This window comes from Salmo salar, chromosome 21 (genome assembly GCF_965601325.2).
Source record: "Salmo salar chromosome 21, fSalSal1, whole genome shotgun sequence".
Lineage (NCBI taxonomy): Eukaryota > Metazoa > Chordata > Actinopteri > Salmoniformes > Salmonidae > Salmo > Salmo salar.
The window spans coordinates 35944757-36088935 of NC_138311.1; the positions used below are offsets into that span (position 1 = coordinate 35944757).

A 144179-nucleotide genomic window follows, 5' to 3' on the forward strand; every position below is an offset into this window, starting at 1 on the left:
ATTGCTCGGCCTCTGACAGCAAGGCACTACAGAGGGTAGTGCGTACGGCCAAGTACATCACTGGGGCTAAGCTGCCTGCCATTCAGGACCTCTACACCAGGCGGCCCTAAAAATTGTCAAAGACCCCAGCCACTCCAGTCATAGACTGTTCTCTCTACTACCGCATGGCAAACGGTACCGCGAGTGCCAAGTCGAGGACAAGTCTAGGCGAGTGCCAAGTCTAGGACAAAAAGGCTTCTCAACAGTTTTTACCCCCAAGCCATAAGACTCCTGAACAGGTAATCAAATGGCTACCAGGACTATTTGTATTGTGTGCCCCCCCAACCCGTCTTTTTTACGGTGCTGCTACTCTCTGTTTATGATATGCATAGTCACTTTAACTATACATTCATATACATACTACCTCAATTGGGCCGACCAACCAGTGCTCCCGCACATTGGCTAACCGGGCTATCTGTATTGTGTCCCACCCACCACCCGCCAACCCCTCTTACGCTACTGCTAGTCTCTGTTCATCATATATGCATAGTCACTTTAACCATAACTTCATGTACATACTACCTCAATCAGCCTGACTAACCGGTGTCTGTATGTAGCCTCACAACTTTTATAGCCTCGCTACTGAATAGAGCCTGTCTTTTTACTGTTGTTTTATTTCTTTACTTACCTATTGTTCACCTAATACCTTTTTTGCACTATTGGTTAGAGCCTGTAAGTAAGCATTTCACTGTAAGATCTACACATGTTGTTTTCGGCGCACGTGACAAATAAACTTTGATTTGATTTGATTGAGGTCAGGGCTTTGTGATGGCCACTCCAATACCTTAACTTTGTTGTCCTTAAGCCATTTCGCCACAACTTTGGAAGTATGCTTGGGGTCATTGTCCATTTGGAAGACCCATTTGCAACCAAGCTTTACCTTCCTGACTGATGTCTTGAGATGTTGCTTCAATATATCCACATAATCCCCGTGGCCTGGCTTTTTTTATGGCAGCTTTGGAGCAGTGGCTTCTTCCTTGCTGAGCGGCCTTTCAGGTTATGTCGATATTGGACTCGTTTGACGGTGGATATAGATACTTTTGTACCGGTTTCCTCCAGCATCTTCACACGGTCATTTGCTGTTGTTCTGGGATTGATTTGCACTTTTCGCACCAAAGTACATTCATCTCTAGGAGACAGAACACGTCTCCTTCCTGAGCGGTATGACGGCTGCGTGGTCCCATGGTGTTTATACTTGTGGACTATTGTTTGTACAGATTAATGTGGTACCTTCAGGCATTTGGAAATTGCTCCCAAGGATGACCCAGACCTGTGGAGGTCTACAATTTTTTTCTGAGGTCTTGGCTGATTTCTTTTGATTTTCTGATGATGTCAAGCAAAGAGGCACTGAGTTTCAAGCTAAGCCTTGAAATACATTCACAGGTACACCTCCAATTGACTCAAATGATGTCAATTAGCCTATCAGAAGCTTCTAAAGCCATGACATCATTTTCTGGAATTTTCCAAGCTGTTTAAAGGCACAGTCATCTTAGAGGATGTAAACTTCTGACCCACTGGAGTTGTGATACAGTGAGTTATAAGTGAAATAATCTGTCTGTAAACAATTGTTGGAAAAATTACTTGTGTCATGCAGAAAGTAGATGTCCTAACTGACTTGCCAAAACTATAGTTTGTCAACAAGAAATTTGTGGAGTGGTTGAAAAACGAGTTTTAATTACTCCAACCTAAGTGTATGTAAACTTCCGACTTCAACTGTATATACTTTGTTGTGTTCTATACTATTCTACGGTATCTTAGTCACTTAATGTTTACATATCTGGCATTACTCATCTCATGTGTAAATACTGTTTTCTATACTATTCTACTGTATCTTAGTCTATCTGCTCTGATATCTCTTGTCCATATGTATATAGTCTTAATTCATTCCTACTTAGATTTGTGTGTATTCGGTATATGTTGTGTAATTTGTTAGATATTACTTGTTAGATATTATTGTACTGTCGGAGCTAGAAGCACAAGCATTTCGCTACACCCGCAATAACATCTGCTAATCACGTGTATGTGACCAATAAAATTTGATTTGATTTGATGAGGCTAAGCTAGATGAGGCTCTGCCATATTGTTTTCATCTGTCTGTCCGGTTCATCCAGATCTTCTATCACAGAACGGCTAGGGGATAGGGGTTGTGTACTGGACTTGACTGTCATGATACCAACTTTAAATTAGCAGTTATACTTTTTCTTTACAAGTTCTGAGCATATCACATACCTGAAGAGTAAAATGTAAATCACCTTGTATAATTTTTACTACCATTGGAGATAAACAGACAGTCTTTCTGTCATACGGTCTGTAGGTACTTAGAAAGCCATTTAACTAAAAGGTGTGTTATAAACATGTACGCCCACACAGTGCTTTCTCTGCTAACCATCAACTTCCTGTCCTGACGATGATCATTTTCCCTGAGCTCCGACGTCAAGGCCGTGTGTCTGTCAATGCATTACTGGGTCATTAAAGCTTGAAGACAAACGTTTATAGAAGTCAAATCATGTTCATTATTGGCCATTCACTGGTCTGGCAGGTATCTGTTGTTGTATCACAAAGAGGATTGAAAGCAGAGTTAATTAGAGCAGATTTAATGCCTTTGCCCCTTAATGCCTCTTGTGTGGATGGAAACTGTGTGTGTGTGTATGTGTGTGTGTGTGCTCTGTATCAGATGTACACTGATGACATGTTCTGGCTTTATGCAGGGGGTTGAAACGAAGGATGTGGATGTGGCCTTGAGCAGCACACTGCAACATAACCTACAGTATATAGGCTAACGTGCAGTACGTACAATTCTATACATCCAATACCCATTTCTGCTTATGTTTATTGACACGTGCCCTCTCCGAGGGAGATTGACATTCACACATTTATTAGTGTGCACTGTTGAAGGGAGCTTAGCTTCCTACGGCTAATTTGTTATTCACAAATAAGGCATTCATTCTTTAGGATTATGGAAATGGCATTTCTGCATAATTATATTATTGCAGGAGAAATTAGTCTTACATAGCCCTAGAACTTAGTGAGCTATGTTCTCTTCTGTAGAATTCTGCCCAAAGACAATAAGGCAGAAAGACGTGGGATGCTTTTGTGATGCTGAATGGAAGTAAATGTTATGTATTTGGTATACAGTTGTCCTTCAGCGCTTCAGGGAAGAAAAACAGTTTGTTTCAAAGAAAAAACTACTTCAAGCGTTAGAATAAGCTCCCCTAAAACCAATACATAAAAAGTATATAAAAAAAGAATAAGCTCCCCTGTCTCTCGGCATCAGGTCCATTCTTCTCTGTTCTTATAAAAAAAATTTTTACAGCAGTCAAGTCATCACCCTCTGTACTAAGAAGCCAAGAAAATGTGTGTTACCACGGCAACCCATCTTATCAATCACGAAGCAGGGAGCAAATAGGAAGAATAATGTTTGATTGATTTGCTCAGGGTGAATGTTCCCGTTTACCATTATTGACGGTTTATGTTGTTTTCCAATTATTTAAATATCTTCGAAAGAAAATCAGTTCAAACAGTCAAAACATAATTTCTGATTACAACAAAACATCTGGAAAAGGCACTGCCTTCTGAAGGCACTGTATACACTTGCCCCTCATCCCCACCCTTTCCCAATACGCGTGTAAATATTGGATTATAAATTGTGCCTTCCTGTATTATACTTATGCAAAAAATATACAGTATATTCTACTGCCATTTACTTTATGTTCGTATTCTTATCTTTTATTATTTATTATTGTTGTTGCATTGTCAAGAAGGAACCTGCAAGTAATCATTTAGTTGGATGATGTTTGCCATGCGTATCCCGTACAACTAATAAAACTTGAAACTTTTGCTGATCTTTTCTCTTCTCTTCATTATTGAAAACTATAGGCTACACTGTTATGGAGTGTCAAGTGTAAACACTTTACCTAGCAGCCAACCTGCTTGCACCAATCCCTTGTAATTACAGTAAAATATTGTGGAAAAACAAACCCCTCCCCTCAATGAATTTCATTAATTAATTGAATTCATTCCGATTACAGTAACATTTACTTTTTACAGTATAATACAGTCAATTTTAAAGTATTGTACTGTGTGTCATGATACCGTATTTATATTACAGTAGGTGTACTGTATTATGAAATACTGAATTTTACTTGCCACCGAGCTGCCTGTAAGCTACTGTCAAATTCAGAGTAACCCCTTTACAGTGTACTCTGTGAATTAGGCCTATACCCTGTGAATAATTTTGCATGCTTACATTGCATTATAACACTGTCATTGTACACTAGGTCTATACCTGCAAGCTGTAAGTAAAGTGTTACATTATTATATATTGTGGATTGTGTAATCTTGCACATGATATAGGCTAATTATTGGGCAAGACAACATGTGTGACTATCATGAAAAGCTCTCTTTTTCCACTCCAGATTCATTTAATAGAGGAAATGTGCTTCTGCTTGGCGTGCCATGCTGATCTGAAAACAATTGAGTTGTTCTGCGTGTTGCTATCTCCTGTTCTGTAATTATATGAAGACAAAGCAAGCAGACCTCAATGATATGATTAGGATCATTCTGTTCTGAGAGACCTGCACAGTGCAGTGTACAGCCTTGAAATGAATTCTAGGTAGAGAAGTGACGTGGTGAAATGGAGAAATGTGTTAATTCATTGCAGTGGTATTGCTGTTCCAGTGAGACTATTTCTCAGTGGGATAATAGCTAGGGTATAGTTGTATATGTTCATCATAAAGAGGTAGCCCTTTTCTCTATTGGACCTTGTTTTTCTCCAGTTTCTGCCATTATTTTGAATGATTAAGAGCACGTGTAGAGTACTGACCTTTAGCACAAGCCTTCTAGCTACACTACCTCTATCTCTCCATTCTTATCTTCCCTCTCTTTCTTTTCTTCCCTCTTTCTCTATATTTTCTTCTTCCCTCTGTCCCACTAATCAGCCACGGTGCCTGTTTCGCTTCAAAAACAAATCGGGACATTTTCATCAGATCAGAGCTCTCCATTCCTTCCTTCCTTCCTGCAGCGAAAGCCGGAGTGACTGTAGTGGATTGGGGGGGTGAGATGTAACAGCCTCAGCAGCAGGACAATAGACTGTAAGAGGAGGCACTGAGAGGAGTCAGGATGCAAGATGCTGCTACCAATCTGCTTTAGTTCATTGCTACTGCACCTTAGTGATAATAAAGGAACCAACCACAGCAAGCTCTAGGACTTGGATCTATTGTAAAGCTGCCGATGCTCTGCTTCCCTGGCTGCCTCAGCTGTTTGTAGTTCTCTCAGCGAGGCGCACTGAAAGATTTCTAGGTGGGCTTGATAATTATGCCATAAGCAGCTGACGCTAATTGAACATCTCTAGCATCTCTCAATGGAACTGCCTGGACAAACGGAGCGCCTGTAATGTGAGTGGATACTGCTGTTACAGCTTGTGATGCACATCTACTGGCCACATCACGTTACATTGGATCTTGATGTGAGGAAATGCAACTGAACTCCTCTTGGTGAGAGAGGAATCTCTGCCTCTGCTTCTGTGTGGTGGAGCCGCTCACCATAGTCTGACTGCTCCGAACGCTCTGTGATCGCAGGATGTGGTGGTGCTGACTCTATCGTGTCTGATACCATCTGCTACTTCTGCGTTTCCGTACCCCACCATCCCTCTCTGTCTGTCTGTCAAAGGAACGCTACCCACCTACCTACCTGCACCGATGTCGTGGATGGATGGAGCGTTGCGCAGGAGTGAGGGTTTTATAAAGCAGCGGCACCATCAGTGTACACAGAGCAGTAAAACCGCATGGTGAGACAGTGATCAGAGAGGTGCAAGAGAGAGAGACAGAGAGAGAGAGAAAGAACCAGAGAGAGAGAGAAACACACAGAGAGAGAAACAGAGAGAGAAGTACTAGAGAGAGAGAGAGAGAGAGAGAGAGAGAGAGAAAGAAACAGAGAGAGAAGTACTAGAGAGAGAGAGAGAGAGAGAGAGAGAGAGTGAGAGAGAGAGAAGTACGAGAGAGAGAGAGGAGAGAGAGAGAGAGAGTGAGAGAGAGAGAGAGAGAGAGAGAGAGAGAGAGAGAGAAACAGAGAGAGTGAGAGGTACTCTAGAGAGAGATTAAACCATCTGACAGTCAGAGAGTGAGTGACAGTGTGTAGTGGAGAGTGGTTCCTTCCTGCCTGCCTGACAGAGCTGCTGTGTGTGAAGCCGCTGTCTCTCTCTCTGCTCTGATACTCTAATAGGTTAATGAGACAAGTAATGCAGGAGCTGTAGAGAGGAGAGAAGAGACAAGACTCCTGTGACTACAGCACAGGGAGGATGCTCTGAGGACCAGACTGAGGAGTGCTCTGAGGATTCAGGGATTCACATTGCAGAGTGCATACAGAGAGAGGGCTGCTGTACGTACCTGAGATACCGCAGTTAACCGCTGCACCTTATAACACATTCAGCATGGATGAACTGTGTACATACACAGATAGCATGGACAAAAACTCCCTAAAGTACTCAAAGACTGAGCAGACTGAAAAAATGTGGATGCGATTCAAAGGAATGTAAGTTTTCTCTTTCTTTCATCCCTCCTCTCGTGTTTAACTTCCCCAGAGAGGGACTGACTTAGAGGCATGTGATCTGTAAGGGTGGTTGAAAGAGTGAGGTTATTTCAAGCTCTTGTGAAATGTTTATTTGTTATCAGAAGTGATGCAGTTTTGAATTATGCCGGTTCTGTCGCGTTTCTGCAGTATCTTAGTTTTCCATCACTATACTGTATATTGAAGCACGTTTAATAGTATTCTTATGTGCACATCTTTGTTTTGTAAACAATACATTAGTGTGTATAAAGCACTACAACTGTAGGTTTGTACATTTCATGATTTCAATGTATGTATGAACAAATGTACCTAGCAGTGGAGGCTGCTGAGGGGAGGACGGCTCATAATAATGGCTGAAACGGCGCAAATGGAATGGCATCAAACCATCCACTCCAGTCATTACCAAGAGCCCGTCCTCCCCGATTAAGGTGCCACCAACCTCATGTGGTATGCAGGTACGTACATACCTTAGCATATGCGCATATACGTGTATACATAAAGCAGATAGGTATGTAGGTAAGTTGGTAGTCAGGTAGGTACCTACACTTGTATTTACCTACTGTTTTTACAGTAAATTAATGAATTAATTCATAAATTCATCAATTAATTAATGATTGAATGAATGGAAGTTATAATGGTATAATATGTGTTCTTCTGCAGTTCTGTTTTTACCTTCTAATCAATATGTTACCACAACAAATTGATCAAGCTAAATACAGCTGTCAGCATGATTAGACTAATATGCTATTACATAATATATCATTTCACAGCTTGCAACAAATGAATGGATCAATTATGTAGCTGTTAAACTTGTATCTGACAAACATGTATCTCAGTAGAAGCAAACTGTTTATCACTGAAGCTTGTTTAAACCCATTATGTATTCAATAGTTCATTATAACGTGCAGTCACGCTCTATATACACGTTTGCGCCTACACACACTATACCGCTGAAATCCCTGATCACATAGTCCTCAGTCACACCCTGTCCCCTGAGCATCTCCAGGGGACAGGGTGTGACGGAGAGAGGGGAGTAGAAGAGAGGACAGAAGGCGCAAAGGAGAGAAGAGAAGAGCAGAGGAGAGCAGAGGATGGAAGAGGAGAGGAAGGGAGGAGAGGGGAGAAGGAGAGTAGAGTAGAGGAGAACAGAGGTTAGAGTAGAGCAGGGCAGATATCTGTCCATAATTATTAGGCGGGCTGATCTAAGTCAGCACACTGGGGGAAACGGTGACCACTGACTAGCTGTTTCTGGCTGGTTGGGTGGCTGTCTGGTTAACTGGCTGATCTCAGAGATTAAAAACATTCTAATCATCTCAGCTCACAAAGAGCAGCACGCACGTACGCACGCAGACACACACACAGACACACACACACACACATTATTTAATCAAATCAAATCAAATGTATTTATAAAGCCCTTTTTACATTTAGTCAGGCCTCTCCACTGGGCACTGCAATAACATGGTGTCACTCTGAGCCTCTGTTTACAGTGCATTCGGAAAGTACTCAGGCCCCTTCCATTTTTCCACATTTTGTTACGTTACAGCCTTATTCTAAAATGGATTAAATAAAAAAATGTCTTCATCAATCTACACACAATACCCCACAATGACAAAGCAAAACAGAAATACCGTACCTTATTTACGTAAGTATTCAGACCCGTTCCTATGAGACTCGAAATTGAGCTCAGTCCACCTGTGGTAAATTCAATTGATTGGACATGATTTGGAAAGGCACACGCCTGTCTATATAAGGTCCCACAGTTGACAGTGCAGTTCAGAGCAAAAACCAAGCCATGAGGTAGAAGGAATTGTCCGTAGAGCTCCGAGACAGGATTGTGTCGAGGCACAGATCTGGGGAAGGGTACCAAAACATGTCAGTGGCCTCCATCATTCTTAAATAGAAGAAGTTTGGAACCACCAAGACAATTCCTAGAGCTGGCCGCCAGGTCAAACTGAGCAATCAGGGGAGAAGGGCCTTGGTCAGCGAGGTGACCAAGAACCCGATGGTCACTCTGACAGAGCTCCAGAGTTCCTCTGTGGCGATGGGAGAACCTTCCAGAAGGACAATGGCCTTCATGGTAGAGTGATCAGACGGAAGCCACTCCTCAGTAAAAGGCACAAGACAGCCCGCCTGGAGTTTGCCAAAAGGCACCTAAAATACTCTCAGATCATGGGAAACAAGATTCTCTGGTCTGAAGAAACCAAGATTGAACTCTTTGGCCTGAATGCCAAGTATTCACATCTGGAGGAAACCTTGCACCATCCCTACAGTGAAGCATGGTGGTGGCAGCATCATGTTGTGTGGATGATTTTCAGTGGCTGGGACTGGGAGACTAGTCAGGATCGAGGGAAAGATGAATGGAGCAACATACAGAGAGATCCTTGATGATAACCTGCTCCAGAGCGCAGGGGGACATACAGGCAGACATACAGGGGGACATACAGGCAGACATACAGGCAGACATACAGGCAGACATACAGGCAGACATACAGGGGGACATACAGGCAGACATACAGGGGGACATACAGGCAGACATACAGGGGGACATACAGGCAGACATACAGGCAGACATACAGGCAGACATACAGGCAGACATACAGGGGGACATACAGGCAGACATACAGGGGGACATACAGGGGGACATATAGGCAGACATACAGGGGGACATACAGGGTCACATGCAGGCAGACATACAGGCAGACATACAGGGGGACATAAAGGGGGACATAAAGGGGGACATGCAGGCGGACATACAGGCAGACATACAGGGGGACATACAGGCGGACATGCAGGCAGACATACAGGCATACATACAGAGGGACATACAGAGGGACATACAGGCAGACATACAGGGGGACATACAGGTGGACATACAGGGGGACATACAGGGGGACATACAGGTGGACATACAGGTGGACATACAGGCGGACATACAGGGGACCTACAGGGTCACATGCAGGCGGACAAACAGGCGGACATACAGGCGGACATACAGGGGGACATACAGGGGGACATACAGGCGGACATACAGGCAGGCATCCAGGGGGACATACAGGGGGACATACAGGGGGACATACAGGCGGACATACAGGGGGACATACAGGCGGACATACAGGGGGACATACAGGGGGACATACAGGCAGGCATCCAGGGGGACATACAGGGGGACATACAGGGTCACATACAGGGGGACATACAGGCAGACATACAGGGGGACATACAGGCGGACATACAGGGGGACATACAGGGTCACATACAGGGGGACATACAGGGTCACATACAGGGGGACATACAGGCTGACATACAGGGTCACATACAGGGGGACATACAGGGTCACATACAGGGGGACATACAGGGTCACATACAGGCAGGCATCCAGGGGGACATGCAGGCGGACATACAGGCGGACATACAGGGGGACATACAGGGGGACATACAGGGGGACATACAGGGTCACATACAGGGTCACATACAGGGGGACATACAGGGGGACATACAGGCTGACATACAGGGGGACATACAGGCTGACATACAGGGTCACATACAGGGGGACATACAGGGGGACATACAGGCTGACATACAGGGTCACATACAGGGGGACATACAGGGTCACATACAGGGGGACATACAGGGTCACATACAGGGGGACATACAGGCGGACATTAAGGGGGTCATACAGGGGGACATACAGGGTCACACACAGGGGGACATACAGGGGGACATACAGGGGGACATACAGGCTGACATACAGGGTCACACACAGGGGGACATACAGGGGGACATACAGGGGGACATACAGGCGGACATACAGGGGGACATACAGGGGGACATACAGGCGGACATACAGGGTCACATACAGGGGGACATACAGGCAGTGGTGTCATCTGCTTCATAGCCCACGTGCCATCAGGCAACTCCACCAGCTCCATCCCAGGGCTTGTGTTTGACGGGGGTGTCGCCATATAAGTTGAACCACCGCCCTCCGTCAGAGGAACATCTGCTGATAGTCTACCCGCACCCGTTATTTCCTCTCTGCCTTTTTGCTGCTCTCTAGCTGCTTGTGGTTGAGCACTCTTCCTGTCCTTCTTCCGCTTCTTCTTTATCTTTCTTGTTTCAGTGTTACCAGAATTCTGTTAGGGGACTGGAGGAGTCATCAGGTCATATCAACTCGGTTCATTCACAATAACATACAGGAGGAAATCATTTACAAAATGATTATGCAAAATTTTAGTGATTTAGTTCTTATCTCATAACTTATTGTTAAAGATGGTTCAAGTTTTTTAAATAAAATGAGACAAACACATTTTGTGTGATGCATCATTTACTGCTGTTGATGATTATTGTGAGTGTAATAATTCCTCTCCCAACATTCCTCCTCTTCACTGGATTGTCACACCAGATGAAACGTGTTGGTGTGTGTGTGTTCTTGTTGGTGTGTGTGTGCTCTTGTTGGTGTGTGTATGTGTGTGTGTTCGTGTGTGTGTGTGTGTGTGTGTGTGTGTGTGTGTGTGTGTGTGTGTGTGTGTGTGTGTGTGTGAGAGAGAGAGAGAGAGTGTCCTCCCCTCCCCTACAGTTAGAAGGAGACTGACTGGAGAGAAGAGGGAAAACAGGAAAAAGAGCTCCTTCATAACTAGTCTGAATCCCCCAGACAATACTGCTCCATAGCAGAAACACACTCATTATTTCTTTCTAGGTCAGTGCCTCTCAAATAGAGTTCTGCTACCCGACCCGAACCCGACGGGCTCCAACATTATACATTGGGTAGGGCCTGTTTATTCATCTATAACTAGGATATGGCCAGGGCTCGGGTATCACTAAATTGATCACTAACAATTTGAAGCTGAACCATTTGCTCGTGCTCTGCTGCACAGTACAGTCATATCTGACTAAGATCATAACATGATGTCAGAAGTGCTTCAACCTCGCCAAATATAAAATAGGAGAGATTATTTCACAGAAAAATAATAATGTTGTCGGAGTTTAGAGTGACAAAAAGTAGCTAAAAGCTAACTGCTCTCTCATGTCTCTTCATTGAGCAGAGCAGCCCAAGCGGAGCCGTTGCTATGGATACTCACAGACAGAGCTGCCATGAACAGAGCGCATGCAGAGCGAGCTGCACGCAGGGAGCGAGTGACAGACAGAGAGCAGCAGCTAATGGATTTACTAACAGAGGAAGTTATATCTGATTTCAGGTTTCAGGCAGGGCTTTAAATTTGGCAGAATCAATCGTTCCTGTGTAGGGTAGGGCCTGAACATTGCGGGCATGGGTAGGGCTTGGGCTTAAAATTCATGCTCTCGCAGGACTCTACTCTGAAATGGCACCCTATTCCCTGTTTAGCAGGGTTGTTGAATTTTAATTTAAGTAGTAAACAGGTTACAGAATTGCAATTCGAATTTGAATTAAAGGAAATATAATTGAATTCAGTGCGATTCAATGAAATTCTAATTCCTCTTCTATTCTATATTAGTTGTTGTCTATACAAATATACATCTTGTACATAAAACATCAAACGTCGTTATATACATGCATATAAAATATTGTTGAAATAATTCATTTTCACGACAAACTCTTGATTAATGATCAACGAAAACAAAACCTGTATGCGAATATTATTTAGTTATTATATTATTTCATTATTCACTTACAAAAAAATACTACATTTCCCAGAATGCACCAGTGTAACACTAAAGTTAACCTCAAGGCCTTCAAAAAGAAGCAAAAGAAATGCAATGGTTGGTGGAAATATAATTGGCTATCCTAAGCACTAAGGTGATATCTGGAAGTGTGACCTGTCATATTCAATTAAATGTTTTATCACTGAGTGGAATTTCTTTGAATTGCACTGAATTAAATTCTACTTCCTGTAACTAAAACTCAAATTCTACATCCTGTAGGGTGTAGCCAATTCAATTTCAACTCATGAGTTAAATGGGAGTCAATTTAAAAATTCTGAATTGAGCCCAACCCTGCTATTTAGTGCACTACTTTTGACTGAAAAGCTCTGGTCAAAAGTGCACTATAGGAATAAGGAAATAGGGTGCCATTTGGGCTGCAGCTCTATCTCAGAGTGATGGTGTACTTTGTATGGCCTATTAATCTAATGTACACTCCTCATCTTGTTTTTCAGGCAGAAGTACAAAAACACGTCTCAAAGGTACGTCCCATGGTGTCTGTCTGTCTACTGTCTCTCTACTTTATCAAACATGCCCACATGCTATACTATGATACCAACTCTTCTTATCTTATGCATACAGTCATTAGCCTACAAATGTATAACACAAAGCATTGGTAGATGTTGCCTTAGATCAATCTTTCAACAAACAATCTGTTAGCGCTGAATTGTCATACGTAAAGAGACTTTATTTGACAGTAAAGTATCTATAGGATGAAGCGTATTAGGCTCTTGTTGTAGCTTTACTGTATGTGGGTTCAAATACTTTATTCATACTAAACAGTACTGTGTGGGTTTAAATACTTTATTCATACTAAACAGTACTGTGTGGGTTTAAATACTTTATTCATACTATACTTTACTATGTGGGTTTAGAGAGTCTTGTTACTAGGGTTGCAAAATTACAGGAATTACTGTTTGGAGGAACCCAGAATTTCTGCTTATTCCCTCCTGATTCAGGGAATCTTCCAACTGGGATTTCAGGAAAACCAGGGAATTTATTGAAAATTCCCAGAATTTTGCAACACTACTTGATACTTGATACTTGATACCTCATCCCGTCAGTAGAGGACGCCTGCTATTTTTTTTAAATGCCTTCCTCACCATCTTAAATAAGCATGCCCCATTCAAGAAATGTAGAACCATGAACAGATATAGCCCTTGGTTCTCTCCAGACCTGACTGCCCTTAACCAACACAAAAACATCCTGTGGCGTTCTGCCTTAGCATCGAACAGCCCCCGTGATATGCAACTTTTCAGGGAAGTTAGAAACCAATATACACAGGCAGTTAGAAAAGCCAAGGCTAGCTTTTTCAAGCAGAAATTTGCTTCCTGCAACACAAACTCAAAAAGGTTCTGGGACACTGTTAAGTCCATGGAGAATAAGAGCACCTCCTCCCAGCTGTCCACTGCACTGAGGATAGGAAACTCTGTCACCACCGATAAATCCACTATAATTGAGAATTTCAATAAGCATTTTTCTACGGCTGGCCATGCTTTCCACCTGGCTACCCCTACCCCGGTCAACAGCACTGCACCCCCCACAGCTACTCGCCCAAGCCTTCCCCATTTCTCCTTCTCCCAAATCCAGTCAGCTGATGTTCTGAAAGAGCTGCAAAATCTGGACCCCTACAAATCAGCCGGGCTAGACAATCTGGACCCTTTCTTTCTAAAATTATCTGCCGAAATTGTTGCAACACCTATTACTAGCCTGTTCAACCTCTCTTTCCTGTCATCTGAGATTCCCAAAGATTGGAAAGCAGCTGCGGTCATCCCCCTCTTCAAAGGGGGGGACACTCTTGACCCAAACTGCTACAGACCTATATCTATCCTACCCTGCCTTTCTAAGGTCTTCGAAAGCCAAGTCAACAAACAGATTACCGACCATTTCGAATCCCACCGCACCTTCTCCGCTATGCAATCTGGTTTCAGAGCTGGTCATGGGTGCACCTCAGCCACGCTTAAGGTCCTAAATGATATCTTAACCGCCATCGATAAGAAACAATACTGTGCAGCCGTATTCATTGACCTGGCCAAGGCTTTCGACTCTGTCAATCACCACATCCTCATTGGCAGACTCAATAGCCTTGGTTTCTCAAATGATTGCCTCGCCTGGTTCACCAACTACTTCTCTGATAGAGTTCAGTGTGTCAAATCGGAGGGCCTGTTGTCCGGACCTCTGGCAGTCTCTATGGGGGTGCCACAGGGTTCAATTCTTGGGCCGACTCTCTTCTCTGTATACATCAATGATGTCGCTCTTGCTGCTGGTGAGTCTCTGATCCACCTCTACGCAGACTACACCATTCTGTATACGTCTGGCCCTTCTTTGGACACTGTGTTAACAACCCTCCAGACGAGCTTCAATGCCATACGACTCTCCTTCCATGGCCTCCAACTGCTCTTAAATACAAGTAAAACTAAATGCATGCTCTTCAACCAATCGCTGCCGGCACCTGCCCGCCCGTCCAGCATCACTACTCTGGACGGTTCTGACTTAGAATATGTAGACAACTACAAATACCTAGGTGTCTGGTTAGACTGTAAACTCTCCTTCCAGACTCACATCAAACATCTCCAATCCAAAGTTAAATCTTGAATTGGCTTTCTATATCACAACAAAGTATCCGTCACTCATGCTGCCAAACATACCCTTGTAAAACTGACCATCCTACCGATCCTTGACTTCAGCGATGTCATTTACAAAATAGCCTCCAATACCCTATTCAATAAATTGGATGCAGTGTATCACAGTGCCATCCGTTTTGTCACCAAAGCCCCATATACTACCCACCACTGCGACCTGTACGCTCTCGTTGGCTGGCCCTCGCTTCATACTCGTCGCCAAACCCACTGGCTCCAGGTCATCTACAAGACCCTGCTAGGTAAAGTCCCCCCTTATCTCAGCTCGCTGGTCACCATAGCAGCACCCACCTGAAGCACGCGCTCCAGCAGGTATATCTCTCTGGTCACCCCCAAAGCCAATTCCTCCTTCAGCCGCCTCTCCTTCCAGTTCTCTGCTGCCAATGACTGGAACGAACTACAAAAATCTCTGAAACTGGAAACACTTATCTCCCTCACTAGCTTTAAGCACCAGCTGTCAGAGCAGCTCACAGATTACTGCACCTGTACATAGCCCATCTATAATTTAGCCCAAACGACTACCTCTTCCCCTACTGTATTTATTTATTAATTTATTTTGCTCCTTTGCACCCCATTATTTCAATTTCTACTTTGCACTTTCTTCCACTGCAAATCTACCATTCCAGTGTTTTACTTGCTATATTGTATTTACTTTGCCACCATGGCCTTTTTTTGCCTTTACCTCCCTTATCTCACCTCATTTGCTCACATTGTATATAGACTTTTTTTTCTACTGTATTATTGACTGTATGTTTGTTTTACTCCATGTGTAACTCTGTGTTGTTGTATGTGTCGAACTGCTTTGCTTTATCTTGGCCAGGTCGCAATTGTAAATGAGACCTTGTTCTCAACTTGCCTACCTGGTTAAATAATGGTGGAAAAAACAAAAAAAACACCCCTTTCCTACAGTATGGATGAACTCTGGTAGGGTCAGTGACTCTCACAAAGAGCACATTCAGACAATGTTAAGTTGAATGAAGTGGCCTTCACACACACACACACACACACACACACACACACACACACACACACACACACACACACACACACACACACACACACACACACACACACACACACACACACACACACACACACACACACAGAGGGAGACACGCAGGCACACACACACACACACACTTCCCAGCTGCATTATGCATTCTCCTGTTGAACGCTTGCATTTATGTAACATGCTCACAGAGAGGTGCTCTTCTACAATGGCCCTTGTCGGAGACAGTCAGGCCCTCAGCACAGCTCTATCTGTCTGTCTGTCTTTCTCTGAGATGTAAAAGGGAGGGTGTGGGTTGTGAAGTGTGGAGAAATATATTGATACAGAACTCTGCATTAGTATTCCACTACAGTACGTAGAGTCAGGTGCAACAGAACTGAACTGTGAAGATGTAGTTATACAGTATTCAACAGAACTGAACTGTGGAGATGTGGTTATACAGTATTCAACAGAACTGAACTGTAAAGATGTAGTTATACAGTATTCAACAGAACTGAACTGTAAAGATGTAGTTATACAGTATTCAACAGAACTGAACTGTAAAGATGTAGTTATACAGTATTCAACAGAACTGAACTGTAAAGATGTAGTTATGCAGTATTCAACAGAACCTAAACTCTAGAGACGTGGTTATACAGTATTCAACAGAACTGAACTGTAAAGATGTAGTTATACAGTATTCAACAGAACTGAACTCTAGAGATGTGGTTATACAGTATTCAACAGAACTGAACTCTAGAGATGTGGTTATACAGTATTCAACAGAACTAAACTCTAGAGATGTGGTTATACAGTATTCAACAGAACTGAGGAGATGTGGTTATACAGTATTCAACAGAACTGAACTGTTTGAGATGTGGTTATACAGTATTCAACAGAACTGAACTGTAAAGATGTGGTTATACAGTATTCAACAGAACTAAACTCTAGAGATGTGGTTATACAGTATTCAACAGAACTAAACTCTAGAGATGTGGTTATACAGTATTCAACAGAACTGAGGAGATGTGGTTATACAGTATTCAACAGAACTAAACTGTAGAGATGTGGCTATACAGTATTCAACAGAACCTAAACTCTAGAGACGTGGTTATACAGCATTCAAAAGAACTAAACTGTTTGAGATGTGGTTATACAGTATTCAACAGAACTGAACTGTAGAGATGTGGCTATACAGTATTCAACAGAACTAAACTGTTTGAGATGTGGTTATACAGTATTCAACAGAACTAAACTGTTTGAGATGTGGTTATACAGTATTCAACAGAACTAAACTCTAGAGATGTGTTTATGCAGTATTCAACAGAACTAAACTGTTTGAGATGTGGTTATACAGTATTCAACAGAACTAAACTGTTTGAGATGTGGTTATACAGTATTCAACAGAACTAAACTCTAGAGATGTGGTTATACAGTATTCAACAGAACTAAACTCTAGAGATGTGGTTATACAGTATTCAACAGAACTAAACTCTAGAGATGTGGTTATACAGTATTCAACATATCTAAACTCTAGAGATGTGGTTATACAGTATTCAACAGAACTAAACTCTAGAGATGTGGTTATACAGTATTCAACATATCTAAACTCTAGAGATGTGGTTATACAGTATTCAACAGAACTAAACTGTTTGAGATGTGGTTATACAGTATTCAACAGAACTAAACTGTTTGAGATGTGGTTATACGGTATTCAACAGAACTAAACTCTAGAGATGTGGTTATACAGTATTCAACAGAACTAAACTGTTTGAGATGTGGTTATACAGTATTCAACAGAACTAAACTCTAGAGATGTGGTTATACAGTATTCAACAGAACTAAACTGTTTGAGATGTGGTTATACAGTATTCAACAGAACTAAACTCTAGAGATGTGGTTATACAGTATTCAACAGAACTAAACTCTAGAGATGTAGTTATACAGTATTCAACAGAACTAAACTCTAGAAATGTGGTTATACAGTATTCAACAGAACTAAACTCTAGAGATGTGGTTATACAGTATTCAACAGAACTAAACTCTAGAGATGTGGTTATACAGTATTCAACGGAACTAAACTGTTTGAGATGTGGTTATACAGTATTCAACAGAACTAAACTGTTTGAGATGTGGTTAAACAGTATTCAACAGAACTAAACTCTAGAGATGTGTTTATACAGTATTCAACAGAACTAAACTGTTTGAGATGTGGTTATATAGTATTCAACAGAACTAAACTGTTTGAGATGTGGTTATACAGTATTCAACAGAACTAAACTCTAGAGATGTGGTTATACAGTATTCAACAGAACTAAACTCTAGAGATGTGGTTATACAGTATTCAACAGAACTAAACTCTAGAGATGTGGTTATACAGTATTCAACATATCTAAACTCTAGAGATGTGGTTATACAGTATTCAACAGAACTAAACTCTAGAGATGTGGTTATACAGTATTCAACATATCTAAACTCTAGAGATGTGGTTATACAGTATTCAACAGAACTAAACTGTTTGAGATGTGGTTATACAGTATTCAACAGAACTAAACTGTTTGAGATGTGGTTATAAGGTATTCAACAGAACTAAACTCTAGAGATGTGGTTATACAGTATTCAACAGAACTAAACTGTTTGAGATGTGGTTATACAGTATTCAACATAACTAAACTCTAGAGATGTGGTTATACAGTATTCAACAGAACTAAACTGTTTGAGATGTGGTTATACAGTATTCAACAGAACTAAACTGTTTGAGATGTGGTTATACAGTATTCAACAGAACTAAACTGTTTGAGATGTGGTTATACAGTATTCAACAGAACTAAACTCTAGAGATGTGGTTATACAGTATTCAACAGAACTAAACTCTAGAGATGTAGTTATACAGTATTCAACAGAACTAAACTCTAGAAATGTGGTTATACAGTATTCAACAGAACTAAACTGTTTGAGATGTGGTTATACAGTATTCAACAGAACTAAACTGTAGAGATGTAGTAATACAGTATTCAACAGAACTAAACTCTAGAGATGTGGTTATACAGTATTCAACAGAGCTAAACTCTAGAGATGTGGTTATACAGTATTCAACATATCTAAACTCTAGAGATGTGGTTATACAGTATTCAACAGAACTAAACTGTTTGAGATGTGGTTATACAGTATTCAACAGAACTAAACTGTTTGAGATGTGGTTATACGGTATTCAACAGAACTAAACTCTAGAGATGTGGTTATACAGTATTCAACAGAACTAAACTCTAGAGATGTGGTTATACAGTATTCAACAGAACTAAACCCTAGAGATGTGGTTATACAGTATTCAACAGAACTAAACTGTTTGAGATGTGGTTATACAGTATTCAACAGAACTAAACTCTAGAGATGTGGTTATACAGTATTCAACAGAACTAAACTCTAGAGATGTGGTTATACAGTATTCAACATATCTAAACTCTAGAGATGTGGTTATACAGTATTCAACAGAACTAAACTGTTTGAGATGTGGTTATACAGTATTCAACAGAACTAAACTGTTTGAGATGTGGTTATAAGGTATTCAACAGAACTAAACTCTAGAGATGTGGTTATACAGTATTCAACAGAACTAAACTGTTTGAGATGTGGTTATACAGTATTCAACATAACTAAACTCTAGAGATGTGGTTATACAGTATTCAACAGAACTAAACTGTTTGAGATGTGGTTATACAGTATTCAACAGAACTAAACTGTTTGAGATGTGGTTATACAGTATTCAACAGAACTAAACTGTTTGAGATGTGGTTATACAGTATTCAACAGAACTAAACTCTAGAGATGTGGTTATACAGTATTCAACAGAACTAAACTCTAGAGATGTAGTTATACAGTATTCAACAGAACTAAACTCTAGAAATGTGGTTATACAGTATTCAACAGAACTAAACTGTTTGAGATGTGGTTATACAGTATTCAACAGAACTAAACTGTAGAGATGTAGTAATACAGTATTCAACAGAACTAAACTCTAGAGATGTGGTTATACAGTATTCAACAGAGCTAAACTCTAGAGATGTGGTTATACAGTATTCAACATATCTAAACTCTAGAGATGTGGTTATACAGTATTCAACAGAACTAAACTGTTTGAGATGTGGTTATACAGTATTCAACAGAACTAAACTGTTTGAGATGTGGTTATACGGTATTCAACAGAACTAAACTCTAGAGATGTGGTTATACAGTATTCAACAGAACTAAACTCTAGAGATGTGGTTATACAGTATTCAACAGAACTAAACCCTAGAGATGTGGTTATACAGTATTCAACAGAACTAAACTGTTTGAGATGTGGTTATACAGTATTCAACAGAACTAAACTCTAGAGATGTGGTTATACAGTATTCAACAGAACTAAACTGTTTGAGATGTGGTTATACAGTGTTCAACAGAACTATACTCTAGAGATGTGGTTATACAGTATTCAACAGAACTAAACTCTAGAGATGTGGTTATACAGTATTCAACAGAACTAAACTGTTTGAGATGTGGTTATACAGTATTCAACAGAACTAAACTGTAGAGATGTAGTTATACAGTATTCAACAGAACTAAACTCTAGAGATGTGGTTATACAGTATTCAACAGAACTAAACTCTAGAGATGTGGTTATACAGTATTCAACAGAACTAAACTGTTTGAGATGTGGTTATACAGTATTCAACAGAACTAAACTCTAGAGACGTGGTTATACAGTATTCAACAGAACTAAACTGTTTGAGATGTGGTTATACAGTATTCAACAGAACTAAACTGTTTGAGATGTGGTTATACAGTATTCAACAGAACTAAACTCTAGAGATGTGGTTATACAGTATTCAACAGAACTAAACTCTAGAGATGTAGTTATACAGTATTCAACAGAACTAAACTCTAGAAATGTGGTTATACAGTATTCAACAGAACTAAACTGTTTGAGATGTGGTTATACAGTATTCAACAGAACTAAACTGTAGAGATGTAGTAATACAGTATTCAACAGAACTAAACTCTAGAGATGTGGTTATACAGTATTCAACAGAGCTAAACTCTAGAGATGTGGTTATACAGTATTCAACATATCTAAACTCTAGAGATGTGGTTATACAGTATTCAACAGAACTAAACTGTTTGAGATGTGGTTATACAGTATTCAACAGAACTAAACTGTTTGAGATGTGGTTATACGGTATTCAACAGAACTAAACTCTAGAGATGTGGTTATACAGTATTCAACAGAACTAAACTCTAGAGATGTGGTTATACAGTATTCAACAGAACTAAACTGTTTGAGATGTGGTTATACAGTATTCAACAGAACTAAACTCTAGAGATGTGGTTATACAGTATTCAACAGAACTAAACTGTTTGAGATGTGGTTATACAGTGTTCAACAGAACTAAACTCTAGAGATGTGGTTATACAGTATTCAACAGAACTAAACTCTAGAGATGTGGTTATACAGTATTCAACAGAACTAAACTCTAGAGATGTAGTTATACAGTATTCAACAGAACTAAACTCTAGAAATGTGGTTATACAGTATTCAACAGAACTAAACTGTTTGAGATGTGGTTATACAGTATTCAACAGAACTAAACTGTAGAGATGTAGTAATACAGTATTCAACAGAACTAAACTCTAGAGATGTGGTTATACAGTATTCAACAGAGCTAAACTCTAGAGATGTGGTTATACAGTATTCAACATATCTAAACTCTAGAGATGTGGTTATACAGTATTCAACAGAACTAAACTGTTTGAGATGTGGTTATACAGTATTCAACAGAACTAAACTGTTTGAGATGTGGTTATACGGTATTCAACAGAACTAAACTCTAGAGATGTGGTTATACAGTATTCAACAGAACTAAACTCTAGAGATGTGGTTATACAGTATTCAACAGAACTAAACTGTTTGAGATGTGGTTATACAGTATTCAACAGAACTAAACTCTAGAGATGTGGTTATACAGTATTCAACAGAACTAAACTGTTTGAGATGTGGTTATAAAGTGTTCAACAGAACTAAACTCTAGAGATGTGGTTATACAGTATTCAACAGAACTAAACTCTAGAGATGTGGTTATACAGTATTCAACAGAACTAAACTGTTTGAGATGTGGTTATACAGTATTCAACAGAACTAAACTGTAGAGATGTAGTTATACAGTATTCAACAGAACTAAACTCTAGAGATGTGGTTATACAGTATTCAACAGAACTAAACTCTAGAGATGTGGTTATACAGTATTCAACAGAACTAAACTGTTTGAGATGTGGTTATACAGTATTCAACAGAACTAAACTCTAGAGACGTGGTTATACAGTATTCAACAGAACTAAACTGTTTGAGATGTGGTTATACAGTATTCAACAGAACTAAACTGTTTGAGATGTGGTTATACAGTATTCAACAGAACTAAACTCTAGAGATGTGGTTATACAGAATTCAACAGAACTAAACTCTAGAGATGTGGTTATACAGTATTCAACAGAACTAAACTCTAGAGATGTGGTTATACAGTATTCAACAGAACTAAACTCTTTGAGATGTGGTTATACAGTATTCAACAGAACTAAACTCTTTGAGATGTGGTTATACAGTATTCAACAGCACTGTAGCAATGTGGTTAGAGGGTGACGGAAAAATCTGTGCACCAGAACAAAGTTCCTCGTTAGTCGTCGCATCCCACAGTGTATTGACAGACGGTGCGATACGGTGCGATATAATTGCATCTCTCTACGAGAGATTAGAGGGTACAGTATTTGGCCAATGATTCAGGGAGCAGTCGCTTAAGGGAATTGTTGTGAACTGTGTAGTTGCACAGATCGCATGGATTTATTGTCCATTCTCTGCTGGGTTAAAACAGGGTTCAGTGATTGATAAACCATCATTCTGTTACCTTTTCATGAATAGATAATGTTAGTTAATGGTTTTGATTGAAACAGGTTTTGAAGCAATAATGACTTTCAAATATTGAATCATATTTAGAGTCATTTCAGATGGCCCATAGAGTTCTCTCCACTAGAGGTACCTGATGAACTATCCCACTCAATCCACTCAATGTGACATCAACAGGGGATACTATACAGTATGTTCAAAGTGGGTTCACTTCAATCAATCAATTGGAATTTAAACCCAGAATTCTGGAAAGTGCCATTCAGATTTAGCTTTGAGGATGCCATAGGTAAAATGGGCCATCTGTTTACTGAAACTCTGTCTACTGTTAGAGTGTAATAGCTTTTCATCAGGCATCAATGATATGAGCAGAACAGATATGAGTCAAGCTGTGACTTCAAGAGCCAACTGTCAGTCAAGCTGCCTCAGTAAAAGTGTGAAGAGATGATGTATTCATAGTACATGCAGCTTGTCTCCAGAGTGAGCAGAGGCCAGACACGTAATGCATAGTGCAGACATACAGATGTTCCTGCACTGCAGGAAAATGCAGATGAGCTTTGTGATTTACATAAATTCATTGAAAACCCACACTAAACTAGGGCTGGGCGATAAATCAATATCAATAATTATCGAGGTAATTACTTCCCTCAGTAACGATATAAAAACCTTTAGATTCATTTTCGATAATGTCGATATAGAATAATTAGGTTACAGCAGTCCATTTCACCTCTGTGACGCAGCAGGAACGTGCGGAGAAGTGACATACGCCCACTAAAAACCACTTAGCACCTCGAGTGATGGAGGAGCAGTCAACACTGACAACGTTTATTCCCTACAAGCAAACATCAAAAAAGACAAAGACATCACTAATGCTATTATGCATTTCATTGCTAAGGACATGCTACCAATTATCACAGTTGAAAAGGAAGGTTTCAAGAGGCTTATCCCTGGCCGCAAACATGGAACAATTTTCCTTCAAGTATAATTTTAAGTGTAGCTCACATAATAATAATAAAAAATGTACCTTTATTTAACTAGGCAAGTCAGTTAAGAACAACTTCTTATTTACAATGACGGCCTATCAGGGAACAGTGGGTTACCTGCCTTGTTCAGGGGTAGAATGACAGATTTCTACCTTGTCAGCTCGGGATTCGATCTAGCAACCTGTCGGTTACTAGTCCAACGCTCTAATCACGGTTTGTTCAGGCTTTCCTGAGTTTGAAGCAGATATGCACCTTTTAAACATTATTTGATTAATATCAGGATAATTATCGTTATCGTATGAAAAAATATATAGATATCGTGATAATTTATTTGCCAAATCGTTCAGCCCTACACTAAACACACAGTTATATTAAGAGTATTGCACTTCTCATGTAGCCTACTTTTTGCCAGCTAATAGCCAAACCACCGATCAAGCAAAATGATGGACTAAACGTTCAAATCAGGTTGCTGTAGGATTTTTTGGCTGCGACAATAATCAAATCAAATCAAATGTTATTTGTCACATTTTTTATTTATTTTATTTTTTATTTCACCTTTATTTAACCAGGTAGGCAAGTTGAGAACAAGTTCTCATTTACAATTGTGACCTGGCCAAGATAAAGAAAAGCAGTTTGACACATACAACAACACAGAGTTACACATGGAGTAAAACAAACATACAGTCAATAATACAGTAGAAAAATAAGTCTATATACAAAGTGAGCAAATGAGGTGAGATAAGGGAGGTAAAGGCAAAAAAGGCCATGGTGGCGAATTAAATACAATATAGCAAGTAAAACACTGGAATGGTAGATTTGCAGTGGAAGAAAGCGCAAAGTAGAAATAGAAATAATGGGGTGCAAAGGAGCAAAATAAATAAATACAGTAGGGGAAGAGGTAGTTGTTTGGGCTAAATTATAGATGGGCTATGTACAGGTGTAGTAATAAAGCTAGTGAGGGAGATAAGTGTTTCCAGTTTTAGAGATTTTTGTAGTTCGTTCCATTCATTGGCAGCAGAGAACTGGAAGGAGAGGCGGCCGAAGGAGGAATTGGCTTTGGGGGTGACCAGAGAGATATACCTGCTGGAGCGCGTGCTACAGGTGGGTGCTGCTATGGTGACCAGCGAGCTGAGATAAGGGGGAACTTTATCTAGCAGGGTCTTTTAGATGACCTGGAGCCAGTGGGTTTGGTAACGAATATGAAGCGAGGGCCAGCCAACGAGAGCGTACAGGTTGCAGTGGTGGGTAGTATATGGGGCTTTGGTGACAAAACGGATGGCACTGTGATAGACTGCATGCACCGAATACAACAGGTGTAGACCTTACAGTGAAATACTGACTTACAAGCCCTTAACCAACAATGCTTTAAGAAGTTAAGAAGAAAAATGTGTTAAGTAAAAAATTGCTAAGGAAAAAAAAATACAAAAAATAATGGTAACAAATAATTAAACAGCAGCAGTAAATTAATGTGCGGGGGCACCGGTTAGTTGAGGTAATTGAGGTAATATTATTACATTACATTTACATTACATTTAAGTCATTTAGCAGACGCTCTTATCCAGAGCGACTTACAAAATGGTGCATTCACCTTATGATATCCAGTGGAACAACCACTTTACAATAGTGCATCTAAATCTTTTAAGGGGGGGGGGGGGGGGTTAGAAGGATTACTTTATCCTATCCTAGGTATTCCTTAAAGAGGTGGGGTTTCAGGTGTCTCCGGAAGGTGGTGATTGACTCCGCTGTCCTGGCGTCGTGAGGGAGCTTGTTCCACCATTGGGGTGCCAGAGCAGCGAACAGTTTTGACTGGGCTGAGCGGGAACTGTGCTTCCTCAGAGGTAGGGGGGCCAGCAGGCCAGTGGTGGATGAACGCAGTGCCCTTGTTTGGGTGTAGGGCCTGATCAGAGCCTGAAGGTATGGAGGTGCCGTTCCCTTCACAGCTCCGTAGGCAATCACCATGGTCTTGTAGTGGATGCGAGCTTCAACTGGAAGCCAGTGGAGAGAGCGGAGGAGCGGGGTGACGTGAGAGAACTTGGGAAGGTTGAACACCAGACGGGCTGCGGCGTTCTGGATGAGTTGTAGGGGTTTAATGGCACAGGCAGGGAGCCCAGCCAACAGCGAGTTGCAGTAATCCAGACGGGAGATGACAAGTGCCTGGATTAGGACCTGCGCCGCTTCCTGTGTGAGGCAGGGTCGTACTCTGCGAATGTTGTAGAGCATGAACCTACAGGATCGGGTCACCGCCTTGATGTTAGTGGAGAACGACAGGGTGTTGTCCAGGATCACGCCAAGGTTCTTAGCACTCTGGGAGGAGGACACAAGGGAGTTGTCAACCGTGATGGCGAGATCATGGAACGGGCAGTCCTTCCCCGGGAGGAAGAGCAGCTCCGTCTTGCCGAGGTTCAGCTTGAGCTGGTGATCCGTCATCCACACTGATATGTCTGACAGACATGCAGAGATGCGATTCGCCGCCTGGTTATCAGAAGGGGGAAAGGAGAAGATTAATTGTGTGTCGTCTGCATAGCAATGATAGGAGAGACCATGTGAGGATATGACAGAGCCAAGTGACTTGGTGTATAGCGAGAATAGGAGAGGGCCTAGAACAGAGCCCGGGGGACACCAGTGGTGAGAGCGCATGGTGCGGAGACAGATTCTCGCCACGCCACCTGGTAGGAGCGACCTGTCAGGTATTACGCAATCCAAGCGTGGGCCGCGCCGGAGATGCCCAACTCGGAGAGGGTGGAGAGGAGGATCTGATGGTTCACAGTATCAAAGGCAGCAGATAGGTCTAGAAGGATGAGAGCAGAGGAGAGAGAGTTAGCTTTAGCAGTGCGGAGAGCCTCCGTGACACAGAGAAGAGCAGTCTCAGTTGAATGCCCAGTCTTGAAACCTGACTGATTAGGATCAAGAAGGTAATTCTGAGAGAGATAGCAGGAGAGCTGGCCAAGGACGGCACGTTCAAGAGTTTTGGAGAGAAAAGAAAGAAGGGATACTGGTCTGTAGTTGTTGACATCGGAGGGATCGAGTGTAGGTTTTTTCAGAAGGGGTGCAACTCTCGCTCTCTTGAAGACGGAAGGGACGTAGCCAGCGGTCAAGGATGAGTTGATGAGCAAGGTGAGGAAGGGGAGAAGGTCTCCGGAAATGGTCTGGAGAAGAGAGGAGGGGATAGGGTCAAGTGGGCAGGTTGTTGGGCGGCCGGCCGTCACAAGACGCGAGATTTCATCTGGAGAGAGAGGGGAGAAAGAAGTCAAAGCACAGGGTAGGGCAGTGTGAGCAGGACCAGCGGTGTCGTTTGACTTAGCAAACGAGGATCGGATATCGTCAACCTTCTTTTCAAAATGGTTGACGAAGTCATCCGCAGAGAGGGAGGAGGGGGGGGGAGGGGGAGGAGGATTCAGGAGGGAGGAGAAGGTAGCAAAGAGCTTCCTAGGGTTAGAGGCAGATGCTTGGAATTTAGAGTGGTAGAAAGTGGCTTTAGCAGCAGAGACAGAAGAGGAGAATGTAGAGAGGAGTGAGTGAAAGGATGCCAGGTCCGCAGGGAGGCGAGTTTTCCTCCATTTCCGCTCGGCTGCCCGGAGCCTTGTTCTGTGAGCTCGTAGTGAGTCGTCGAGCCACGGAGCAGGAGGGGAGGACCGAGCCGGCCTGGAGGATAGGGGACAGAGAAAATCAAAGGATGCAGAAAGGGAGGAGAGGAGGGTTGAGGAGGCAGAATCAGGAGATAGGTTGGAGAAGGTTTGAGCAGAGGGAAGAGATGATAGGATGGAAGAGGAGAGAGTAGCGGGAGAGAGAGAGCGAAGGTTGGGACGGTGCAATACCATCCGAGTAGGGGCAGAGTGAGAAGTGTTGGATGAGAGCAAGAGGGAAAAGGATACAAGGTAGTGGTCGGAGATTTGGAGGGGAGTTGCAATGAGATTAGTGGAAGAACAGCATCTAGTAAAGATGAGGTCAAGCGTATTGCCTGCCTTGTGAGTAGGGGGGGAAGGTGAGAGGGTGAGGTCAAAAGAGGAGAGGAGTGGAAAGAAGGAGGCAGAGAGGAATGAGTCAAAGGTAGACATGGGGAGGTTAAAGTCACCCAGAACTGTGAGAGGTGAGCCATCCTCAGGAAAGGAACTTATCAAGGCGTCAAGCTCATTGATGAACTCTCCAAGGGAACCTGGAGGGCGATAAATGATAAGGATGTTAAGCTTGAAAGGGCTGGTAACTGTGACAGCATGGAATTCAAATGAGGAGATAGACAGATGGGTCAGGGGAGAAAGAGAGAATGTCCACTTGGGAGAGATGAGGATTCCAGTGCCACCACCCCGCTGGCTCGATGCTCTAGGGGTATGCGAGAACACGTGGGCAGACGAAGAGAGAGCAGTAGGAGTAGCAGTGTTATCTGTGGTAATCCATGTTTCCGTCAGCGCCAGGAAGTCTAGGGACTGGAGGGTAGCATAGGCTGAGATGAACTCAGCCTTGTTGGCTGCAGACCGGCAGTTCCAGAGGCTGCCGGAGACCTGGAACTCCACGTGGGTCGTGCGTGCTGGGACCACCAGGTTAGAGTGGCAGCGGCCACGCGGTGTGAAGCGTTTGTATGGCCTGTGCAGAGAGGAGAGAACAGGGATAGACAGACACATAGTTGACAAGCTACAGAAGTGTTGTTTCTTGTATTATTGTCTCCTGTGTCTTTAGAGAACTGTTTCACTTTGATATCCTTTTTCTTCTGTCCTGATTTTCTCTTTCTTTTCTTCTGTTAACTAGATATTCTTTGTTGTTCTTCGTTAGCTAGCTAGCTTCTAATATCTACATGTAGGTAGAGTTAAAGTGACCATGCATAGGTAATAACATAATAAAAGAGGGTCTGGGTAGCCATTTGATTAGCTGTTCAGGAGTCTTATGGCTTGGGGGTAGAAGCTGTTAAGAAGTCGTTTGGGCCTAGACTTGGCGCCCCGGTACTGCTTGCTGTGCAGTAACAGAGAGAACAGTCTATGACTAGGGTGGCTGGAGTCTTTGACAATTTTTTAGGGCCTTGCTCTGACACCGCCTAGTATAGAGGTCCTGGATGGCAGGAAGCTTGGCCCCGGTGATGTACTGGGCCATACGCACTACCCTCTGTAGTGCTTTGCGGTCGGAGGCCGAGCAGTTGCCATACCAGGCAGTGATGCAACCAGTCAGGAGGCTCTCGATGGTGCAGCTGTAGAACCAATGCAGCTGAATCAATATAGGTAAAATGAAGGTCCTTCAACTCTACTAAGTACCAGTGTGCAAAGTACTTATGTATTACTTAAATAGTTTTTTTAGGTATCTGTACTTTACTTTACTATTTTTATTTTTGACAACTTTTACTTCACTCCATTCCTAAAGAATATATTGTACTTTTTACTCCATAGATTTTCCCTCACACTCAAAAGTACTCGTTACATTTTGAATGCTTAACAGGACAGGAAAATGGCCCAATTCACGCACTTATCAAGAGAACATCCTTGGGCATCCCTACTGCCTCTGATTTGGCGTACTCATTAAACACAAAAGCTTCATTTTTAAATGATGTCTGCGTGTTGTAGTGTGCCCCTGGCTATCCGTAAAAAAAATCTATAATAATAATAATAATTGTGCTGTCTGGTTTGCTTAATTTAATCAATTTGAAATGATTGATACTTTTACTTTTGATACTTAAGTATATTTTTGCAATTACATTTACTTTTGATACTTAAGTATATTTAAAACCAAATACCTTTTAAACTTTTACTCAAGTAGTATTTTCCTGGATGACTTTCACTTTTACTTGAATCATTTTCTATTAAGTTATCTTTACTTTTTTTCAAGTATGACAATGGTATACTTTTTCCACCACTGCTAAGTACTTATTCTTTAGTATAAGTATCCTTTAGTAAAGTATCCCTGACTCTGATTTCGCTCTAGCTATACCTTCTGTCAAGTCTGCATCTCTGAACCCTTTGTATTGTCTAAAAGCATTCATTGTAAAAGCAATAGTTTACTTGGCCAAATGCTTACACTCAAGCCCTCTCTAACATATTATCATATCCAACACTATTTTAGCCACTGTTCCTACATTTTATTTCCAAGGGTGTAAAAGCTTTTGTTCCAGCATATAAATCAAGCTGTGCCTCTGACAGTCAACTGTCAGTAAAATGCATGAAGAGATGATGTATTCATAGACTCCAGATTGTGCAGAGGATAGGGTAGATGGCAATAAACTACTTTTCCTTTTAGTATCCCTGGCTTTGACTCCTCTCCATCTATACCTTGAGTCATGCTCAGTAGCTACGGTACGTCTCTGACTCCAATGCTTCTGTTGTGTGCACAGAACCCTGGCCCTGAAGCATCGCCATCTCATCTATTCTGTAGTGTGCATATATGCTCAGTGGCTCTGTCTTTCTGTCTTCCTGACCCTCTGTGGTCACTAAAGATCCCATGGCACTTATTGTAAGAGTAGGGGTGTTAACCCCGGTGTCCTGGCTAATTCCCAATCTGACCCTCATACTGTACAATCATGGCCACCTGATCATCGCCAGCTTCCAGTTGGCTCATTGATCCCCTCTCCTCTCCTCTGTAACTATTCCCCAGGTCATTGCTGTAAATGAGAATGTGTTCTCAGTCAACTTACCTGGTAAAATACAGGTAAAATAAAATATTTAAAACTCCTTGAACCCTATCCACCCAAATCCAAACCCTTGTTGTGTGTGTGTGTGTGTGTGTGTGTGTGTGTGTGTGTGTGTGTGTGTGTGTGTGTGTGTGTGTGGTGTGTGTGTGTGTGTGTGTGTGTGTGTGTGTGTGTGTGTGTACTTGCGTGTGCTGGGACTCCAATCGAGCTGTAACCTTCTATTGTGTACATATGTACATGTATGTTCAGTAAGTCTCTGTCCCTGACCTAGCAGCAGATTGGTTGATTGATCCACTGTGCTCTGGTGTTTCTTGGCAACTAGCTGTTTTGTTCTCTCTGGGTTTTTTTTCTTCATTGTCACACTTGCCAGTGATAGGCAGCTCTTAATGAGCAGCCAATCATTGTGATGTGTAGTCATTCTATTCAGGAATGTGGCCTTCATTGCTATAATGTTTAATTGGTTTCTGATAGAGGGCATGTCTTTGAACAACTTGACATCTGATCAAATACACATACGGTATGTTGTTGGCAGTTTGCCACACCACTGAAAATAGGTCATTCTCGGTCCATAAACATTAGGTCACTAGCGGCCTGTCCGCATAGGGGGATGTAGAGGACACTTGTTTAGCCATAACTACAAGAATGTCTGAACAATACCTTAGATTAAGATACAACCGGCAGTGAATATTCTGTCCTGGCTTTTGTGGGATTCCATGTCGCTCTCTGGTCATTCCTTTTTCTATTAGAATCCCTTGATGTTGACTGTCTATTCTTAACAGAACTGCCTGTCTGCTCCTCTCTCTCCTCTTGATTAGACCCTGCAGCGCCATGTTTCCTTACAACCAATTCTGCCATAGAATGAAAGTATTGGCAATGCAGTTACCAATTCCCCACATTCAATATGTCTCACGTACAGTACCTCAGGCTCCCTCTGATGATTTCGGCAAACAACCAAACATCAAGATTAGGTTTCATATTTTTGAAATAGCTAGGCTATCTGTTCAGCTTATTACCTGTCCATTGACATTTGGCCAACTTGTTGTATCGTATTTCATCTCTCTATCTAAACAGTTCATTGGACACATTTTGGTCTTTTATCAGCCATTTTATCAGTTCTTTCATATCATTCAGCATGTACTAATAGCTGAAAAGGCATCCCTAGTGAATTTATATTTATCTTAGCATCAACACTTTTGTTATAGTAGGTTATAGAGAGACAAATCATTCCATTTCATTGTTGCTATAGCAGCACATATGTATCACTGCCTGGGGCCACGGCTTGAGGTTGACGCATAGTGCTGTGAGTGAATGCATAGTACAGGGTTTCAGGATGAGAGCACTCGCCGTTGTCACCATTGGAGGTTCACTATATGAATTGTTCATCACTAACAAACACTGAATCCCAGGAATTACATGATGTGTGTGTACAGCAAGTACAAGACTAAACAATCCACTCAGCATACTGCCAAGCCTCCCCTATAGCCCCACAGACCTGAAAAGCCTCATGGCACCACAGGGCTATCACAATCACATGCCAACAGCCGAATGGGGTTCAGACTTTTTTCCATGGCACAGATTGAAATACGGTAAGAGCTAAATGCAGAGCTACAGAGTAGTGAACTGTTTCCTTCCACTCCTGTCAGGGCAAGGAGACCATGACCAGACCAGCCACCAAACCTGGGTTCAAATACTATTTGAAATCATTTCAAATACTGTAGTTCAGCTCAATTGAGCTTGCCTGACTTAATGGACCAATAGAATAGTTCTAAAATAACAAACTGTGCCCATCTGGCATTCCAGGCAGAATAGAGCAAACACTTTAAGTATCTGAAATATTTGTAATAGTATTTGAACCGAGGTCTGCCAGGTACTTACAGGAATACTCTCACTAGGAATTTCCCAGGAAGTTAACAGTCATAAAATAGAAGACAAGCAACCTGCTCTGCACTGAGTATGTGCTCTGGGCCATGTATGTATGTATGTATGTATGTATGTATGTATGTATGTATGTATGTATGTATGTATGTATGTCTGTCTGTCTGTCTGTCTGTCTGTCTGTCTGTCTGTCTGTCTGTCTGTCTGTCTGTCTGTCTGTCTGTCTGTCTGTCTGTCTGTCTGTCTGTCTGTCTGTCTGTCTGTCTGTCTGTCTGTCTGTCTGTCTGTCTGTCTGTCTGTCTGTCTGACTGACTGACTGACTGACTGACTGACTGACTGACTGACTGACTGACTGACTGACTGACTGACTGACTGACTGACACAGGGAAGAAAGACATGACTTAAGCTGTTGCACACACACACCGTTGGACAGCTACACTAGACAAATAGTTAGTAATAATTCAGCTATACTAGACACATAGTTAGTAATAATTCAGCTATACTAGACACATAGTTAGTAATAATTCAGCTATACTAGACACATAGTTAGTAATAATTCAGCTATACTAGACACATAGTTAGTAATAATTCAGCTATACTAGACACATAGTTAGTAATAATTCAGCTATACTAGACACATAGTTAGTAATAATTCAGCTATACTAGACACATAGTTAGTAATAATTCAGCTATACTAGACACATAGTTAGTAATAATTCAGCTATACTAGACACATAGTTAGTAATAATTCAGCTATACTAGACACATAGTTAGTAATAATTCAGCTATACTAGACACATAGTTAGTAATAATTCAGCTATACTAGACACATAGTTAGTAATAATTCAGCTATACTAGACACATAGTTAGTAATAATTCAGCTATACTAGACACATAGTTAGTAATAATTCAGCTATACTAGACACATAGTTAGTAATAATTCAGCTATACTAGACACATAGTAATAATTCAGCTATACTAGACACATAGTTAGTAATAATTCAGCTATACTAGACACATAGTAATAATTCAGCTATACTAGACACATAGTTAGTTAGGAGTAGGCCTAGTTAATGCACTAGCACATGATTGTGCCTCAGAGTCCTCAGTCTCTTGTAACAGATGAAACGTAACAGGCCAGCACACACATAAGATTTGGTTCTGGGTGAGTCCTCATTAATATGTCAGTTCTTTGGTCTAGTTTAAGGCTTGCCTACAGTATGGTTGGCCCCCAAGTATCTTTCCTTTCTTAGTAACATACTGTGCAGTACATCATGGCTCTGGCCATCTGGCATTAGAGTCTTCTTTGGATTATTGAACTGGACTAATCTCCATGTTATTTTTGCATTATTCTGTCATGATTCATGCATTTCACATACAGCCAATTTGTTGTCATTTATTGCAGATCTGAATCAACATCAGATTGATTTTCTCTCTCTCTTTCTCTTTCTTTCTCTCGCTTTCTCTCTTCCTCACTCACAACATCAGATCATAGTAAATGGCTTTCCTCCCTCTCTCCATTTGCTGGAAAGGGTCATCTCTAGGTTTTCAAACAATATCAAGAAAGTTGAAACTTGGGATTTATTTGGATCCTCAAACAAGCCAAAAAGGATATGTTTTGCGCTTATGAAAAAAGTATGGAAAAAAACATGGTAAAGCAATTATATGGCATCCAAATATAGCCCTGTATTCCATGCACCACAGCCAACACCAATATTGGGCTGGCTCAGGCCCAACACTGACCAGTCACTGAGATTCTACATGGTTCTGGGTTGCTAAAATCAGCAATAATAATATATTTTTGCTTTTATCCAAAGCAACTTTCTCACACACACACACACACACACACACACACACACACACACACACACACACACACACACACACACACACACACACACACACACACACACACACACACACACACACACACACACACACACACACACACACACACACACAGCCCCTGAGCTGAGTGCAGTGCAGAAGTAGGCCAAGTTATTTAGGGCAGGATGCTCACCCTCAGCCTTAACCCACCACTGTCTGGCACATAACTTTAACAAGTGGCACAGCTAACTCTATGTAGGGATGAGAGAAGAAAGGGAGGAGGGAAGGGAGAGAGAAATGGGGATGGGGGATTTAGAAAGAAAGAGTGCAAGAGACAGACGAGATCAGAGAGAGCCAGAGAGATAGGTGAAAACTAACAGCCAGCAAGACAGAAGTCTTGGGGCACCTTCATGGCCATTCATTCAGTAGAGCTAGGGATTCACCACCAGTAAAGGCGTCAGCATTCTTCAGTTTGCCGAAGTTGGCTAGGCGAACCGAACAAGTCTTCGCTTGAAAAATGATCAAAAAGCACAATAGTACTGTTTGTCCATTTTGAGACGCCATAGCCAGGGCTCCCGAGTGGCGCAGTGATCTAAGGCACTGCATCTCAGTGCAAAAGGTGTCACTAGAGACCCTGGTTTGAATCCAGGCTGTATCACATCTGGCTGTGATTGCGAGTCCCATATGTAAATGTACAATTGGCCCAGCGTCGTCCGGGTTTGGCCGGGGTAGGCCGTCATTGTAAATAAGAATTTGTTCTTAACTGACTTGCCAAGTTAAATAAAAAAATACACTTCCTCAAAATAGTCAGAATTAATCTAAGATAAATCTGTCATTAATTTTGATGTTTTTGCCAAGGGGATCTTAGTCGCCCAACTTTACATTTACAGCTAATGAAAATGAAAATTTTTGCATGAAAATTAGTCATCTCTTGTTCAATGACAGCAAATACTTTATTAAAGAATCCTACTGTTGACCAATCACCGACAAAGGGGTGTATAATTTGTGTGCCCGAACAGCCCCAAAAAACTCACGAAGTCCAAAACAAACAAAAATGTCTTCATAATATATGCACGAACTCTACCGAACTGGTTCGGCTGGGAAGCATGTGAACTCCTTAACACACCTCTATCCAAAAATACCCATCTCTTTAAAATCAAATCATAATTAAATCAATGTTTATTGGTCACGTACACAGATTTGCAGATGTAATTGCAGGTGCAGTGAAATGCTTGTGTTTCTAGCTCCAACAGGGCAGTAATACCTAGCAATACAAAACAATACACACATAATCCAAAAAGTAAAGAAAAAAGAAAAAAGAAATTAAGAAATATCAGAACAAGCAATGTCAGAGTCCAGAAAATAAATATCATTGTTAGACAGCCATTTTCAAGTCTTGGCATAGATATTCAAGTCGATTTACAGTACCAGTCAAAAGTTTGGACACACCTACTCATTCAACGATTTTTCTTTATTTTTACTATTTTCTACATTGTAGAATAATAGTGAAGACATCACTACTATGAAATAACACATATGGAATCATGTAGTAACCAAAAAAGTGTTAACCTGTTGGGGATAGGGGGCAGTATTTGCACGGCTGGATAAAAAACGTACCCGATTTAATCTGGTTACTACTCCTGCCCAGTAACTAGAATATGCATATAATTATTGGCTTTGGATAGTAAACACCCTAAAGTTTCTAAAACTGTTTGAATGGTGTCTGTGAGTATAACAGAACTCCTATGGCAGGCCAAAACCTGAGAAGATTTCAAGCAGGAAGTGGCCTGTCTGAGAAGTAGTGTTTCATCTTGGCTCTTTTTATTGAAGACTCAGGATCTGTGCAATAACGTGACACTTCCTACGTCTTCCATAGGGTCTCAGAGCCCGGGAAAACGTTGAACGATATCGAGGCAGGCTCTGGCAGAAACACTTTATCGCTTTTGGCAAGTGGCCACTCAGAGTACTATGGGCTTAGGCGCGTGCCCGCTTTGACCGAATGGTTTCTTTTCCTTTGTCTGTTTATCTAAACGCAGATTCCCGTTCGGAATATTATCGCTTTTTTATGAGAAAAATGGCATAAAAATGGATTTTAAACAGCGGTTGACATGCTTCGAAGTACTGTAATGGAATATTTAGAATTCTTTTGTCACGAATTGCGCCATGCTCGTCACCCTTATTTTGCTTTTAGGATAGTGTCTAGAGCTCACGAACAAAACGCCGCTGTTTGGATATAACGATGGATTATTTTGGACCAAACCAACATTTGTTATTGAAGTAGAAGTCCTGGGAGTGCATTCTGACGAAGACAACAAAGGTAAGAACATTTTTCTTATAGTAAATCTGACTTTGATGAGTGCTAAACCTGCTGGGTGTCTAAATAGCTAGCCCTGTGATCTGCTATCTACTGAGAATATTGCAAAATGTGCTTTCACCGAAAAGCTATTTTAAAATCGGACATATCGAGTGCATAGAGGAGTTCTCTATCTATAATTCTTAAAATAATTGTTATGCTTTTTGTGAACGTTTATCGTGAGTAATTTAGTAAATTCACAGGCAGTGCTAGTCACATGCTAGTCACATGCTAATGTAAAAAGCTGGTTTTTGATATAAATATGAACTTGATTGAACAAAACATGCATGTATTGTATAACATAATGTCCTAGGGTTGTCATCTGATGAAGATCATCAAAGGTTAGTGCTACATTTAGCTGTTGTTTGGGTTTATGTGACATTATATGCTAGCTTGAAAAATGGGTGTCTGATTATTTCTGGCTCGGTACTCTGCTGACATAATCTAATGTTTTGCTTTCGTTGTAAAGCCTTTTTGAAATCGGACAGTGTGGTTAGATTAACAAGAGTCTTATCTTTAAAATGGTGTAAAATAGTCATATTTTTGAAAAATTGAAGTAATAGCATATCTAAGGATTTGAATAACGCGCCACAGGATTCAACTGGCTGTTGAGTAGGTGGGACGCAAGTGTCCCACCTAGCCCATAGAGGTTAAACAAATCAAAATATATTTTAGATGTTAGAGTCCTCAAAGTAGATTCAAAAACATGTGCTGGTGCACACCCAGAATATTCCTCAAAGTAGCTACCCTTTGCCTTGATGACATTCTTTCAACCAGCTTCACCTGGATCGCTTTTCCAACAGTCTTGAAGTGTCACGTCCTGACCAGTAGAGGGAGTATTTGATATTGTAGTTTGGTCAGGACGTGGCAGAGGGTTAACCGTTGCATTTCGGTTCATTTAAAAAAAATCAAGACTGCCCAAATGTGCCTAATTTGTTTATTAATAACTTTTCATGTTCAAAATTGTGCACTCTCCTCAAACAATAGCATGGTAATCTTTCACTGTAATAGCTACTGTAAATTGGACTGTGCAGTTAGAGTAACAAGAATGTAAGCTTTCTGCCAATATCAGATATGTCTATGTCCTGGGAAATGTTCTTGTTACTTACAACCTCATGCTAATCGCATTAGCCTATGTTAGCTCAACCGTTCCGTTGAAGGGATACCGATCCCGAAGAAGGGGCCCTGAGTACTGGGTGGTAGCCGGCTAGTAACCGTGACTAAGGTTCAGGGCAGGGTACTGGGCGGAGGCCGGCTAGTAGTAACGATTTAACAGTCTGATGGCCTGAAGTTAGAAGCTGTTCATCAGTCTCTCGGTCCCAGCTTTGATGCATATGTCTCCACCTTCTAAATGATAGCGGGATGAACAGGCCGCGGGTCGGGAGGCTGAGGTCCGTGATGATCTTCTTGGCCTTCGTGTGACACCGGGTGCTGTAAATGTCCTTGAGGACGATGCGTTGGGCTGACCGCACCACCCTCTGGCGAGCCCTGCGGTTACGGATGGTGAAATTGTTGTACCAGGCGGTGATAAAGCCCGATAGGATGCTCTCAATGGTGATTCTGTAGAAGTTTGTGAGGATCTTAGGGGCCAAGACATATTTCTTCAAGTCATCAGTGATGTGCACGCAGAGGAAGTTAAAGCTTTTCACCTTCTCCCCTGTGTCCCCGTTGATGTGGATGGGGGCATACTCTCTCTGCTGTCTCCTGTAGTCCACGATCAGCTTCTTTTGTTTTGTCGATGTTGAGGTAGAGGTTATTTTCCTGGCACCATTCTGCCAGGCCTCTCACCTCCTCCATGTAGGCTATCTTGTTGTTGTTGGTAATCAGGCCTAGAACTGTTGTGTCGTCAGCAAACTTGATGACTGAGTTGGAGACGTCCATCGCCACGCAGTCATGGGTGAACCGTGAGTACAGGAGGGGACTGAGCACACACCCTGTGGGGCCCCAGTGTTGAGGATCAGCATGGCGGAGGTGTTGTTGCCTACCTTCACCACTTGGGGTTGGCCCTTCAGAAGTCCATGACCCAGTTGCACAGGGAGGGGTTCAGACCCAGGGCCTTGAGCTTACTGATGAGCTTGGTGGGCACTATGGTGTTGAAGGCTGAGCACTATGGTGTTGCCATCTATCCACGGTTTTTGGTTTGGATAAGTTTGAATCTTCACAGAGGGAACAACATCCTCTATGCACCTCCTGATGAACCCAGTCACCGAGTCAGTGTATACATCAATACTATTCTTAGAGGTGACCCAGAACATTTCCCAGTCCGTGTGAACAAAAAAATCCTGAAGCATAGATTCTGATTTGTCAAAACAACATTGAACAGTTCTTACGATGGGTGCTTCCTGCTTAAGTTTCTCTCTGTAGGTGGGGAGGAGCAGAATGGAGGAGTGATCTGATTTGCCGAAGGGAGGGCGTGAGGGGCCTTGTAGCCATCCCGGAAGGGAGAGTAGGCCCACATCAACATATTTTTCAACCAGCACAGGCTTCATAAAATCACAAATAGTGATTAAATAATCACTTACTTTTTGAAAATCTTCCTCAGTTTGCAATCCCAAGGGTCCCAGCTACAACATGAATGGTCGTTTTGTTAGATAAAATCCTTCTTTATATCCCAAAAAGTCTGTTTAGTTGGCGCCATCGATTTCAGTAATCCACTCGTTCAACATGCAGACAAAGGAATCCAAAAATCTACCGCTAAACTTTGTTAAAACAAGTCAAACTACGTTTGTACTTAATCCTCAGGTACCCTAAAATGTAAATAAACTCTAATATTTTATACGGAAAGAAGTATGTTCAATAGAAAAATTAGCTAGTGCACGTCCTCTTCCTCTCGCGCCCACAGACTGATTTCCAACTGTGACTCCCGGTGCCAAAACTCAAAATTCTTCTCATTTTGGAAGAAACAAGCCTGAAACCTTGAACAAAGACTGTCGACATCTACTGGAAGCCATAGGAATTGCAATCTGGGAGCTGGAATTACATTGGACCCATAGCTTTCCATTGAAAGAGCTTAGGATCTCAAAAAATGTAAATTCTGGTTGGTTTTTCTTCAGATTTTCAGCTACCATATCAATTGTGTTATAGTCTCATACATTATTTTAATATTTCTACAAATTTCAAAGTGTTTTCTATCCAATGATACAAATTATATGCATATCCTGGCTTCTGGGCCTGAGTAGCAGGCAGTTTACTTTGGGCACGTCAGTCAGGCGGAAATTCTGAATTCTGAAATTCAGCCTGACTTTCACTACACTGAGAATTTGTGTGGAACTGGAAACAACAGATGACCCTTTACACAATGGGGTGGCAGGTAGCCTAGTGGTTAGAGCGTTGGGCCAGTAACTCAAAAGTTGCTAGATCAAATCCCTGAGCTGACAAAGTAGAAATCCCCTGATCAAGGCAGTCAACCCACTGTTCCTAGGCTGTCATGGTAAATTAGAATCTGTTCTTAACTGACTTGACTAGTTAAATAATAAATTAACACATGCATACACAGAGACACTAACTCTCCCTTGAGGCAACAGGAAAACAGAGTTTAAATGCAGTACCGTACTGTCCAGAACCTTGAGCCAAAACCACACCATGACAACTATACACCCCCCCAACCTATGCACTTTATCAATACACCCCCACCACCTGTGTGACTGAGACAAACTTAGTTGGAACTGCAAGGTTTTTGTGGAGAGAGGGGAAGGTTTTTGTGAAGTCAGTTCAATACCACAGCAGTCAGCAGTACCCTTCTAAAGGGAGTCGCAAAGCTGGCTGGCTGGCTGGTGGGAGGAGAGGAGCGAGCGCTTCCATGTTTCAGCTTTCTAGTTTATAAGAGTTGCGTAAGTCATTGTGATGCCACTGCCAGTACATATTTTCCACTCTGAATTGAGCTTTGAACTGAGCTTTTTAGTTCCTTCCCGGCTAGACAACAGAGAGTTGTGCTGAAAGACCTACTGAACAATAGTTGCTGATGACAGACTGTTAACATATCGAATAGCTAGCTAGCAGTCGTAGGGTTGTCACCTGGCTGAGCTAGGTAGGCCATGCAAGGTTTAATTCTTAGTTCCAATATTCTTGTAGTTCCTTGTCAAGTTTTCCCATGTGATATCGTGTCAGGTTAGGTATAGCCTGGATATAGGATAGCCTGGAATATTTTCTGTCTGTTACAGCCTGATATAGCCTGTGATATTATGTCAGTTGTAGCAAATATTAGGCCTAGCCTATATGTCATTTCATACAGGCTTGTCGGTCAGCCAGTTCCCCTCAGCCATGGAACAGTAGGGTAGTACAGTATCTACAGTGCATTCGGAAAGTATTCAGACTACTTGACTTTTTCCACATTGTTACGTTACAGCCTTATTCTAACATTTAAAAAAAAAAATCACATCAATCTACATACAATACCCCATAATGGCAAAGCAAAAACAGGTTTACATATACATAAGTATTATTATGACATTTACATAAGTATTCAGACCCTTTAGTCAGTACTTTGTTGAAGCACCTTTGGCAGTGGTTACAGCCTCGAGTCTTCTTGGGTATGACGCTACAATTTTGGCACACCTGTATTTGGGGAGTTTCTTCCATTCTTCTCTGCAGATTCTCTCAAGCTCTGTCAGGTTGGATGGGGAGCATTGCTGCACAGCTAGTTTCAGGTCTCTCCAGAGATGTTCAATCGGGTTCAAGTCTGGGCTCTGGCTGGGCCATTCAAGGACATTCAGAGACTTGTCCCGAAGCCACTCCTGCGTTGTCTTGGCTGTGTGCTTAGGGTCATTGTCTTGTTGGAAGGTGAACCTTCACCCCAGTCTGAGGTCCTTCATCTTTCCCTCCATCCTGACTAGTCTCACAGTCCCTGCTGCTGAAGAACGTCCCCACAGCATGATGCTGCCACCACCATGCTTCACCGTAGGGATGGTGCCAGGTTTCCTCCAGACGTGCCGCTTGGCATTTAGGCCAGAGTTCAATCTTGGTTTCATCAGACCAGAGAATATTGTGTAGCTCAGTTGGTAGAGCATGGTGGTTGCAATGCCAGGGTTGTTGGTTTCGATTCCCACGGGGGACCAGTACGGAGAAAAAAATGTATGCATTCACTACTGTAAGTCGCTCTGGATAAGAGCGTCTGCTAAATGACTAAAATGTAAATGCAAATGTTTCTCATGGTTTGAGAGTCCTTTAGGTGCCTTTTGGCAAACTCAAAGCGGGCTGTCGTGTGCCTTTTACTGAGGAGTGGCTTCTGTCTGGCCACTCTACCATAAAGGCCTGATTGGTGGAGTGCTGCAGAGATGGTTGTCCTTCTGGAAGGTTCTCCCATCTCCACAGAGGAACTCTAGAGCTCTGTCAGAGCGACCATCGGGTTCTTGGTCACCTCCCTGACCAAGGCCCTTCTCCCCTGATTGCTCAGTTTGGCCAGGCGGCCAGCTCTAGAAAGAGTCTTGGTGGTTCCAAACTTCTTCCATTTAAGAATGATGGAGGCCACTGTGTTCTTAGGGACCTCCAATGCTGCAGAAATGTTTTGGTACCCTTCCCCAGATCTGTGCCTCAGCACAATCCTGTCTCAGAGCTCTACAGACAAATCCTTTGACCTCATATCTTGGTTTTTGCTCTGACATGCACTGTCAACTGTGGGACCTTATATAGACAGGTGTGTGCTTTTCCAAATCATGTCCAATCAATTGAATTTATCACAGGTGGACTCCAATCAAGTTGTAGAAACATCTCAAGGATGATCAATGGAAACAGGATGAACCTGAGCTCAATTTCTAGTCTCATAGCAAAGGGTCTGTATACTTATGTAAATAAGTATTTCTGTTTTCACTTTGCCATTATGGGCAATTGTGTGTCGATTGATGAGGAAAACATTGTATTTAATCAATTTTAGAATAAGGCTGTAACGTAACAAAATATGGAAAAAGTGAAGGGGTCTGAATACTTTCTGAATGCTCTGTACATGTTAGAATCACCTTTCGCAGCAATTACAGCTGTGAGTCATTCTTTTAAACAGCTTTTCTTTTCCTCCTGCTTTCATTAAGTGTTTCCTGTAAGCTGACAGGAAAATGGCTTGGAAGTGCTTGATTAGATATTGTTTGTTGTTATTCGTTTTTTGATTGAGAATTTTCCCAATTATGCTATTTTCTGATTAATCAAGTTATGGGGTCCATCAGGACACGCAACGGGGGTTGAAACTTTAGCTAATACTTAGGCCTACACCAAAGGCTCCATTGAGATTTTCTTTTCAAAGCGCATCCACTCATTAGATCAAATCTTTATGAAAGGAAAATAGAGTTGATTTACTGATTGATGAGTTGTTAACAAAATATGTGTTGATTACAGCCGTGCTGTAGTGGTGTTGATTCTCCTGAATGTCCTAAATTGTTTGGCAAACTCATTTTGAATACAGTCCAAGTAGCACACTCAATATTTGCTGTGTCACATGGACACGTTAGAACTTACAAAATGTCTCATGTTGTTCACAACAGTGCATTTGTGAAGCAGGACTTCCTTGGCGGTTCTTGCTTTTCCCCCAAAACCCACATTTCTGTGTGTGCGCGAGTGTGTTTGCAAGTGTGTGTGCTAGTGTGCATGTGCTTGTGTGTGTGTGTGGAATGTCTTCCATCAGAAGGATAGAGTTTTAGTGTTTGTTTCCAGCTCCAGAAAGAATGGCCTTCTGCTGCTCTGCTAATTAACCTGTGGAGTCCCAAATAGCACCCCATTTCCTATATAATGCACTAGTATTTGACCAGGGACCATAGGGCTCTATGTAGGGAATAGGGTGCCATTTGGGATGGATTCCCGATGTTGGTGATGTTTATCATAAGTTTCCTCCAGTTGGGCTGGGGAGAGAGCGTGCCTCAGCTTCACATAAGTTAAACAACCCAATCTTCTGTTGATTAAACCATCGCAAGGCCAGGGCGCCCACCGCTCTGTGGTCCCCCTCCCCTACGCACACACACACTCGCACACACGGACACACACACACACACACACACCTTACCAGAAGTGAGGCGCTTTGCATTGCATTGCACCATCCACACATAATTCCGGCAGAATAAAAACCAGATTGTGATTTAATGACCATGTTTTGACGTTCAGCCAGCCCTTCTGACCAGCCTCTATCCCAAACATTTGCGGGACAGCTTGAAGTTGAGGCAGCAGTCTCCAAAACTTTCTGTGTGTGACGAAGTTGAGTGATATTGGGAATGCTGCGGGGTTCAAATCTCTCCTATCAGGGGAACTGTTCTGTAGGTCACTCACACTCGCACACACACACACACACACAGGTTTGAGTCCAGAGGGTGAGTGGCCCGCAGAGATAAAGACAATGTGTGAGTCTATGCGTGTGTTTGTGTTCCTGTGTGTGCGTGTGTTTCCGCGTCATTCCGAGCTCCTCTGGCTCTCTGTCTGAGAGTAGAAAAGCAACACTGTGATGTGGCCTCTATGACCTTTCTTACTGAGCTGTCAGAGATAGAGAGCAGAGAGGGAGAGAGCAGGGAGAGGGGCAGGACCAGGGACTAGGGGGACTAGCAGGGACCAGGCAGGACTAGTCGTCTCAGTCTCAGAGCAGCACAGTGCAACGTGAGGAGAGGCGCAGCTGGAGACAGCCAAGCCTCACACAGAGCTCCCTGCTCCTATCCCCAACCCAGTCTGGACTCACACTTTAAATGGAAGAGTGTGTCACGATCAAGAGGAAGCTTCTCCACAGACCCGTCTTCAGGTAAGACAGAAAGAGCAACTGTCCATCCCGACGAAATTACAACTAGCAAAGTCTCTCTACCTACCTGGATGCTGACCCTCCTGCTACTACTGCGTCCCTTTGACAGAGCAATTACCCAAATGGAAAATACTACTACTAGGTCTTTCTACCTACCTGCCTGTTGCCTCTCTTCCCTGCTGCCTCTCTTCCCTGCTCCTGTGGAGTGTGAAGGACAATATTAAACTACTAGTTTGCTCTCTCTGTCCTGCGTGGGTGGAAGGTAGCCTAGCAGTTAAAATCATTGGGTCAGTAACCAAAAGGTCACTGGTTTAAATCCGTGCACCGACTGTGTGAAAAATCTGGCGATGTGCCTTCTAAGAATTAAAAACATATACACTCAGTATATCAATCATTAGGAACATCTTCCTAATATTGAGTTGCACCCCCCTTTTGGCCTCAGAACAGCCTAAATTCGTTGGGGCATGGACTCTACAAGGTGTCGAAAGCGTTCCACAGGGATGCTGGCCCATGTTGACGCCAATGCTTCCCACAGCTGTGTCAAGTTGGCTGGATGTCCTTTGGGTGGTGGACCATTCTTGATACACATGGGAAACTGTTGAGTGTGAAAAACCCAGCAGTGTTTTGGTTCTTGACACAAACCAATGCGCCTGGCACCTACTACCATACTCCGTTCAAAGGCACTTAAAGATTTTGTCTTTCCCATTCACCCTCTGAATGGCACACATACTTCTTTAACCTGTCTCCTCCCCTTCACCTACACTGATTGAAGTAGATTTAACCAGTGACATCAATAAGGGATCATAGCTTTCACCTGGATTCACCTGGTCAGTCAATGTCATGGAAAGAGAAGGTGTTCTTAATGTATACTCAGTGTACATTCCGTTCTCAGCGTCACCAAAATGCTATCCCCTATCTTGTTAAGTATGTTCTGGGGTGTTGGCCGCGCCCACCAAATGACCACACCTGATCTTAATGAGTGCTAGTTTCCTTAGAAATGGGGTCGGTTTGAATAGACTAAAATGAAAAGCTTTGTTTGGGTTAAAGAAAACATGGCATGCTAGCGCTATCCTGGTGGCACAGTGCAAGGTTAATTCCATGGATAGACAACAGAAGATCATAGGTTTGAATTTCACTGATGCCGTGCCACAATATTTTTTTTTATGTTTGCATAATTAATGCCTAAGCAAATTCATTTCCATCTCTGCTTGGAGTTCAAAACAGTTAACCTAAGCTAGCAGTGTTATTAAACGTCTTATTGTAATGTGTTCTCAGAACGTTCTTCAAATAACCTATAATTTCCGTTCCTAGAACATTAATAAAACCTTCAGGGAACCATAGTAAAACATTCTCAAACTCCCTTCAACCTAAAAATGTACGTTCTCAGAAGGCCCAGTCAGGAAACCTATGGCTTCGTTTACAGAACCAATGGGAACATTCCCACAACTTCCAAGGAACCAAATGTGCTCGATGGGTATGTTGCAGTAATTAGAGTCCTATATCATGGCTTGATAATTCCCAGAGCTCTCTTTCGCTGTTATCGCACACCCTCCAATTTCTGTGCGTGTGTAGGCTGTGTGAGTGAGTGAGAGAAGGCTTTGTGAGCGCGTGTGTTTCAAAGGAGTAGGAAATAGAGTAAACTAACTACTCCTGTCTGTTTTCTGTTGTGGTTATACGGTCATTAGAAGCAGAACATTGTGGCATGGTACATTGGCAGGGACCGTTGTTACAGACAGGTTGCTAATGGCTATTTACCATGTAAAACAGGAAGGAGGGAGGGCTGGTAAAGAGTTGCAGCTGTGCAACAGGTCCCTGCAGCCACATCACACCAGAAATTCGACGTTTGTCCAGGTCCCCAGGACGTCGGGAAATGCCTTCAATACCGTCCACTATGGGCAACCTGAGCACATACTATCATCTCGTAGGCTCGCAGCTTGCTATGGTGTAGTGGATATGGATAGAGGAAGGTGTTTAAACAGCGCACCTCGGCTGACAGGATAGTAGGTTCAATCCCAGTGCTAGATACTCGTTTAAATTGGTTCTGTTTGAACCTTAACCGGTTTGAATTTTTGCCTAAACTTGACAACCGTCAAGTTATTTATGGTTAACCTTAACCCTTACCCAGGGGTGTAGTACTGCCGGAGTGCAGAACAGCGGAGCTCCCTCACTTTTTTAAATTTGGGAATACACAGAGCTGGTAAAACTATTCCCGGAAAATGTATTCTGATAAATTCTAAATAAATTATATTTCATTATCACAAAAATTCCATGAAAAACGATAGAATGACAAATCAAATAAATATGTATAGCAGCCTAGAGGTATAAATGGTGGTTTCTTCCATCTTCTCTCTGGATTTATGGTCACTACTTGGTCAATTGATTTGATAGCATGTTTAATCTATGCAAATTCATTTTATGAATTGATAGTTCAACTCTCTGTTATCTTTTATTCTATAATAGGGTGTATTGTAGACGTGTTCAAGCTAACCAAATCAAAGTTTATTTATGATACAGTGTGTAAGCTCCAAAATACAGTAAAATAACTACTGCAATAAAGCTCTCCTCGCAAACAGTGCAATTATATATGTATTAATTTACATTCGGTTATAGCCTACAAATAGCTATACCACGTAGTCGTAGGCCTATTAGGCTGTAGGCCTACTGCTAATTATTGTTGTTTGTTCCTGAACTGGTCAAATGGCAGAGCTATCCTTCAGCTATCTTTCAGCACCACAAGTTGGTTCAACTTCTTTACCATCATTGCGCGATCCTAGTGCTGTCCTTGCAGCCCCACGAAGTACGCTCCAATCGCTTAAAATGACATCTCATCAAGATCTGTTGCCTACCCCTAATATTCATACTCATCCCTTATTATTATTATTACAAATAGAATATTATCACTTCTCACAATGGTGCTCGTTTAGTAAAGTTAGATCAAAGCTGAATGAATCAATGGCTCACAAGGTCACATAATGATTCATTTGCATTTTACATAACAGAACCGAATATAATAGCATAGCATAGTACAAACAAAATATAAGAAAGGCTACTAGTTTGTTAACACCATTTGCTCTAATTCGCTCACAAAACAGTCATTCAAGAGATCAATCAAATGATTGGCATGGAGATTCAGGCTGGATGTTTCACTGGTAAAACGTGACGAATTATCATTCACGACTGACAATGATGATGGCCTATTTTGAAATTAGGTAGCCTATGCCTAACTTGGTGTTTGATGGTATTAAAAATATACCATTTTGTTTAGACAATATGTGTCGGCATAGGCAGAAGTTACGATTGGACGATGCATTTTATGCATATTCTATAATGATAGACAATTCAATTGGCTACATCTGTCTGTACACACTTTGATTGAAGAAATTATTACATTTACATTTACATTTAAGTCATTTAGCAGACGCTCTTATCAAGAGCGACTTACAAAATGGTGCATTCACCTTATGATATCCAGTGGAACAACCACTTTACAATAGTGCATCTAAATCTTTTAAGGGGGGGGGGGGGGGGGGGGGGGGGGGGTTAGAAGGATTACTTTATCCTATCCTAGGTATTCCTTAAAGAGGTGGGGTTTCAGGTGTCTCCGGAAGGTGGTGATTGACTCCGCTGTCCTGGCGTTGTGAGGGAGCTTGTTCCACCATTGGGGTGCCAGAGCAGCGAACAGTTTTGACTGGGCTGAGCGGGAACTGTGCTTCCTCAGAGGTAGGGGGGCCAGCAGGCCAGTGGTGGATGAACGCAGTGCCCTTGTTTGGGTGTAGGGCCTGATCAGAGCCTGAAGGTATGGAGGTGCCGTTCCCTTCACAGCTCCGTAGGCAATCACCATGGTCTTGTAGCGGATGCGAGCTTCAACTGGAAGCCAGTGGAGAGAGCGGAGGAGCGGGGTGACGTGAGAGAACTTGGGAAGGTTGAACACCAGACGGGCTGCGGCGTTCTGGATGAGTTGTAGGGGTTTAATGGCACAGGCAGGGAGCCCAGCCAACAGCGAGTTGCAGTAATCCAGACGGGAGATGACAAGTGCCTGGATTAGGACCTGCGCCGCTTCCTGTGTGAGGCAGGGTCGTACTCTGCAAATGTTGTAGAGCATGAACCTACAGGATCGGGTCACCGCCTTGATGTTAGTGGAGAACGACAGGGTGTTGTCCAGGATCACGCCAAGGTTCTTAGCACTCTGGGAGGAGGACACAAGGGAGTTGTCAACCGTGATGGCGAGATCATGGAACGGGCAGTCCTTCCCCGGGAGGAAGAGCAGCTCCGTCTTGCCGAGGTTCAGCTTGAGCTGGTGATCCGTCATCCACACTGATATGTCTGACAGACATGCAGAGATGCGATTCGCCGCCTGGTTATCAGAAGGGGGAAAGGAGAAGATTAATTGTGTGTCGTCTGCATAGCAATGATAGGAGAGACCATGTGAGGATATGACAGAGCCAAGTGACTTGGTGTATAGCGAGAATAGGAGAGGGCCTAGAACAGAGCCCTGGGGGACACCAGTGGTGAGAGCGCATGGTGCGGAGACAGATTCTCGCCACGCCACCTGGTAGGAGCGACCTGTCAGGTAGGACGCAATCCAAGCGTGGGCCGCGCCGGAGATGCCCAACTCGGAGAGGGTGGAGAGGAGGATCTGATGGTTCACAGTATCAAAGGCAGCAGATAGGTCTAGAAGGATGAGAGCAGAGGAGAGAGAGTTAGCTTTAGCAGTGCGGAGAGCCTCCGTGACACAGAGAAGAGCAGTCTCAGTTGAATGCCCAGTCTTGAAACCTGACTGATTAGGATCAAGAAGGTCATTCTGAGAGAGATAGCAGGAGAGCTGGCCAAGGACGGCACGTTCAAGAGTTTTGGAGAGAAAAGAAAGAAGGGATACTGGTCTGTAGTTGTTGACATCGGAGGGATCGAGTGTAGGTTTTTTCAGAAGGGGTGCAACTCTCGCTCTCTTGAAGACGGAAGGGACGTAGCCAGCGGTCAAGGATGAGTTGATGAGCGAGGTGAGGAAGGGGAGAAGGTCTCCGGAAATGGTCTGGAGAAGAGAGGAGGGGATAGGGTCAAGTGGGCAGGTTGTTGGGCGGCCGGCATGATGATGTCAGTAGCTAGTTTTCCATTCAATTTGCGACAGAATTTCATGCGAATATGTTCAATTCCCATGTACCAAATGAAAAATACAAGTTAAATGGGTTTCCATCGCATTTTCAACTCTGATGGTTTTGTCACAAACACGGTTGCATTATATAGCAAATGTGCCCACTCTGGTCTTGGCACATACGCTCACATACGCTCTAGCCAACAGGTCTTGGCACATATGCTCTAGCCAACAGGTCTTGGCACATATGCTCTAGCCAGCAGCTCGCAGATACAGTGCAGGTATGCTACTTACATTATGAGATTATTATGGATAAGAGCGATATTATTTGATTTGTCAAACGGTAGCCAAGCATCGATCATCATGTCACCAGAATAAGACCCTCGATATTTATTGGAAAGGAGCAACAAGCTCATCACCTTGCAGCAACAAGCTCATTCACCACCCTGTGAAATTCATGAAAAGATCCCACCATGTGAACAAACTAATTGTCTATTGGCATTTACACTGAACAAAAATATAAATGCAACATGCAACAAGTTACATTTCATATAAGGAAATCCATCAATTGAAATCTATTCATTAGACCCTAATCTATGGATTTCACATGACTGGAAATACAGTTGGTCATAGATACCTTAAAAAAATGGTAGGGACATGGATAAGAAAACCAGTCAGTATCTGGTGTGACCACCACCTGATGTAGCTACCATGACACACCTCCTTCACATAGATTTGATCAGACTGTTGATTGTGGCCTGTGGAATGTTGTCCCACTCGTATTTTAAGGGCTGTGTGAAGTTATTGGATATTGGAGGGAACTGGAACCCACTGTTGTACACGTCGATCCAGAGCATCCCAAACATGCTCAATGGGTGACATGTCTGGTGAGTATGCAGGCCATGGAGGAACTGGGACATTTTCAGCTTCCGTGAATTGTATACAGTTCCTTGCGACGTGGGGCCATGCATTATCATGCTGAAACATGAGGTGATGGCGGCAGATGAAGGACACGACAATGGGCCTCAGGATCTCGTCACGGTATCTCTGTGCATTCAAATTGCCATCGATAAAATGCAATTGTGTTCGTTGTCTGTAGATTATGCCTGGCCATACCATAACCCCACCGCCACCATGGGGCACTCTGTTCACAACGTTGACATCAGCAAACCGCTCTCCCACACAACATCATACACACTGTCTGCCTTCTGCCCGGTACAGTTGAAACCGGGATACATCTGTGAAGAGCACCCTTCTCAGTGGCCATCGAAGGTGAACGTTTGACCACTGAAGTCGGTTACGACGCCGAACTGCAGTCAGGTAAAGACCCTGGTGAGGACGACGAGCACACAGATGAGCTTCCCTTAAAAAGTTTCTGACAGTTTGTTCAGAAATTCTTCGGTTGTGCAAACCCACAGTTTCATCAGCTGTCTGGGTGGCAGGTCTCAGATGATTCCGCAGCTGAATAAGCTGTATGTTGAGGTCCTGGGCTGGTGTGGTTACATGTGGTCTGCGGTTGTGAGGCCGGTTGGACGTACTGCCAAATTTTCTATAACAACATCGGAGGTGGCTTATGGTAGAGAAATGAACATTCAATTCTCTGGCAACAGCTCTGGTGGACAATCCTGCAGTTAGCATTCAATTTGCACGCTCTCTCAAAACTTGAGACATCTGTGGAACTGTTTTGTGTGACAAAACTGCACATTTTAGAGTGGCCTTTTATTGTTCCCAGCACAAGGCGCACCTGTGTAATGATCATGCTGTTTAATCAGCTTCTTGATATTCCACAACTGTCTGATGGATGGATTATCTTGGCAAAGGAGAAATGCTCATTAACAGGGATGTAAACAAACGTGCACAACATTTGAGATAAATAAGCTTATTGTGCATATGGAACATTTCTGGGATCTTTTATTTCAGCTCATGAAACATGGGACCAACACTTTACATGTTGCGTTCATATTTTTGTTCAGTGTATAAAATTGTACCTGCATCAGCCCAGTCACGACTGTTTTCATGTGCCAGGTAATTCATCCGCATGAAATGGTTGGATGGAAACATGGCTATTTACATTTTGATTTCACGCTCCCTCACCTAAAAAAAATAGCACTACACCACTGCCCCTACTACCTTTTCACACCCCTTGACTTTTTCCACATTTTGTTGTGTTACAGCCTGAATTTAACATTGATAAAATTGAAATGGTGTGTCACTGGCCTACACACAATACCCCATATTGTCAAAGTGAATTATGTTTTTTTAAATGTTTACAAATTAATTAAAAAAAGCTTTTAGTCACCAAGTATACAACCCCTTTGTTATGACAAGCCTAAATATGTTCAGGAGTAACAATGTGCTTAACAAGTCACATAATAAGTTGCCTGGACTCACTCTGTGTGTAATAATAGTGTTTAACATCATTTTTTAATGACTACCTCATCTCTGTATCCCACACCTATAATTATCTGTAAGGTACAATGGGGACCCCTCTTTCGGGGAAGGTGGGGCCACCTGTTTTGAGCCCCACCTTTTAAGCAGAAAAGAAACAAACAACGTGTCACATATCGGTTTGCAAACACTGTAAAATGAAACTAAAAGATCATTGAGTTAATAAAGCCCCATACAAACTTGGTCTTTTTTTTGCTTTCTTGAGTAATGCAGCTCCAAAATGCAGGTGTTTCAGCCTAGCTCTGCTTTCTGTGGTGGTGGGGCAGCCAGCGTAAAATACGGAGAGTAGGGGTTGGTAATGTTCTCTGGTTGCATTGTGATTGTATTGTATGCTGCTGCATAAGTTATGTAATATGCCAGGGAAATATGTATAATGTAGCAAAGAAAGTAATACTAAGTGTATGTTGAGAAGTAAGCTGTTAGTAGCCCATGTGCCTCACCCTAATAATTTGGTCCCTTTTCCATTCTAAATTTTGCCTACTGTTCTGACGTGGTGCTGCACATGTAGACTATAGCCTGTTTTAGAGAAACTCAATTAGTACTTGGTAGCATTGCCTTTAAATTGTTTAACTTGGGTCAAACGTTTCTGGTAGCCTTCCACAAGCTTCCCACAATAAGTTGGGTGAATTTTGGCCCATTCCTCCTGACAGAGCTTGTGTAACTGAGTCAGGTTTGTAGGCCTCCTTGGTCGCACATGTTTGCCCACAAATGTTCTATAGGGTTAAGGTCAGGGCTTTGTGATGGCCACTCCATACCTTGACTTTGTTGTCCTTAAGCCATTTTGCCACAACTTTGGTGGTATGCTTGGGGTCATTGTCCATTTGGAAGACCCATTTGCGACCAAGCTTTAACTTCCTGACTGATGTCTTGAGATGTTGCTTCAATATAGCCACATCATTTTTGTACCTCATGATGCCATCTATTTTGTGTAGTGCACCAGTCCCTCCTGCAGCAAAGCACCCCCACAACATGATGCTGCTACCCCTGTGCTTCACGGTTGGGATGGTGTTCTTTGGCTTGTAAGCCTCCCCCTTTTTCCTCCAAACATAATGATGGTCATTATGGCCAAACAGTTCTATTTTTGTTTCATCAGACTAGAGGACATTTCTCCAAAAAGTACGATCTTTGTCCCCATGTGCAGTTGCAAACCGTTGTCTGTCTTTTTTAAGAAGCAGTGGCTCCTTCCTTGCTGAGCGGCCTTTCAGGTTATGTCGATATAGGACTCGTTTTACTGTGGATATAGATACTTTTGTACCGGTTTCCTCCAGCATCTACACAAGGTCCTTTGCTGTTGTTCTGAGATTGATTTGCACTTTTCGCACCAAAGTACATTCATCTCTAGGAGACAGAACGCGTCTCCTTCCTGAGCGATATGACGACTGCGTGGTCCCATGGTGTTTATACTTGCGTACTATTGTTTGTACAGATGAACGTGGTACCTTCAGGCGTTTGGAAATTGCTCCCAAGGATGAACCAGACCTGTGGAGGTCTACAATTGTTTTTCTGAGGTCTTGGCTGATTTCTTTTGATTTTCTGATGATGTCAAGCAAAGAGGCACTGAGTTTTAAGGTAGGCCTTGAAATACATCTACAGGTACACCTCCAATTGACTCAAATGATGTAAATTAGCCTATCAGAAGCTTCTAAAGCCATGACATCAGTTTCTGGAATTTTCCAAGCTGTTTAAAGGCACAGTCAACTTACTGTATGTAAACTTCTGACCCACTGGAGTTGTGATACAGAGAATTATAAGTGAAATAATCTGTCTGTAAACAATTGTTGGAAAAATGACTTGTGTCATGAATGAAGTAGATGTCCTAACCGACTTGCCAAAACTATAGTTTGTAACAATAAATTTGTGGAGTGGTTGAAAAACAAGTTATAATGACTCCAACCTTAGTGCATGTAAACTTCGGACTTCAAGTGTACACTTTGGATGTTGTATCAATACACCCAGTCACTACAAACATACAGCCTTCCTTCCTAACTCAGTTGCCGGAGAGGAAGGAAACCGCTCAGGGATTTCACCATGAAGTCAATGATGACTTTAAAACAGTTACAGAGTTTAATGGCTGTGATAGGAGAAAGCTGAGGATAGATCAACAACAATGTAGTTACTCCACAATACTAATCTAATTGGCAGAGTGAAAAGAAGGAAGCCTATACAGTATAAATGTATTCTAAAACATGCATCCGGTTTGTAACAAGGCACTAAAGTAATACTGCAAAAATGTGTCAAAGCAATTAATGTTTTTTTCCCAAATGCAAAGTGTTATGTTTGGGGCAAATCCAACTCAACACATTACTGAGTACCACTCTCCACATTTTCAAGGATAGTGGTGGCTGCATCATGTCATGGGTATGCTTGTAATTTTTCAGGATAAATAAGAAATGGAATGGAGCTAAGCACCGGCAAAATCCTAGAGGAAAACCTGATTATCTGCTTTCCACCAAACACTGGGAGATTTCAGCAGGACAATAACATAAAACACAAGGCCAAATCTACAATGGAGTTGATTACCAAGAAGACAGTGAATGTTCCTGATTGGCCGAGTTGCAGTTTTGACTTAAAGCTGCTTGAAAATCTATGGCAAGACCTGAAAATGGTTGTCTAGCAATGATCAACAACCAATTTGACAGAGCTTGAAGAATATATATGTAAGGGCAAATATTGTACAATCCAGGTGTGCAAATCTCTTAGAGACTTACCCAGAATGACTCAGAGCTGTAATCGCTGCAAAAGGTGAATCTGAAAGTATTCAGACCCCATCCCTTTTTCCATATTTGTTACGTTACAGCTTTATTCTAAAATGGATGAAATAAAATGTTTTCCTCATCAATCTACACACAATAGACCATAATGACAAAGTGAAAACAGATTTCTTTGCAAATTTATTAGAAATAAAAAGAGAAATACCTTATTTACATAAGTATTCAGACCCTTTGCTATGAGAAATTGAGCTCAGGGGCATCCTGTTTCCATTGATCACCCTTAAGATGTTTCTACAACTTGATTGGAGTCCACCTGTGATGAATTCAATTAACTGGACATGATTTGGAAAGGCACAAACCTGTCTATACAAGGTCCCACAGTTGACAATGCATGTCAGAGCAAAAACCAAGCCATGAGGTCAAAGGAATTGTGTCGAGACAGGAATTGTGACGAGACAGGATTGGGTCGAGGCACAGATCTGGGGAAGGGTAGCAAAACATTTCTGCAACATTGAAGGTCCCCACGAACACAGTGGCTTCCATTATTCTTAAATGGAAGAAGTTTGGAACCACCTCTGCCTAGGGGTTGCCCCCCGGCCAAACTGAGCAATCGAGGGAGAAGGGCATTTGTCAGGGAAGTGACCAAGAACCCGATGGTCACTTTGACAGAGCTCCTCTGTGGAATGGGAGAACCTTCCAAAAGGACAACCATCTCTGCAGCACTCCACCGATCAGGCCTTTATGGTAGAGTGGCCAGACAGTAGCCACTCCTCAGTAAATGACAGTCTGCCTGAAGTTTGCCAAAAGGCACCTAAAAGACTCAGACCATGAGAAACAAGATTCTCTGATCTGATGAAACCAAGATTGAACTCTTTGGCCTAAATGCAAAGCATCACGTCTGGAGGAAACCTGGCACCATCCCTACTGTGAAGCGTGGTAGTGGCAGCATCATACTGTGGGGATGTTTTTCTGCTGCAGGAACTGGGAGACTAGTCAGGATGGAGGGAAAGATGAACTGAGCAAAGTACAGAGAGATTCTTGATGAAAACCTGCTCCAGAGCGCTCAGGACCTCAGACTGGGGCGAAGGTTCACCTTCCAACAGAACAACGACCCTAGGCACACAGCCAAGACAACGCAGGACTGGCTTTGGGACAAGTCTCTGAATGTCCTTGAGTGGCCCACCCAGAGCCCGGACTTGAACCCGATCAAACATATCTGGAGAGAGCTGATAATAGCTGTACAGCGACGCTCCCCATCCACCCTGACAGAGCTTGAGAGGATCTGCAGAGAAGAATGGGAGAAACTCCCCAAATACAGGTGTGCCAAACTTGTAGCATAATACCCAAGAAGACTTGAGGCTGTAATCGATGCCAAAGGTGCTTCAGCAAAGTTCTGAGTAAAGGGTCTGAATACTTATGTAAATGTCATATTTCTGTATTTACTTTTCAATACATTTGCAAACGTTTCTAAAAACACGTTTTCACTTTGTCATTATGGAGTATTGTGTGTAGATGGGTGAGACAAAAAATATATTTAATCCATTTTGAATTCAGGCTGTAACACAACAAAATGTGCAATAAGTCAAGGGGTTTGAATACTTTCTGATGGCACTGTACATTCCCCCACCCCGACGAACATTGAATATTTAATTGAGCCCGAGATCTTGTTGCTCTATGTGCTCTGCTCTCCCAGTCAGCCCAGGCACATCAATATTTAGAAGCTACTTCACTTCATAATCTGCTGTTTTAAAGATGTTTCAAAGCACTTGTTTCTCAGGGGTAGGAAGTGTTCTTACGCTGTTCAGAATGAATCTGCACTGAGTCTGACAGAGTCTGACAGGTTTTCCCAAGTCCATCTACTTTACGTCAGAAGGTTCAAACCCCTTGACTTTTTCCACGTTTTGTTGTGTTACAGCCAGAATATGAAATTGGTTAACTTGAGATTTTGTGTCACTGGCCTACACACAATACCACATATTGTCGAAGTGGAATGATGTTTTTCTGAATTTTTACAAATTAATAAAACATTTAAATCTGAAATGTCTTGAATCAATAAGTATTTAACACCTTTGTTATGGCAAGCCTAAATAAGTTCAGGAGTAAAACATTTCTTGAAAATGGCTGTCTAGCAATCAACAACCAACTTGATAATCTGATCAACAGCCAACTTAACAGAGCATGAAGAACTTGAAAAAGAATAATGTGCAAATATTGTACAATCCAGGTGTGCAAAGCTCTTTGAGACTTACCCAGAAAGAGTCACAGCTGTAATTGCTGCCAAAGGTGATTCTAACATGTATTGACTCAGGGGGTTAAGAACAGCTTCCTAATATTGAGTTTCACCCCCTTTTGCCCTCAGAACAGCCTCAATTCATCGGGCATGGACTCTACTACAAGGTGTTGAAAGCGTTCCACAGGGATGCTGGCCCATGTTGACTCCAATTCTATCCCACAGTTGTGTCAAGTTGGCTGAATGTCCTTTGGATGGTGGACCATTCTTGATACACACAGGAAACTGTTGAACGTGAAAAACCAAACAGCGTTGTAGTTTTTGGCACACTCAAACCGGTGCGCTTGGCTCCTACAACCATACCCCATTCAAAGGCACTTACATCTCCACTTCTCAATGGCACACATACACAATACATGTCTCATTTGTCTCAATGCTTAAAAATCTTTCTTTAGCCTATTCCCCCCCCCCCCCCTTCATCTAAATTGATTGAAGTGGATTTAACAAGTGACATCAATAAGGGATCATAGCTTTCACCTGGATTCACCTGGTCAGTTTATGTCATGGAGAGCGCAGGTGTTCCTGTACACTCAGTGTGTATAATGGTGTGTATAGACAGTATGGACAGTATATGAATAGAAAAGTTGTGTACAGCAGTAGTTATATAGGATGAGCCATGACTAGAATACAGTATATATACTGCTCAAAAAAATAAAGAGAACACTAAAATAACACATCCTAGATCTGAATGAATGAAATAATCTTATTAAATACTTTTTTCTTTACATAGTTGAATGTGCTGACAACAAAATCACACAAAAATAATCAATGGAAATCCAATTTATCAACCCATGGAGGTCTGGATTTGGAGTCACACTCAAAATTAAAGTGGAAAACCACACTACAGGCTGATCCAACTTTGATGTAATGTCCTTAAAACAAGTCAAAATGAGGCTCAGTAGTGTCTGTGGCCTCCACGTGCCTGTATGACCTCCCTACAACGCCTGGGCATGCTCCTGATGAGGTGGCGGATGGTCTCCTGAGGGATCTCCTCCCAGACCCGGACTAAAGCATCCGCCAACTCCTGGACAGTCTGTGGTGCAACGTGGCATTGGTGGATGGAGCGAGACATGATGTCCCAGATGTGCTCAATTGGATTCAGGTCTGGGGAACGGGCGGGCCAGTCCATAGCATCAATGCCTTCCTCTTGCAGGAACTGCTGACACACTCCAGCCACATGAGGTCTAGCATTGTCTTGAATTAGGAGGAACCCAGGGCCAACCGCACCAGCATATGGGGTCTGAGGATCTCATCTCGGTACCTAATGACAGTCAGGCTACCTCTGGCGAGCACATGGAGGGCTGTGCGGCCCCCCAAAGAAATGCCACCCCACACCATGACTGACCCACCGCCAAACCGGTCATGCTGGAGGATGTTGCAGGCAGCAGAACGTTCTCCACGGTGTCTCCAGACTCTGTCACGTCTGTCACGTGCTCAGTGTGAACCTGCTTTCATCTGTGAAGAGCACAGGGCGCCAGTGGCGAATTTGCCAATCTTGGTGTTCTCTGGCAAATGCCAAACGTCTTGCACGGTGTTGGGCTGTAAGCACAACCCCCACCTGTGGACGTCGGGCCCTCCTACCACCCTCATGGAGTCTGTTTCTGACCGTTTGAGCAGACACATGCACATTTGTGGCCTGCTGGAGGTCATTTTGCAGGGCTCTAGCAGTGCTCCTCCTGCTCCTCCTTGCACAAAGGCGGAGGTAGCGGTCCTGCTGCTGGGTTGTTGCCCTCCTACGGCCTCCTCCACGTCTCCTGATGTACTGGCTTGTCTCCTGGTAGCGCCTCCATGCTCTGGACACTACGCTGACAGACACAGCAAACCTTCTTGCCACAGCTCACATTGATGTGTCATCCTGGATGAGCTGCACTACCTGAGCCACTTGTGTGGGTTGTAGACTCCGTCTCATGCTACCACTAGAGTGAAAGCACCGCCAGCATTCAAAAGTGACCAAAACATCAGCCAGGAAGCATAGGAACTGAGAAGTGGTCTGTGGTCACCACCTGCAGAACCACTCCTTTATTGGGGGTGTCTTGCTAATTGCCTATAATTTCCACCTGTTGTCTATTCCATTTGCACAACAGCATGTGACATTTATTGTCAATCAGTGTTGCTTCCTAAGTGGACAGTTTGATTTCACAGAAGTGTGATTGACTTGGAGTTACATTGTGTTGTTTAAGTGTTCCCTTTATTTTTTTGAGTAGTCTATACACACACACACACACACCACACACACACACACACACACACACACACACACACACACACACACACACACACACACACACACACACACACCACACACACACACACACACACACACACACACACACAACAGCATTGACCCTTCGTAACTGCATCCTGGTACTAAAGGGTGTGTTGAGTTCAGAGCTACAGAGAACAGTACAGGAGACTAATCACCAAGGTAAATTAGGTTGACCAAGATCATATTAAACTATTTTCTTTCTATTCACTAAATGATACTAAGGAAAAACAAGAAACTATTTTTCAAGGCAGATCTTCTAATCACCCTTTCTAGCAATTGTAAAACAACATGAATAATTGTATTGAATTACAGTAAGTTTGTTACGAGTTCCTTCATTTAGCCAGGGACCGAGCAGAGACTGGTATAATTATTTTAGCTAAGACAAAGAGCGAATAGTTTCCCTCTATGGTTAGAAACGTTTAGGCTCCAGTTTTTATGGTTTATTTCTGTACTAAAACGAGCACGCATGAAGCACATGTTGCTCGGCTATTGTATAACAGAAAACAGCTGACTGGTTGTCGTCAGGCCCTTTACTTAACTAGGCAAGTCAGTTAAGAACAAATTCTTATTTGGGTTCAAACCAGGGACTGTAGTGACACCTCTTGCATTGAGATGCAGTGCCTTAGACAGCTGCGCCACTCGGGTTTGAAGCAAAGCACCAAAGTTTATTGGGTATTTATTTTTATCAAGTAATAACTGCAACTTCTGACCTTGTACTTCTATTGCCAGCTGTAATTTCTTCCGCTTCTCAGCAGTTTTCTGTATGATTTGTTTGATGTAACTCCTGGAGTCTTGGAAAGCTGATCTGAATGGTTTGTTTTAGCTGCACTGCAGCATTGGGAATGATAAGAACTCCGGACACTCTTTGTTTCGTATTAATATTCCCTCTATTTAAAGTAGTGATTTATGCTGTGGCTGTGGCATTGCATGCCACATATTATCCACATAAATGTTCTTCCCTGTCTGCCTCAAAGTGATACAGACCGACCAATTAGGAGATATGTGCGTGTGAATGTGTGTGTGTGGTGTTATGTTATAAGTCACATCAGCTGTCAGGACTACAGATGGTTAGGATCAGAGAGAGAGTGAGAGGCCTCTGACAATTCCCCTAGAAAGAGCATCATCTGTTTTTCATATGGCCGTATGTGTGTGTGTGTCAACTCTGAAACCATTGACCCCATGGCCTGCTCTTCAACTTACAGTACAGCACTCAGAATAGTAATCTGCTATGATGGGAGTATGGGGAACTGCTGGTTGAGTGTGGGTGTGATACTGTGGTGACATGGGAAGTGTCAGGCTTCACAGTGTACTGTACAGTAGGTTATCCCTCTCTAAGATGGTACAGCAAGCACACTTATCCTGTTAGTCTTTCAAGTCCTCACAGTCAATGTTTGTCTTAATATTTTTCACATCCCATTATATCAAGTCTATATGTTTATTTCCAGTAAAGTATTTAAAATCAGTATCAAATTAAAATGAACATCAATAAACCCCCAAACGCCTCATAATATTTATTGTGCTCAATATGAGAGAGAGAGAGAGAGAGAGAGAGACAGAGAGAGAGAGAGAGAGAGAGAGACTCAAAGTGGATTTGACAGCTGGGATTTCCTCCTGCAGCCCTTCTTGGTAATGAATCTTAGCCATCCTATCACATGTAGAACACAACAGAACACAACGGTGATGGAGGGAGGGGAGAGAACTAGTGATGTTATGTTTGATACCAGAGGTCCGAGGTTTGCGCTGAAATCGCTAAGCAGTTTACGTCAAAGCAGTGGGCCGATGCCTGTATCACTTCATCAGAAGCACATGATCAATGACGTCCGAATCTTTGTTTCGTCGAAGATCCACCTGATTGGTTTGGTATTGGTTTGGTAGTAGACAAAAAGGCTACGCTGTGCACGTTCTAAGGTGTGTGGGACATCATCTTTAATCATTTGTCTGCTCTAGATTCTTTTGACCAGCGTGTGCCACTAGTGTACACTGTATTGATTCAAGCCTCAAGTAATGAAATTATTTTTGCCACAATTGGCTGGAAAGCCTCAATGCTTCAGGAAGCTTTCTTTCCCCATCACTAGGGAGAGCAGGATGGTAACCGAGGTGAGGGAGGAGGAGGGTATTTATTCTTCATTAACCTCCTGTCTCCTGACTGCATGCTCTCTGTTGCCTTGTGATCAGAGCCATGTTCTCTCTCTCAGACATTGCTATACATACTAATAAATGATTTTTATATAGTGCCAAATAAGGGTTCTTTAGCTATTGAAGGGCTCTAAGTGTTATTTGAGTGAGTATTGTTCCACATAGAACCATCACGCTTCCCAAAGATACCTTGAGGGACAATGTAGTGCATTGTCTTCCGACAGATGGCATCATTCTAATCCAATGCTTTACACTTGGCATAGAGTCTGTCCTTGCAATATCATGATGCTTCATCAATGTGTAGTTGAGGTCTAGCTGTTAATAAATTGACTGATTTCTCTCCCAGCACCCCGTCTCTTCATAGAGAACATGTGCTTACAGCACATCACTGTATGATTTATCATGTAACACCCTGGAGACTCGTGTAATTATCCTCCTCTCAGCGCTGCTGTAGCTTCATTTCTCTTGTTTATCACACCATGCTCTCTTCAAGAGTGAGAACTGTGCCTGTTTTCCCCTCAGTTGAATATAGCATTCTGGACTAATTTGTCACACCATTCCCAGGACGACTGAACTAAGACATCACCATCCACCAGAGAAGGTGGATCCAGGGCTGGTGGAAGTACAGATCCATTGTTAGCCCTGTGAGAAGCTGAAATCTCTGCAGACTAGTAGGGTGAGATGTCCAACTGAGATACTGTTCAGAGTGAAGGATTGTGTGTGTGTGTGTGTGTGTGTGTGTGTGTGTGTGTGTGTGTGTGTGTGTGTGTGTGTGTGTGTGTGTGTGTGTGTGTGTGTGTGTGTGTGTGTGTGTGTGTGTGTGTGTCTAAACTATGATTACAAAAAGACCCAAGAGATCCATTTAGGGACCAAGCTAGAGGACTTTAAGTGGGAACCCAAGATGCCAGTTTACAATCCAGAAACAATCAGTAACTCATTCTATGTGTGATATGATCTGCAGTGAAGTTATGAAGTCTGTAGCAAGCCAGAGAAAAATACCTGTTGGTCTAGTTAGAACTGCCAGGCTCCCACTACACCACAGTGATGTCTGTCTGTCTGTCTGTCTGTCTGTCTGTCTGTCTGTCTGTCTGTCTGTCTGTCTGTCTGTCTGTCTGTCTGTCTGTCTGTCTGTCTGTCTGTCTGTCTGTCTGTCTGTCTGTCTGTCTGTCTGTCTGTCTGTCTGTCTGTCTGTCTGTCTGTCTGTCTGTCTGTCTGTCTGCCTGCCTGCCTGCCTGCCTGCCTGTCCATACTGAAACCTACAGGCCAGTCAAACACACAACATGGTCTCTTTCGAATATTTCAAAATGGTGGCATTTAACTACTTTAGTTATACAGTATGTCACATAAGTTGACATTAGTTATACAGTATATCACCATTATGACATACTACTTAGCTTATACAGTGCATTCGGAAGGTATTCAGACCCCTTGACTTTTTCCACATTTTGTTACGTTACAGCCTTATTCTAATATGGATTAAATAAACAAATGTCTTCATCAATCTACACACAATGCCCCATAATGACGAAGCGAAAACAGGTTTTTATACATTTTTGCAAATGTATAAGAAATTAAAAACTGAAATACCTTATTTACATAAGCATTCAGACTTTGATATGAGACTAAAAATTTTACTCAGGTGCATCCTGTTTCCATTGATCACCCTTGAGATGTTTCTACAACTTGGTTGGAGTCCACCTGTGGTAAATTCAATTGATTGGACATGATTTGGGAAGGCACACACCTGTCTATATAAGGTCCCACAGTTGACAGTGTGTGTCAGAGCAAAAACCAAGCCATGAGGTTGAAGGAATTGTCCGTAGAGCTCCGAGGCAGGGTTGTGTCGACGCACAGATCTGGGGAAGGGTACCAAAAAATGTCTGCAAAATTTGTATTTGTATTGATTATGGATCCCCATTAGCTGCTGCCAAAGCAGCAGCTACTCTTCCTGGGGTCCAGAAAAATTAAGGCAGTTTATACATTGAAGGTCCCCAAGAACACAGTGGCTTCCATCATTCTTAAATGGAAGAAGTTTAGAACCACCAAGACTCTTCCTAGAGCTGGCCGCCTGGCCAAACTGAGAAATCGGGGGAGAAGGGCCTTGGTCAGGGAGGTGACCAAGAACCCGATGGTCACTCTGACAGAGCTCCAGAGTTCCTCTGTGGAGATGGGAGAACCTTCCAGAAGGACAACCATCTCTGCAGCACTCCACCAATCAGGCCTTTCTGGTAGAGTGGCCAGACAGAAGCCACTCCTCAGTAAATGACAGTCTGCCTGAAGTTTGCCAAAAGGCACCTAAAGACTCTCAGATCATGAAAACAATATTTTCTGGTCTGATGAAACCAAGATTGAGCTCTTTAGTCTGAATGCCAAGTATTCACGTCTGGAGGAAACCTGGCACCATCCTTATGGTGAAGTATGGTGGTGGTAACATCATGCTGTGAGGATGATTTTCAGTGGCAGGGACTGGGAGATTAGTCAGGATCGAGGGAAAGATGAACGGAGCAAAGTACAGAGAGATCCTTGATGATAACCTGCTCCAGAGAGCTCAGGACCTCAGATTGGGGGAGAAGGTTCACCTTCCAGCAGGACAACGACCCTAAGCACACAGCCAAGACAACGCAGGAGGGGCTTCGGGACAATTGTCTGAATGTCCTTGAGTGGCCCTGCCAGAGCTCGGACTTGAACCCGATCGAACATCTCTGGAGAGAGCTGATAATAGCTGTACAGCGACGCTCCCCATCCACCCTGACAGAGCTTGAGAGGATTTGTAGAAAAGAATGAGAGAAACTCCCCAAATACAGGTGTGCCAAACTTTTAGCGTCATACCCAAAACGAGCGTCATATCCAAAACGAGGCTTTAATCTCTGCCAAAGGTGCTTCAGCAAAGTACCGAGTAAAGGGTATGAATACTTATGTAAATGTGATATTTCCATTTTTTTTGTAATAAATTTGTAATCATTTCTAAAAACCTGTATTTTCTTTGTCATTATGGGGTATTGTGTGTCAATATATGAGGGGGCGGAAACTATTTTATCAATTTTAGAATAAGGCTGTAACGTAACAAAATGTGGAAAAAGTCAAGGGGTCTGAATACTTTGCGAATGCACTGTATGTCACATAGCATGGATGGTTAGTGTGAAAGACAGGTTAATGGTAAGGGTTGTGGTTAGGGTTTGCAACATACACCGGCTTTAAATTGATTTTGTCGGCTTGGTTTAACTCCAGGTCCTGTTTGTTTGAGTTGAACAGACCCTGTGTCAGTGGAGGCCTGCAGGGCTTTAGAAAGCAGAGAGCAGGCCAGGCTTAGACCATGATAACATAACACAACGAGGGCCCGTTCTCACCAAGTGTGTTTATAGGCCAGTGAATGGACGGTTTTTAAGAGCTTGAGCATCTGAACTGGAAAGCCACCAAGATTACTGGAACCACTCACCTCTCAGAATGAGAGGACCTTGAATGGTCTGATGACTCACAAGCTTGTTTCCCTCACAAAGTTGTTTTCACAGAGAGAAAAAGTCAATATTCCACAATCAGCAAATACATTCAAAAGTTGAATGTATTTTGTTTTGATTCATTTTTGTATTTTTTATCAACATTAAATTACACATTGAGTCATTTTCTGTCTTGGTATTGGCCTGTGTCATACAGTGATGTTATTGTTATTGCCATCAACAGATCCCTTCTGTGAGACCATGTTGATTACAATCTGAAAGCATGGGAAGTAGTTTATTGAGAAGCCATTAAAGACAACAACCCAAACACAGTGGGCCCTGGTCAAAAATAGTGCACTAAATAGGGAATAGGGTGCCAATCTGGGAAACAGACAGGATTTCTTGGCAACTTGAAAAGTATTCTTGTTTGGCCTCTGTATGCGTGGGGCACCACCATGGTACAGATCTGTATATTTGTCTAGATAAATGATGCACAAAACTAGTGTAGTTCACAGTCAGACAACATGCTCTCAATAGCCTGGCCCCTTTTTCTTTTTTCATACTTGAAAGGGAATCTTTTATTTCCAGAGAGGTAATCATCCTCTGCTGTTTCTAGGAAACGGGTCGTTATCGGGTCGCAAATTAGTCCTTTGGGTGCCATCTGGGGCCCCAGCCCTGTCACCGTGCCATCTGGGGCCCCAGCCCTTTCACCGTACCCTCTGGGGCCCCAGCCCTGTCACCGTGCCCTCTGGGGCCCCAGCCCTGTCCTCTGGTGCCCTAGTGACGGCAGCAGCCCCCTCCAAGGAGAAGGGCACATTTAACTCATGGGAAAATACTCTCTCGTAAACCCCTTTTCAATGTCACCACCACTCCCAGCACCTGTAGAGTGTAGATTCTATACTATGTAAAGGCTGGCCAGTCCAGGTTGTTTTGAATGAGGCTGGAGGTAGTGTGTCTCTGAGGAGGGAGTCCCAAAGCAGATATCTCCACTCAGGTCAATCCTGGTAGTTTTGAGTCTTTCCCCCAAGTGTCCTGCCACCTGGAGCATTAAGGCTGGAGGTAGTGTGTCCCTGAGGAGGGAGTCCCAGAACAGGGATATCCACTCTGGGGCTAGGTCTGACACATCCAGTCGGATGCAGCTCAAATCAGACCCTTTGGGTTGTGAAGGCAGTACAGTTCCACATACTACCTATTTTAACTGACCCTAAAAAAAAACACACAGGTCCCCAAGGGTCCTCTTAAGTACTGTTGTCTATGTGGTGCTATTACAAATATACTCAAAATATGGTACTGCTTTTACTATAACCCTCTGATGAATATAATGGTTATTGTATAGTCACAGTAACATGATAATGTGTCTCATTGTATTGAGTTGAAGTCTTGGACAGCAAAGATAAGGCTATGTTTGCATCCCAAATGACACCCTATTCCCTATATAGTGCACTACTTTTTACCAGGGCCCAAATATGGTGTCATTTGGGATGGAACCTACTGCGTCATCTGAGAGACTTCCAAATGTCCTAAGCCCTCCCTTCCAAATGTCAAACAAAGATTCCCAGAGCTCATGTGAACTCAGATATGCAACTCAGTTGTTGAAAAAGATATGACTTATACAACTAAACTTGCTGTAAAATGTATTTGACCTGTCTTTAGTCCCTTTACGGTTGTACAGTCCATGGTTTTCTTCTCAGAAAAATCTCAATACTGAACACCTATGTGGGTGTTTCAGCTATTGATATACTGCCACTTTCGTCCAAATCTTCTGTCAATATGCCAACATATAGGCTACCAAAGCATACTAAAGTCACAGGAAAGAGAGAATAATTTTAGTTCACTACTTCCTAAGGCAAGGTTGTGTTATTGTGACCCAGATAGATCCACCAATCAGGGCCTCTATTTATATGTATCTGCTGTGTGATTGGTCTGGTCCAGTGTGTGTGAGATGGAAGCCATCAGGCCAGTGCCATGGAGAGTGACAGAGGAAAAGGTCATATGATTGATAAAGCTACGGATGGAAACACTGTGGGTGGGAACAGCCCTGTTGTTATGCTCCAACCCATTACCCATGAACTATTTCCGTGATTTCAAACTACGGTCTAAACGCAGTGTTTGAAACCTATTCACAAAGAGTTTCAGAGTAGGTGTGTAGAAATAGCAGCAGTTTGGCCTTTAAATCATAATAAGTAAGACTACATGGACAGGAGGGACCTGCCCTAGCTCAGTACTCCTACTCTGAGACACTTTTTGAATACAAAAGGTCTATGGGAGCCTGCTGCTGCTGAGTGCCTGTGTGATAAGTGAGATGGGGAGGCGGTAGTTTTGAGGGGCTGTTGCCAACTCTCACCTTGGCTGCATCTCACTTTAATCCTAAGTGCACCAGATACTCTATATCAGTCTAAATGTCACAGTACACTCTAGTAAAAAAGGGTTCCAAAAGGGTTCTTTGCGGAGGAATAGGATATTTACCATGAACCGTTTTGATCTGAAGAACTCTTTTTGGAAGACAAGGGGTTTTTGTAAGGCAAAAGGTTCTACCTAGAACCTTTAACATCTTAAGAACTGTTTTGGGGTTCTTTAAAAGGCAAGAAGGTTTCTACATGTTCTACATAGAACCATATATCATATTCCCAGCATGCTCTATTGCAGGGTGATTTTCAGAATTGTTTGTTTTAATATCTGTGTTTTTGCATTGATTGGTTAATAAATGTTATGCTACACAAAGATAAAGAGCATCCATTTTTCTAAACTCTACAATCTGTTAGTAGTTGGACTTATTGCACTCGTTACTGAGATGGTTGTTCCAGTTTAGATGACTGTGGTAGTCTTAGTATTCATTCTTCCCAACACTGGCAGTCATTCTGAATGCAGGTTACAGGGGATTAAAAAAAATCCACTTGTTGGATATCGTAACTCTGGCTGAATTCCAATAGGAATTAAATATCGCATTGCAAGCTAGTATAATGTGACTTGCAGGCCTGATGTGGCCTGTAAACCAAGAGTTTCCCAACACCACTGTGTTAGGATGTAACTAGGTCCTCAAAGAAAGGCCTTATGATATACTGTATGTAATGTATTGTCATAAAAAAATACATTTTAAAGGCTGGTGGAACTGTTCATAGAGATAAGTGTCTCCAAAGATAAAAGTGTCCTCGGTAGAACCCTTCATAGAGGGTTCTATGAACCTTTAGATGATAAAATGGTTATTGGTAGAATCCTTCATAGAGGTTTCTAAACAGAACCCTTTGTAGATGGTTCTAGGTAGAACCATATACAGGGGGTTCTATGAAGAACCCTACATAGAGGGTTCTGCAAAGGGTTCTATCTATCAACAAAAAGGGTTCCCCTATGGTGACAAACCGAGGAACCCTACATGGTTCTACATAGCACCTGTTTTTCCTAAGAGTGTAAATGTAATAACACAGGCAGTTGACAATGTGGAAGAGATACAGTTGAAGTCGGAAGTTTACATACACCTTAGCCAAATACATTTAAACTCAGTTTTTCACAATTCCTGACATTTAATCCTAGTAAAAATTCCCTGTCTTAGGTCAGTTAGGATCACCACTTTATTTTAAGAATGTAAAATGTCAGAATAATAGTATATAGAATTATTTATTTCAGCTTTTATTTCTTTCATCACATTCCCAGTGGGTCAGGAGTTTACATACACTCAATTAGTCAAACGTTTCAGGTAGCCTTCCACATCTTCCCACAATAAGTTGGGTGAATTTTGGCCCATGCTTCCTGACAGAACTGGTGTAACTGAGTCAGGTTTGTAGGCCTCCTTGCTCGCACACACATTTTCAGGTCTGCCCACAAATGTTCTATAGGATTGAGGTCAGGGCTTTGTGATGACCACTCCAATACCTTGACTTTGTTGTCCTTAAGCCATTTTGCCACAACTTTGGAACTATGTCATTGTCCATTTGGAAGACCCATTTGCGACCAAGCTTTAACTTCCTGACTGATGTCCTGAGATGTTGCTTCAATCTTTCCACATAATTTTTGTACCTCATGATACCATCTATTTTGTGAAGTGCACCAGTCCCTCCTGCAGCAAAGCACCCCCACAACAGGATGCTGCCACCCCCGTGCTTCACGGTTGGGATGGTGTTCTTCGGCTTGCAAGCCTCCACCTTTTTCCTCCAAACATAACAATGGTCATTATGGCCAAACAGTTCTATTTTTGTTTCATCAGACTAGAGGATATTTCTCCAAAAAGTACGATCTTTGTCCCCATGTGCAGTTGCAAACCGTAGTCTGGCATTTTTATGGCAGTTTTGGAGCAGTGGCTTCTTCCTTGCTGAGCGGCCTTTCAGGTTATGTTGATATAGGACTCGTTTTACAGTGGATATAGATACTTTTGTACCTGTTTCCTCCAGCATCTTCACAAGGTCCTTTGCTCTTGTTCTGGGATTGATTTGCACTTTTCACTCCAAAGTATGTTCATCTCTAGGAGACAGAACGCGTCTCCTTCCTGAGCGGTATGACGGCTGCGTGGTCCCATGGTGTTTATACTTGCGTACTATTGTTTGTACAGATGAACGTGGTACCTTCTGGCGTTTGGAAATTGCTCCCAAGGATGAAACAGACTTGTGGAGGTCTACAATTTTTGGTCTTGGCTGATTTCTTTTGATTTTCCCATGATGTCAAGCAAAGAGGCACTGAGTTTGAAGGTAGGCCTTGAAATACATCCACAGGTACACCTCCAATTGACTCAAATGATGTAAATTAGCCTATCAGAAGCTTCTGAAGCAATGACATAATTTTCTGGAATTTTCCAAGCTGTTTAAAGGCACAGTCAACTTAGTGTATGTAAACTTCTGACCCACTGGAATTGTGATACAGTGAATTATACGTTAAATAATCTGTCTGTAAACAAATGTTGGAAAAATGACTTGTGTCATGCACAAAGTAGATGTCCTAACCGACTTGCCAGAACTATAGTTTGTTAACAACACATTTGTGGAGTGGTTGAAAAACAGTTTTAACCTGTTGGGGCTACAGGTTAGCAATGAACCCCGAGTCGGGATTGCTAACAAGGCTGGAAATTCAAAACATCAAAAATCTAATAATTTCAATTTCTCAAACAATCAACTATTTTACACAATTTAAAAGATAAACATCTCCTTAATCTAACCACATTGTTCGATTTTCAAAGAGGCTTTACGGCAAAAGCATAAAGTTAGATTATGTTAGGACAGTACATAGCCACAAAAGTACAAACATCCATTTTCAATTCAAGGTCAGGCGTCACCAAAAGCAGAAACCAGCAAGAATTATGCACTAACCTTTGTCAATCTCCATCAGATGACACTCCTAGGACATTATATTATACAATACATGCATTTTTTGTTCCATCAAGTTCATATTTATATCCAAAAACAGCATTTTACAGTAGCGTGAAATTCAGATTTTTTTCTTCTCTGAAATGCTTCCGGTGAACATAACAAAATTACTATTCGAAAACATTGGTAAATTATAATATTGTCATTCAAAGAATAATATATTATCATCTCGTAATTTCTACCGAATGGCCAGATCTCAAAATAACTTTACTGGGAAATCACATTTTGCAATAAACGGGGTGCTATGCTAAGAACAATAAGCTATGCTATACAGTTAGCATCATCTAATATCGATAATAACATTGTAAATATCCCCTTACCTTTGATTATCTCCATCAGAAGGCACTGCCAGGAATCCCAGGTCCGGAACAAATGTGGTTTCTTTTGACAAAGTTCATAATTTATGTCCAAATAACACCAAGTAGTTAGCGTTCATTATGCTCCCACAAAACGTGGTGGGGGGGGGGGGTGTAAATCACGCCGAAAAGCTAAAAAAACCTAGTAAATAATCTATTTAAGTTCGTTCAAACATGTCAAACGTTGTTTAGCATTAATCTTTTGGTCCATTTTTAACGTTAAACATCAGTAATATTTTCACACAACCTATCCTATGTCTAGATAAACAATAATGACAAACTCACGCTTCTCAGATTTATGCGCAGGCGCAAAAAAATGAAGTGATGACATGTCAACTTCCTTGCATTCTAATTTGCTCTCTGTTTATCATAGACGCTTCAAACAACTTTATAATGATCGTTGACATCTAGTGGAAGCCAATTAAACCTTTCTCGCTATGGTATCTATAAAACAATTTCACTAAATAGTACAGTCACAAAATTCACATTTTTTTAAATCTATTTTTCACAGGTTTTTGCCTGCAATATGAGTTTTGTTATACTTACAGACACCATTCAAACTGTTTTAGAAAATTCAGAGTGTTTTCTATCCGAATGTGTTAATAATATGCATATCCTAGCTTCTGAGTTGGTGTAGGAGGCAGTTAAAAATGGGCACATATTTTTTTCAAAATTTCTCAATACTGCCCCCGAGCCCCAACAGGTTTTAATGACTCCAACCTAAGTGTATGTAAACTTCCGACTTTAACTGTAGCTCTCTACAGCTTGTTTATGCAAGGCAAATGTTTACTTTCTCCATCCTCACTAGAGTCATGTCATGAAATATGTTGATATTACAGACCATTATTAGGTGCAACTTGTGTCGCCATTATTTACGATCTCCAACACATCAATGTCGGCTGAGACTCTCCTAGGAGTTTGTCTTGTTTTAGCCTACAGAACAAGCCAGTGCTGGGGCTGGCAGTTTGTCAATGGATGTCAGTCAGAGCTTCAATGAAATGTCATCATAATAGTATAGTGTAGGCTTGGCACTTGGCTCACTCATCTACATTGGCAGAGTGGTATCCTGCAGTTTCTCTTTTGAAGACATAAGAAGAAGGAAGGACTAAGAAGAAGAAAGGACTAGAAAATGCAAATAAGCCCACAGTAAAGGCAGGATAAAGTCCAAGGCTTATCACAGTCTCTCCACTGCAGGCTACATTCTGCTCACTTTGTACTAGAGATGGCGTTTACCCACCCCCTTACCCACATTGTAGGCATATTCATGGGTTGTTTTCTGTACTATTGTGTGTGTGTGTTTACTTTACAGTTTTCTGGCTTTCAGTCAGTTGATCCTGTTGCTCAATGCTTTTAACAGCTTGTGTTTTAGGATGATGTGTTATTATAAACCACGTCTATTGCTTTTTAATCCTCCTTTATTATTCACATAATAACAAAGTCCTTCAAACACACTGGAAGGAGTTGATTTGATCTCAGATTTAAAACAGATAAGGTATGATGATGCTCCTCTTATGGGATCTTAGGATTTGTCCCAAATGGCACCCTATTCCCTATATAGTGCACTACTTTTGACCAGAACCCTACAGGCCCTCTGGTCAAAGGTAGTGCACTACATGGTGAATAGGGTGCCATTTGGGACGCAGCCTAAGTCATTTTGCTGAGGGTTGGTTTGTTGGTTAGTTGGGGGTCTGGGGTTTGGAGACTGTGTGTGCCCGCTGAGGCGAGGCATGGATCTGTGTCAATCCCCTGTTGTTTTTAATGAGGCACTAGTCCCGTGGTAAATATTTAAAGTTGTATGCTAGCAGAACCAAAGGCTTCACAGACGCCACGCAGTTTCCGGGCTTTGTTGATCAGACGGTCGGCGGAGTTCAATGGTGCTCATTCTTTGGATGGTTTCACACACACACACTGGGAGAGACATACACACACACACTGGGAGAGACATACACACACACACTGGGAGAGACATACACACACACACTGGGAGAGACATACACACACACACTGGGAGAGACATACACACACACACACACACTGGGAGAGACATACACACACACACACTGGGAGAGACATACACACACACACTGGGAGAGACATACACACACACACTAATAGAGACATACACACACACACTGGGAGAGACATACACACACACACTGGGAGAGACATACACACACACACTGGGAGAGACATACACACACACACACACACTGGGAGAGACATACACACACACACACTGGGAGAGACATACACACACACACTGGGAGAGACATACACACACACACTGGGAGAGACATACACACACACACACACTGGGAGAGACATACACACACACACACTGGGAGAGACATACACACACACACTGGGAGAGACATACACACACACACACACACTGGGAGAGACATACACACACACACTGGGAGAGACATACACACACACACTGGGAGAGACATACACACACACACTGGGAGAGACATACACACACACACTGGGAGAGACATACACACACACACTGGGAGAGACATACACACACACACACACACACTGGGAGAGACATACACACACACACACTGGGAGAGACATACACACACACACTGGGAGAGACATACACACACACACACTGGGAGAGACATACACACACACACACTGGGAGAGACATACACACACACACACTGGGAGAGACATACACACACACACACTGGGAGAGACATACACACACACACTGGGAGAGACATACACACACACACTGGGAGAGACATACACACACACACACACACTGGGAGACACACACACACACACACACACACTGGGAGAGACATACACACACACACTGGGAGAGACATACACACACACACTGGGAGAGACATACACACACACACTGGGAGAGACATACACACACACACTGGGAGAGACATACACACACACACACACACTGGGAGAGACATACACACACACACACCAGCCCAGATCCGTTCTGCTGCGGCAGGACCAGTGATCCTGACAGTTCTCCTACTTACAGTAAAGACACGTTCCCTCTCTGCCTTCTGTGCCTTTGCAGTTCATGAATAAAAAACAGAGTTTAGTTTAGTCCTTGAACTACTGCAGGATAATGACAACTGCTTCCCTTGTAGACCTTTAATGGCAGTTTCAAGGACATTGGCTTTGTGTGTTTTCTCAAAAAGTTCAGTGTACACACTGAAAGCTATAGTTGTTGGCATTGTAAAGTTAGTCAATGTGATTCTGTGCTGTAGGACTTAAAATCCATCTGAACCATCTAAAATAGAACAATTTGATTATGTGGTAGAGTATTCATTATTATCAAATATCTGTCATGGCTGAACTGTTTTACTACTGCTGCTATCTGCACAATTTTTTAAAATTATTTTACCAGGTAAGTTGACTGAGAACACATTCTCATTTACAGCAACAACCTGGGGAATAGTTTCAGGGGAGAGGAATGAGCCAATTCTAAGCTGGGGATGATTAGATGACTGTGATAGTATGAGGGACAGATTGGGAATTTAGCCAGGACACTAGGGTTAACACCCCTACTCTTACGATAAGTGCAATGGGATCTTTAATGACCTCAGAGAGTCAGGACACCCGTTTAACGTCCCATCTGAAAGACAGCACCCTACACAGGGCAGTGTCCCCAATCACTGCCCTGGGGGATTGGGATATTTTTTAGACCAGAGGAAAGAGTGCCTCCTACTGACCCTCCAACACCACTTCCAGCAGCATCTGGTCTCCCATCCAGGGACTGACCAGGACCAACGCTGCTTAGCTTCAGAAGCAAGCCAGCAGTGGGATGCAGGGTGGTATGCTGCTGGCTAATCAATAATCAATAACTGTAATATGTATACTGTCTCAAATTCTCAAACCATTGGTCTTTGACCTAACCCGGTGACATATAGGCTAGTATTAAAGCTGACTGTCAGTTGATATAGAATCCAATGTAGGCCTACAGAATAAGTGGACTCTTTGACACATAATGTAATGGCACAGTTGAGTCGTATTGATGTACTGTTCTCCATACTGTAAGTATTATCGAGTGTTCATCAGCTCATATATAAAGATGAAATATGGATCCACCTTGCTCTTTACAGATTGCGATGCCTGGTGAAGCAGCTTGACAAGGGAGAAGTGAACGTGGTGGACCTGAGGAAGAATATAGAGTATGCAGCCTCTGTTCTAGAGGCAGTCTATATCGATGAAACCAGGTGAGTGCATTTCAAAGAAATTCCATTCCATGCATGACTGCATCAAGTATATTGCACTTTCTGCACGGCTGAAGGTACAGGAAAGAACAGCACAAATACAACTCACACTCAGATTGTTATTATTATTCATTATTATGAAGGTACAGGAAAGAACAATACAAATACAACTCACAGAAAATACAAGTCATATATATATAAAACATATTCTGATGATAAAATTCCTTGACAGAATCGAGTGCAGTACTACCAGTGCAGCACTATTCTGTTTTAGTGCCTTAGCTCAGACAGTTTGGAAAGTGGCGTTTCCAATACAAACAGTGTCTTTGTGTATGCTTATCAAAGCCCTTCAGTTCTCCCTATGTTTCTCCGTTCTCTTTCTGTGTCTCAGTTCTCTCTGTCTGACCTTTTATTCTACTGATTAAGGTTGTCCCTCCAGCCATCAATGACTGGTGTGTGTGTGTGTGTGTGTGTGTGTGTGTGTGTGTGTGTGTGTGTGTGTGTGTGTGTGTGTGTGTGTGTGTGTGTGTGTGTGTGTGTGTGTGTGTGTGTGTGTGTGTGTGTGTGTGTGTGTGTGTGTGTGTGTGTGTGTGTGTGTGTTGAAGCCAGAGACAGGGAGAGAACGTCAGGGGGGAATGTCTGTCTTCAAATGGGATGACAGATAAACTGAAAGGAGGCTGATCCACTCCCTGCTTTACTTCTTCAACTCCATGTGGGAAGCTTTCCATCTCTCCATGGAGGAGACTATTAAACTAGATTCTGACTGAGCCCCACACCCTTCTCAGTCTGGGCAGTTGTGGCTGTAGCTGTTTATGCAGACTGCAGTGTGTCAGCTCAGCTATGCTCTCCAACGATAAGCAGGTGTTTGCGTAGCCTGTAGACTGATCACATGCAGGCATGTTGACAGAGCTCATGTTCTACATCTCTCTCTCCCTGTCCGTCTCTCTCTTTCACTCTCTCTCTCTTTCCCTCTCTCTCTCTCTACTTCTGTCAGTCTCTCTTGCTCTCTCTTTCTTTCTACCTGCGTCTTTCTTACTTTCCCCTCTCTCTCTCTCTCTCTCTCTCTCTCTCTCTCTCTCTCTGTCTCTCTCTCTCTCTCTCTCTCTCTCTCTGTCTCTCTCTACTTTGTCTTTATCGCGCTCTCTCTCTCTCTCTCTCTCTCTCTCTCTCTCTGAGGCCCCAATTCTATCTCCCTCCCTTTAGTATTGGCTCTTCATTAACAAGGCTTTGGTCCTCAGTGCTAGAACTCTCTTCAATCACCACAACACAAGGCATGTTTGCCAGAAAGCACTGCTACAGTTCCAGAAGTTTGATCCAAACAAAATAATGAAGTCGTTCTTTGTGTGAATCCCAAATGGCACCATATTTACTATGTCGTTTATTCTTGTTTTTTACGGTCGTTCAGTGTTACAATTTCAGAATAATTACTTGCAGAAGGAAGTCCTGACCTGCACCCGTATCACCATTCTATACACCTAATTTCCTTACGTTAGTATCTAATCTAATGCTAACACTATAATTACATAATGAAAAATATCTGCTTCTCTTCTCCTTCATTGGCCACATTTTCATGAAGACTAAAGATCTGTTTTCCAGTTAGTAAATCACCAAGGCTATTTTCCTCAGTTAAATAAGATGACTCACTGTGAGACAGGAAGAAGGGAAACATAACAAACTGCAATGAAGTCATTCTTTGTGTGCATCCCAAATGGCACCATATTTACTATGTCGTGCATTACTTGGTCAGTGCCCATAGACTTTTATTGAGTCATATTTGTGTAGTAATTTTGTTTCCCATCATAATAAATAATGATTTATTTTCACGGTCGCTCAGTATTACACTTTCAGAATAATTACTTCCAGAAGTCCTGACCTGCACCCTTATCGCAATTCTAGATGCCTCATTTCCTTACGTTCGTATCTAACCTAATGTTGACACTATAATCACATCATGAAAAATATCTGCCTCTCTTTTCCTTCATTGGCCACATTTTCTTTCACATGAAGACTAGTTAGTAAATCACCAAGGCTATTTTCCTCAGTAAAACAAGATGACTCGCTGTGAGACAGGAAGAAGGGAAACAAAACAAACTGCAGTGGAAAGAGAACCTGTCAGTTACACTTCATCCAGTTAGAACTCCATTCAGCCTTCAGAAAGACATTTACTGGAGATCACACCTGCTCCATACCAGGACAGGTAAACAGACATTTACTTGAGATCACACAGCTCCATACCAGGACAGGTAAACAGATATTTACTGGAGATCACACAGCTCCATACCAGGACAGGTAAACAGACATTTACTGGAGATCACACAGCTCCATACCAGGACAGGTAAACAGACATTTACTGGAGATCACACAGCTCCATACCAGGAGAGGTAAATGGACATTTACTGGAGATCACACAGCTCCATACCAGGACAGGTAAATGGACATTTACTGGAGATCACACAGCTCCATACCAGGACAGGTAAATGGACATTTACTGGAGATCACACAGCTCCATACCAGGACAGGTCACATGCGCCGGATACAACAGGTTTAGAATTAACAGTAAAATGCTTCCTTATGAGCCCATTGCCAACAGTGCTGAGTTCAAAAGTAAGACAAAACACAGTAAAAACAATAACGAGGCTATATACAAGGAGTAGCAGTAGCGAGTCAATGTGCAGGGGTACAAGGTAGTTGTGGGGATGGAGGTAATATCGTATGTACAGTGCATTCAAACGGCTTGAATTCTTCCACATTTTGTTACATTACAGCCTTATTCTAAAATAAATTAAATAAAACATTTTCCCCATCAATCTACACACAACACCTCATAATAACAAAGCGAAAACAGTTTTTTAGAAATGTTTGCAAATGTGTAAATATATAAACAGAAATACCTTATTTACATAAGTATTCAGACCCTTTGCTATGAGACTCAAAATTCCATTTAACATCCTTGAGATGTTTCTACAAATTGTTGTACATGATTGGGAAAGGCACACACTTGTCTATATAAGGTCCCACAGTTGACAGTGCATGTCAGAGCAAAATTCAAACCATGAAGTCAAAGGAATTGTCCGTAGAGCTCCGAGACAGGATTGTGTCTAGGCACAGATCTGGGGAAGGGTACCAAAAAATGTCTGCAGCATTGAAGGTCCCCAAGAACACAGTGGCCTCCATCATTCTTAAATGGAAGAAGTTTGGAACAACCAAGAATTTTCCTAGAGCTGGCTGCCCTGCTGAACTGAGCAATAGGGAGAGAAGAACCCGATGGTCATGCTGACAGAGCTCTAGAGTTCCTCTGTGGAGATGGGAGAACCTTCCAGAAGTACAACCATCTCGGCAGCGCTCTACCAGTCAGGCCTTTATGGCAGAGTGGCCAGACGGAAGCCACTCCTCAGTAAAAAGCACATGACAGCCTGCTTGAAGTTTGCCAAAAGACACCTAAAGGACTCTCAGACCTTGAGAAACAAGATTCTCTGGTCTGATGAAACCAAGATTGAGCTCTTTGGCTTGAATTCCAAGCGTCACGTCTGGTGAAAATCTGGCACCATCCCTACGGTGAAGCATGGTGGTGGCAGCATCATGCTGTTGGGATGTTTTTCAGTGGCAGGGACTGGGAGACTAGTCAGGATCAAGGGAAAGATGAACGGAGCAAAGTACAGAGCGATCCTTGATGAAAACCTGCTCCAGAGAGCTCAGTACCTCAGACTGGGGTGAAGGTTCACCTTCCAACAGGACAACGACCCTAAGCACACAGCCAAGACAACGCAGGAGTGGCTTCGGGGCAAGTCTCTGATAGTCCTTGAGTGGCCCAGCCAGAGCTCGGACTTGAACCCGGTCGAACATCTCTGGAGAGACCTGATAATAGCTGTGCAGAGACGTTCCCCATCCAACCTGACAGAGCTTGAGAGGATCTGCAGAGAAGAATGGGAGAAACTCCCCAAATACAGGTGTGTCAAACTTGTAGCGTCATACCCAAGAAGAATCGAGTCTGTAATGACTGCCAAAGGTGCTTTTACAAAGTACTGAGTAAAGGGTCTGAATACTTATGTAAAAAAATATATTTTTAATACATTACACCTGTTTTTGCTTTGTCATTATGGGGTATTGTGTGTAGATATATGAGGGGGAAAAACTATTTAATCCATTTTAGAATAAGGCTGTAACGTAACAAAATGTGGAAAAAGTCCAAGGGTCTGAATACTTTCCGAATGCACTGTACATGTGGGTAGAGGTAAAAGTGACTAGGCAATCAGGATATATAATAAACAGAGTAGCATCAGCGTATAGCAGCAGCGTATGTAAAGTGTGTGTGTGTGTGTAGTATGTGTGGGTATAGTCTAGTATGTGTGTATAGAGCCAGTGTAAGAGAGTCAGTGCAAAACAGTGAAGATATAGAAATAGTAAAGGGGGTCAATGTAAATAGTACAGTCAATTGGTGCAAAAGATCAAGACTCATGATTCATCTGAAATAAACAAACAATGGAGTTTTGAAAACCAGCTACTACGATAATTGTTTTTGACTTTTGCTTTGGTGAATAAATTCACACCTACTCCTTCCAAAATCATGGCCATTAACATGGAGTTGGTCCCCCCCTTTACTGCTATAACAGCCTCCACTCTTCTGGGACGGATTTCCACTAGATGTTGGAGCATTTCTGTGGGGACTTGCTTCCATTCAGCCACAAGAGCCTTAGTGAGGTCGGGCCCTGATGTTGGGCTATTAGGCCTGGCTCACAGTCGGCGTTCCAATTCATCCCAAATGTGTTTGATGGGATTGAGGTCAGTACTCTGTGCAGGCCAGTCAAGATCTTCCACACTGATCTCGACAAACCATTTCTGTATGGACAAACCATTTCTGCTTTGTGCACAGGGGCATTATCATGCTGAAACAGGAAAGGGCCTTCCCCAAACTGTTGCCACAAAGTTGGAAGCACAGAATCATCTAGACTGTCACTGTAGTGTTAAGATTTCCCTTCACTGGAACTAATGGGCCTAGCCCGAACCATGAAAAACCGAACACAGACCATTATTCCTCCTCCACCAAACTTTACAGTTCGCACTATGCGTTGGGGCAGGTAGCGTTCTCCTGGCATCTGCCAAACCCAGACTCGTCCGCCTGCCGAATGGTAAGTGTGATTCATCACTCCAGAGAACACGTTTCCACTGCTCCAGAATCCAATGGCGGCGAGCTTTACATAACTCCAACCGATGCTTGGCATTACACATGGCGATCTTAGGCTTGTTTGTGGCTGCTCGGCCATGGAAACCCTGGCATTATATAGCTGAGCCATGAGGAGAAAGCCCACCAGATATACCCTGGCATTATGTGGCTGAGCCATGAGGAGAAAGCCCACAAGATATACCCTGGCATTAGGTGGCTGAGCCATGAGGAGAAAGCCCACCAGATATACCCTGGCATTATGTGGCTGAGCCATGAGGAGAAAGCCCACAAGATATACCCTGGCATTAGGTGGCTGAGCCATGAGGAGAAAGCCCACCAGATATACCCTGGCATTATGTGGCTGAGCCATGAGGAGAAAGCCCACAAGATATACCCTGGCATTAGGTGGCTGAGCCATGAGGAGAAAGCCCACCAGATATACCCTGGCATTATGTGGCTGAGCCATGAGGAGAAAGCCCACAAGATATACCCTGGCATTAGGTGGCTGAGCCATGAGGAGAAAGCCCACCAGATATACCCTGGCATTATGTGGCTGAGCCATGAGGAGAAAGCCCACAAGATATACCCTGGCATTAGGTGGCTGAGCCATGAGGAGAAAGCCCACCAGATATACCCTGGCATTATGTGGCTGAGCCATGAGGAGAAAGCCCACCAGATATACCCTGGCATTATGTGGCTGAGCCATGAGGAGAAACTGAACATGTTTTCTTTGTTCATTGTGTGTTTCTGTTAGCAAAAAAATGTAGATATAGCCTGGAATAAAAGAAAAAGCAGCAAACGCTAAAAATATTTAGCTCCAGATATGGGGCACTTATGTATGCAGAGGGTGTGTAGGTCAGTCTCACACTTTAATCTTCTCTTTGTACCAGACCGGGTTATAACACATTCCATTTAGTTTTTCTGGATTTATTTCAATGTATTTTTATTATTTTTACTGCTCTCTAGGGTTGTTATTATTGCTTGGATAACCTTATTTACTATAATGTATTCATTCTTTGTGAGGTATAGTATGGTAGGGTTATGAGGTATAGTATGTTAGGGTTGTCAGGTATAGTATGGTTGGGTTATGAGGTATAGTATGGTAGGGTTATGAGGTATAGTATGGTTGGGTTATGAGGTATAGTATGGTAGGGTTATGAGGTATAGTATGGTAGAGTTGTGAGGTATAGTATGGTAGGGTTGTGAGGTATAGTTTGGTAGGGTTATGAGGTATAGTATGGTTGGGTTATGAGGTATAGTATGGTAGGGTTATGAGGTATAGTATGTTAGGGTTGTGAGGTATAGTATGGTAGGGTTATGAGGTATAGTATGGTAGGGTTATGAGGTATAGTATGGTAGAGTTATGAGGTATAGTATGGTAGGGTTATGAGGTATAGTATGGTAGGGTTGCTGAGGTATAGTATGGTAGGGTTGTGAGGTATAGTATGGTAGGGTTATGAGGTATAGTATGGTAGGGTTATGAGGTATAGTATGGTAGAGTTATGAGGTATAGTATGGTAGGGTTATGAGGTATAGTATGGTAGGGTTGCGAGGTATAGTATGGTAGGGTTATGAGGTATAGTATGGTAGGGTTATGAGGTATAGTATGGTAGAGTTATGAGGTATAGTATGGTAGGGTTCTGAGGTATAGTATGGTAGGGTTATGAGGTATAGTATGGTAGGGTTATGAGGTATAGTATGGTAGGGTTCTGAGGTATAGTATGTTAGGGTTGTGAGGTATAGTATGGTAGGGTTATGAGGTATAGTATGTTAGGGTTGTGAGGTATAGTATGGTAGGGTTGTGAGGTATAGTATGTTAGGGTTGTGAGGTATGGTATGGTAGGGTTGTGAGGTATAGTATGTTAGGGTTATGAGGTATGGTAGGGTTATGAGGTATAATATGGTAGGGTTATGAGGTATAGTATGGTAGGGTTATGAGGTATAGTTTGGTAGGGTTATGAGGTATATAGTATGGTAGGGTTATGAGGTATAGTATGGTAGGGTTATGAGGTATAGTATGGTAGAGTTATGAGGTATAGTATGGTAGGGTTATGAGGTACAGTATGGTAGGGTTATGAGGTATAGTATGGTAGAGTTATGAGGTATAGTATGGTAGGGTTATGAGGTATATAGTATGGTAGGGTTATGAGGTATAGTTTGGTAGGGTTATGAGGTATATAGTATGGTAGGGTTATGAGGTATAGTATGGTAGGGTTATGAGGTATAGTATGGTAGAGTTATGAGGTATAGTATGGTAGGGCTATGAGGTATAGTATGGTAGGGTTGTGAGGTGTAGTATGGTAGAGGAGGTGTAGTGGAGGATGGTAGTATGGTAGAGTTATGAGGTGTAGTAGTATGGTAGGGTTATGAGGTCAGTAGGTAGGGGCGGGGTGGTAGAGTTGTGAGGTATAGTATGGTAGGGTTATGAGGTACAGTATGGTGAGTGAGGTATAGTCTGGTAGGTTATGAGGTATAGTATGGTAGAGTTATGAGGTATAGTATGGTAGAGTTAGAGGTAGTATGGAGAGTTAGAGGTATAGTATGGTAGAGTTATGAGGTATAGTATGGTAGGGGAGGTGTATGGAGGTATGAGGTATGGGTAGAGTTATGAGGTATAGTATGGTAGAGTAGGGGTAGGGTAGAGGTATAGTATGGTAGAGTTATGAGGTATAGTATGGTAGAGTTTTGAGGTATAGTATGGTAGAGTTATGAGGTATAGTATGGTAGGGTTATGAGGTACAGTATGGTAGAGTTGTGAGGTGTAGTATGGTGCTGGTACATTTATGTAACGTGTATTCTATGTGAGCCAGAGTGTGACTCTGTCCCTTGATGTCCCCCTACCAGGCGTCTTCTGGATACTGAGGATGAGCTCAGTGACATCCAGGCGGACTCTGTGCCCATGGAGGTGCGTGATTGGCTGGCCTCGACCTTCACCAGGAAGATGGGCGTGGTCAGGAGACGACCCGAGGAGAAACCACGGTTCAGGAGCATCGTCCATGCCGTGCAGGCTGGCATCTTCGTCGAGAGGTCACACACACACACACGCACACACACGTACGTTTGTTTTACTATCCTTGTGGGGACCAAATAATTGATTCCCATTCAAAATCCTATTTTCCTTGAACCACATAAACCTAACTCCTAACCCTAATTGTAACTCTAAGCCTAAAAAGCCATTTTCCTTGATTTACTATTCCTTGTGGGGACAGGCAAAATGTTCCTTGTTTTACTGTCCTTGTGAGTTCTTCTGGCACCCACATGGATAGTAAAACCCACACACACACACACACACACACACACACACACACACACACACACACACACACACACACACACACACACACACACACACACACACACACACACACACACACACTCTTTTTCGTTGAGAGATTGTACTTTCATGAGGCATGGGGAAATAACCCTATAAGATAATTATAGTAGGCTATTGATATTGATAAGTATGCAGAGACATGTACAGATAAGTACAAAAACAACATACCATCAGACCATCAACACTTATTACAAGCTCCTATGAATTACTTCAAAGGTAGTGTTGTTTCTTAAAAGGAAAACACAACTGTCATTCTGCCTTTCAATAGAAAATAGTTATTATTCAAAACCTGGGCACAAACAGACATGGTGGCTTTCACTTGTGGTGTTGCTCTTAGAAGTAAAGAATAACAGACATTCTGCCAGTAATAGAAATGGACATTAGTGAAATGTGCGTACAATTTCTTGAGCATAATTGCCTACTTACAGTGGGCACCAACATGAATATGTAAACATAATATTCAGCAATGCGTCTCAATGTCCTCGAGCTGCTGGTAGGGCCTGTGTCTCACTCTTATTCCCATGGCAACTACTAGGCTATTTCAGTGTGCCATAGACACCTGTTGGAAACAATCCTCTACATCTTTATCTCCTGAAGCTGAATATTACAAAATGAAAGGCACAATGCAGGTGTTTGAGATTTCATGCTCGGTTCGACAGTTGGAATTTTTATTTCTTAGTTTATTTCTCAAATTAGTCCAACTAAATAGGTTAATGCTTAATGTGTTTTGATGGTTTCTTCTTTAGTGGCCAACAGTATAATTTGAGTTATAAAATGTGTGTTGTAATTCCACATGTTATGAATGTTGTAAGATCTGTCGTTACAGTTATAAAGTATGTCCGTCAATCTGGGTCTCTTCAACCCAGATTATCCTGTGAAAAACTAACAGGTCTGTGACTACAAACATTCTCAGAGAAGAGGAGAGAGGAGAATACAGTCAAAGCCCAGCCTGCCAGATTCTTCTACTCTTTTATTAACTACATGTAGGATGAGTTCCAAATTGTACCCTATTCCCTATATAGTGCACTACTTTTGACCATTGCACGTAGAGAGTAGGGTGCCATTTGGGACGCATCCCTCTTCTCTTAAATTAGCATGACACTTGAAGAACAGAGTGAACATGGCTGGGTTCCAACATGTCACACCTTTCTTTGTTGCTGTTTCCAAAGCCCAGTCTTTCTTTGTTGCTCTTTCCAAAAGCCCAGTCTTTCTTTGTTGCTCTTTCCAAAGCCCAGTCTTTCTTTGTTGCTCTTTCCAAAGCCCAGTCTTTCTTTGTTGCTGTTTCCAAAGCCCAGTCTTTCTTTGTTGCTCTTTCCAAAAGCCCAGTCTTTCTTTGTTGCTGTTTCCAAAAGCCCAGTCTTTCTTTGTTGCTGTTTCCAAAGCCCAGTCTTTCTTTGTTGCTGTTTCCAAAGCCCAGTCTTTCTTTATTGCTGTTTCCAAAAGCCCAGTCTTTCTTTGTTGCTGTTTCCAAAGCCCAGTCTTTCTTTGTTGCTGTTTCCAAAGCCCAGTCTTTCTTTGTTGCTGTTTCCAAAAGCCCAGTCTTTCTTTATTGCTGTTTCCAAAAGCCCAGTCTTTCTTTGTTGCTGTTTCCAAAGCCCAGTCTTTCTTTGTTGCTGTTTCCAAAGCCCAGTCTTTCTTTGTTGCTGTTTCCAAAAGCCCAGTCTTTCTTTGTTGCTGTTTCCAAAGCCCAGTCTTTCTTTGTTGCTCTTTCCAAAGCCCAGTCTTTCTTTGTTGCTGTTTCCAAAGCCCAGTCTTTCTTTGTTGCTGTTTCCAAAGCCCAGTCTTTCTTTGTTGCTGTTTCCAAAGCCCAGTCTTTCTTTATTGCTGTTTCCAAAAGCCCAGTCTTTCTTTGTTGCTGTTTCCAAAGCCCAGTCTTTCTTTGTTGCTGTTTCCAAAGCCCAGTCTTTCTTTGTTGCTGTTTCCAAAAGCCCAGTCTTTCTTTGTTGCTGTTTCCAAAAGCCCAGTCTTTCTTTGTTGCTGTTTCCAAAGCCCAGTCTTTCTTTGTTGCTCTTTCCAAAGCCCAGTCTTTCTTTGTTGCTCTTTCCAAAAGCCCAGTCTTTCTTTGTTGCTGTTTCCAAAGCCCAGTCTTTCTTTGTTGCTCTTTCCAAAAGCCCAGTCTTTCTTTGTTGCTGTTTCCAAAGCCCAGTCTTTCTTTGTTGCTGTTTCCAAAAGCCCAGTCTTTCTTTGTTGCTGTTTCCAAAAGCCCAGTCTTTCTTTGTTGCTCTTTCCAAAGCCCAGTCTTTCTTTGTTGCTGTTTCCAAAAGCCCAGTCTTTCTTTGTTGCTGTTTCCAAAGCCCAGTCTTTCTTTGTTGCTGTTTCCAAAGCCCAGTCTTTCTTTGTTGCTGTTTCCAAAAGCCCAGTCTTTCTTTGTTGCTGTTTCCAAAGCCCAGTCTTTCTTTGTTGCTCTTTCCAAAGCCCAGTCTTTCTTTGTTGCTGTTTCCAAAGCCCAGTCTTTCTTTGTTGCTGTTTCCAAAGCCCAGTCTTTCTTTGTTGCTGTTTCCAAAGCCCAGTCTTTCTTTATTGCTGTTTCCAAAAGCCCAGTCTTTCTTTGTTGCTGTTTCCAAAGCCCAGTCTTTCTTTGTTGCTGTTTCCAAAGCCCAGTCTTTCTTTGTTGCTGTTTCCAAAAGCCCAGTCTTTCTTTGTTGCTGTTTCCAAAAGCCCAGTCTTTCTTTGTTGCTGTTTCCAAAGCCCAGTCTTTCTTTGTTGCTGTTTCCAAAGCCCAGTCTTTCTTTATTGCTGTTTCCAAAAGCCCAGTCTTTCTTTGTTGCTGTTTCCAAAGCCCAGTCTTTCTTTGTTGCTGTTTCCAAAGCCCAGTCTTTCTTTGTTGCTGTTTCCAAAGCCCAGTCTTTCTTTGTTGCTGTTTCCAAAGCCCAGTCTTTCTTTGTTGCTGTTTCCAAAAGCCCAGTCTTTCTTTGTTGCTGTTTCCAAAGCCCAGTCTTTCTTTATTGCTGTTTCCAAAAGCCCAGTCTTTCTTTGTTGCTGTTTCCAAAGCCCAGTCTTTCTTTGGCCTTATTTAACAGTCCTGTCTCATCCCTCCCACTCACCCCTTTCAACACCCAGCCTTTGGTTCAGTTCTGGCTGGCCAAAAACTATTTTATCTACAAAGAATGCCTTCTCAAAAGCCTTGCTGCCTTTTAGTTAAAAAAAAAATGTAATTACTGTTCATCCCACCATTACTGGTTATTGTTGAAAACAACGGAGGTATTGTGTCTTTATATGACGGTAGCGTTTTGATACCATAAAGGGATGTATGCAATTGAAATCATCAGCCGTTGTTTGTTGTCCCTGTGTTTTCTATGTATACAAAGTACATATACACGAGCTGCCACAGCAGGCAAAACTGATTTTAAATGAAATCATTACAACCACTTATTATTCTAACATTATTTCAACCCGTTTTGCCCGCTGGGCATATTGCAATTATTTTGTCTAACTACCTAATGATTGTGTATCTGTCTTCAGGATGTACAGACGGACGTCTAACATGGCTGGGCTGACATACCCTCCAGCTGCCATCGCTGCTTTGAAGGTGCTTGATACTGTACATCATATTACCATTACTATGCCTACTATACAGTAGGTTAGTCAGCTAGATTCAGCCTGATTTTTGTCAGAGCAGATTGTCGTGGGCTGAAGTATAATTCTAATAAAATGTTGAACACTACAAATTTAGCACGAGTATGCTCAAAAAGAGATTGAATTTTAAAATATAAAAATAACAATCACTTCATACCTTGATTCCATTGAGACATGATCACATCTTTCTTTTTGCATGTGGGTATATTTGGGAACAGATTTCCTCAATTACACTGATTTTAGCTGAATTCCTTGTGATTTGATCTAATTTTTGGAGATGGGAATGATGCCATTTTAAAACACTAACTGTGTCATATCGTTCATAATGATACAGAATACAGGCTTTATTACAGCTGTACAAAATGGACCTGACTTTATCATAACATCATCCTATTCTGAAATCCATAGAGATGATAAAATGTGTTACTGTGTAAAAGTAATATGTTTTATTTTATAGAACCCAATGTGTGTTCTATTTAATTCTGTGCTGTCATCATCTGATTGTTTACAGGATGTAGATAAATGGTCCTTTGATGTGTTTGCGCTCCACGAGGCCAGCAGTGAACACGCATTAAAGTTCCTGGTGTACGAACTGCTCACCCGCTATGATCTGATCAACCGCTTCAGGGTTAGTCTCTCTTCAGTCTCTCTCTTGATCATTAACGTCAGGGTCTGTGTGTGTAAGTGCATCTATCTCTGTGTGTAAGGGCATCTATCTCTGTGTGTGTGAGTGCATCTATCTGTGTGTGTGTAAGTGCATCTATCCTTGTGTGTGAGCGCATCTATCTCTGTGTGTGTGAGTGCATCTATCTGTGTGTGTGTGAGAGTGCATCTATCTGTGTGTGTGTAAGTGCATCTATCCTTGTGTGTGAGGGCATCTATCTGTGTGTGAGTGCATCTATCCTTGTGTGTGAGTGCATCTATCAATGTGTGTGATTGCATCTATCATTGTGTGTGTGAGTGCATCTATCTGTGTGTGTGTGAGTGCATCTCTCTGTGTGTGTGTGAGTGCATCTCTCTGTGTGTGTGTGAGTGCATCTCTCTGTGTGTGTGTGAGTGCATCTCTCTGTGTGTGTGTGAGTGCATCTATCTGTGTGTGTGTGAGTGCATCTCTCTGTGTGTGTGTGAGTGCATCTCTCTGTGTGTGTGTGTGACTGAACAGAGGTTTTGTAAACCTTTAAACCAGTAATTGTGAAATTAGCGCTCAAGAGCCAAAAAGGGTCCCTGAAATGTGTGTGTATGTGCATGTGTCTGATTGTTTTTGTGTGTGTGTGTGTGTGTGTGTGTGTGTGTGTGTGTGTGTGTGTGTGTGTGTGTGTGTGTGTGTGTGTGTGTGTGTGTGTGTGTGTGTGTGTGTGTGTGTGTGTGTGTGTGTGTGTGTGTGTGTGTGTGTGTGTGTCTCCCTCTGTCATCTGTTCTACACCACAGGCCTCTGGGTGCCTCGTGAAGACCTCGTTTAACACTCCAACCTCACACTGTTCTGTTCTTTGTCCTCATCTCTTTGTCTGGTTTTAGATGAGAGTTTGTACATGTCCTCTGTTAGATGAGTGGTGAGAATATCACCGACACTTACTGTGCTTTGATCCCAATTTGAGGATAATCTTTTCATTAATATGATCATATGATTGGACTTTACTTGAACGCTCTGTCATAAGGGCTACTTAAATGCTCTGTCATAAGGGCTACGTAACACTACATGACATAACTAAGAGCAGGGCCCAGAACACACAGCAGGGCTTGAGGCATGTAATAATCTTATGTAGCCGTAATGTGTTACAGATCATACAACAGTGACCATCTATTCCAAGTCATATTGTTTGTAGCCCCACCTTGTGAACCCATCAATACCCGATCTATACATATTTACATTTCTGCCACTTCAGCCCTGTCACCTATAGATAGGTCGTGTTCCACTGCTCAGACGTTGCATGGACTGTGCTGTCGGGCACCAGATTGCTTTAACATATGATGTGGTTAGCTGATATAAAATACCTATCCAGGTGTTGTAAGATATGGCATGTGTCAGCAAAAAATGTCTGAGCAGAGGAACAGGACCATAGTCACCCATAGATAGTCACCTACAGATAGTTTCCTACTATGTATATAGTCACCTACAGATTCTCACCTACAGACAGTCACCTACAGATAGTCACCCATAGATGGTCACCTACAAATAGTCACCTACTGTATATATAGTCACCTATAGATAGTTGCCTACAGATAGTTGCCTACTGTATATATAGCCACCTACAGATAGTCACCTATAGATGGTCACCTACAGATGGTCGCCTACAGATGGTCACCCATAGATGGTCACCTACAGATAGTCACCCATAGATAGTCGCCTACAGATGGTCACCCATAGATGGTCACCTACAGATAGTTGCCTACTGTATATTTAGTCACCTACAGATAGTCACCTACAGATGGTCACCTACAGATGGTCACCCATAGATGGTCACCTACAGATAGTCGCCTACAGATAGTCACCCATAGATAGTCGCCTACAGATAGTCACCTACTGTATATATAGTCACCTACAGATAGTCACCTACAGATAGTCACCCATAGATAGTCGCCTACAGATAGTCACCCATAGATAGTCACCTACAGATAGTCACCCATAGATAGTCGCCTACAGATAGTCACCCATAGAAAGTCGCCTACAGATAGTCACCCATAGATAGTCACCTACAGATAGTCACCCATAGATAGTCGCCTACAGATAGTCACCCATAGATAGTCACCTACAGATAGTCACCCATAGATAGTCGCCTACAGATAGTCACCCATAGATAGTCACCTACAGATAGTCACCCATAGATAGTCACCTACAGATAGTCACCCATAGATAGTCGCCTACAGATAGTCACCCATAGATAGTCGCCTACAGATAGTCACCCATAGATAGTCGCCTACAGATAGTCACCCATAGAAAGTCGCCTACAGATAGTCACCCATAGATAGTCGCCTACAGATAGTCACCCATAGATAGTCGCCTACAGATAGTCACCCATAGATAGTCACCTACAGATAGTCACCCATAGATAGTCACCTACAGATCGTCACCCATAGATAGTCGCCTACAGATGGTCACCCATAGATGGTCACCTACAGATAGTTGCCTACTGTATATTTACTCACCTACAGATAGTCACCTACAGATGGTCACCTACAGATGGTCACCCATAGATGGTCACCTACAGATAGTCACCTACAGATAGTCACCCATAGATAGTCGCCTACAGATAGTCACCTACTGTATATATAGTCACCTACAGATAGTCACCTACAGATAGTCACCCATAGATAGTCGCCTACAGATAGTCACCCATAGATAGTCACCTACAGATAGTCACCCATAGATAGTCGCCTACAGATAGTCACCCATAGAAAGTCGCCTACAGATAGTCACCCATAGATAGTCACCTACAGATAGTCACCCATAGATAGTCGCCTACAGATAGTCACCCATAGATAGTCACCTACAGATAGTCACCCATAGATAGTCGCCTACAGATAGTCACCCATAGATAGTCACCTACAGATAGTCACCCATAGATAGTCACCTACAGATAGTCACCCATAGATAGTCGCCTACAGATAGTCACCCATAGATAGTCGCCTACAGATAGTCACCCATAGATAGTCGCCTACAGATAGTCACCCATAGAAAGTCGCCTACAGATAGTCACCCATAGATAGTCGCCTACAGATAGTCACCCATAGATAGTCGCCTACAGATAGTCACCCATAGATAGTCACCTACAGATAGTCACCCATAGATAGTCACCTACAGATAGTCACCCATAGATAGTCGCCTACAGATAGTCACCCATAGATAGTCACCTACAGATAGTCACCCATAGATAGTCGCCTACAGATAGTCACCCATAGATAGTCACCTACAGATAGTCACCCATAGATAGTCACCTACAGATAGTCACCCATAGATAGTCGCCTACAGATAGTCACCCATAGATAGTCACCTACAGATAGTCACCCATAGATAGTCGCCTACAGATAGTCACCCATAGATAGTCACCTACAGATAGTCACCCATAGATAGTCGCCTCCAGATAGTCACCCATAGATAGTCACCTACAGATAGTTGCCTACTGTATATTTACTCACCTACAGATAGTCACCCATAGATAGTCACCTACAGATAGTCACCCATAGATAGTCGCCTACAGATAGTCACCCATAGATAGTCGCCTACAGATAGTCACCCATAGATAGTCGCCTACAGATAGTCACCCATAGAAAGTCGCCTACAGATAGTCACCCATAGATAGTCGCCTACAGATAGTCACCCATAGATAGTCGCCTACAGATAGTCACCCATAGATAGTCACCTACAGATAGTCACCCATAGATAGTCACCTACAGATAGTCACCCATAGATAGTCGCCTACAGATAGTCACCCATAGATAGTCACCTACAGATAGTCACCCATAGATAGTCGCCTACAGATAGTCACCCATAGATAGTCACCTACAGATAGTCACCCATAGATAGTCACCTACAGATAGTCACCCATAGATAGTCGCCTACAGATAGTCACCCATAGATAGTCACCTACAGATAGTCACCCATAGATAGTCGCCTACAGATAGTCACCCATAGATAGTCACCCATAGATAGTCGCCTACAGATAGTCACCCATAGATAGTCGCCTACAGATAGTCACCCATAGATAGTCGCCTACAGATAGTCACCCATAGATAGTCGCCTACAGATAGTCACCCATAGATAGTCGCCTACAGATAGTCACCCATAGATAGTCGCCTACAGATAGTGGATTTAGGAAGAGCAGTGTTCTGGGCCATGCTCTGCTCTTAGTCTGATTAAACAATAGAAGTTAAGCTTGCACACAAGCTACAGTACATGTACACGAAGCCCCCACACGTATATCTCTTTATCTCTCCAGCTTCATTGTAGAAAAGCTAACTCCCGCACACATAACAATTTGGACAATAAACAACGTGCAGATGTAATACAGTATATTGTAGGAGTGTGCAGGAGTTATCTTTTCTGTAATGAAGTCGGTGACGTGCGTGATAACATTTCACTTGTCTCTCCAGTTGCCTGGAACTCACTGTGTTAGTGGTTGTCTGTGGTGAAACTGGCCCTCCATGACCCAGCACAGAGCCAATCACCTTCTAATTGTTCATCTAGCTGAAACTTTGAGCTCTGGCTTCTGTTTCTGTCTTTTTAAAATTGTGATCTTTGATTGAAAGACAGAATATACTTGATTTTTATAATTATTTTGGGGGTGGAGTGCATCCCATCTTTACAATTTATCAGGCAGACCTAACCTCCCTGTTCTAACCCAGATACCAGTGTCTTAACCTCCCTGTTCTAACCCAGATACCAGTGTCTTAACCTCCCTATTCTAACCCAGATACCAGTGTCTTAACCTCCCTGTTCTAACCCAGATACCAGTGTCTTAACCTCCCTATTCTAACCCAGATACCAGTGTCTTAACCTCCCTGTTCTAACCCAGATACCAGTGTCTTAACCTCCCTGTTCTAACCCAGATACCAGTGTCTTAACCTCCCTGTTCTAACCCAGATACCAGTGTCTTAACCTCCCTATTCTAACCCAGATACCAGTGTCTTAACCTCCCTGTTCTAACCCAGATACCAGTGTCTTAACCTCCCTATTCTAACCCAGATACCAGTGTCTTAACCTCCCTGTTCTAACCCAGATACCAGTGTCTTAACCTCCCTATTCTAACCCAGATACCAGTGTCTTAACCTCCCTGTTCTAACCCAGATACCAGTGTCTTAACCTCCCTGTTCTAACCCAGATACCAGTGTCTTAACCTCCCTGTTCTAACCCAGATACCAGTGTCTTAACCTCCCTATTCTAACCCAGATACCAGTGTCTTAACCTCCCTGTTCTAACCCAGATACCAGTGTCTTAATCTCCCTATTCTAACCCAGATACCAGTGTCTTAACCTCCCTATTCTAACCCAGATACCAGTGTCTTAACCTCCCTGTTCTAACCCAGATACCAGTGTCTTAACCTCCCTGTTCTAACCCAGATACCAGTGTCTTAACCTCCCTATTCTAACCCAGATACCAGTGTCTTAACCTCCCTATTCTAACCCAGATACCAGTGTCTTAACCTCCCTGTTCTAACCCAGATACCAGTGTCTTAACCTCCCTATTCTAACCCAGATACCAGTGTCTTAACCTCCCTATTCTAACCCAGATACCAGTGTCTTAACCTCCCTGTTCTAACCCAGATACCAGTGTCTTAACCTGCCTATTCTAACCCAGATTCCAGTGTCAACTCTGGTGTCTTAACCCAGATAGCTGTGTCATTTCGGTTACTAGTCCAACGCTCTAACCACTAGGCTACCTGCCGCTGGGGTCTTAACCTCCCTGTTCTTCCCCAGATTCCAGTGTCATCTCTGGGGTCTTAACCTCCCTGTTCTTCCCCAGATTCCAGTGTAATCTCTGGGGTCTTAACCTCCCTGTTCTTCCCCAGATTCCAGTGTCATCTCTGGGGTCTTAACCTCCCTGTTCTTCCCCAGATTCCAGTGTCATCTCTGGGGTCTTAACCTCCCTGTTCTTCCCCAGATTCCAGTGTCATCTCTGGGGTCTTAACCTCCCTGTTCTTCCCCAGATTCCAGTGTCATCTCTGGGGTCTTAACCTCCCTGTTCTTCCCCAGATTCCAGTGTCATCTCTGGGGTCTTAACCTCCCTGTTCTTCCCCAGATTCCAGTGTCATCTCTGGGGTCTTAACCTCCCTGTTCTTCCCCAGATTCCAGTGTCATCTCTGGGGTCTTAACCTCCCTGTTCTTCCCCAGATTCCAGTGTCATCTCTGGGGTCTTAACCTCCCTGTTCTTCCCCAGATTCCAGTGTCATCTCTGGGGTCTTAACCTCCCTGTTCTTCCCAGATTCCAGTGTCATCTCTGGTGTCCTTCGTAGAGGCTCTAGAGGTGGGCTACAGCAAACACAGAAACCCCTACCACAACCTGATCCACGCTGCTGACGTCACACAGACAGCACACTATCTGATGCTCCACACTGGCATTATGGTGAGTCTCTCACACATTCGTGCAATGAATTATCCCCCAGCATCATACACAAATCAAAGGACAGGTTCTGATTGTGTTTCTTGTTACAATCTCTCTCTCTCTCTCTCTCTCTCTCTCTCTCTCTCTCTCTCTCTCTCTCTCTCTCTCTCTCTCTCCTCTCTCTCTCTCTCTCTCTCTCTCCTCTCTCTCTCTCTCTCTCTCTCTCTCGCTCTCTCTCTCTCCTCTCTCTCTCTCTCTCTCTCTCTCTCTCTCTCTTCTCTCTCTCTCTCTCTCTCCTCTCTCTCTCTCTCTCTCTCCTCTCTCTCTCTCTCTCTCTCTCCTCTCTCTCTCTCTCTCTCTCTCTCTCTCTCTCTCTCTCTCTCTCTCTCTCTCTCTCTCTCTCTCTCTCTCTCTCTCTCTCAGCACTGGCTCACTGAACTGGACATTCTAGCCATGGTGTTTGCTGCAGCTATCCATGACTTTGAACACACTGGGACAACCAACAACTTTCACATTCAGACCAGGTGAGTGTGTCCGTATTCTTCAGTCAGTAGATATTTTAATTCCTAAGCTACTGTACCACTGATAGTAATCAACCTAATAGACTGATTGATGACTCAACGATAATTATTTATTGCCATATCAATACCAATGTTAAACTGAAGATGTCCTTGTATTGTACTTGCCTCCCAGACAGTGCAGCCAGTCTGACACTGACTAATGAATGCCAATGGAGCCTGAAGAAAGGAACATGGCCATATAAAGAACCCATTTAAGTGAAGGCACCCATTTAAACAACCCATTAAAGTGCACAATAAGAATAATCAATATTGCAGCATTGACCTCAGTGATAACAAGGGATAGCAACGAAAGAGAGACAGAGTGAGAATGTGTGAGAGGGAGAGAGATTAAACCCTTCACTTAGTTTAAACCTCTGCATTCTAGTCTAATAACAATGATCAGAAAGGCCTCTGGTCCTTTAGACATGAGGGTTGTTGTGTGGTGAGATGGAAAATGAAGGTATTGTTCAAACTCCCCTTCTGTGATTATGTGTTTTAAAATCGCTACCATCTCGAGTCGCTACCATCGCTTTCATAATCACTATCGTCATTTCAAAACTGGTCGGAATGAAGCCGCTTCAACCAGTTTTGCCCACTGGGGTAGTGTTTCCATACAAGATGGCTACCTGGTAAAGCTATCCAGTCTGGGAAGCCCCATGTGGCACAATAAATAATCACACCTTCTCTTCCCTCTTTTTCTGCTTCTTCTCTTCCTCTCTCCAGGTCAGAGGTGGCCATCCTGTACAATGACCGCTCAGTCCTGGAGAACCACCATGTCAGTGCTGCCTACAGACTTATGCAAGAAGATGAGATGAACATACTGGTCAACCTGTCAAAAGATGACTGGCGGTGAGTTAAGAAAGACTCCTCAGATCCTCAAGCTTTGGGGTTTTAGGCTGGATATCTGTAAAGCACTTTGTGACAAATGCTGATGTAAAAAGGGCTTTATAAAATACATTTGATGAATTGATTGAGATCAACACTTCAAAGAACGAAGGGGCAAGAACTGTAACATAACCTGGATACTTAGCCTTAATTCTAGGTTTGGATACAAATGTGGTGTGGTGTATTTCAATGCAAGACTATTATATAACCTGGATGACAGAGAGAACATGTCACATTCAATCAATCAATCAAACTACATGACCAAAAGTATGTGGACATCTACTCATCTCATTCCAAAATCATGGGCATTTATGTGGAGTTGGTCCCCTTATTGCTGCTATATCAGCCACCACTCTTCTGGGAAGGCTTTCCACTAGATGTTGGAACATTGCTGCAGGGACTTGATTCCATTCAGCCACACGAGCATTAGTGAGGTCAGGCACTGATGTTGAGCGATTAGGCCTGCCTCGCAATTCCAATTCATCCTAAAGGTGTTCAATGGGGTTGAGGTCAGGGCTTTGTGCAGGCCAGTGAAGATCTCGACAAACCATTTCTGTATGGACCTCACTTTGTGCACAGGGGCATTGTCATGCTGAAACAGGAAAGGGCTTTCCCTAAACTGTTGCCACAACGTTGGAAGCACAGAATTGACTCGAATGTCATTGTATGCTGTAGCATTGAGATTTTCCTTCGCTGGAACTAAGGTGCCTAGCATGAACCATGAAAAACAGCCCCAGGCCATTATTCCTCATCCACCAAACTTTACAGTTGGCACAATGCGTTCAGGGAGGTACAGATGCAAAATATTTTTTATTGTGAAACAAACAAGAAACAACACAAAAAAAAACAGAAAACTTGAGCGTGCATAACTATTCATTCACCACCCCAAAGTCAATACTTTGTGGAGCTACCATTTGTAGAAATTACAGCTGCAAGTCTCTTGGGGTATGTCTCTATAAACTTGGCACATCTAGCCACTGGGATTTTTTTCCCATTCTTCAAGGTAAAACTGCTTCAGCTCCTTCAAGTTGGATGGGTTCCGCTGGTGTACAGCAATCTTTAAGTCATACCACAGATTCTCAATTGGATTAAGGTCTGGGCTTTGACTAGGCCATTCCAAGACATTTAAATGTTTCCCCTTAAACCACTCAAGTGTTGCTTTAGCAGTATGCTTAGGGTCATTGTCCTGCTGGAAGGTGAACCTCCGTCCCAGTCTCAAATCTCTGGAAGACTGGCGAACACCAAATGTGTTTTCTTATTTTTTTCTTTAAGCACTGTTTTTTTTTTTATTCTGGCCACTCTTCCATAAAGCCTAGCTCTGTGTAGTGTACAGTTTAAAGTAGTCCTATGGACAGATACTCCAATCTCCGCTGTGGAACTTTGCAGCTCCTTCAGAGTTATCTTTGGTCTCTTTGTTGCCTCTCTGATTAATGCCCTCCTTGCCTGGTCTGTGAGTTTTGGTGGGCGGCCCTCTCTTGGCAGGTTTGTTGTGGTGCCATATTCTTTAAAAATGTTAATAATGGATTTAATGGTATTCCATGGGATGTTCAAAGTTTCAGATTTTGTTTATAACCCAACCCTGATCTGTACTTCTCCACAACTTTGTCCCTGACCTGTTTGGAGAGCTCCTTGGTCTTCATGGTACTGCTTGCTTGGTGGTGCCCCTTGCTTACTGGTGTTGCAGACTCTGGGGCCTTTCAGAACAGCTGTATATATACTGAGACCATGTGACACTTAGATTGCACACAGGTGGACTTTATTTAACTAATTATGCGACTTCTGAAGGTAATTGATTGCACCAGATCTTATTTAGGGGCTTCATAACAAAGGGGGTGAATACATACAGTATGCACGCACCACTTTTCCGTTATTTTTTTCATTTCACTACACCAATTTGGACTATTTTGTCTATGTCCATTACATAAATCCAAATAAAAATCTATTTAAATGACAGGTTGTAATGCAACAAAATAGGAAAAACGCCAAGGGGGATGAATACTTTTGCAAGGCATTGTAGCGTTCTCCTGGCATCCACCAAACCCAGTTTAGTCTGTCAGACTGCAAGATGGTGAAGCGTGATTCATCACTCCAGAGAACGCGTTTCCACTGCTCCAGAGTCCAATGGTGGCGAGCTTTACACCACCAACGCTTGGCATTCGCATGGTGATCTTAGGCTTGTGTGCGGCTGCTCGGCCATGGAAACCCATTTAATGAAGCTCCCGACAAACAGTTTTTGTGCTGACGTTTCGAGAGGCAGTTTGGAACTCGGTAGTAAACGTTGCAACCGAGGACAGACGATTTTTACGCACTACACGCTTCAGCACTCGGCGACCCCGTTCTGTGAGCTTTGTGGCCTACCACTTCGCGGCTGAGCCGTTGTTGCTCCTAGATGTTTTCACTTCACATTAACAGCACTTACAGTTGACCGGGGCAGCTCTAGCAGGGAAGAAATTTGACTAACTGACTTGTTGGAAAGGTGGCATCCTATGACTGTGCCACGTTGAAAGTCACTGAGATCTTCAGTAAGGCCATTCTACTGCCAATGTTTGTCTATGGAGATTTCATGGCTGTGTGCTCAATTGTGTACACCTGTCAGCAACAGTTGTGGCTGAAATAGCAGAATCCACAAATTTGAAGGGGTGTCCACATACTTTTGTATAGATAGTGTATTTATAAAGCCCTTTTAACATCAGCAGTTGTCACAAAGTGCTTATACAGAAACCCAGCCTAAAAGCATGGTGGCTAGGAAAAACTCCCTAGAAATGCAGGAACCTAGGAAGAAACCTGGAGAGAAACCAGGCTCTAAGGGATGGCCAGTCATCTTCTGGCTGTGATTCAGTGATTATGGAAAGTCCCACAGCTCACCCCGATCAGTAGGTACTGTATAGAAATGCTATGCTAATGACTGGGGTTTGTCGTGAAGAAGCGGTGCTAGACATCACACTGTGTTCTTGTCCTTGAGAATCCAAAAACAGCTGGAGTGGAGGCTAGGTGGAAACTGACCCTGTTTCCAGAGAGCTACAGATCCTGATGATTGAGATAGTAATGAGTACAGACATGTCCTGCCATTTCTCTTTCACCTAACTCTAACCTGTCTGTCTGTCAGAGAACTGCGGACCCTGGTGATTGAGATGGTGATGAGTACAGACATGTCCTGCCATTTCCAGCAGATCAAAACCATGAGGAACGCCCTGCAGCAGCCCGAGGGGTGAGTGGACTGTCTCTGGACCCTGACCTATGACCCCTGAACCCTTAGCCCCCACCCCTAAACCCTAGCCTCTAACCTATAGCCCCAGCTCTCTGGACCATGCCTTTCATCTTGATCCTTTATGTGTCCCTGTATGATATCCCTGTGTGTGTGTGTGTGTGTGTGTGTGTGTGTGTGTGTGTGTGTGTGTGTGTGTGTGTGTGTGTGTGTGTGTGTGTGTGTGTGTGTGTGTGTTTGCGTGCGTGCGTGCGTGCGTGCGTGCGTGCCTGTCTGTCTGTCTGTCTGTCTGTCTGTCTGTCTGTCTGTCTGTCTGTCTGTCTTGAGTGTATCTGATGTACTGTTGTCTGTGTGGTTGATTGACCGAGTAGACCAGGCTAAAGCCCTACTGTATCTCTGATGCTGTCTGGCTGTCTGTCTTAGTGTATCAGTGTATATGTATTTGTGTTAGCTGATGTACTGTTGTTTCTACAGAGTAGACAAGGCTAAAGCCCTGTCTCTGATGCTGCATGCAGCTGACATCAGCCACCCAGCCAAGGCCTGGAAGCTGCACTACCGATGGACACAGGCCCTGATGGAGGAGTTCTTCAGACAGGTACAGTATAAACAGTCCCTGACAGATACCATGCGAGAGGGAAACTTGACCACTGTATTATGTATGTATCATGAATCGCTAAGGATATGGGATACCATTCCAATAGCTTTAGGAATGTCTTCACTTGGATCAACTGGATATGTTACATTGAGCATTATGGGTATTGTAGTGAATCATGTTAAATTATACAGTAGAGCCGCTCCTGCCATTCTGCAGTGATATGGTTATAAAGGCTGGTATTGTTGTTGTTTTTTACAGGGCGATAAGGAGGTTGAGTTAGGGCTGCCATTCTCTCCTCTGTGTGATCGTAAAGCTACCATGATTGCCCAGTCACAAATAGGTGAGCATCACACCTTGTTGACCCCCTGTGAGCTGTTTCATACAGCTCTGAAGGGTTCGTGTACTCAGACAGGCCATAGCTCAAATGCGCCACCATGTGGACATTTGAGAAATGATCTGATATTTTTCCCTTGCTACGATAAGGCATGGGAATCTTCACGGTCTGTCATCATAAATTACATTTGCTGTAACATCACACACTGTTTTTTTTCTCCTGTTTCTCTGAAAAGTACAATCATCAGTTTCTCTGTCTGTCTCTCAGGGTTCATTGACTTCATAGTAGAACCCACATTCTCTGTGTTGGTGGACACGACAGAGAAGATCATTACACCTCTCATAGAGGATAGCTTAAAGTCACACGACACTGGTGTCCGCAGGTCAAGGTGAGACACATTCCCATTATTATAAACTCTGGACAATCCCAGTTTTCCCGGCTCAGTTTTCCCAGATTAGCATCTCTGACGTATTCAAAATGCCTGCCAGTATCACCAGTATCACTCACACTCAGAATTTCTCTGTCTCCTATCTCTATGGTCGTTCTAAGCTGTGGAATAAGCAACCAAGTATTGCTCCAGTGTTTTCTGTTCTATATAATATGTCCATATTAGGACAGCCACACAAAGAGTTGGTGTCATTGTCATTCTGACTTACGGCGTCAACATATATTTGACAGAATGGACGTAATTTGACAGAGTTTCTGTTGTATGTTGCTTGTTGGTTCAGTTTGACAGGTAGCGGGTCAGTGACGGTGGTGGAGTCAGTCCAGAGACACAGTGGTCGAGGGTCCAGCCAGGGGGTTGACCAGGGGCTCACTACAGACTATAGCCTGGCTGGCATTGACCTGAAACGGGTCAGACACACACTGGCAGAGGTCATCCAACACAACAAAGACAGATGGAAGGAACTCTCTGTACAAGGTATAGTTGTTGTTGGTGTTGCTCTTCTTCCTTTTTTTTCTTTGTCTTCTTCAGTCACCTGAATACCTATCCTTCTTTCAGTGTTTTATGTTCTTTCCATTGTCAGAAGACTATGACATGACATTACAGGTTCATTCCTGTTGCTTGTGTTATCTCGTTTCTTCAGAGTTGGCGAGGAAAGAGCAAGCTGAGTTGACTTCTGACCCAGAGGAGGAGTCCCTGATGAACACAGAGGTTACGTCAACTCACACCAGCCCTGAGAGACACAGCCAGGAGCTTCAATCAGAGCCCTTCAATGAACTGATGAACAACACAAACACAAACTCCAATAACTCTTTTCAGGAGGACTCAGAGCTGGACCACAGTCCTCACAGGCCTCAGTCACCATCTGAGGATAAAGAGACAACATCACATGGTCCCATCTCTCCTGAACAACTACCATGGAACGGTAGGAATGCTAGCTAGCGATATGATATGATACGATATACGATATGATATACGACACAATATACGATAGAATGTACAATACAACAATGCAACATAATGTAGTGCAACATAACGCAACACAACAACATGCAATGCAATACAACACAATACAACACAGCACAATAGCACAGTGAAACCAACAGTCATGCCTTTTAACAATGCTGTTGCCCTGTCAGTAAGCTATAGCTATGTGGTATTTTTCTCGTTTCTATAATTGTGTTGTCAGTTACAGCCATCTGTGACCAAGTGTCGAAGAGATAGATAGCTGCCGAGTGGAGGGTTGTCAAGGTTACAGCTGAGTGATGCTGTGTTGTCATGGTAACTGTTGTTGCTTGCAGGAGAAGGCCCTGAGCCAGTACTTGAGCAGGGGGAGGAGTCTCTTCAGAGCCCTTGATTTTGATAGGCTACCCAACAACACTGCCACTTCCTGATTCAACAGGCATTATATTTGTTTAGTTTTTTTATTGTAAATTTGTTCTGATTGATTTTATTGTTATTTATTAAAGATAGGGGTCTTCATGCTCCACTTTTCACCGGAAGTGGTTTTTGTCTATTTTCATTCAGTCTTTATGGTCTATTTATCTGTCTATTTTCATTCGGTCTTTTAGATGGGTCTGCACCGTACACACTCACTATATTAGACCGCAAGCGTGAGAATAGGACTTTCACGATAGTGTTCTCTGTTGATCTGTTGACATACACAGATTTTACTCTAGACCAGGCCTGGGCAAAGGCCGGCCCGGGGGCCGTATGCGGCCTGCGACCTGATTCAATACGGCCTGCGACCTGATTCAATACGGCCCGCGGAATCATGCTCAGATCACATAAAGAATTTGTGATAGTAAAGTTTTGAAGAACGTATTTGTTGTTCAACTTTAAAGCCCAATGAATACTTGCCTTTCTGTAATGATTTAACTCCCACCGCTTGTGGGACATTTATTTTGAAGGAACGTATGAATAACAACTGCACGAGGACAGACAGTGACTGACAGGATGACACACATGTCACAATTAAAAATAGTAGCTAGCTAGAAATTGTGCAAAGAGGAGTTTTTCAAAGAAAAGGAAAGTAGACAATGAATATAGGGTGTTCCAACAAGAGTGGACATTGAAATATTTCTTTATTGAGGTATCAGGGAAAGCTGTGTGCTTAGTGTGCAAAGACAACATCACTGTCTTGAAAGACTACAACTTGTCCCGACACTTCCAGACGAAGCATACAGAGAAATATAGGAATATGTCTTCTGGGCAGAGGGCAAGTGCATCAAAAGAGTTGATTTCTCAGTTGCAAAAGCAGCAAGGACTTTTCACAAAGCTGCATTCAGCAAACGACGGAATTGCGAGAGCTAGCTACGTACTGTCCCACAAAAATGCTAAACATAGCAAGCCATTCGCGGAGGCCGAATTCATTAAAGAATGTTTAATTGACTCTGCAGCAATACTCTGCCCCGACAAGAAAGAGATGTTTGAAAATGTTTCCCTGTCAAGACGAACAGTGACATGGCGTGTTGAGGACATCGCAGAGAATATGGATCAACAATTGAAAGACAAAGTAAAGGATTTCACTTATTTCTGCTTGGCCCTGGATGAGAGCAGTGATGCACGTGACACAGAGCAGTTGTTGATATTCTTACGAGGCAAAACCCCAGACTTTGAAATTACAGAGGAGCTTGCTTCAGTGCAGTCAGTGAAGAGCACAACCACAGGGAAAGATTTATTGGAGGAGGTTAATAAGTGTGTGGGACTGAGTTTTGAAAAGTTATCCAGTGTGACCACTGATGGGTGCCCAAACTTGAGAGGAAAAAACTGGACACAAGATCAAGTAGCTGAGTTGAACCTAGATCAGATTTTTTTGCTGCATTGCATTATTCATCAGGAGGTGCTCTGTAAATGTTTTCTGAAAATGAGCCATGTTGTGGATACAGTCACTAAAGTGGTAAACTTCATAAGAGCAAAATCTTTAAGCCACAGGCAGTTTGTCTCACTGTTGGAAGAGACAGAGTCGGGTCATGCAGATCTCCCCTACCACACAAACGTGATGTCGTGTCTTTGGCATCATTAAATTGAAGACTGTTATTTTATCAAATCAATTCTCTATAATTATTATTACGTGATTAAACTAATCATGTAAATGTAATTAACTAGGAAGTTGGGCACCAAAATCTTCAGATCACAAAGTTAGAATTTTCCTAATATAACTCTTCAGATAGTTTAATATCTGATCAATTAGTCTTCTAATTAATGAATTATTCTTTACCTCAGGTTAGTCTCATTCCAAACGTCGTAAATTGTTGGTTATCTGCACGAACCCAGCCTTTATTATGAATCATCCATACATCAATTGTCTTAATCATTAATTTACTAACTAACTAACTAATCACAGAAATGCACAAACAAACAAACAGTAGATATGGTTACAAGGAAATGATAGGGGAGGTTCCCTAGTGGGCTAAGCCGATATGACGGCTTGGTGGACAAAGGGAAGTGGGTGTGGACTGAGAAGGGCGGGAATTACAAAAGAGTCACTACACAGTTGATAATTATATCAATTGAACGTTCACTCATTCGGGAATAATTGCAATCAAGATATATTTACGCCCATTGTGTCGCCGTGATCTCTGTTGGAATCGTCAGTCCTTCTGTTGGAAAGTCCATCCGAGCATCTCTCTGCTTCCCTGAAGTCTTTCGTGGTTAGAATGAATACTTCAGAGTACCATTCAGAAATGTTCTTATAGAAAAGATGTTTCGGCGGTTGTCGGTCTTCTCATACCATGGTACATATTTTCTAGCTGCAGACTAGTAATTAGTATCTAAGATTTGCTCTTATTCTGTCGGGATCGATAGTCTCAGAGTTTAACCATTTCCACCCGTGTAGCCAATGCTCCACGTGGTATGGTTAGGAATTCAACAACCATTGTGACCTTAGCGGACACTGAGGTTTTTGTGGTCTCTACTCAAACCTTCGCCCCCTCAGCTGACTGAGGTACGCATGGTCTGAAGAGGATTTCTTCAGGTGGGGGTTTTATTCGGAACAGTAGAAAAGGGCTGTCCCATGAGCCAGATGATGTCTGTGCTCATGGGGGCAGGCCAATGACTTAGTTAAACTTTAAAGGGAATACAATTCTCTCACATTAACATCATTACACAAATAGTTTCATCTTTACTCATTTATTTTATACAATAATTAGACGCAAAACTCATAGTGAAGGCACCTGTATAAGCAGAGTTACGGTAATGTGGCTGTATTGTCTTTCATGAGGTCACAAACATGAAACAAAACGGACCGGGTCGTAGCTGGCTTCTCCACCGACCATTTACACATTCTCCAAAACATGGATATTGTTCAGTTCTCAAGTTCTGTGATGTAGAAGTTCCTTTGTTCTACTGTGAAACTCTCTATATATATACTGCATGGCCAGGAGGAGAGAGTCTCCTGCAGGAATTTACGACATGAGATAACAGAACATGGGTGTAGGAGAGAGAGAGAGGAGGATGCCACGCTGAGTTTGCTGAGTTTTTGCAAATTAAACGTGGATTTCCCGTAACTGCAAGATAAAGAATGGTTGGCAGATTTTACCTTCACCGTGGACATCATGGCCCTCATGAATGAACTGAATTCCAAACTACAAGGGAAAGGCCTTTTTACACATCAGATGTACAGCCTTGTCAAAGCCTTCAAGGGAAAATTACTCCTCTGACCCAAGTAGAAGCCAACAATCTCACCCACCTTCCGACACTACTAGTCTGTTCCCTATCAGATGACCAGTGGGAGAAGTATACAGTGCCTTGCGAAAGTATTCGGCCCCCTTGAACTTTTCCACCTTTTGCCACATTTCAGGCTTCAAACATAAAGATATAAAACTGTAATTTTTTGTGAAGAATCAACAACAAGTGGGACACAATCATGAAGTGGAACGAAATTTATTGGATATTTCAATCTTTTTTAACAAATAAAAAACTGAACAATTGGCCGTGCAAAATTATTCAGCCCCTTTACTTTCAGTGCAGCAAACTCTCTCCAGAAGTTCAGTGAGGATCTCTGAATGATCCAATGTTGACCTAAATGACTAATGATGATAAATAGAATCCACCTGTGTATAATCAAGTCTCCGTATAAATGCACCTGCTCTGTGATAGTCTCAGAGGTCCGTTTAAAGCGCAGAGAGCATCATGAAGAACAAGGAACACACCAGGCAGGTCCGAGATACTGTTGTGGAGAAGTTTAAAGCCGGATTTGGATACAAAAAGATTTCCCAAGCTTTAAACATCCCAAGGAGCACTGTGCAAGCGATAATATTGAAATGGAAGGAGTATCAGACCACTGCAAATCTACGAAGACCCGGCCGTCCCTCTAAACTTTCAGCTCATACAAGGAGAAGACTGATCAGAGATGCAGCCAAGAGGCCCATGATCACTCTGGATGAACTGCAGAGATCTACAGCTGAGGTGGGAGACTCTGTCCATAGGACAACAATCAGTCGTATACTGCACAAATCTGGCCTTTATGGAAGAGTGGCAAGAAGAAAGCCATTTCTTAAAGATATCCATAACAAGTGTCGTTTAAAGTTTGCCACTAGCCACCTGGGAGACACACCAAACATGTGGAAGAAGGTGCTCTGGTCAGATGAAACCAAAATCGAACTTTTTGGCAACAATGCAAAATGTTATGTTTGGCGTAAAAGCAACACAGCTCATCACCCTGAACACCCTATCCCCACTGTCAAACATGGTGGTGGCAGCATCATCGTTTGGGCCTGCTTTTCTTCAGCAGGGGCAGGGAAGATGGTTAAAATTGATGGGAAGATGGATGGAGCCAAATACAGGACCATTCTGGAAGAAAACCTGATGGAGTTTGCAAAAGACCTGAGACTGGGACGGAGATTTGTCTTCCAACAAGACAATGATCCAAAACATAAAGCAAAATCTACAATGGAATGGTTCACAAATAAACATATCCAGGTGTTAGAATGGCCAAGTCAAAGTCCAGACCTGAATCCAATCGAGAATCTGTGGAAAGAACTGAAAACTGCTGTTCACAAACGCTCTCCATCCAACCTCACTGAGCTCGAGCTGTTTTGCAAGGAGGAATGGGCAACAATTTCAGTCTCTCGATGTGCAAAACTGATAGAGACATACCCCAAGCGACTTACAGCTGTAATCGCAGCAAAAGGTGGCGCTACAAAGTATTAACTTAAGGGGGCTGAATAATTTTGCACGCCCAATTTTTCCGTTTTTTATTTGTTAAAAAAGTTTGAAATATCCAATAAATTTCGTTCCACTTCATGATTGTGTCCCACTTGTTGTTGATTCTTCACAAAAAAATACAGTTTTATATCTTTATGTTTGAAGCCTGAAATGTGGCAAAAGGTCGAAAAGTTCAAGGGGGCCGAATACTTTCGCAAGGCACTGTACATCACTGCTGCGTGATGAACGGTGAGTTTTCTTGTCGTTTTGAGGATTTCAAAGTCTTGGAAAATGACATGCTGTTGGTTTCCTCTCCTTTCACCTTCAATGTGGATAACGCTCCCACTGACCTGCAACTTGAGCTTATCAACCTTCAGTCTGATGCAGTGATTGTTTTGAATAGTTCTCCAATGTCACTGACGAGGTTCTATGCATCTCTCGATTAACAAAACTTTCCAAAGATTAGGAGTCATGCTCAGAAGATGTTTGTACTGTTTGGGTCTACCTATGTATGTGAACAGACATTTTCAGTGATGAAATATAACAAGTCAAGGCACAGATAAACTCTTAATGACTCACCTCTCAGCAATCCTGTACATAGCGATGTCAGAAACTATACCTGACTTCACTGCTCTAGGAAATGCACATCAGAGACGTCACTCCTCACATTGATTGAGTAGTTTAAATGTAATGTAGAGCTCTCTCTCTTTCTTGTGTTTTTGTGCATACCCGTTAACAAGAGTTTTGTCCGTGGTGCTGAAAGCACAGTGTACTTTTCCCTCCGTGTAGTTCATTGCATGTTTAATAATGAAAATACCTACCAAAAGGAGAACGTGGATCTGGTTTACTTCTGTGCACATTAAAAAAGTAAAATAAGTAGCATATCTGGACATGATTTACAGTAGATATATCTGTCAACACAGTCATAAACATGATGTATAATCCTGTAATATGATTCTGGCCCGCGATGGCAAAAATATATTCTAATGTGGCCCTCCATAAAAAATAATTGCTCTAGAGGTAATATTGGAACGTTGGCCTCTAATGTAACTTAATATTACCCACTTGGGGGTGCTGTTGCATACCTTTCCCCTTGTAATGCTGTTTACATACAGTTACACTCCCTTAATTGATACAAGAAATACACTGACTACATATATGGGTACATATTTTTATTTTGTGTTATGAAATCTTCCCATAATTCATTTGCTGAGATAACAGTTAGCCTACTAAAATAATGATGCCTGCCATTCAGAAGAGAGGGTTTGGCAACAGATGTTGTTTTACGTGTCGATGAGGCTTTAGAAATGACATTTGTTTGTCATTTTTGTACAATAATGAATGTTGAAAAAAACATACAGGTTTCGCCAAGTGTTCATAAAATGAGTAACTTTATTAGGACTTAAGACACTCCAGAACTCCAGAGAAGACCCTTGTTTGCAGGACATCTTTGTTCATACCTCAGAGTACTGTAGTACACAAGTCTGCTATACTGTATGCACAAAAGCCCAGTTTCAGTATAAAATACTACAAAAATATATGTGAAATATCAGCAAATGTTTTTACATTATGAGATGACAATGTGAGATGCCAAAAATAGAAGTAGATGTTATTTTCTTTTATGAGAAAATGAAAACTAAAATCTGTATATTTCCAGTGAACATTAACTGCTTATCAGTCAGAATTGCTGTTGATATTCCCCACATACTCTCTTCTTACAATATATAACAATAATCAACCATACATAACCAAGACTTAAAAGAAGAGTTTGAGATACAGAGAACTTAATTAAATTGTCCTTTCTTGATCTCAACAATACAAGGCTGAATAAAATGGATTATCAGGTTAGAAATGATAACCTGATCAAGTTTAGATACATTTCTAACCAACAGTTCTTAACCCTGTCATGTGTTTGAACTTTTAACCATCAGAAACATGGATCTACAGTTTGTGTTCCTCTTCACTTTGGTTCTTCTGCTTGTCTTCCTCCTCCTCTTTCTCTTCCTCCTCTTTCTCTTCCTCCTCCTCAGGGAAGGATACTTTTGATGTGGTCTTGAGCAGCTTGACCCCTGGGGATTGGACAGACAGAGTGCTGGATAGTCATGGGTAATGTGGCAGACTGTGACTGCAGTCACATCGGAGAGATCAATAAGTATGTTCAGTATGTTCTAACAGCTACTAGCTCTTCACACTGACACACACTGTGTCATGATCTACAAGCCTAAACTACAATAATTGCTGTCTGTGTAGTCCCCTTGCTGTCAAAGGATGAAACTATATGTCCATCAGTGTTGGGACTGTAGTAAGTGTTTCAGAGGATGATGCTGTGTTGTTGTGTGTAAGCATGATGCTGTTTGTGTCAGCATAGGGGTCAACTGTCATCTGTCCTGTGACCAGACCATCTGTTAGTTAAGGTTACCAGAGTGCTCCTTGCAGCTACAATCAACAGCTCATGTTTCAAAGAGCTTTTTTCACTCTCTTGATAAACACTCAGTGATGACCACTCTTATGACTCAATATTCTTTCTGACTCATATCCGCTGACTACAATCTACATCAGTGGTGTAGTGGTTTACCCACCTTTTTTTTCGTGGAATAAAGCATTGAAAGTATAGGGAGCGTTACATTTTTCAACGCAAGCGGTGATTAGTTTACCCCCCCCCCCCCCCCACGACAGCACTGATCAACATCAACCCACAAGCCGTTGTCTCAAGAAAATACGGTACATAGTGTGTGACTCACTAGACTTGACTATGTGAATTTGTTCACCCTCACCTCCTAAACAACAGTGTTGAGCTACATCTGTTACTAAGCATTCTACAAATAAAACAACATTGGCTTTTCCTGGCCTACTTGACTAGAGGACTGGCCTGGTCCTAGATCGTTGAGGTGTTGAGGTGACAAGGCAGCACATAGGCCCAGATTCCAACTCCAGTTAACCACACTGTAAATGGAATGTTATTCCTTTTTTATGGCTTTTCTCTCTCTGTGTATTCTAACCCTAAGCATGAGAATAGCATGAGATTCACCCACTATTCGTCTGAGGTGGACCTTGAATAAATGAAGGTGGAGGTGTCTACAGCAGTGGAGGCTGGTGGGTGGAGCTATAGGAGGACGGGATCATTGTAATTTCTGGAATTGAATAAAGGGGAAGGTATGACATGTTTGACTCCATTCCATTTGTCATTCGAGCCATTACAATAAGACCGTTCCTCCTATAGCTCATCCCACCAGCCAACTCTGCTCTACAGATATGCCATATTCTGTCCTTGACTTAATTCGCTAATTAATTCCACCACCTTTAAGCGTGAAGAAACCATGAATATGGTCGAGCGAACCTACTGGTTCCAAGTGGAAAAGCATCTACTTTCTTTTTTCTATAGAGAACACCATTCTCCATGCACTGCTTTATTCATTATATTTTTTATCATTTTAAAATATATATTATTATTATGAACAAAACAAATACCAAAACAGAATTATACAAACAAGAGTACATAAACCTAACAGTTGAGTATTACATATCGAGATACATTTTCAATTAGCCAAAAAGTTTTATGGTACGTATTGCTTTTTTGTTTTTACACTGACAGATCATTTCAAAATAATATTTCAATTCTATCTTAAACAATGTGAAGAGCAGTTTGTACTACGCCCATTTCATTTATGGATAAAGAATATGCCATGAAAAATAAACAAATGAACAATGAAAGTTAAAATCAGGGTCCATATCATTTGGATCAAAATAAAACATAATATCAGAGTCTTTCAAATGAACATGAACTCACTCCAAAATCATCTGACATAAGAACAGTCCCAAAATAAATGGTCAAGACTCAGGGTCACAACCACAAAATACACATTTGTTATCAATAGCTATTTTGAATCTGTGTATAATAAAGGTCTTTACAGGGTAGATTCTATGAATAAGTTTACATGATATTTCACCTTATTAGATATAAAATATTTGCCAGACAACAACAAGACTTTGTTCCAGTTCACTTGTCCTAGGACTGCATTCTAGTATATTATAGCAGAGGGAATAGTAACATCTTGACATTGTTTTTTTATATACATATTATTACATTTATAGTTTAAAATGTAAATTCCTTCTAACTGTATTGAGGCTACAAAATCCTCAACAGTTGCACTTGGAGTATTGTAATATTCTCCTAAAAGAAGAATAGCACCTTTAGGGACAGCTCTAACAACTATTTCAAACTCCTCAGGAGTGAATGTAACATTGTGTGTTCTCATGAATTCTGGATAACAAGTTTCTCTTCCCTCAATCTTTTAAGTTCAGCCATTTCTTTACCTCTCTTCATGGCTGTTTGTCGTATTTCATACTTCATTAATTCCCAATAAGACTTAAATAGTTGGGCTTTCCTCCAATTGTCTTGTATAATATCTTTGGCATCCATCTTGAAATGATCATCTTCCAACAGTCTACTATTGAGTTTCCTTTAACTCTGATTGGTTTATTAACATCAGAGCCATTCATATTTAAAGATAAGAATATATCTTTATGATCAGTAACAATTTATGGTTCAATTGATACCCTGACTCATTCTTGACATGTCCTTGTTACTCCAAGTGAAGTCCTTTTTATCTGGATATTTACATCTCCAAATATTGAATAATCCAAGACATAGATTATTAAACTCAGGATTAACAATGCTGGATCTGTTAGTTTTCACTTCTCCATAGAAAAAGTCAACAGATTTTTTTGTATGGCCTCAATTTTCATCCTATTTTCCCTAACCGTGTCCTCCAAGCCATTTGCCCTTTCACCTATCTTTGCTGTCAAAAGCATCACAATATTGTTTTGCATCTCAAGAGGTGACACCCTCTTGCCCTCCCATCTTTTTCCCCTGGGGCTTGACTGGAGTGTGGTGGTCGTAAAGTAAAGCCTGAGCTGGGGACTGGATGGGTGCAAGTTGTCAGCATTGTTGTCCGTGCTCACCACATTTTCATCACCCACAGCAGTATTTCCCCCCACAGTTACATTCCGAAGAGGAGTACCCAAAACCATACCATCTTTTGCGGTTAATTGTCCATCTGATGATTGGTCAATTTATTTTATTTTGGTTCTGGAAGTTTTCATGTAGACAATCTCGTTTTTGAGCTAGCAAGCTGATCTGGCTATCTAGTGTTGTCGCTAATTGAATAGTTTGAGGTGAATAACTTGCAGACCTTAGAAATGACCACATGGTCCTATTTGGGTGAGGAAATCCAATAATTCCTTCAGCTACCAAAAACGAACGCATCTGCACTGACCACCGTCTTGCTCGCCTGCACTGCTTTATAATGTGTTGATAAATGTATCATGTTACATGTTAGACACTATCGGGCGCCACCGTCGGTAATACCCACATACATTCATTTTTGCATCATTCCATACGTTGACCTTTTTTTCCGCTGTCACATCCTTGTAAATTGATCCTAAAGGTCGCTAGCGTTAGTGGATCATGGCGCACGGTTCACGACAACTGGACCGTTGTCATACAGTTCCATGATAGTGAGAATTAGGGTAGAGGATTATTGTTCGACATTCCAATATTTCATGTATTGAACTTGAATATGACAGCTTTCAGGATTAATCAAACCTCTGTATTTTGTATTCATCAATATAAAGTATTTCGTGCATAAGGGCTCTCAAAACCGTTTTTTTTTTTTATTCATACAAACTTTCCTAACCCTAAAATGTGCATAAATAATCTATAAAATCAGAGTATTTGTATTCTTCCAGTTGGTGCTGAAATGGAGACGAATATGCATAGATGGCCTTCTTTCATTGATCCCTATAATCTGAACCTCTCTCGATGGATTTATTCTATTGAGTCTGGCGACAAAATTCTAGTTAAAGGTGTAACGTATTTAAAGGGATGGTTAAAGATAAATGTGGTGAAAACCCAATTGACTAAAACCTCCAGGGGAAACTGTTGGCAAGCAAGTGGGAGAGTTTTCAACGGTTGAATGACATTTATTCAAGAGTGCGCAAATTAGACACACCCGCAGAGCGTGTTACGCAACTAAATAAGGTAAGTCTGAATACCAAATAGCCTCCTGAGAAATTCGTAGGTAAGGCGTGCCGATAGAGATTTGGTTCCAGGCTATTAGAGTACAGTAGACTTCCACATCAGGCCCGGTGTGTTGATGGGCTGTATGGTGTGAATGGAGCGAGATACCTGCCGATAGTTTGAACGTACCTATCGCTAGGATCGTAAGAAAATCCATATGTAATTGTTAGGATCGTAAGAAAAGCCATGAGTGAAACATGAAACGTACATGTAAAATTACATCTGTGAACATACAAAGACCATGTTACGATTATGAACTAACATGTTAGGCTTGAACAAATATTGTGTTGCAATTCTGATGTACAATTTATACCTTTCAGAGTTTTGGCAGTTTCATCTCACCAACAAAAAAATATACACCAAACGCCCTGTAAGGAGTGCCACGCACACAAGCATAACACGGTATATAAAAAAAAACGTAAGTACTGGAAACTGAAAAGAGGTATCCAGCACGTTTCCAAGTTAAAAGTCTCCATTCTCTATTACTCCTCAGTTGAGTTTACTTTGCATTTAAGTAGCTAATGTAACGGATTTGTTTGCCAGCGCAAGTCTAGATAGCACCATCTGTATTATGTTGTGCCTACAACAGTGAAGTTTCAGTTTGCTACCTGTATCTCTAAAGTATCTCTATATTTCTTATCTCTGGGTGACGTGGACATCACCATGCATGCACCTTATCAAAATATGACTAACTTCAATATTGCACCCATCCCATGTCTGCCAATCATAACCAGTAGTATCTTCCAGGAATAATGAATCATAACCAGTAGTATCTACCAGGAATAATGAATCATAACCAGTAGTATCTACCAGGAACAATGAATCATAACCAGTAGTATCTAATAGGAATAATGAATCATAACCAGTAGTATCTACCAGGAATAATGAATCATAACCAGTAGTATCTACAAGGAACAATGAATCATAACCAGTAGTATCTACCAGGAATAATGAATCATAACCAGTAGTATCTACCAGGAACAATGAATCATAACCAGTAGTATCTACCAGGAATAATGAATCATAACCAGTAGTATCTACCAGGAACAATGAATCATAACCAGTAGTATCTACCAGGAACAGGAATAATGAATCATAACCAGTAGTATCTACCAGGAACAATGAATCATAACCAGTCATATCTACCAGGAATAATGAAACATAGAATAATAACAGATGTTTGGTGAATCTATGAATTATCTATGACCACTGAAGTCTTTGCTACTAAAAATAGTTTTTTATAGAATGTTTTGATATTTATTTCAGCACTCAATATGAATTTAAAATAATTTGACATGATTTATATGAATTGGGTTATATGAACATATGGACTTTCAAATGAACAAGGGAGAGGTTAAACGTAGGCTAAGTCTGGCATAAGCTTATTCCCACACTTTACAATAACTCTGTTGCAGTGGTCTTAGGTAGTCTTCGTATAGGCTATTCCCTCCATCGCAACACTGTTGCCCAGTTGAAGAGCTTGTGATCTCCATGCAGCACCACAGCACCATGCGCCTTCAGAAAAGCACCGCTCAGCCTCAGAAGATGCCCTTCTGGAGGCATGCAGCCATAGTCATTATACCTTAATGTAGGCCTATTTACCTACTAGCCAAATAAAGTGCAGAGCATGCATGATGCCTGCAACTCATCATTCCAACATATTTTAACATTTAATTCATCCTTCATTCAGTTCAGTCAGTGTGTCATCCATTCGGTCATTTGTCTGAGTTGCAATAGGAACTAAATCAAAGAGAATAGACCACTCTTATCCATTTGTTTATGGAAATCCATGTGTGTATTCAAAATGATCTATGTTCTTTAGCCTATCACTTTAATAATTCAATGTTTAATTTAGACCTATCCAAATAAAAAATGGACCATCTTGTAGGCATTTCAGGCTATCATTTTGGGTACTAGTGTCTTGCTGAACAATTTTAGAACTCTATTTGTGTTTTATAACTGTATTTATTACAGCGCTCCCCTTTAAAAGAGACCGTAGCTCACAGGCCTCTAAATAAAATGTAAACAAAATAGTTGAAGAAGCACCTGCAGTGGCTGATACGGAAAACAGATCCGGCAATAAGAATAGGCTATAGATAGTCTTGACCATTTGGGACCCCTTGGCTATTTCGATCAGGACAGGTTATAGCCTAGACTTAATCAATATTTGGTTTTGTCTCATTTATTGATAGGGATATAGCCTTTGCGTGATGGGGTTGTGTAATGTAAATGGGTATAACAAGCCTACATACAGAGTGGAATTCACTAATACAACAGGAATAATAATATAAGGACTACAGTCCGTGCTCCCAAATACTGGAAAAAGTGAGATTCATTAGGTTACATGATCACTACAGTAGCCCCATGCAGCTATAAAAATACATTTTGCAATTATATGGCCATTAAATAACATGGCATGGCATATTTACAGTAAAGATATAAGCTTAGTATGCATAACCCATCATTAATTAGCTAAATATAAGGCTAATACTGCAGTGAATGTATTACCTGAAAGAGTTAGGCTAGGACATCTACTATATACAGTTGAAGTTGGAAGTTTACATGCACTTTAGCCAAATACATTTAAGCTCAGTTTTTCACAATTTCTGACATTTAATCCTAGTAAAAATCCCTGTCTTAGGTCAGTTAGGATCACCACTTTATTTTAAGAATGTGAAATGTCAGAATAATAGTAGAGAGAATGATTTATTTCAGCTTTTATTTCTTTCATCACATTACCAGTGGGTCAGAAGTTTACATACACTCAATTAGTATTTGGTAGCATTGCCTTTAAATTGTTTAACTTGGGTCAAACATTTCGGGTAGCGTTCCACAAGCTTCCCACAATAAGTTGGGTGAATTTTGGCCCATTCCTCCTGACAGAGCTGTAACTAAATCAGGTTTGTACGCCTCCTTGCTCGCACACGCTTTTTCAGTTCTGCCCACAAATTTTCTATAGGATTGAGGTCAGGGCTCTGTGATGGGCACTCCAATACCTTGATTTTGTTGTCCTTAAGCCATTTTGCCACAATGTTGGAAGTATGCTTGGGGTCATTGTCCATTTGGAAGACCCATTTGCGACCAAGCTTTAACTTCCTGACTGATGTCTTGAGATGTTGCTTCAATATATCCACATAATTTTCCCCCCTCATGATGTCATCTATTTTGTGAAATGCACCAGTCCCTCCTGCAGCAAAGCACCCCCACAACATGATGCTGCCACCCCCGTTCTTCACGGTTGGGATGGTGTTCTTCGGCTTGCAAGCATCCCTCTTTGTCCTCCAAACATAACAATGGTCATTATGGCCAAACAGTTCTATTTTTGATTCATCAGACCAGAGGACATTTCTCCAAAAAGTACGATCTTTGTCACCATGTGCAGTTGCAAACCATAGTCTGAATTTTTTATGGCGGTTTTGGCGCAGTGGCTTCTTCCTTGCTGAGCGGCCTTTCAGGTTATGTCGATATAGGACTCGTTTTACTGTGGATCTAGATACTTTTGTACCTGTTTCCTCCAGCATCTTTACAAGGTCCTTTGCTGTTGTTCTGGGATTGATTTGCACTTTTCGCACCAAAGTACGTTCATCTCTAGGAGACAGAACGTGTCTCCTTCCTGAGCGGTATGACGGCTGCGTGGTCCATTGGGGTTTATACTTGCGTACTATTGTTTGTACAGATAAATGTGGTACCTTCAGGCATTTGGAAATTGCTCCCAAGGATGAACCAGACTTGTGGAGGTCTACAATTGTTTTTCTGAGGTCTTGGCTGATATCTTTTGATTTTCCCATGATGTCAAGCAAAGAGGCACTGAGTTTGAAAGTAGGCCTTGAAATACATCTACAGGTACACCTCCAATTGACTCAAATGATGTCAATTAGCCTATCAGAAGCTTCTAATGCCATGACATTTTCTGGAATTTTGCAAGCTGTCTAAAGGCACTGTCAACTTACTGTATGTAAACTTCTGACCCATTGGAATTGTGATACAGTGAATTATAAGTGAAATAATCTGTCTGTAAACAATTGTTGGAAAAATTACTTGTGTCATGCACAAAGTAGATGTCCTAAACAACTTGCCAAAACTATAGTTTGTTAACAAGAAATTTGTGGAGTGGTTGAAAAACAAGTTTTAATGACTCCAACCTAAGTGTATGTAAACTTCCGACTTCTACTGTAGATAGCGGAATAGGCCTAGCATAAATCAAAAAATACTTTCTATTTTGCAGCTCAGGAGGTTATTCTAGACAAGTCTCTTCTGTGTCTTTATCATTCTCACACAAGTAATTTGCTGAAGGCCCAAGCCTATACTCTGCCATCTAGTGGTACAACGTCGTTATTGAATACAGTTCTAAAACAAGCTCTAGATGTGGTGTATTGAGAAATGTGTTATGTTATTGTTATAATCATGCTTTGGAGTCTTCAGTAAAAGGATGCAACAACTGGCGATGTGGATAACGGAATTCAAGACAAAATCCTCAGACTACTGATGACCATCTGAGTGAACGAGCTATAAAGTTAGCTAGTACTAGTAAAGTAGCTGGTCAGCTGGGAAGTAAAGGCGTGTGGGCTAATGAGAGCCATGGCACTTTTCAGTAATGAGACCGGTTTGTGTTTCCAGGAGGCTAACAAGAGCTTCAGCAGATATGAGGAGCGATATTTGCCGTTTTTGGAGGCCAATGAGATAGCTGACAACTGAAGAGTGGTGTTTCTATCAGTTGTGGGTTCAAAAACGTTTACGCTGCTGAAAATTTGGTAGCGCCGAAGAAGCCGAGAGAGGCTAGCTAATTTCAGCTCTGAGAAACTTATGCGCCAAAACGGAACGTGTTGAGCGAGAGGTATGTTTTTCAGGAACAGGAAACTGTTGGTGGGAGAGATTTTAGCTGAGTATATATCATCGTTAAAGGGACTGGCAGTTACATATGACAAGTTAGCTGTTACCAGCTAGTTTATGGAGTTGCCAGTAAGGAGCTCTGGGGCAAGATGTTAAGCACGGCATACGGGGAGAATTTAACATGGGCAAAAGTATTGGACATTGTCAACAACTTGGAGTGCACAGCCCGGAGTATGCAGAAATACCAGCAGACACTGTCTCAGTTGAGAACCGATCAGTTGACCACAAAACGGGAGGGGCATCGACCCGGATCAACCAGGGAGAAACAGTGGATGTCAGACCAGAAGGGGGAGACGTCAAAGCCCTGTTTTCGCTATTTGGGGACAGGACATTCACAGCAGACCTGCCGCTACAAGGAGTTCCAATGCAGAGCGTGCCAGAAGACTGGACATCCTGAAAGGGCTTGCAGGGGGAGAGTATCTGCGGAAAACAGCACGTTTTCTAAGTAACACTCTCAAACAGAGCACTCTAATCCAGGTAAGGGGACACGCTACTGGACGACAGATCAAGTTGAGGAGGAAGAACTGCTATCGCCTGCAGGGTCCATCACAGTCAGAAATTACCAGTCAGAAAATGACTTGGGACTTTTTACTGTGTGTAGTGATTGTGAGTATGTGAAAGCGTACATGGTCATGGTGAGATGTAACGGAGGGGAAAAGATAAAGATGGAGGTAGATACTGGGGCTGCCATGTCTATTATCTCAGGGAAGCTGTACAACAGCAGATTTAAGAAGCATAAACTGTAACCATGTGATGTTGTTTTGAGAACTTACTCAACTCAGCCTATTCAGTTATTGGGACAGCTGGAGGTTAAATTGAAATGTGGTGCTCAGGTGTTACCTTTGCCTCTATTTGTGTCAAAAGGGAAGGGTCCTACGCTAATGTGGAGGAACTGGATTCAGCACCTCAAATGAGATTGGTCAAGAGTGAACCATGTGTCAGACCCAGTTGCGCAGCTGTGCAAAAAATATACTGAGATATTTAGTGGTGAACTGGGTGTGGTAAAGGAAGTTAAATCCAAAATTCAAGTGTCAGAGAAAGCTGTTCCAACGTTTTGTAAGGCTAGACCTGTAAGGCTAGACCTGTGCCTTATGCCCTCAGAGAGGCAGTAGACCAACAGCTTACAGAGCTAGAAAAACACAGAGTGATCACACCCATAGAATAGTGAATGGGCAGCACCTATAGTTTGCGTTCCAAAAACAAACGGGGGTGTTAGAATATGTCATGATTACAAGGTGGTCTGTAAATGCATGGGTGGATGTGGACCAGTACCCGTTACCAAACACCCAGGACTTGTTTGCTACTCTAGCCGGGGGTAAACAGTTCACAAAGTTAGACCTTACACAGGCCTACCAGCAAGTGAAGGTAGATCAAGAGTCAAAGCATTTCCTGACTATAAACACGTTGAAGGGTTTATGCCAGATGAATAGACTGCCTTATGGAGTATCAAGCGCTCCAGCTGTATTCCAACGTATTATGGACCAGGCCTTACAGGGTTTACCTGGGGTTGTGTGCTTTCTGGATGACATTCTTATCACAGGGAAATCGGCAGAGGACCACTTACAGAACGTAGAAGCAGTGTTACAGAGGCTGCAAGAGCGTGGGTTAAGAGTAAACATGTACAAGTGTGCATTTTTTCAGTCTACTGACACTTAACTTAGGTCACGAACAGGGGCTACATCCAGTGCAGGACAAGACTGAAGTCATAGCAAAGACTCCAGTGCTCAGAGCATATCTGGCTTTACTTACCTACTATGGCAAGTTCATGGAGAATCTCTTTACTCTCACCAAACCTATGACAGAGCTCTTACAGAAAGATAGACATTGGATGTGGTCAGAACAACGTCAGCAGGCATCTGAAACAACGAAGACTCAGCTGTCTTCCTCCTCAGTCTTAGTGCACTATGATCCACACATGCCAGTAATATTGGCTTGTGATGCCTCACCATATGGGGTGGGTGCTGTCATCTCACACACAATGCCTGACGGTAGTGAGAGGCATATTGCATATGCTTCACACACACTCACTAAGACAGAGGTGAAGTATTCCCAAATAGAGAAGGAGGCCCTAGGGATCATATTTGGGGTAATGAAGTTCCATGACTACCTATATGGTCGTAAGTTTACATTGCTGACAGACCATCAGCTCCCTGTGAAAATACTAGGACCAAAACCAGGAGTTCCAGCTCTAGCAGCAGCCAGACTCCAGAGGTGGCGTTAATACTATCTGCATATCAGTATGACATACAATACAAATCCTCTCAGCAGCATGCTAATGCTGATGGGTTATCCCGGCTTCCCGGGGGGGGGGGGGGGGGGCAGAGAGCAATCCAAACTATTGAGTGTCATTTTTAGATGTACTTCCCCATTTTAGCTAAGGACATCGCCAGGGAAACTATCAAGGACAAGGGTTTGGCAAAAGTGAAGCACTTAACACTTACAGGGTGGCCCAACCATGTTACTGATCCTGAACTAAAGCCTTGTTGGGGGAGAAGGGATGAGCTCACTGTAGAAAGTGATTGTGTGTTATGGGGTATGAGAGCGGTGGTGCCGGTCTACTCTACAGAAGGACCTGCTGAGGGAGCTACATGAATACCACTTGGGGCATATGGTCAAAATGAAAGCTCTTGCAGGAGCCACTTTTGGTGGCCCAGGTTAGACTCAGACATATAAGACATGGTAAGGAGATGCCAGGTGTGTCAGTCTAATGCTGAACCTTGCACCAGTGCATCATTAGAAATGGCCTCTGAGAGGCCCTGCTCAAAAGGGAAAGCACCAGTTCTGAGTAGTCATGGATGCATACTCACGCTGGCCAGAAGTAAAGTGTATGAGTAATACTTCAGCTACAGCCACGGTAGAGACACTCCAGGGAATGTTCTCAGCCTACGGGTTAGTTCAGGAGTGTGTTTCAGACAATGGGCCGCAACTGGTGTCAAAAGTGACATTCCCTGGAGACATTCTTCCAGTTGAATGGGGAGAAACATATCAAGTCGGCTCCGTATCATGCAGCTTCAAATGGCGCAGCAGAGGACAAGGACAAGTCATCAGGACGGTCTGTACAGCATAGTGTGGACAACTTTCTGTTTGCCAACAGGAATACGCCACATGCTACAACTGGAAAAAGTCCAGCAGAGTTATTCCTAAAACGACAGGTTAGAACAAGGTTATCACTGGTTAAAGCCAGTTTTTCAGCTGACATGCAGTCTAAGATACAGGACAAGGGGATGGGCAAGCGTCTTCATTTCTTTTCAGTCGTGAACTAACAGTGCTTGCCCGAGATGACCGGGGAGGAGAGCGAGAGAAATGGGTACCCGGGGTTGTGAAAAGGGTACTTGGTCCTGTAACCTACTGGGCACAGACTGAGGGAAAATGGTGTAAGAAGCATGTGGCTCAAATGATGATGCAACACAACGAAAGAGAAGACCTGAATGTGTCAGAGTGGAACATCTCTGATTGGGACTTGGACACTGTGACGGGCACACATACAGAGACACAGATTGTGCCAGACCGTGAGCCTGAGGTTGTATATGTGTTGATACAGGAAACTCTTTTGGAAAACCAAAAAAGGATGTTTTCAGAGGAAGTGAGAATTTCTGTAGAGGAGTGTGGTGTATTGCGAAATGTGTTATGTGTTAATGAGTTTAGATTTAAAATGGTTGCACATAGCCAATGGGATTTGTATGCATAGGTTGAGTTATTTAAATTAACAAATGACAATGGGGTTTCCGTTCTTGCATTGAACTAATTGGATTACGAGATGCAAGGGCTGTTAAAGTTCAATGATGTATTAGGGAGTTGGGCTGAAGAAACTATACAGAGTAGTAGACTGGAATGTGTTAAGGGGAACAATGAAATAAATCTGTTCTGTTTGTTATAATCATGCTTTGGAGTCTTCAGTAAAAGAACCCAGCATCTTAGGATGCAACACTAGACTTTTATTTTGAAAATGAAACCGGAAGCTGCAAAGCAACTCTAACGTCTGAGCTAGAGTTGCTTGATTGACTGGTTAACTTCAACTAGCTACTGTTTGTCTACTGACAAAAGTTTGTACATATAAAAAGATCTGTAACCAAGTAAATGGTGACGTAAAGTAAGAATCGAACGTGTGAATGTTCATTCAGAGTCGTAACGTAGTACGTACGTACTAATTTAACATTTACCTCATGTTTCACGCATGGCTTTTCTTACGATCCTAACCATTTACGTATGGATTTTGGTGCGATCAAAACATACATACGTTCAACCTTTTGGCAGCTATCTGGCTTCATATGATCAAAACGATACATACGTTCAACCTTTTGGCAGCTATCTGGCTCCATATGATCAAAACGATACATACGTTCAACCTTTTGGCAGCTATCTGGCTCCATATGATCAAAACGATACATACGTTCAACCTTTTGGCAGCGATCTGGCTCCATATGATCAAAACGATACATACGTTCAACCTTTTGGCAGCGATCTGGCTCCATATGATCAAAACGATACATACGTTCAACCTTTTGGCAGCTATCTGGCTCCATATGATCAAAACGATACATACGTTCAACCTTTTGGCAGCGATCTGGCTCCATATGATCAAAACGATACATACGTTCAACCTTTTGGCAGCGATCTGGCTCCATATGATCAAAACGATACATACGTTCAACCTTTTGGCAGCTATCTGGCTCCATATGATCAAAACGATACATACGTTCAACCTTTTGGCAGCTATCTGGCTCCATATGTGTGGAGTTGGGATGGCCTTACCTGGAGTAAAGGGAGGCTGGTGTTGGTAGGGGGTGTCTTTGCGCCTTGGTGTGTCTGCCAGTCGTGTCAGATCCCCTGATAGCTCATCTGACAGGGCCAGTGTGTCTGTGTGGGACTGGGGCAGTCTGGTAGGACGCAGGCTGTCTCTGTCCTCACTGTGGCCTCTACAGCAGTCTGTGGACTCTCTGCCTGTGGAGGACACACACAGTAGATTATAGAGGTCCAATGATCACAATTATAACGGTGTACTTAATTTGTACGGAAATTGGTCTCCTACTCTGATCTTAACCTTTGCTCTCCTGACTGAGAAATGTGTGTTTTCTATTTCCTTTCAGATTTTTTCTGGGAACACAGAATGTTGTTTTTGTGTTTCCGTAATTGCATTAATTACCAGTATAATCTGTAGCCCTATGCTTTCCAGTCATGTACAAAACTGGACCAATTATTTTACTGGACCATATTCAGCATGCAACTGAATTCAAGGCCATCCAGCCTGGGGTGTTTGGCCATGTTGGATATTTTCTAATCCACACACTAATTAACAACCCAGGGTTGTGAAGAAAATATTTATTGGACCATAAACAGGCTGCTGTGCTGAAATTAGTTGTGATCCTCTACATGCAGTAGGATGGTGTTGCTCTCTCTTTCCCCTGTCTATCACTGCAGCTAAAGTAGGATTGTGTAGCTTCCCTGGTCAGTCAATCAATATCTAATGTAGATTTACAGTGCTACCTCCTGTCTACGTCAGCACCTGACTAGCTCTGTCACACACTTCAGTGGTCTCTGTGGAGGTATAATGCTGACTACTGACGTTTCATCAGTGTTTCCTACACTCACCAGAATAAAAGGGAGAGTATGAACTAATGGCGCTTCCATCTCATCATGTTATGGCAGTTTGTGTGAACAAGGTTCTGTACTGTACCTTTCATAGTGGGTGGAGAGTAGACGCTGTGTTTCCTCTGAGCAGGAGACAACTCTGCACTCTGGACCTGGTGGTGTAGAGGGATGGAGGGATGGAGGGAGGAGGTGTAGAGGAGGAATGGTGCGGGTGGAACAGAACAGCATGAGAACCAACAAGGCAGAACCAGAGATCCCATTTCACTGATGCTATTTCAGGAATCAATGACAACAGCATCAGAAATGCCTCCTGAACCAAATCAAATCAAATGTATTTATAAAGCCCTTCGTACATCAGCTGATATCTCAAAGTGCTGTACAGAAACCCAGCCTAAAACCCAAACAGCAAGCAATGCAGGTGTAGAAGCAACAGCTAGGGATGAGGTTTTTGCGATCTGGCTATTCTGTCCATATCCAAACATGCAATATTTAAATAAAGGTTGATTTTATGGGAAATTATATTTGTGACATGACATGAATTTGAAACAGAGCAGCCGGGTATGAGTGACAGTGTGTGTAACCTACCTCTCCTTGATACTTGTCATCTGTGGGAGAGAAAAACAGACAGTTAGTGATAGGCTGGAGTCAGCACATCACTATCTGTGTGTTGAGGCGCTGCACACACACACCCACCCACACACCCACCCACACACACACACACACCCACCCATCCACACACCCATCCACACACACACAGCGTGTGACATGTGACGTGGTTGATTATAGACTAAGACCCTGGGAGAGAGATGGAGAGAGATAAGATGGTCACCATGAGGCTGAGAGTTTACGGTTCAGTGTCCAGATCACTGCTGACCTCAGGCTCTAATGGCTGACTGGTGACTCGTCCACTTTATTCCACTCCACCTCCATTGACATTCCTCTGAATTGAAATTGAGTTCTCCAGCAAGCAGAGGGTGATTCATAGGGTGTCATTGAGGCAGTTCTGATGATGGGTTTTATCGCCATGAACATGACAGCTGGAGCTTCAAATCAATAACTAGCTGACCATTTTGTTGAATGAACAGCACTGGGCCATTGATAAAACCTTCTAGCCTTTGTTTGATGAGGAGAACACAATGACAGTACAAACATGTGAAACACACATGACCACGTTTATAAATGAATTGGACTGCATCACAGACACGCCTATGTTTTATTCTGAAGGTCAACACAGTACAAGAGTACATGAACGGAAACACAACATGTGAAACACATTAACATGACTAATTTGTTGAATGCATGGCAAGGGGCAACACACACGCCCTGTATTGTACAGTATGTTGTCCTCTGAGGCCAGCTCCATGGTTTTCACAAATGATCTATCTGTTTGGGAGTGTTCAATTAAAGCCATAGGGCACTGCTTCTCAAATATTTTGATAACACATCTGGTTTTCAATGATATAATTCTGATTCAGGACACACAATAATCCAGGGACACAACACACAACACTACAGTAAGGTTCAGTATCAGAAGTGGCCTCTCTTCAAGAGACACAGTTCAGATGACATTCACAGGGAAATATCAGCAAGACAAGGAGCTGTTTGTAGCTGAAATAATGGCTGTGTGAATAATGAAAAGGGTTGAGTATGCAGCTCACATACACAGACAGAGTTGAGCAAAACAAGTTTCACTCGACACAAGCAGACAAACTACAGCCAGACTACATTACAGTACACCACCCAGCACCATTCACAACACACAGACAGGGTAATGTAATTGTAAAAGGCCATATAGCATAAACAATTGATCAACTAAACAAAGAGCTTGACGAGACAACTAGGCTGGAGAAAACTGTCCATAAAGCCATTGACTACACCCCTGGAGACGTGGGTGGAAAGAGGGATGGAGGGAGGGAGAGAACCAGGCTCATGGCAGCAGTTCAAATCAAATCAAATTGTATTAGTCACATGTGCCGAATACAACAGGTGTAGACCTTACAGTGAAATACTTACTTATAGGCCCTTAATCAACAATGCAGTTAACAAAAATATGAATAAGAATAAGAAATAAAAGTAACAAGTAATTAAAGAGCAGCAGTAAAATAACAATAGCGAGACTATATACAGGGGGGTACCGGTACAGAGTCAATGTGCGGGGGCACCAGTTAGTCGAGGTAATATGTACATGTAGGTAGAGTTATTCAAGTTACAATGCATAAATGATAACAACAGAGAGTAGCAGCGGTGTAAAAGGGGGGGCAATGCAAATAGTCTGGGTAGCCATTTGATTAGGTGTTCTGACTAATGACTTGGGGGTAGAAGCTGTTTAGAAGCCTCTTGGACCAAGACTTGGCACTCCGGTACCGCTTGCCGTGTGGTAGCAGAGAGAACAGTCTATGACTAGGGTGGATGGAGTCTTTGACAATTTTTAGGGCTTTCCTCTGACACTGCCTGTTATAAAGCTCCTGGATGGCAGGAAGCTTGGCCCGAGTGATTTACTGGGCCGTTCGCACTACCCTCTGTGGTGCCTTGCGGTCGCAACCGAGCAGTTGCCATACCAGGCAGTGATGCAACCAGTCAGGATGCTCTCGATGGTGCAGCTGTAGAACCTTTTGAGGATCTGAGGACCCATGCCAAATATTTTCAGTCTCCTGAGGGGGAATAGGTTTTGTTGTGCCGTCTTCACGACTTTCTTGGTGTGCTTGGACCATATTAGTTTGTTGGTGATGTGGACACCAAGGAACTTGAAGCTCTCAACCTGCTCTGCTGCAGCCCCGTCGATGAGAATGGGGGCGTGCTCGGTCCTCTTTTTCCTGTAGTCCACAACCATCTCCAGTTACCTAAGTTTGCCATAAACCACAGACCTGAGGAGGAATAAATCCATGGATAAAAGCCAACCTGGGTCTGTGATGCAACACACACACACACACACACACACCACACACACACACACACACACACACACACACACACACACACACACACACACACACACACACACACACACACACACACACACACACACACACACACACACACACACACACACACACACACACACACACACACACGCCATTCTGACAATGTAACACCTCTAAACTGGCTCCTGGATGCAGGGCCCGAGCCTGGCTTCTGTCAGACTATTTAATTGCCACCCAATAGATGTGTGTTAGATGGTTTGTCACTGAGACAGGAGTGGCCCAAATGGCACTCTATTTCCTATGAAGTGCAATACTTTTGACCAGACCACTATAGGGCCCTCAAACTCAACTCTGGACCTCGAAGCCAGTTCCACTGCTATTTTAAATTGTTCTCCTCTAATCAGGGATTTAGATGGGACACCAGGTGGGTGCAATAAATGATCACTTAGAACAGAAAACCAGCCGGCGCCGGACCTTGAAGGGTAAGAGTTGAATATTCCTGATATAGGGAATAGGGTTCCATTTGGGAAGCAGAGAAGAACACCCCCTACTCTCTGCCAGGAACTCTCTATGAGAAAAATATGGGCCAGCACACCCTCCATCAATTAACAGTACCAACCCTTTCCCTTTCTCAGTACAATGGGATAGATACAACCTGTTTGTATACTGTTCAGGCACGCACAGCTTTCTATCAGCTTTGAAGTGTAAAACATGCACCAGTGTTTTATTACAGACAGCTCCCGTACTCTATGTTACAGACACATCTCTAGTTTGGTCCTTATGGCCTCTTCTCACTGTCTCACTGTCATCCAAAGCTGTGCCTGGGGGCTTTTGGCATAGGTCCTCCCAGTCTTACTCTATGGTGACCTTTCCTAAAGTATTGGGGAGGACCAGAGTGTGGACAAGGCAGCTTGTTTTGCTGTGACTGTGCTGCAGTGTATGAGTTGTGACTGTGGCTAAGCAGCAGGCTGTGCTGGAGTCTGAGCTGTAAGCTGTGGCTGTGTCACAGGGAAGGTATTTGTGCTGATGTCACATCGTGACCCTCTCACACAATGTTCTGGATCTCTCACCCCAGGTTAGATTCCAATCTCACTGTTTCAGGATGACGCAACACAGACAGAACATTCACCTTGCTGTGCACAGGCTTGTCTTTCTTTTTACTCTCTTCTGGTTACTCCCATTCACTAGGGCCAACATCACCCTCCATCCATCCTATCACCCTCCATCCATCCATTCTATCACCCTCCATCCATCCTTCTATCACCCTCCATCCATCCATTCTATCACCCTCCATCTATCCATTCTATCATCCTCCATCCATCCTTCTATCACCCTCTATCCATCCTATCACCCTCCATCCATCCTTCTATCACCCTCTATCCATCCTTCTATCACCCTCCATCATCCTTCTATCACCCTCCATCATCCTTCTATCACCCTCCATCATCCTTCTATCACCCTCCATCCATCCATCCATCCTCCATTCCATCCTATCAACCTCCATCCATCACCCTCCATACATCCTTCTATCAATCTTCATCCATCCTTCAATCAACCTCCATCCATCCTTCTATCAATCTCCATCATCCTTCTATCACCCTCCATCCATCCTTCTATCACCCTCCATCCATCCTTCTATCAACCTCCATCCATCCATTCTATCACCCTCCATCCATCCATTCTATCACCCTCCATCTATCCATTCTATCACCCTCCATCCATCCATTCTATCACCCTCCATCCATCCATTCTATCACCCTCCATCCATCCATTCTATCACCCTCCATCCATCCATTCTATCACCCTCCATCTATCCATTCTATCACCCTCCATCTATCCTTCTATCACCCTCCATCCATCCTTCTATCACCCTCCATCCATCCTTCTATCACCCTCCATCCATCCTTCTATCGCCCTCTATCCATCCTTCTATCACCCTCTATCCATCCTTCTATCACCCTCCATCATCCTTTTATCACCCTCCATCATCCTTCTATCACCCTCCATCCATCCATCCATCCATCCATCCATCCCCCTCCATCCATCCTTCTATCACCCTCCATACATCCTTCTATCAATCTTCATCCATCCTTCAATCAACCTCCATCCATCCTTCTATCAATCTCCATCCATCCTTCTATCACCCTCCATCCATCCTTCTATCACCCTCCATCCATCCTTCTATCACCCTCCATCCATCCTTCTATCAACCTCCATCCATCCTTCTATCAACCTCCATCCATCCTTCTCCCCCCAGACCTCTTATAGTAACACTCCATTTTGTGTACCCCATAAGAATAGTCTCTAGTCCTCATTCAACCCATATTAACAAAACTCCTTCATATGCCACAGCTCTTCATTAAATATCAACAGACGGCTCTGAAAGAAAACACTTTATTGACATAATGAGATCGAGCCAAAAAGTCTTAATTCTTCTCTTTAGCAGTAAAACTCGAGTAAGTTGGGATACATACATAAACAAAACCCCTCTAAACTCAAATCAGCCTCTACTGGAGCATAACAAAAAACAAAACAATTGTCACATGAAGACACATAACTTCCATGACAGTTTGTGAGTCATGCGGAGTGAAGCTTGGCAAATGGCTTCAACATTCCATTTCAACACAGGAAATAAAATAAATTCCAATTCCATTGCTTTTCAGTGAGGGAAATTACAATTGGAATTGGATTTTCTGTTTATTTCCGGAATTGAATGAATTGACCGGAACCCTGTTCCTCACTCAGTAGCAGTGTCTTACCTGCTGCAGTTAGGTCTGGTGGAAGATAGATGACATGGGTAGCTGGTGTAGGTCTCCTCTTACGGATCTGTTTGGTGGAGACAGGACATGGCGGGATAGGACAGGACGGGACAGTACAGGAAAGAGAGGTGTTCAAGTGTGGCGCTGAAGATAACTGGAGACAGGCAACAAGCACCAGTAACCCAGTAGCATATGATACAGACTTGCTGTGTGTGCATGTTTTACAAAGTGGTAGAGCAGAGTTTAGTGTCAATACAATCAATGACCTACAATACCAGTCAGAAGTTTGGACACACCTACTCGTTCAAGGGTTTTTCTTTATTTTTACTATTTTCTACATTGTAGAATAATAGTGAAGACATCAAACTATGAAATAACACATATGGAATCATGTAGTAACCGAAAAAGTGTTAAACAAATGTATTTATTTATTTATTTAACACTTTTTTGGTTACTACATGATTCCATATGTGTTATTTCATAGTTTTGATGTCTTCACTATTATTCTACAATGTAGAAAATAGTAAAAATAAAGAAAAACCCTTGACTGAGTAGGTGTGTCCAAACTTTTGACTGGTACTGTAGGTTCGGAGAGGGGTGGGTGAGGAGGTGGTGGTGGGGAGCGGGAGAGGTTGGCCAAAAATTGGAATGAAGCTATCTTTCTAAAATCACAATAATGACAAATAAGGATACAATCAAATAGTAAAAAAAAAAATCCCAATCAATATTTACTCAAAGCACTGACAAGTTGTATTAACATTTAGGCAACTAAGATTGTGACAAATAAATCCAGAAAGTGTTGGGGGCAGGGGAAAATCCATGTCATAAAACATATTTTCCAACCAGGCATAATATGATCAAAGTAAAGCTTATTCTGCCAGTCAGGCTCAAGAGGAGCTAGCTCTTCACAGCCCCCACTCCATCAACAAGCCCACCATCCCATCAACTTCACATTACCATGTCATAATGGTAAACATTTATTACCATATCGTGTCGAAACTGAATGTTCTTACTCACATGCTCCGATGCCTGAGGGTCCAGCTGACTCTGAAACACAGGCACAGAAAACTGGATCTTCTTAGGACTGTTGGACTCCATGTTTTCAGTGGAAAGAGAGTTGGAAAGAAAGAGAGGAAGAGAGGGGACTGCGTTGGGAGCAGCTGCACACAGCAGCAGCCTCTCTTCTGTTCCGTTCCCTTCCTTATGAGCCCTGGGATAGCTTTACTGGACAGCCCAGCCTGCCTCCCCCTGCCCCTGTCCGAGAGAGAGGGAGGGAGGGAGGGAGAAAAGGAGAGAGAGAGAGAGATGCACCTCACAACCACACAACCTCCTCTAGTGTCCAGTTCACTACCTCAGCAGTCTCCCTTCCCCCAGCTGGGTCGAGTGCTCTCTCTCTCTCTCTGTATAATGACACCGCAGCTCAGAAGTGCAATATAAGCCCCCGGAGGAACCAGGCTGGTGGGACGTTAATTATTGATAACCCAAGTTCAGGAAGTCACTGGCCTCTTCACCCCCCTCTCTCTCCCCGGGGGAGGGGACTGAAAAATGCTAACATTCTGTGATGTATGCTCAAACCTGTCATGTTTCATAGTTTTATATTGAGCAAAACCCTTGAGTAACACAAGACAACACTCAAAACTCATGCCTGTACATTCAGACTGCTTATTGTGGTCTGAACTCGGCCGTTCTCTCTTAGCTCAGCAAGACTCACAATCCAAGAGAACGTTATGTATTGTTTGCCTTGGATTCCAATATTCCTCTAGCCTGATATGAATCAAATCTACAAAGATAAATAAATACATAATAAATAAAATGTTTGGGGGATGGTGTAGTAGTCTGCGAGGGCTGACCAACACGTTTCCATTTCAGTAAGGTGAGGTGGCAAAACCACAACAACATACTGACATGCCAACAGTCCTCAATGAGGAATTTGATAGATGAGCCCTAAATGAGCCATTTCTCTGTCTGGCATGTGTCTAGGAATGGCAGAGGATCCAAGCTGGAAAGAGATGACACAAAACACAGTACACTGATGTAATGTTCACACCAAGTCCTCTAGTTTTCCAGGAGTCAAAGTGCTGTCCACAGTAAAACCATATAAAGGAAAGCTCTGGAGAAAATTAATAACCTCAGCAACACAGACCTGTTATTTACACCTCGCCAAGTCAGACAGCGACACACAAACAGGCCCACACTGGACCAGTCTGTGGCTGTCACAAATGGCATCCTTTTCCCTATGTAGTGCACTACTTTCACCAGAACCCTGGTCATAGGGAGCCATTTGGGATGTAAACCTCAGTGCCCACATGTTGGGACAGTATGTTTTTGCACTGCTGTCAATAGTGCCCATTTATGCTCTGAGGTAATTCTGAGCCACTAAACACCTACTACCTCTGGAGAATTAAAGGCTGGAGGTATGGAGCAGGCCAGACAGGTGACTCTGGGTGCCACTGCAGTTCAGCAATTAGGGGGAAGGTGATGTTATCAGTTGCATGTTAGTCTGAGCTTGACCATAAGTACAGATAATCTTCAGGTATGCATTAAGCACCAAAAAATATCAACATACAGTACCAGTCAAAAGTTTGGACACACCTACTCATTCAAGTTATTTTTTTTTTAAATATATTTTGTACATTGCTGAATAATAGGGAAGACATCAAAACTATGAAATAACACATATGGAATGATGTTGTAACCCCAAAAGTGATAGAAGAATCTAAAATATGATTTGTTTAAGTAGCCAGCCTTTGCCTTGACAGCTTTGTGCACTCTTTGCATTCTCTCAACCAGCTTCACCTGGAATACTTTTCCAACAGTCTTGAAGGAGTTCCTACATAGGCTGAGAACTTGTAGCTACTTTTCCCTCACTCCAACTCATTCCAAACCCATCCCAATTGGGTTGAGGTCGGGTGATTGTAGAGGCCAGGTCATCTGATGCAGCACTCCATCACGCTCCTTCTTGAAAAATATCAGTGAAACAAAAAAGAGCGTGGGAAGAGGGGTTTTGATGTACCTGTACGATCTATTGAGAAACATCATTGAATCCCTTAATAGAATGTGTGTGTAAACTTCCAATGACCACCTCTACCAGCGGTTCATTCTCCTCCATTCTAGAACCACTAGTACAATAGCCTGGTCCCCTGTATCAAATCCCAGAACACCTCTTTTTAACCACAACACACCTGAGAGCCCTACAATATGCGCTCTTGCACAGAGCCAGGTTACCATGGTGATCACAGGCTACATTGGATTTCTCTGCTATCAAATTAAAGTGGTTTTATTTTTAGTCATAAACAAACATTTGAGATGGACGCTGAACAGAGGAGCACACTATGAAAACAATGCTATCAACTCAGCATTAGTGTAGCCTAACTGAAACAGCGGCTTTATATATTTGGCTCTATACATTGTACATTTGGAGACGTCCCATGCTTTCAAAATACCTTTTAGAATCCCAATCCCAGATGCAATCTGCTGAAAAGCCATTTAAAAGCAAAAATATACCACAAATAAAACCACTCCAAATCTATTGAAAATAAATACATCTTTATTATTTGCTATAGAGACAATCCCTCATGCATCCCAAGATAAAGATAAACAAAATCCGGTTAAAAAGAAGCTCTCCATTGGCAGGAAGTAGCCACATATTGAAATAGATCAGTTAGTAACAATAAATCATTTTGGAAAACAATATAATTAAACATCTGTGGTAAAATAAATGTCTGTTTCATCTTATAATTACAAATCCAGCAGGAAAATACAACATTATAATCCTCACATTTGAAATATAATATTCTCATAAATACACAATGATTCTGTCCATAAGTATGAGCGGGAACAATAGGCTCTATTGATAGTTCTATCAGATGAGATAGACGGTTCATTCTACTCTCCAGTTCAACACAGCAGTCTCTTTTACAGTATCTCTTTCCTCATTCCTTTAAAGAAAATATATCAGGACAAATACATTTAGTGGTTTTAACATCTGTTTAAGATAAGAAATACAGTTAGGAATGTGAATGTTTTTTTGTTTGTTTTTCACATGAGACAGTTTTCTAACAAAAACGCGTACATCTGGGTCAGATTCATTAACCACCAAACGGAGGAAAATGGACTGAAACAGGGAGAGACTAACTGGACTTATTAGTCCAATAAGAAACTCTTTCATTTCGTTGAAAAATGCTTTAAAACGTTTTCCATTGTTACCCTAATGAACACGACCCAGGACAAAAGTGTGGAATTAATATAATGCATACACTTGTCTTCAAGTGGTGCGTTTCAAAAACAGTAGTTTCTACTATTGATCTTTTCAAGTTCAGAGACAGTGAAATGTATTGCACAGTTAGTTCTAGACCTGGGTGCAAAGACTATCTGAGCATGCCTGGATTAATTCACTAATATATAAGTCCCAAAACAGTAAACCCCACCTATCTGACACTCCTGGCAGGCAAGAGCAAATGCTCAAAGTACTTCAAAGACTTGAAATAGTATTTGAACCCAGGTCTGGTTCATTCCTCATAGAGGTTGCATTAGAAGAGGGCATGGTCATTTACAGCAGACACTAAACTCCCATACAACCATTATCATCAACCAGGCCTTAAGTCTCCTCAACCTTGGTCATCTTTCACCTTCAGGACAAGACATGCACTCTGACCCACATCTACGTGCTTAAATACAACCCATACACAACGTCAGAATCATAGCATAGGCCTAACGTAACATAACGTCACAGACAGCCAGGGTGGAATTGGAAGAAAAAAAAAAAATCATAGAATTAACCTTAAACACATTTCTGCATGTCAAAATGATTTCATTTTGGGTTAATGTTCTCATGATTTTTATTTTTTTTACAACATAGTTAGTCTTCAGCAAAATAAACACACTAAGTAACATTCTGTGTTTGAAATTGGACCGTTAAGACAGAAGAGAGTTCACTATAAAAGCAAATATATAGCATCATTTGTGTCTCCCAGGTTACCAGGTATACGGGTGTTAAGGCACCAGCCACCGTCACACTCTCTGAAGTAGAAACCATAGAAATATAATTATATTCCTATGGTAGAAACACAGTGTTAATGTATCTGCCATTATCTCTGGAAATAGTTGAAACAGTGTTAAGGGGTTGTTGGGCTGATCAGTGCATGGCTTCACCAGTGTTCAGGTTGGGTAGACTACACCAGGCCTCAGCGTTCAACTGCAAGGGAAAACAACATTCTTTTAGAAATAGAAGCACCTGCCAAGGGGTATAGGTTGAATTGGAACAGGTCGATCCGGCTCGAAGAACCGATTTATACAACTAATGAATTAATGATATAGGACCTGTCGCCATGTTCACAGCGGATATTCTCTGGTCGACACAGGTGATCGTCGTGGAGACACGGCAGCTAGGAGCTCATTGACTATTTCCTGTCGGATCTCATCAGCTAGACTCTCTTTAATCTAAAGTGGGGAGAGAAGGTACAGAGATGGAACGATGTTCAAACACACAAATACTATGTTCACTCAAAATACAATTCAAGGACACTAGGGAAAAGTCCATTTCCTGTAGGTTTGATATCTTAAATATAATGGAACACTGTTATTTATTACATTTCTATCTGCAATGTTCTGAAAGTTTCACCTCACTGAATACCAGGAACATCCTGTACTGAGAGGTGTCAGAAAACAGAACTGAGAAAGAACATCTCTCATCCCTCAGAAGTACTGGGACACCGCCAGACAGTTACATCAGGCCACATGGCTAAGACATAGCCAACAGGATTCAAAAGTTCCAAGTTTCCTTTTGGACCTTTAAAATGTGCTCCATTTGTCCCCTGCCAAGCTCTTAAAATCAGACCAGTAAATTATTTTTCATGAGCAGAACCGTCTGTCAATAGCTACGTAATCACCTCGTCTGTCAGCAGAAAAAAGTTTCTATCCATATCAGCCAAGGACATAGTAAAACATGTCCTGGACATTTGAGCAATATTGGCATTCCCTATCCAACAAATACTGTAGGGCAATTTGGGCAGTTCAGGTAAGGAAACTTCTTAATGTTCTCTACTATTCAAAAACAGAAACTAAGATAACTTTCGGTCTCACAAACCTCCTTGATGAGCTCCTGTAGATGGGGGTTGTCTGCTCTTCCTCCTCCTCCTCCTCTCTCTTTGCCCCTCTCCTCCAGTAGGTGAGGGTCTACAGCTGCTCTCCCTCCTCCAACCTCCTCCTCTCCGTCTTCAGGACCTTGCACTGGCAGTGCCTGGTCTGAGCACTGGGATGCCCATGTGGCAGCACCAGGCCGCGGAGGGGGTGCCGGGGTGAGGGAGACGGAAGCCCGGTACATCCCCGTCTTCTGGGGACCTGGGAGGGACAGCTCCGGGGTGTGGGATGGGCCAGGGTGACGTCCAGAGGACCTCGTTGGACTGGCTGACCTGGAAGAGAGGCCTGAGCTGGGGGTGGGGGCCATGCTAGCTCCACCCTCTGCCCTGCTCTCGTAGCCCAGCTCTGTCTGCAGGTACAGCTGCTCCCTCAGCAGGTCCGACATCTGGAGGGAGAAACCATACATGTCACACAGTGAGGAAAGAAGTGTGACAACAGTAGAACCAGAAAATTAGATTGACTAGTACAGACATTCCTTTTCAAGTCAATGCTCTGATGGGTTGACCGGCAGCCATTGACGGTACCAATACTAGGAAGGATGTAAAAACATTCATTTTTCATTATATTTCTATGAATAGAGCACACACCATTAACAGGAGGAACAGTCTAGAGGAATGACCTAGAAAAGAACAGCCTAGAGTCAATGCAGGTACTGACCGGCTCCATAGCTCTCAGAGCAGAACTGTTAGACAGGCTGTCCATGCTGTGACCTCTCTTCATACCCTATAGGAGAAAGGAGAGAGATATCAACAACACTAATGTTACAATACAGGAGAGGAGGGGTAGGTGATGATATTATGGGTGGCTAAACAACAAACACAATAGTGGTGACGTTCATGTAGCCTGATGTCAAATGAGAAGATCACAGAGAAACCCACAGTACTGGTGCCAAGCGGAATCAGTCATGACAAACCATTTATCAAACATGTTTAGGAGTTGAGAAAAGAGACAGAGAAAGATGGTATCCGCCTGTGATGTGCCTGTGTTTCCAGATGTAGTTCCAGGTACTGACCATGCTGTGGCGGTAGAGACTGTGCTGGCTGGCAGAGCGGAACTGCTCGTTCAGGGTCAGCAGCCGATCCTCCAGCTGGAGCTCTAGTTCCTGCAGCTCCTGTCTCACTTCAGACCGTAGACCGTGCAGCTGCTCCGCCTCCTGCCTGGCAACCACAAACAGAGATACCACTGTTAACACTGTCTGCCTGCCTGGCAACCACAAACAGAGAGACCACTGTTAACACTGTCTGCCTGCCTGGCAACCACAAACAGAGATACCACTGTTAACACTGTCTGCCTGCCTGGCAACCACAAACAGAGAGACCACTGTTAAAACCTGCTTGGGGCTAGGGGGCAGTATTAAGAATTTTGAAAAAAATGTGCCCATTTTCAACTGCCTCCTACACCAACTCAGAAGCTATGATATGCATATTATTAACAAATTTGGATAGAAAACACTCTGAATTTTCTAAAACTGTTTGAATGGTGTCTGTAAGTATAACAGAACTCATATGGCAGTCAAAACCCTGAGACAAATTCTGACAGGAAGTGGATACCTGATGTGTTGAATTACTTTTAAGCCTATGCCACTGAAACACACAGGGACTTATAAATCATTGAGCACTTCCTACGCCATCCACTAGATGTCACCAGTCTTTACAAAATGGTTTGAGTCTTCTACTGTGAAAACTGACCAAACAAGAGACTTGGAACGTTGGTCATAAGCGGATGGCCAAAACTACTCTGGTGCGCGAGTGCATGTTTGGGTACTCTCGTTCCAATACGTTTTAAAAGAGAATGCAATCGTCCGCTTTGAATATTATTGAAGTTCTGATTGAAAAAGGCCCTAATGATTTATGCTATACAACGTTTGACATGTTTGAACGAACGTAAATATATTTTTTCCCCTCTTTAGTGAAGACAAGTCCGGCGGGCGTCGTTCATGTTTTTGAGTAGCCTACAGGACGCGCTAACAACACGGAGCTTTTTGGACATAAATTATCAGCTTTTTCGAACAAAACTACATTTGTTATGGACCTAGGATACCTGGAAGTGCCTTCTGATGAAGATAATCAAAGGTAAGGGATTATTTCATAGTATTTTTGATTATAGATCTCTCCAACATGGCGCCTAGTCTGTATCGCAAAGCCTATTTTTCTGGGCGCAGTACTCAGATTATTGCAAAGTGTGATTTCCCAGTAAAGTTATTTTTAAATCTGGCAATGCGGTTGCGTTCACGAGATGTTAATCTATAATTCTTTGAATGACAATATAATATTTTACCAATGTTTTCGAATAGTAATTATTTAATTTGTTGTGCTGATTGACTGGCGGTATTGGAGGGAAAATATTTCCTCAACATCAACGCCATAGTAAAACGCTGTTTTTGTATATAAATATGAACTTGATAGAACAAAAAATGCATGTATTGTCTAACATAATGTCCTAGGAGTGTCATCTGATGAAGATTGTCAAAGGTTAGTGCATAATTTTAGCTGGTTTTCTGCTTTTGGTGACGCCTGTCTTTGCATTGACAAAACATTACACACAGCTATTTTCAATGTACTGTCCTAACATAATCTAACTTTATGCTTTCGCCGTAAAGCCTTTTTGAAATCGGACAACGTGGTTAGATTAAGGAGATGTTTATCTTTCAAAGGGTGTAAGATAGTTGTATGTTTGAGAAATTTGAATTATGACATTTAATTGTTTTCAAATTTGGCGCCCTTGATATTTCACCTGCTGTTGATAGGGTGTACCAGGGGAGAGACCACTGTTAACACTGTCTGCCTGCCTGGCAACCACAAACAGAGAGATACCACTGTTAACACTGTCTGCCTGCCTGGCAACCACAAACACAGAGATACCACTGTTAACACTGTCTGCCTGCCTGGCAACCACAAACACAGAGATACCACTGTTAACACTGTCTGCCTGCCTGGCAACCACAAACAGAGAGACCACTGTTAACACTGTCTGCCTGCCTGGCAACCACAAACAGAGAGATACCACTGTTAACACTGTCTGCCTGCCTGGCAACCACAAACACAGAGATACCACTGTTAACACTGTCTGCCTGCCTGGCAACCACAAACAGAGAGATACCACTGTTAACACTGTCTGCCTGCCTGGCAACCACAAACACAGAGATACCACTGTTAACACTGTCTGCCTGCCTGGCAACCACAAACACAGAGATACCACTGTTAACACTGTCTGCCTGCCTGGCAACCACAACAGACAGATACCACTGTCTGCCTGCCTGGTTATCACAGACTATGCCAACATCCGTGTGCTAGCCAGGGTAGGGCCTCTAGCCTACCTCTCATCGTGACTGAGGTGCTGGTAGACTAGTGCCTGTTGTTTCATCAGGGACAGTTCCAGATCCATCATCTGAGTCCGGAACACATTCAGACTCCTCCTCTTAGCCTGCAGCTCCTGGAGAGAAGTCTGAAGGGAGGAGGAGGGGATGTAGAAGAGGAAGAAGATGACTGTCTGTTGTCAGACACACAGAGATTCTCCTTTATCCTAACCCACATGAGACACACCCACAGGGAGGTTTGATGACAGGATTGGTAATCATTCATTTCATTTGTTTAAGAGTGGCAGTTCAGCTGAGTGTATACCTCATACAGTGGCTGGGCAGGTCTCTGAGGGTTGAACATGTCGGAGGGAGTGTCTGCTCCACGTTCTGATGAATTCTTGAGGGCAGAGAAACCATAGATAAAACACTTAGTCACTGAAACTGTGTTGCAAATGTCTGTTTGCATTATGGGTGGGATAGAAAGTGAAATAGCATAAGATTAATCATTATAGTGCTCATGTCAGAGACGAGTTGTTAAAACTGCAAAGAGCCTTGCAAAATGTTGTACAACACCTATGTAGTTTGTGGTTGTTTTGTCTCACCTGAGCCAAGTTCTGCACAGTTCCTCTGATGTCGTGAAGGACCCTTCTCAGTTGCATCTCGGTGGTAGACAGGGCTGGGGGAAGACGAGAGGATGTAGCCATCGGGTCATGGGGGTAGGGGATCAGAGGGTGGTGGCCCAAGTATGGAGTACTGTATGGTCCTCCATAGGGGGCAGTAGAGAGATGAGGCAGGTTGGAAGGTGTGTATGAAGGGTTAGAGTAAGAGCTATGGGCAGTACAAGGATTGTTGCTGTTTAGCTCGTTGTAGGACCCACTATAGGGGTTACCGTTGTAGTTATGGTAAGTTGAACTGAAGGGGGCACTAAGGGGTGGGGTGTTACAGGAGGAGCTGTACAGGGAACAGGGGAAGTTGTGTGGAAGAAGGTTACCCATGTTGTTAGTGTAAGGAGCACTATAGGCAGGACAGTTAGGAGCCACATGATGGGGTAAGGTGGGAGCTGCGTGCTGGGGAAGGTTAGGTACACTACCATATGGATGAGTAGGGAGGCTATGGAGGGTGTGGTGGTGGTGGGTGGAGGGCTGATACTGGAACAAGTTGGGGACACTGCCATGGGGTAGGGTGGGACTATTGTGGTGGGACAAGTAGGGATTAGGGTTGCTGTATTGGGCTAGGTTGGGGACACTGCCATGGGGAAGAGTGGGGTTGTACTGGGCTGGGTTAGGGGTGTTGTGCTGAGCAAGGTTGTGTTGAGTAAGGTTAGGTTGATTGTGTTGGGCTAGGTAGTGCTGTGTTAGGTTGGAGTTAGGGTTGATGTGCTGGGTGAGGTTAGGGTTATTGAAGTGGGCCAGGTTACGTTGGGTGAGGTTAGGGTTATTGAAGTGGGCCAGGTTACGTTGGGTGAGGTTAGGGTTATTGAAGTGGGCCAGGTTACGTTGGGTGAGGTTAGGTACGCTACAGGTGCTCCAGGCACGGTGGTGCTCCCCCAGAGGCCTCTCTCCCCACTCAGGAGGGGGGCTGTGGCTGTGCAGTGAGACGGTTGAGCGGGTCAGGTGGCGGGGGATGGCCAGGGGGTAAGGGGGCACCCTGCCCTGAAGGCCTCTCAGTTCACCATCTCTTTGTAACCCGGGGCCATGTGATAGCTCGGTCCCTCTGTTGATAATCAAGGTAGAGCGGCAGCTGTCTCTCCTCTGACACTCATCCTCCACAACCTCCTCCTCTTCCACGATGGACCCCACCTCCTCCTCCTCTTCTGGGGTGTATTGGTAGGAGAAGGCTGGCTGGGTGCAGTGCCTGACTGTACCCTGGCCAAACTGGATCCTGACAGAGGAGACCACACGGGAGGGGGTGAGGAGGGAGGTAGGCAGGGATCGGGACCTCGTCAGGGGGGCTCTTCTCCTGAACAGATCCCTGGCTGTCAACTTCCCCTCCATCCGGTGACCCTGGAGGCCTGAGGATGAGGCCCTCTGCTGGGCCCTGTGAAGGGCCCCTTGGACCCTGGCTGAGGCACCTAGGCTAGGGCAACTGGCGCTAGGGCTGGGGGTTCTGACTTCCATCTCGACCCTGTCAGGCACACCCGCCCTGGCTGGGGAACCAGAAGAGCTGCAGTCTGGGGCCGGGGCCGGGACGGAGCCACGGTCTCCTGTAGAACCAGGATCAGCTTCCACGTGAGGCTCAGCAGTACGGTATGTCTCAGGAGTTGACTGAGGAGTGTCAGAGGCATGAACAGAAGCAGCTTCCTCAGCAGTGTTATGCTTCTGGTCCTGCTCTGAGTCTTGGGCCACCCCTCTGTCTCCTTGTTTAGGTAACTGATGGGTGGTGTACTGTGGCACCTCCTGTAGCTCCTCCTCCCCATTATGGCTCCAGCTCCTCCTTCCGTCTGCCACAAGGTGTTTCTGTGGGACAGAGGGAATCTGCACCTCCTCCTCCTCCTCCCCCTCCTGCAGCCTCCCAAAGGCAGGGTGTTCCAGGGCTAGAGGAGTGGTCCCCTCCCCAGCGTGAGACGTCACTGTGGTCTCACTGTCACAGCTGTCGGAGCTCTCCTGTACCTTTAGATAGTTAGCTGAGCCGTCAGTAGAAGGGTCCTCTGCAAAGCCACTACTGTCTGACTGCTGGCTGGCTGTTCTTAGTAGTTGCTCTGTAACAGACAGAGGGAGGGAGAGAGAAAGTGAGAGAGAGAGTTAAAGGAAGATGTCAGAGTGTAAGAAGGACCATCAATCTGGGTTTAAACAAAACAAATAATTTAACATTTCACAGTGTAGACTCAAACATGTGTTCCATCAGTATATTTGCAACACAGTGAGATAACACACTTATCCCTCTATAAAAGGGTAGACTTGATCAGCTCCAAATCAAATTATATGTCACATGCGCCGAATACAACAGGTGTAGCATTTCACCTTACAGTGAAATGCTTACTTACAAGCCCTTAACCAACAATGCAGTTAAGATAATAGTTAAGAGTAAAAGTAAAAAAAAAATAACAATAAAATAAACAAAATAACAATAACGAGGCTATATACAGGGGGGTACTGGCGGTATCGAGTCAATGTGCGGCGGTACAAGTTAGCTGAGGTAATATTTACATGTAGGTAGGTGTAAAGTGACTATGCATAGGTAATAAACAGCAAGTAGCAGCAGCGTAAAAAAGGGTGGGGGGGGGTGTCAACGCAAATAATCCGGGTAGCCAACTGATCAGTTTTTCAGCAGTCTTACGGCTTGGGGGTAGAAGCTGTTAACCTGTTAGGGCTAGGGGGCAGTATTGACACGGCTGGATAAAAAACGTACCCGATTTAATCTGGTTACTACTCCTGCCCAGTAACTAGAATATGCATATAATTATTGGCTTTGGATAGAAAACACCCTAAAGTTTCTAAAACTGTTTGAATGGTGTCTGTGTATAACAGAACTCATATGGCAGGCAAAAACCTGAGAAGATTTCATGCAGGAAGTGGCCTGTCTGACAAGGTGTCGTTCTTCTTGTCTCTGTTTATTGAAGAGTGAGGATCTTAGCTGTCCCGTGACACTTCCTTGACACTTCCTACGGCTGCCATAGGTTCTCAGAAGGCGGCAAAATGCTGAATCGTGGCTTTGCAGGCTCTGGCTGAAACAAAGTAGCGCGTTTGGGTAGTGGCTGGTTACAGTACTGTGAGACTCAGGCTCGTGCCCGCGGCGACCGAAAGCTTTGTTTTCTTTCCTCTGTTTAGCTAAATGGACATTCCCGGTCGGAATATTATCGCTTTTTTACGAGAAAAATGGCATAAAAATGGATTTTAAACAGCGGTTGACATGCTTCGAAGTACGGTAATGGAATATTTAGATTTTTTTTGTCACGAATTGCGCCATGCGCACGACCCTGATTTACCATTTCGGATAGTGTCTGGGACGCACTAACAAAACGCCGCTATTCGGATATAACGATGGATTATTTTGGACCAAACCAACATTTGTTATTGAAGTAGCAGTCCTGGGAGTGCATTCTGACGAAGACAACAAAAGGTAATCAAACTTTTGTAATAGTAAATCTGATATTGGTGAGTGCTAAACTTGCCGCATGTCTAAATAGCTAGCCCATGATGGCTGGGCTATGTGCTTTCACCAAAACGCTATTTTAAAATCGGACATATCGAGTGCATAGAGGAGTTCTGTATCTATAATTCTTAAAATAATTGTTATGCTTTTTGTGAACGTTTATCGTGAGTAATTTAGTAAATTGTTAGTGAATTCGCCGGAAGTTTGCGGGGGGTATGCTAGTTCTGAACGTCACATGCTAATGTAAAAAGCTGGTTTTTGATATAAATATGAACTTGATTGAACAAAACATGCATGTATTGTATAACATAATGTCCTAGGGTTGTCATCTGATGAAGATCATCAAAGGTTAGTGCTGCATTTAGCTGTCTTCTGGGTTTTTGTGACATATGCTAGCTTGAAAAATGGGTGTCTGATTATTTCTGGCTTGGTACTCTGCTGACATAATCTAATGTTTTGCTTTCGTTGTAAAGCCTTTTTGAAATCGGACAGTGTGGTTAGATTAAGGAGAGTCTTGTCTTTAAATAGCTGTAAAATAGTCATATGTTTGAGAAATTGAAGTAATAGCATTTCAAAGGTTTTGAAAATCGCGCCACAGGATTCAACTGGCTGTTACGTAGGTGGGACGAATTCGTCCCGCCTGCCCCAGAGAGGTTAAGAAGCTTTTTGGACCTAGACTTGGCGCTCCGGTACCACTTGCCGTGTAGTAGCAGAGAGAACAGTCTATAACGAGGGTGGCTGGAATCTTTGGTAATTTTTAGGGCCTTCCTCTGACACCGCCTGGTATAGAGGTCCTGGATGGCAGGAATTTTAGCCCCATTGATGGTAGTGCGTACTGCACAGTACCTCTGTAGCGCCTTGCAGTCGGAGGCCGAGCAGTTGCCATGCCAGGCGGTGATGCAACCAGTCAGGATGCTCTCGATGGTGCAGCTGTAAAACCTTTTGAGGATCTGGGGACCCATGCCAAATCTTTTCAGTCTCCTGAGGGGGAATAAGCATTGTCCTGCCCTCTTTATGACTGTCTTAGTGTGTTTAGACCATGATAGTTCATTGGTGATGTGGACACGTTCAACCTGCTCCACTACAGCCCTGTCGATAAGAATGGGGGCGTAACTCAGCCCTCCTTTTCCTGTAGTCCACTATCATCTCCTTTGTCTTGATCACGTTGAGGAAGAGGTTGTTATCCTGGCAGCACACTGCCAGTTCTCTGACCTCCTTCCTATAGGCCGTCTCATCGTTGTCGGTGATCAGGACTTCCACCGTTGTGTCGTCTGCAAACTTTAATGATGGTGTTGGAGTCGTGCTTGGCCACGCAGTCATGGGTGAACAGGGAGCATAGGAGGGGACTAGCACGCACCCCTGAGGAGCCCCCGTGTTGAGGATCAGCGTGGCAGATTTGTTTCCTACCCTCACCACCTGGGGGCAGCCCATCAGGAAGTCCAGGATCCAGTTGCAGAGGGAGGTATTCTGTCCCAGGGTTCTTAGCTTAGTGATGAGCTTTGAGGGCACTATGGTGTTGAATGCTGAGCTGTAGTCAATGAACAGCATTCTCACGTAGGTGTTCCTTTTGTCCAGGTGGGAAAGGTCAGTGTGGAGTGCAATAGTGGGATTTCTTATAAGCGTCCAGGTTCGAGTCCCGCTCCTTGAAAGCAGCAGCTCTACCCTTTAGCTCAGTGCAGATGTTGCCTGTAATCCATGGCTTCTGGTTGGGGTATGTACGAGCGGTCACTGTGGGGACAACATTGTCGATGCACTTATTGATGAAGCCAATGACTGATGTGGTATACTCCTCAATGCCATTGGGTGAATCCCGGAACATATTCCAGTCAGTGCTAGCAAAACAGTCCTGTAGCGTAGCATCTGCATCATCTGACCACTTCCAAATTGAGCAAGTCACTGGTACTTCCTGCTTTAGTTCTTGCTTGTAAGCAGGAATCAGGAGAATAGAGTTATGGTCAGATTTGCGAAATGGAGGACGAGGGCGAACTTTATACACCTCTCTGTGTGTGGAGTAAAGGTGGTCTGGTTGCACATGTAAAATGCTGGTAGAAACAGATTGAAGTTTCCCTGCATTAAAGTCCCTGGCCACTAGGAGCCCTGCCTCTGGATGAGCATCTTCTTGTTAGCTTATGGCATAGAGCTTGTTGAGTGCGGTGTTAGTGCCAGCATCAGTTTGTGGTGGTAAATAGACAGCTACGAAAAATATAGATGAAAACTCTATTTGTAAATATTGTGGTCTGGAGTATAGTGATCCCATAAAGGGCAGACCCCTGAGGCTCTACATTGTAATAGATTATCATGGTCAGTCGGAAAAGAAACATGCTTAGTGGTTATACAAGGTTTTATCTACAAAACGGCCCTCTGTTTTAGATGGGTCACCCACTTGTAATGGATTGTCACAGGACCAATGTTCTTAGAAATAAAAGCTAAATTAAACTTAATTCAATCAGCATAATGAAGATGCATCCCTAAATATCTACCCTCATCCCTGACTTCACTAATCTAAAACTTATGCTACAATTCATTATCGGTGAACAGAACTGGACAGGAAAGACCTGTGTCTTTTTTTGTACAAGTATCTTTTGTACAAGTATTTTACGTATAAGTATTTTTTTGTCTAAAAGGCCACTATGGAACATTTCATCAGAGTACACTGAAGCTAGAA

The 144179-nt window shown here is 42.7% G+C and overlaps 3 protein-coding genes across 6 annotated transcripts in view; 1 reads left to right on the plus strand and 2 right to left on the minus strand.

The window, feature by feature from the left end:
* The first annotated feature begins 6055 nt into the window (after window positions 1–6055).
* LOC106582264 (dual specificity calcium/calmodulin-dependent 3',5'-cyclic nucleotide phosphodiesterase 1A) lies at window positions 6056–101103 on the plus strand. Of its 2 annotated transcripts, XM_082967135.1 has the most exons (16): window positions 6056–6567; window positions 12735–12761; window positions 74360–74473; window positions 82476–82658; window positions 86428–86494; window positions 87053–87169; window positions 93458–93598; window positions 94001–94101; window positions 94861–94986; window positions 98129–98230; window positions 98702–98822; window positions 99081–99162; window positions 99424–99544; window positions 99885–100078; window positions 100245–100526; window positions 100903–101103. In XM_082967135.1, the coding sequence occupies exons 1-16, from the start codon at window positions 6467–6469 to the stop codon at window positions 100956–100958; spliced, it is 1935 nt and encodes a 644-aa protein (XP_082823261.1). In that variant the 5' UTR covers window positions 6056–6466; the 3' UTR covers window positions 100959–101103. The 2 variants fall into 2 exon arrangements, with proteins under 2 accessions (XP_082823261.1, XP_082823262.1); XM_082967136.1 differs by lacking the exons at window positions 6056–6567; window positions 12735–12761 and adding an exon at window positions 43936–44178.
* A 6021-nt stretch (window positions 101104–107124) lies between these two features.
* On the minus strand, window positions 107125–129188 carry ppr1c (phosphatase 1 regulatory subunit 1C). The gene is given in 6 exon segments (NM_001146445.1): window positions 107125–107817; window positions 121470–121658; window positions 122392–122458; window positions 122892–122911; window positions 127987–128053; window positions 129004–129188. Coding segments are annotated over 6 exon segments (552 nt in total). The 5' UTR covers window positions 129085–129188; the 3' UTR covers window positions 107125–107689.
* A 2327-nt stretch (window positions 129189–131515) lies between these two features.
* The window catches only part of itprid2 (ITPR interacting domain containing 2), a 60978-nt gene continuing 48314 nt past the window's right edge, over window positions 131516–144179 (minus strand). For all 3 annotated transcript variants that reach the window (XM_014165164.3, XM_014165165.3, XM_014165167.3), the window contains 8 exons: window positions 138025–140120; window positions 137745–137819; window positions 137441–137568; window positions 135137–135281; window positions 134782–134847; window positions 134072–134509; window positions 133306–133425; window positions 131516–133180 (listed from right to left, as the gene is read on the minus strand). In XM_014165164.3, the coding sequence (XP_014020639.3) occupies window positions 133318–133425; window positions 134072–134509; window positions 134782–134847; window positions 135137–135281; window positions 137441–137568; window positions 137745–137819; window positions 138025–140120 (3056 nt within the window). In that variant the 3' untranslated portion in view covers window positions 131516–133180; window positions 133306–133317. The remainder of the gene's footprint in view (window positions 133181–133305; window positions 133426–134071; window positions 134510–134781; window positions 134848–135136; window positions 135282–137440; window positions 137569–137744; window positions 137820–138024; window positions 140121–144179) is intronic.

Bases quoted from the DNA above. Each gene is read 5' to 3' on its own strand.
- LOC106582264 (XM_082967135.1), top strand. From the start codon at position 6,467: ATGGATGAACTGTGTACATACACAGATAGCATGGACAAAAACTCCCTA. The intron at 12,762-74,359 runs GTACGTCCCATG...TGCTCTTTACAG, and splicing joins TACAAAAACACGTCTCAAAG to ATTGCGATGCCTGGTGAAGC. The intron at 94,102-94,860 runs GTGAGTGTGTCC...TCCTCTCTCCAG, and splicing joins AACTTTCACATTCAGACCAG to GTCAGAGGTGGCCATCCTGT.